General features: G+C 37.7%; 2 protein-coding genes, 1 non-coding gene and 1 pseudogene across 3 annotated transcripts; 1 reads left to right on the forward strand and 3 right to left on the reverse strand.

Moving 5' to 3' along the window:
• Positions 1–2,473: 2,473 nt before the first annotated feature.
• On the reverse strand, positions 2,474–33,322 carry SLC25A31 (solute carrier family 25 member 31). Its single transcript, XM_004017262.6, has 6 exons — positions 32,961–33,322; positions 21,068–21,195; positions 12,903–13,020; positions 9,906–10,060; positions 8,332–8,457; positions 2,474–3,386 (listed from the first exon to the last, which is right to left on the reverse strand). The coding sequence occupies exons 1-6, from the start codon at positions 33,202–33,204 to the stop codon at positions 3,186–3,188; spliced, it is 972 nt and encodes a 323-aa protein (XP_004017311.1). The 5' UTR covers positions 33,205–33,322; the 3' UTR covers positions 2,474–3,185.
• On the forward strand, positions 11,371–12,525 carry LOC114108865 (small ribosomal subunit protein uS5-like; annotated as a pseudogene).
• A 2,424-nt stretch (positions 33,323–35,746) lies between the features above and the next one.
• Positions 35,747–116,266, reverse strand: INTU (inturned planar cell polarity protein). Its single transcript, XM_004017263.5, has 16 exons — positions 116,035–116,266; positions 102,086–102,624; positions 90,412–90,497; positions 81,203–81,406; positions 77,012–77,130; positions 73,695–73,784; positions 70,644–70,721; positions 67,337–67,526; positions 63,444–63,497; positions 54,107–54,169; positions 53,067–53,288; positions 51,624–52,076; positions 50,629–50,726; positions 46,132–46,321; positions 43,610–43,767; positions 35,747–38,933 (listed from the first exon to the last, which is right to left on the reverse strand). Exons 1-16 carry the CDS (start codon positions 116,178–116,180, stop codon positions 38,822–38,824), a joined length of 2,802 nt encoding a protein of 933 aa, XP_004017312.3. The 5' UTR covers positions 116,181–116,266; the 3' UTR covers positions 35,747–38,821.
• Positions 88,499–88,605, reverse strand: LOC114108921 (U6 spliceosomal RNA). Its single transcript, XR_003585647.1, has one exon. It is a non-coding gene; the product is annotated as a U6 spliceosomal RNA (small nuclear RNA).
• Positions 116,267–144,179: the final 27,913 nt, after the last annotated feature.

The following is a 144,179-nucleotide window of genomic DNA, read 5'->3' on the forward strand; positions in this document are numbered from 1 at the left end:
CATTTTGACCTGGAGTTTACAAGCAGATTTATGACCATGGGTTAAGTTTCTTTAGGGGATATAGTCTATGTTTTCTATTTCTTGTATCAAGATTTATATTTTTACTGAAAAGTGACCATTTCATCTAGGTTTTCATGTTTGTTGGCATAAATTTGATTATTCATTAAAAAAAATCCCTTCTACAGCTATATGTCCAACTTTCTCAATACTGTTTATTTGAATCCCTTTTCTTGGTTCCTTATCAGCTTTACTGATAATACTGATACTAGAGAAATGTGTCTGTGGACTTGTAATTACTGCATTCCAGAATTAAGCAGACATACCTACCTATGTTAATAGACCTAGTTTTGTATACACTGGGGTCTGCCCCTGAAACATTTTGAGGAGGAAAAAACCAAAATGTACGTAGGCTCCCAAGAAAACTATCCCCAAATTTACCAAGTTATATTACTTCTCCCACCAAAAAGTCTTTTACAGCCAGTGTTTGTCTAAGTTTACCAATATGTTTACCGATTTGTTTAATTCACTCCTTTCGCATCCCTCTTTCCATCTAGGTTCAGTTTTCTTTCAGTAATTGTTTCAGTAAAGGTCTCTGAATGGTGAACATTTTTGTCTAAAAATCTTTTAACTTAAAAAAATTTTCTTTTATTGGAGGATAATTGCTTTACAATGTTGTGGTGTCTCTGATTTACCTTTTGAATAATAACTTGGTTGCCAATAGAATTTTTGATTGACAGTAACTGTCCCTTTTAGCATCCATTATTATTGATGAGTCTAAATACTGATCCTTTCCAAGTTACCAGTTTTATCTCATTATTTCATTTTATTTTGTAGTTTCATTAGGATGCATCTAACATGGATTTTATTAGACAAAATCTATTCAGAATTTTTTTATTAACCTGAGGATGGATGAACTTTTTAAGGTTCTAGAGAAGTCTCAGTCATTGTCCTTTGAGTACTGCCTCTCACCCCTTTCCAGTGTCTTCTGGATCTATCAGAATGTGTAGGGACTCTTTAACTTCTATGACTCTTAGCTCTTTTCATCACGTCTTTAATTTCAAACACTCTACCATTTCTAGATGTTCTTTCAGACTTGCCTATTCTTCTTTTAACTACACTATTTGTATTATTTTGCTTCCTTTAAAAATTTATTAGTCATTTTAAACATTCTAAGTCTAGAGCCTTTTAGAGTATTTTATCACATTTTTAGTTCTAGGGGTGCTAATTCTGATTGTATAATACCTACCAACTCTTCCACACAGTGCTTGTTTCCTCATATGATTTGTTTTCACTATAAATTCACCTGCAATAAGGTTGTTTTTTCTGTGGGATATTTTGTGTGCCCTGGGTCACAGAAGTGTTCCAGAGAGGTTTTATTTGTTTCTGTCAGAGCCCTGAGGAAGTCTCACTGGTCCAGAACAGTTTTAATTATTCAAGTTGGAGTTCCTGTATCACAGATAGTGTTTATGTCTAAATTCTGAACTTTTTGTTGTGACTCAAGCCTGGGGGTTTTGATTTCTCACAGATGACTTTCCTTTTTCCTACTCATTGCTTTGAGGTAGCTGGCCAACCTCCTTATGTACTATGGTCTGGTGCCTATCTTAGTTTCTCCCCTTCCAACCTTTCAGCTTTATTGTAGAGCCATGTGGTTGGCAGGCGCAGCATGTTGTTTCAGTCTCCTAGGTGACATTTCATTTTCTTTTGTCCTAACTATATACATGTTCCAGCCTTCAAAGAATACACTTTTGGTCTAGTGAGTTAGTAATTAAATTCCTGTTTGCTCTCTATGGATGCCATTCAGAATTTTAAAGACTTTTTGCTTCTAAGCATGTCCCTGAACAAGCTGAAAACTTTTTTTTTTTCTTTCTTTTTTTTTTTTTCAAGCTGAAAACTTTTATCTTTTCTTAGTTTACGTTTGTATGGTACACTGTTACTAATATTTTATTATTTTAACTGCTTTGGTCCATCTTAAATCTTCCTTTTTTGTAGTAAACAGAATTATTGATAGTATAGAAGGAAACAAAAACATGTATCTTGTTATTTAACTTTTTGTGTTATGTTGACCTCTGCAAGAAATCATGTTAAGAGTTTTCAAAAGAGTTAACTTTTTTCCTCAAGTGATAGCACCCAACAGACTACAAAGTATACTTTGGATTATTTTCCTTGAGATATACTTTACCCCGTGCCCCAGGAAGTTCACTCAGTCTTGGTTTTACCCACTCATTGCCTCATAAAATCTTTCTAAAGTTTATCCCCACTAGCTTAACATTCCTTTACCCACTAAAACTTTAAAATCTTGGGTATTTCAAATGTACTATCTTCCGCAACATTTCTGAAAAACCAGACAGACTCCTGTACAAAACCCTGAAAACTCTGCTTTCTGACATTAAGCCAGTTCCCAATTCTGATAAAAATTTGGTTACTCTCTGCTTATTAATAATGTTAGCAACAAGGAAAATAAGGCTCAGGCATAGCCAGTTTTAAACATTTTTATTTTTATCAATACAAAGTATACAAACTAATTTTCAAGGGGATAGTTTTTGTTCTAAGATATATTCACATTTAGCAAGATTTTATCTTAAAGATAAAAGCTAGCAAATATGTCATCTTTACATCTTTCACTTTCCAACTACAGGTTTACAATGTCATTAAAGTCATTATCATTTTTTTATAATCAGATATACAATCTGTGCATATTAAAAGCTATATGATACCATAAACACTGTACGCAGTAATAACCTGAGCTGCTTTAGTAAAGATGTTGTAGAAGAAAGCTTACTTATGCTCACAGATATCATGATGACATCTCCGGATAAGCTTTTAAGAAATATTTGTCATATCGTATGATTTCAAAAGATAGGGAGACAGTTAAAATAATATAATTTTAAAAGAAGATACTTTCATTTCCTAGATTTTAGCATTGTACATTTTACCTTATCACAAAAGTAAGAAAAAGATTTTAAACTAATAAGTAAAATGCCTCATCAAAGTGAGTTTGAATCTAAATAGTAAAGAAATCGCATTTATCTGCTTTGTTGGTATTTAAATTCTTGAAAAAAGCCTTTGCTTTATTGTAGAATTAGCACTTTAAGAAAATACTGACAGTAATAACACTATCAAAATGTACACAAATGGCAGCTATGTAATTTGTATGTTTAACAAGTTAACTATATCCATGTCTCAATTTAATCGCCTGCTGAACTACCTCCAATGTCAATATTAAGGAAGTCTTTAATTTTATCATACAATACCAAGACCAAGGCACCCCCTGTACCACGAAGGATGTTGGAGAAGGCACCACGAAAAAATGCACCAATTCCTTCCTGTTGGTATATCTTCATAAAACAGTCTAAAGTTCCTTTATATTGCCGTTCAGCCTCACCACTCTATATAAAGACAAACAGTTTGCCATTATCTTAGTATCTTTTATCATAAGACAGATTTTATATAGCACCAAGGATAGATTAAAATTAATACTGTGTTGACTAAGTATGTTAACAGTCATACATTGAATACTGGATGGCCAAATATTAGGCTTAATAGATTTTAAAAGATGGCATCACATAACATGATTTTATCATTTCACCACACTGTAATTAAGTGAGAAATCAACAGCAAAACAAAAACAAAAACTGCAGGGAGCCAGCGTGAGGAATCCCACCCGTGACAAGGTCATGTGGCAGAGATCTGATGGGCAAGGCGAGTCAAATCTCAGGGCTTCCCCCTGGTATTTCCTGAGCATGTACCCCCAAAAACCAAAGTCTGCCGGCCTTCGTACTCTGCTTTTTCACTCTTCTGACACACTGGAAAAAGTCAACTCAGAGCTTTAGTCTTCTGCATTTGAAAGGGTGTTTCAATCCAAAAACCCCTCTGATGGCTTTCTAGCCTCCCTGCAGAACTCATACAGCTGCGCATGTGATTGTTTGAGGCCTCCAGACTGCGGAGGCACAGGAAGCTTAAAACATCCCAGGAATGTAGGGGCTTCCGAGGAGTCAAAATCATTAGAATAGGACTGATTAAAGGTTTCATTTGTTGAGCCAATATTTGCTGCCAAATTTTCATATCTTTTATTTGTAGAGGTAGTTGGTATATAGAAAAACAGGTAGTAGACCTGGTATTAGCAACATTAGATCTCTGAGTTAAGTACTTTCTTTGTTATAACCCACTGCACCTTTGTTCTACAGGAATGTAACTTTATTTAGTACTTTGAGGGTGATGCAGAGTAAAGAAAAAACACCTCTAGGGAAAAGGAGTTTTCTGGCTGATAGACAATTAATTATCCAGGAAGAGAGCCATAAAAATGTTAACAGGCTTCTTGGCCAGAAGATAATGTAAACCACCTGAGACTTTTTTGTATACGGGAGGGTATGCAAAAAGAAAGCCTGGTCTCAATGAGGGTCAGGACTGCTGCCCCTGCATAACTTTGCATATTCCATTATTTCTTTATGTACAACTTGGGGTATATAAGCTGATTTTGAAAATAAAGTTTTTGGAGTTTTGCACCGATGCTGGGCTTCCCCAGGTCGTTCTTTTCTCCCCCTTTTCGGCTGAATTCCCATCTGGAGCGGGGAGGCTCACCACGTCTACTTACTTGCCCTGGCTGCTAAGATCCATGCGAAAGGGAGCCTAAGGCGGGGCACCCTTCGATATTCAAGTGGGCACCGGTGGCCTAACGTAGATGGTGCAAACCTCTTGTCTCGAGGTTTTATTGGTTTTCCCCGTAAACCAAGTTATTCAGCATCTTTTTCTCCACCTAAATTTCCTACTATACTATTTCTTCCTAATCTAATCTTATATTTATATATTAATAAATAAATAAGTTTCTCCTCGCCTATGCCGTTCACGTTTCGAATTACCCTGGATCCACCAGGGCTGGACCCTGGCAAAAAACGAAACTAGAAATATATTGCATTTGGGTGTTAAGAAAAACATATCTTAGAAAATTTGTAAAACTTACTTATAACCATAAAATGCCTCATATAAATTTGTAAGATGTAGCCTGACTGGTAACTTGAACCACCAGAAAAAAAGGAAATAATGCAACAGAAAAAATAAAAAACAAAAACTTATTTGAAATACTTTGACCAATGTGTAGAAACACTGTTTCAGGAAAAACAAGAAAAGGCTCTTAAATTATCAGAAGTGGCAAAGGTAACATTACTGCAGATGACCCAGAGATTAAGAGAGAGCAACATGATACTATGAACACTTTTATGACAATTATTTTGAAAACTCAGAATAAATAAATTCCTTAAAGGTATAATTTACCAACAGAATAGGAAAAAACACTGGAATACTACTAAATTTGTTACATAAATTCAATCAGTTGTTGAAAATCTCATAAATTAGAAAACCACATATCCAGATGACTTTATATGTGAGTTCTACTAAATATTCAATGAACATTTAGTTCCAATCTCACAGAAACTATTCCAAAAAAGAGAAAAAGTGGGAAGACTCCCCAACATATTTTGTAACAATTTAATAGGCCTGATACTAAAGGAGGACTAGGATAATACAAGAAGGAAAAAAAAATGTCAAGCTTATGTTAGAGAAACAACAGATACAAAAATCCTGAAAATCCAGCAAATCAAACCTAGCAAAGGGTACAAAAATATAATACACCATGACCAAGCTGGATTGATCCCAGGCATATAAAGTTGGTTTAGCTATGGAAAATAGATTAATGTAATACATATATTAATACACGAAGAGAAAATAATATGATCATCCCAATATAGAAAAAAAAATGACCACCATTCATGATTAAAAATTATTGTAATCCGAAACAGAAAGTATCAATCATAACATAATAAAGGATAACTGAAAAATTCACAGCTAATTATCAAACTTTGTAACACTGAAGGCACTTTCTGTAAGACAAGGAACAAAACAAGGTTGCCAGTTATTACTTCTTTAATATAACACTGAATCAGAGGTCTCAACGAGTACAGAAAGGCAAGAAAAGGAATAAAATGCATAAGAATTGATAAGAAAAGGGGAAAAAATGTGGTATATTTGCAGATTATATCACTGTGTAAAAAAAAAAAACTTCAAAAGGTATACATACTGATAAGTATTTGTAACAAGGCTTAACAAAGTTGTGGGATATAAAATCAAATGCAAAATTTAAAGAAGACCGTCACAAATTATGTCCTCACAGAATTCATATATTAAAGACCTAACCCCAGAACCTCAGACTGTGACTATATTTGGATAAAGTCTTTATAAAGATAATTAAGGTTAAATGAACTCATTAGAGTGGTCCCTTACCCAAAATGATCATCTTTATAAGAAGAGAAACAAAAAGTACCATCAGAAGACACAGGGAGAAAGCCATCTACAAGCCAAGGAGAGAGGCCTTCAGAAGACCCCAACCCTGCTAGACTGTTAGAAAATAAATCTGTTATTTAAGCCACCCAGTCTTTGGCACTTTGTTATGGCAGTGGTACTATGTTTTATATATATAACAATGCACATGTATATATAAAAATCCACACCCACAAATTTTTATGAATTATTTTGACAGTAAGTTGCAGCTATAGTTGTCCCTTAAACATTTCAGTGTGAATTTTCTAAGAATAAGTATATTGCCCTACATGCCCAAAGTAGTTATCAAAATCAGACAATTTAACATTGATACCGAACCATCTATCTAACTCAGTCTATTTACAAATTAATGATCTATTTTCAAGTTTTTCAATTAAACCAGAGCTAGACATAAATTAAGAGGAAAACAGATATAAAAGAACAACTTTAAGGATAGTCCATAGGAAGCAACAGGTTAAATAGGTTAGGTATGCTTTACCCTTTCAAGGAGATCCAACTAGTCCATCTTAAAGGAAATCAGTCCTTAATATTTATTGGAAGGACTGATGCTGAAGCTGAAACTCCAATACTTTGGCCACCTGATGCGAAAAACTGACTCAATGGAAAAGACCCTGATGCCGGGAAAGACTGAAGGTGGGAGAAGGGGACGACAGAAGATGAGATGGTTGGATGGCATCAACAACTCAATGGACATGAGTTTGAGTAAACTCCAGGAGTTGATGATGGACAAGGAGGCCTGGCGTGCTGCAGTCCATGGGGTTGCAAAAAGTCGGACATGACTGAGCGACTAAACTGACTGATAGTCCTTTCATGTGGCCCAATGGGTTCTTTCAAGACCATTCTGTAGAGGATAATGAGGACAATGATAGTAACTACACCTTCCAGTATTAGTTTGAGAATAAATGAGTTAAAGTGTAAAATACTGAGGACAGTTCTGCCACATAATAAACTTAGCTTTGCTGGCCGCATTATTTTCACTTGCCCTCATGAAACCTATCATATATGGGTTATACTGAAATACTTTTTAAGCCATACCTTTAGGTGTTTTTTTCCCCTCTGCTGAGAATGTTCTCTCATTATCTTGAGAAAAAGCCTATTTTCTGAGATTCAGCTCTTTAAGAGGCCATCTCTGATCACTTTTAAGCACTGGAGTACCCCTTCCCTACTGCATTCCTGGAACTTAGGCACATTTCTATTTAAACCATTAATAGTATGCTTTCAGTAGTATGCTGAGTTTGGGTGCAGGTTCTGCCTTATTTTGTGTCACTCAAAGTGTTAGTCACTCTTGTGCCCAACTCTTTGCGACTCCATGGACTGCAGCCCACCAGGGATTTTCCAGGCAAGGATACTGGATTGGTTTGCCATTTTCTTCTCCAGGGGATGTTCCTGACCCAGGGATCAAACCTGGGTCTCCTGCACTGCAGGCAGATTCTTTACTGATTGAGCTACCAGGGAAGCCCATTTGTGTCACTAAAGCTTGGTGAATAGTCACTCAATTATTTGCTAAATCAATGAATATAATAAGTATCAACAACGGAGATCAATAGTATCAAAAATTTTGGTCTGGGGATTTACATTTAGAATATACATCATTATAAATATATTCTCCTCCTTGGAGTTAAAATTATTTACTTTTACTAAAATATACTACAACAAATGATTACATATGTCAGTGGCCTGTGACTGGGCTTATTCTACTTAATCTAATATTCAGTTACGACAGACACATTCTCATCTAATCCCTGCCATGCCCCTCCACTCTCCAAACAGTAATATACACTACAGGAGAGAAATACATTGCTGTTCAGATAGCAGACATGGAGGAAACTTTGCTGGATGATGACTGACTGCTTATGACAGGAAATAAAACCAAACATACCATGGATTTATTTTAGTAATAAAACGAAGGGCCTATGTCTTTTAGTAAAAATGTCTCTAAATTACACCCAAATATCAGAGATATTGGAAAACTCAATTAAGCTTACAAATAATATAAAATACCTGCATCATCATACGTCTTCTAACTGTGTCAAAGGGATAAGAGAGTATTCCAGAGCACGTAGTCACAACTTGAGCAATGAAAAAGGAGACAAGAAAAGGTGTCTCCTTTGGTTTTGGTAATAAGCCCTAGAAAAGAAAAATTATCAAGTAACCATCTAAATTTCCAAAATACCTTAAATTATTAAGTCAAAGGAAAATTCATACATATATATATATATGAAAGAGGGCTCAATTATATTTAAAATGCAATAAAAAATAGTTGGATTTAGTACGGAAAGCTTAAAATAATAGCAAGAGATCAATAAGAAAGGAGAACCCCACACATGGCTATATTTTTAAAGTTTATTTGGAAAAGAATAGTATATCTGCAATTATAGGAGATTTGTTATTAATAGCACTGAAAACAAGAGGAGATGGCAACCAGTAACCAAAAAAGTTCTTCCATTGTTCTTCCTCATAGAGCTGGAAAGGATGAAAGAATGCCTGTTACTATTGACAGATGATATCTGATAAGCTTTAAAGCTCTAAGCTAGTGAAGAAACATTTCTAAATTTTACAACTACTACAGCTTAGAGAAAAGCAGAGGGAGAGTAAACATAAATTTTTCTGTGATTAAATAAACGTATATAATATCCTGTAATTTCCATTAATCTATCTGTCTAAAAAATATACTACAAACTAAAAGCACTATGTCCAGAGTACAATAAAAATGACATTCAACTATATTTGTACTGAACAGGGAGAGCAGAGATAATATATGACACCATCATAAAATTTCCCTCAAGTTTTAACCTTAATAGTAAATAATACTGATATTAATTTCCTTGCTTCTTTTTAGAAGCATTATGATACAGTGATTAAGAACGTGGGATCTGTGCTTGCCACATAAATTACTTGGCCATTTCTAGGTTATTTATTTTTAAAATGGGATATATTAAAAGCTCTCACAGTGTTTGGATATAAAGTCCTTAACAAGGTTCTTGAAACTAAGTAATAGATAAAAAAATAGCAGCCATTATTACGATCTCTCTGTTTCCTACCTTACGGAAGCACTACTAACATCTGAAATGAAAAGGCAAATTGCAGAACCTGGAGAACAATACAAAATTTAATAGTACCCAACAGATCACTGAGCTATAGTAGCATATTTATCATATTTAACTATTATGCCTTGCCTTTTTCCAATGATGACAGTAAACTGATAATACGCATGTAAAAAAAGTGATAACAAAATGAATGTAAAATTAGAAAACAACTGTTAGAAGATGCCTGCCTATATACCAAATATTCAATTATGATATAAATCTAATTAGCATGTTTTCTATTTGAGTCTTCCAATGCAAGCAGCACAAACACTATATGTCTATGCTTTATATCCAAATTCAGGTTCATAATAGAGTTGTAATTTAATTACGTTATGGCAAAGTCATGATTAAACAGAATGCTATAATGTCTCTTATGTCAATATTTATTTTGATTTCTATAATTAAAGTAAACATACTTGCTGAACATATTACTAATTAGAACAACAAAAAGAAACAATTTATTTAACATATACTAAAGTACCAAATTACCTTAACTGTGTCATAAGCTCCAAAATAAGAAGCTCGGTACACAATGATGCCTTGAACTGAGACACCAAACCCTTGGTATAAACCAACAATTCCATCTGATTTTGCTATTTTCATAATACAGTCACCCAAACCCTTGAACTGTCGCTCTTCAGGACCTAAAATACAGCCATTTAAAATTTATTAGCAACATCATAATCAGATAAACACTTTATTCAAAGTAAATTAATTAAACATTTTACAGATTTAAATTACCTTGTACTAACACTTAGAAATCTTTCTAACAAGGCACAAATAGAAACCTTCCCATTCATTTAAAAATAATTAAGATGTCAAGTAGTACCAAGATACTTTAACTGCAAATATTAATTTCTTATATAAGCAATCTAATTCAAGCAATCTGATTGGCTTAAAACATTTCAATAAAATTACCATTCAATAAAGCTACTAGTTAGCATTCAGAAAATACTTAGGCATTAAAAATGTCTACAACTTGCTTCAGTTGAAGAGCAAAAAGACAGATAAAAAGGAAAGGCTAAAAACTAGTAACTTTAAGGACTATTAATATTTTAGATGAGGTGTCATATTTTTCTAGTGTTTGATGGTTTTTGTTTTTATTTTACCTTGACCTAGAAATCTTTGATAATATTTTACAATTATATACAGAATACAATGTTTCAAAATAAGGTTCTTCCAATTTTGAGAGAAAACAAAACTACAGAATTGAAATTAAACCAGAATACATGTTATTTTCACTTTCTTAACAAGAAAATCTGGACTGCCAGCTAAACATGATAGATCAAACTCCTCATCTTTGTCCAAACTGTCATCCCTTCTGAGGCCTTTTCTCTGATCATTTATCTAAAATTGACGTCATCCTCTTCTTCTAAATTTTTTTTCCTGGCATTTATCGCCAAGTGACAGTAGATTTTAGTCATTTTTTCCTTTTTTAATTACTACAACCTCCACTAGACTGTAAGGTACATGAACCATGAGCTCCATGATTAATATGGTGTATCTCAAGCAGGACCTACTTTACTGGAGGCACCCAATAATACTTCCTGAATGAATCTCTGCTTCCTTGAGAAATTCTATTAAAAAAATAATAAGGGAAAAACAGGTTTAAAGCAAAAAAGAGTACATGACAAGAATAAAGTTCACAAATTTTGGCAAGATGGAAGGGAGGTGGAGGAGTGATAACTCACCAAGAGTGAGCAGAGAAAGTTGAAACCTAATTTCTTGCAGAGGGAGATACTGTTGAAAAGAGAACCACATGTCTCCAATAATCACAGAAATTTAAAATTAAAGGAATTAAGTACTACTGTGGTAAGGCTCCAATTTGTGCTGGAGTCACATGGAGCCAACTGAGTTACCTTCACAATTACTGAAAAAGACTCACACACAGATACATCATTGTGAATGTCAAATCATCAGGGATATAAGGTAATTAAAAAGAAAAGAACACCAAATGGTGGATGATAAATGTGCTGTGGAGGGGCCTGGAGGCCCTGGAATGGGAGGCTATGGTGGTTTCTGTGGAGGCTTCGGCAGTGGCGCTGGCGTCCAGGGCTGAGGTTGCAGAGCTTGCAGAGGCAAAGCCAAGGACATCACCAAGCTGGGCCACCTGGTCAAGGACATGAAAATCAAGTCCCTGAAGGAGATCTATTTCTTCTTTTTGCCCATCAGGCTATCTGAGATCATTAACTTTTGAGATCATTGACTTTTTCCTGCGGTATCCCTCAAAGGTTTTAAAGATTATGCCTAGGCAAAAGCAGACCCGTGCTGGCCAGTGGACCAGGGTCAAGACATTTTGTCACCACTGGGGATTACAAGAGACATGTCAATTTGAGTGTCAAGTGCTTAAGGAGGTAGCCACTGCCATTCATGGGGCCACCATTCTGGCCAAGCTCGCCATCATCTGCGCTGTGAGGCTCCTGGGGAGACAAGAACAGCGAGCCTCACACTGTCTCTTACAAGGTGACAGGCCCTCTGCTGTGGCTCTGTGCTGGTGCGCCTCATCCCTGTCCTCAGGAGCACTGGCGCTGTCCTAGCCTCTGAGCCCAAGAAGCTGCTGCTGATGGCTGGAACTGACGACTGCTGCACCTCTGCCAGGGGCTGCCCCGGAACCTTGGGCAACTTTGCCAGGGCCACTTCTGATGCCATTTCCAAGACCTACAGTTATCTTACTCCTGGTCTCTGGAAAGAGACATTGTTCACCAAGTCTCTGTATCAGGACTTCTCTGACCATCTCGTAAAGACTCATACTAGAGTTTCCATGCAGAGGACCCAGCCTCCACATAGCCATCATATAGTTTTATATGAGAAAAATATAATGAATGAAGCCAGAAAAACAAGAAAAAAGTCATATACAGAAGGATCAGCAGTAAGAAAATGATTTCTTAAGAGCAGTATTAGAAACTAGACTCCAGAGTAATGCTTTCAAAATTGTGAAAGAAAATGATTTTAATTCCAGAATTTTACATATGGCCAAATATTTGTGAAACAGACATTTTCAGATAGCCAAGATCTCAGTTTATCTCCTATCCACCCTCCTTAGAAAGCTATCAAAGAATACATCTACCAAAACAAGGGTATGAAGAAACACAGAGGATGCGATAAATAAGTAAGGACAGAGGAAAAGGGAATCTAGGGTGAGAGTTATACATGTAACCTAGAAAGGGGCCACAGTCAAGACAGGTAAATAAGTGCATGAAGGAATCTAGGGGATGGCTCTCTAAATAACAAAATGAAAAACAAACCAGAAGTTAAAGTGCTCTTTGTGGCTTACTTTTATGTTACTATAGTGTTGGCCTTCCTTTCCCTAGTTTAAAAGAAAAGAAAAAAAGTAGTAATCTTTAGGCTCTATGGACTTTACCATTTGGTTGAGAATAAAATTTTTAGGCTGAATGCAACACTACTGTTAAAAGCATAACTATAATAAATAACACAGTGTTCAAAACCACAAAGAAGGAAGAGTTAGCATTTCTAATAATCCCGTACCTTTTCCAATATCAGCACCTAATCGGGTTCGGGCAAAATCTAGTGGATAAACTACACATAAGGATGTTGCCCCAGCAGCTCCACCAGAAGCCAGGTTTGCCAAAAACCACCTCCAGAACTGAAACATATTAATTAAAAAGTAGTTATTAAACCATAGACTCTGATTTTAAAAAATCTTTTATTTTTATAAGGTTAAAGAGCCAGATTTACAAGATGCTTTTACAAAATAAACACCTAAAATAAATAAGCATATATTATCATCCAAAATACTTCCCTCCATGTCCATGCAGTCTTTGTTTCTTACCAGGCAGTCTAGGAGATACAGGCTAGATGCTGATATATTGAAATTCCAAGATATTTTAATATCTTCCAGCAAAAGCAGCCCAGATTAGCACAAGAAGCCATATAAGATATTCCACTCTTTAGACTGTATAAAGCTTTTTATTAATAATATATCCTTTTATAACTAAAATGTTAGGTATCTGTGGAGGCCTCAGTTGTTCCCTTTCTTGGTGGCAGGGGAGAGGGACAGTAATATATCATAATGCCACAATGTCACTCTGTAGTTTTAGTAAAAATAAATTTAAACAGGTCAAAAATATAGACTATGTTCAAATGCCAAATGTAAATTGGCAGAAATCAATTATAATGTGGCTGAGTAGCATGGAAGACCTTACCGATCTACTACTTCACAAGGGCTGTTGAGGTTCTTTTTGATAAACATCTGAAATGTGCTCTGCTTAGGTCCAGTAAACTGCTTTTCAACATCTAGTGCTCAAGAAAAAGAAAGGAATATTTGAACTGGAGTTCTTACAGAAAACCTAGGGTATAAGACCACTGTAACCAACCTAGTCAAGCTCAGTTTCTTGCTTCTCTGACATCTTTTTTTTTTTAAATTTAGTTTTAGTTGGAGGATAATTGCTGTGCTGGCCTCTGCTGCACAACAACACACATCAGCTACAAGTACACACACATCCCTTCCCTCTTGTGGCTCTTATTTCCAACAATAATTTAAGTCTCCCATGCTTTGGAACTCTCAATTTTCTCTTGGCCTGAAATGCCCTTTCCATCTTTTAAATTTTTTTCCTATCTTTTATAAACAAAAAGTTATTGATTTATGCTCTAATTCAAATTCTATTTTTTTAATGAATTCTCTGATCTCCAGCTCATTCAGAACTATATGTAATCATACCTTCTTCCTATAAATACTTCTCTCAGAGAATTAAAGGTAAATCATGTGATCAATATGTAAAATGTATCAACATGTTCCAGATTCTCATTTTTTAAAACCAGTATTTACAATCACTACTTTCAATTTATAATTATTTGTATACCTGTCTTGTTTTACTTTCTACAGACTATAAATTTCTTCAGCCAGAATTATTTTTATTTTTACTTACTGAGACGTATTGACCCACTGTTCAGTTCACCCATATATTCAAATCAATGAATTATTAGCATACCAGAGTTCTGCATCCTTTATCAGTTTCAGAACATTTTCATCACTCCAAAAGAAACCTTGTACCTATCAGCAGTCACTCCGTACCTTTCCCATCTCCCTGAACCCAACATAACCATTAAGCAACTTTCTGTCTCCATAGATTTGCCTATTCCAGACATTCCCTAATCATGAAACAAGCAGCCTTTTGTGACTGGCTTCCTTCATATAACATGTTTGTAAGGTTTATCCATGTTGTACCATGTGTAGCATGTGTTAGCACTTCATTCCTTTTTATTGACAAATAGTATTTTACTAACTTATCACATTTTATTTATCCATATCAGTTGCATGGACATTTAGGTTGTCTACATTTTTTGAGGCCTGAATTTTTAATTCATTTGTTTATTTCACAAAGCAAGTCATGGGGACTTGTCCAGAGTAAGAGTAATGCATTCAATAAATATTTGTTTAATGAAGGGTACTTGGACTCCCACAGTGCCTTTTGACGTGAAACTCAGAAGTTCTACTGTACAGATAGCCATGTTTCATAATCATATAGAGATAATGAGACCAGAAGGTAGCTAATCTATAGTTTGGAAGATGATATGTAACCTGGCAGAAAAAGAGAAGCTAGGCCACAGTTTAAATCTTATAAATGTGAATCTAGAAATTCTAGGCCAGTTAGTAGTAGGGACAGAAAAGGAAAAAACATTAAATAATGTTTTTAGGTTTCAGTTTACTTTGAGACTGTTGAAAGCTACAGATACTTTTCCAATAAAAATTTCACATATATAAACACAGGTTTTTTTTGTAAAAGTTTAAGTTATTCCTCAAGTTTGCATGGATCTCAGGTAAAGAACCCCCCCACCACTTGAAAGGTTAAGGAATCACTATGGTATTAACAGTGAACTTAAAAGAAATAAAATGTTGGAAAGTAAAAAAGATGGGCAATAATGAGGAAATGCAGAGCAAATAGATACACACAAAAAACCAGATCATTACAGACAGGGATAGACTAAATGACCTGGGAGACAAAGATAAGGAGTATATAGTTTGATCCCTACAGCTGCCTGTGGTTCAAATTCCACTGCAGTAAATGTCTTTTTCTTGAAGTAATTTATCTGCTTCCTACAAGCAAACAGGCCAAATCAAATAGGCTATGCAGCACAAAGATTTATAAAGTGCATCTTAAGTTCAATTTAACATTCTATTTCCTTCCTAGATAAGAGAAAGAAAACAGATCCATAACTTTCTGGGTGAATGTATAATTTACATAATTTACTATTCAAACAGGGACCTGTCTGATAGCGAAAGTGACGCCAATGAGAAAGCAATGAAGGCAGGCACAAAATGTATAAATAGTATGGCCAAACTACTAGGGGAAGGAAGGCAGGGAAGGTTAAGGAGCATGGAAGGAGGGAAGGAGACAAGAAGACTCTATGCTGAATGATAATTCTGCAAGTGTTTCTGTAACAGATAAAGTCTGTTCCGCCACAATTAAGCTTGAAAATAGAACAGACCCAGAAGTTGTTTTTTAAGTTTGTGATTTCAGATATTACTATAGTGTAAAAGGGGGCTTCCCAGGTGGTGCAGTGGTAAAGAATCTGCCTGCCAATATAGGAGATGAAAGAGATGTGGGTTCAATCCCTGGGTCGGGAAGATCCCCTGAAGTAGGCAATGGCAACCCACTCCAGTATTCTTGCCTGGAAAATCCCATGGACAGAGGAGCCTGGTGGGTTACAGTCTACGGGGTAGCAAAGAGTCGGACACAACTGAGCACCACCACCAAACTATAAACGGAGAGGAAGTGAAAGGAATCAGGAAAGGAGAATAAGAGAGTTTAGAGGAAAATAATCCTATTCATTTTCAACTGTTGACAAATAGATGATAAACTGCCTCCAAGCACAAATACCTGGGACCAAAGTTCTTTCTAACAGTTTGCGTGGGCATGGAAGAGAGGAGGAAGCTCTAGTCTTCGATGAGGGTTGTGCTGGTAGCTGCTTAGGAGCAGCAGAGACATATGTTATGCCCAGGTTCAGCTAACACTCATCTAGTTCAGTCACCTCAGCTGGAAGAGGAGTAAGAGTATGGTAGAAAGAACTGGATTTGAGAATTAGAAAGACATGAACAAATGACTAGGGCAAATGCTTTAAGCTCTGTCTTGTTTTCCTTATCTGTACATTTGGGGTAAAAATAACTACCTCAAAGGGCAAAGTAAAAGTTCAGTGATAAGAGTATATAGTAGGCACACATCTCCCTACCATGGTTATTTTTTAAAAACTTTTTACTCTGACATAATAGCAGACTCACATGCATCCTAGTACATATGAAGTCTTTAAACTTTTCAAGCAATTTTCCAATGGCAGCCCACTCCAGCACTCTTGCCTGGAAAATCCCATGGACGGAGGATCCTGGTAGGCTGCAGTCCACGGGGTCACAGAGTCGTGCACGACTGAAGCGACTTAGCAGCAGTAACATAATTACGTGTGTGCATGCTCAGAGGTTTCAGTCGTGCTGGACTCTTTATGACCCTATGGATTGTATGTAACCTGCCATCCTCTGCCCATGGGACTCTCCAGGCAAGAATACTGGAGTGGGTAGCCATGCTCTTCCAGGGGTTCTTCCCGAACCAGGGATCAAACCCGAGTCTCCTGTGACTCCTGCATTGCGGGAGGATTCTTTGTCCACTGAGCTACCTGGGAAGCCCAGCATAACTGTAGTAGAGGAAACTAACATTGATGGAAATCTACCTTATTCAGATTTCACAAGTTTTACACACTCATCTGTGTGTGTATTTAGTTCTATGCCGTTTTATCATATGTGCAGATTCATATGACCACCAATTATCATAGTGGACAGTTCCATGATAAAGATCCTCCATTTATGGACCTCTTTATAGCCACCTCCCTCTCTCCTGGTAAATGGTAAATAAATGAAACCAGAAAGCTAATATTTTTTGAGATTGGTATCTTTTCAGTTAGCATTCAAAGTTGCTGCTTATATTTTTTTAAAACTATACAGTAAAATTTACTGTTTAGGCATTTTAAGTGTATAATTCAGTGGCATTAAGGACAACACTGTATAAACATCATTACTATTTCTAGAACTTTTCATTATGCAAAACAAACTCTGTACCTATTAAAGAATCTCCGTCCCTCTTACAGCTGGCAACCTCTATTCTACTCTCTGTCTCTATGAATTTGCCTTTACTAGATCCCAAGAGGATCATACAATACTTGTTTTATCAAAACATGTTTCTTTTTATTGCTGAGTGACCTTCTATGGTGTGATGTACCACAGTTTAAGCATTTACCTGGGACATCTGGGTTATTCCCAAATTTTTGTCTATTATGAAACACTCTTCTACGAACATTGTATACTTTGCTTTTTTGTGAACAGAGGTCTTTTTCTCTGGGATAAATGCCCAAGAGTTGGACTGTATGATAAGCATATGTTTAGTTTGTAAGAAACTGTCATACTCTCTTGAAAGCGGCAAGATCATTTTACATTCCCACCAGCAGTGTAAAATTCAGCTTCTCTGAATCCTTGCCAACAGCTAGTATTGTTACCAGTGCAGCCATCCCGAGAAGCATGCAGAGATATTTATTGCGGTAGACCAACTACTTTTAAATCACATACACTGTACTTCCCTGGTGGCTCAGATGGTAAAACGTTTGTCTACAATGTGGAAGACCCAGGTTCGATCCCTGGGTTGGGAAGATCCCCTGGAGAAGGAAATGGCAATCCACTCCAGTACTATTGCCTGGAAAACCCCATGGACAGAGGAGCCTGGTAGGCTACAGTACATGGGGTCGCAAAGAGTCAGACACGACTGAGCGACTTCAGTTCACTTCACACTGTACTTGTTTTTTCTATCTTCTATGTTTCTTTGAAAACCAGGTAAGAAACCCAAAATACTGTATTTTCCTTTTCAGGTGTTTTTTTGTTTTTTTTTTTTCACTTTTCTTAGAGCAGGAACAGAAATAGAAGGACATTTTGATGTCTAAGGGCAGAAACAGAAGGATCATTAGTAGCCAAATTTAAGAAATAATATATATTTAAACATTACATATTACTTGTGACTGAATATCTTTACATTCTAAATAAGCCTGCATGTTCTTTCTTTTTTATTGTTCTTTTCTTATCTTTTGGCCACACCTTGCAGCATGTGGGATCTTAGTTTCCCAACCAGGGACTGAACCTGTGCCCCCTGCATTGGAAGCATGGAGTCTTAACCACTGGACCACCAGGAAAGTGCTAGCATATTCTTTAGAAGCATACTAAAAATGTTTTTACCTCAAGCTCTACTGATTTGAAATTTATTACACAGTTTTAACAGAGATCAGAGTTAACAAACTTTTAGAACCATGTTATTTACACTGTTAGGGACAGATGTTAGTAACATAAATTTTCTAGTTAATTCTGGAGTTAATTGCTCCATCTGGCTTAGTTTTACAGGAATTATCTTTTGGGGGAGATAGGTGGAAAACGTTCAGTAAAGGGCTAACTCAGCAGGCTTGTGTTGCCCAAACCCTGCACATACTGAAAAGATCTCCCTCCTTGACCAGACTCAAAGGTTCCATTGAGGTAACTTTCTGAGCCTGTGGAATATCCTATCTAGTAAGACTGTCTTTATATGCCAGAAGCTTTGGCAACACCAGATAGTTTATACTAACGCTGATTTATGGTGAACACCCCTTTGTATACTTGGGGCTTTGGGCTAAACTATATCAATTTGACCTTTTGAGTGGGTGGCAGCCGTAGCTGGAGACTGAGTAGCTGAGTCTATTACACATGCCTATGAAACTGACTTCCCTCCCACAAAGACCTGACCACCACAGCTCAAGTGAGCAACCTTATTTGGCAGTATATGTGTTGTCTCACGTTACTGCTGGGAGAACTAAGTGCTGTCCAGCTGAGTCTACTAGGAGAGGACACCTAGAAGCTTGTACCTAGTTTCTCTTAGATTTTGTCCTATGTGCTTTTTCCCTTTGTTGATTTTAATCTACATCTTTTTGCTGTAAACCAGGAGTATAATAGCTTTTCTGAGTTCTCTGAGGCCTAGTGAATCACTGAACATGAAGACAGTCTTGGGGACTCTCTGATACAATTCCGTAGTCAAAAGAAGTTCCAACTATAACAAGTTCCAACTAAAGATCCCTTAGTTATTAAATTTGTGTTAAGAGGTTTATAGAAACTTGTAAAAGTTAATAATTTCTAAATTTCCATAGGTAATTTCTATGACTTAATAATATTATAATATGCTAACAGTTATTAATGTTCTAACTATTATTTTTTCTACTTTGAGCACCTCCTCCCCAAATAGAACTCCACAGGTCTTTCAATGGATAAAGAAGATGTTGTACATATACAATGGAAAATAACAGCTATAAAAAAAGAATGAAATAACACCATTTGCAGCAACATGGATGTAACCAGAGATTATCACAGTAAGTGAAGTAAATCAGAAAGAAATACGATATCACTTATATGTGAAATCTAAAATATAAAAGAAATGGACCTATCTACAAAACAGAAGTAGACTCACAGACATAGAGAACAGACTTGTGGTTGCCAAGGGGTATGGTGGGGTAAGGGAGGGAAAGAGGGGGGCGCTGGGTTAGCAGAAATAAAATACTATATATATGATGGATAAACAAGGTTCTACTGTATAGCATAGGAAACTATGTTCAATATCCTATGATAAACCATACTGGAAAAGTATATTAAAAAGAATGTATACATACATGTCTAACTGCCTCACTTTGCTATACAACTCCAATACTTTGGCCACCTCATGAGAAGAGCTGACTCATTAGAAAAGACTGATGCTGGGAGGGATTGGGGGCAGGAGAAGGGGACGACAGAGGATGAGATGGCTGAATGGCATCATCGACTCGACAGACGTGTTTGAGTGAACTCCAGGAGTTAGTGATGGACAGGGAGGACTGGCACACTGCAATTCATGGGGTCGCAAAGAGTCGGACACGACTGAGTGACTGAACTGAACTGAACTGCCTCACTTTGCTATACAGTAGAAATTAACACAATACTGTAAATCAACCATGCTCTAATTGGGAAAAATTACCTCAGGTAAGACAAATTCAACTACTTCTTAGAAAATTTTAGAGATATTAAAATATAATTATCTGCTTTTTCCAAAAACAGAACTACCATATGATCTAGCAATTCCACTCCTGAGGATATGTCCAAAAAATACAAAAACACAACTCAAAAAGATACAGGCACTCCAATGTTCATAGCAGCATTATTTGTAACTGCCAAGGTTGTAAAGGTATATAATCAGTTCAAGTGTCCAACAATAGATGAATGGATAAAGAAGATGTGATATAAACAATGGAATACTACTGAGCTATAAAAGAGCATGAAAATTTGCCATTTGCAGCAACATGGACAGACTCTGAGGGTATTATGCTAAATGAAGTAAGTCAGAAAAAGATATATACTTCATGATATCACTTCTATGTGGAATCTATAAAATACAACAAAGTAGTGAATAAAACAAATGAGAAGCAGATTCATAGATACATAAAACAAACTAGTGGTTACCAGTGAGAAAAGGGAAGGGGGGGCAGATAGGGGTGTGGGGGAAAGGGTTATTATGGGATAATTTGAATCACATATGTAAAACTTTTAAAAACTGTAAAGCACTATATAATTTAAAGAATCTTTCATTCAGTTAAAAGTAATAAAAAATAATTACCTGTTTTTCTTTATTAACTCCAGACATGAACAGTTGTTTGTATTTGTCTTTGAAAGCAAAGTTTAGAGCTTGTGTTGGAAAATACCGGATAACATTTGCCAAATTGCCACGCCAATAACTGAGGAAACCTACAAAAGAAAACGTACTAAATATAAACTTGTATTATTATTAAATAATTTGCATAGTTTTAACAAATTTTGCTGTTTGAACTACCTAAAACTTACATCTTTTCTCATGAGACAAAAAAAGAAATTTCAAACTCCAACTGAAGAAAAAAAGGCAGTGTTAACTCCAAGCACTCCATTTCAATTTTTTAAATTTCCAATAAGAAGCCTTGACTACCTAAAAACCTATGGAAAGCACTACCAGGTGAATATAGGTCTCTTCACTAATAGAAAAACAGAGCTTACTAGTACTCATAAGAGAAGTTTAGTCTCATTTCAAATCATAAAATACAGTTCCTATGGTGACAAGTCTGTTGGAACAAAACTGTGTTGTATATATACTCCTGAGAATGAGATAAGAATCTTATCTTTATATTTTATAACCTAGCCAAATAAAAGGAATTCACAATTCAAGGCAGTTTCCAGAGCCCTGACAAAGAGACAGGAGGAAACTTTCAAGATTAATAATTCTTCCCAATTCAAATCTCCATGGACTGAATGACCAAGTGTTACCTGATAATTCAGAGCTGCCTTTATAATCCTTAGCTGCCCCAGAATACAACAGGTGATCCCCTCTAGGACCCATAGTTGTTTTTACAGATGGTTGAACCCTGCTACTCTTAATGAGAGCTCTAGTCCCAGCTTCGGAGAAGGCAATGGCACCCCACTCCAGTACTCTTGCCTGGAAAATCCCATGGACACAGGAGCCTGGTAGGCTGCAGTTCATGGGATTGCTAAGAGTCGGCACGACTGAGTGACTTCCCTTTCACTTTTCACTTTCATGCATTGGAGAAGGAAATGGCAACCCACTCCAGTACTCTTGCCTGGAGAATCCCAGGGACAGAGGAGCCTAACGGGCTGCTGTCTATGGGGTCGCACAGAGTCGGACACGACTGAAGCGACTTGGCAGCAGCAGCAGCAGCCCCAGCTTGGAGAAAAGAATACCCATAAACAGTCTCCTAAAGATAAAAATTTGAATGAAGATAATCTCAGTTGACTGGGCCCAGTGCTCAGAAACTGAAAGTTAGATCAGATAAATATACCGAGAGAAAGATATTTATTTATTAAATAAATAAGTATACTTTGTGGGAAGTAAAACTGAGTATTAGTGAATCCCAAGGTGAATGTAAAGCAGTCGCATAGAGACAATTAAGATGTATATTAATGGCCAAGAAATAATCTTTTCAGTCCTCACAACTGATTCAGTTACTTGGCATTCAGTTGCAGGCATAAATTACTAGGGCATTTAACATGTAATGATAACAGCTACAACTTCCTGAGCACTTAATGTGTACCAGGCACCGGCAAAGGCTGTACTTGTACATTTAATTTAATCATCACACTAAGGTTATGATATCTGTTATCTTATAGTACCCATTTCACACATGCACAAACTGAAACTTTTATAAACTTAAAAACTATAATCACGATTTAGAATCAAGTTTTCTGTCTGTCTCCAAAGCTCTACTGCAGCTTTGGGTTTCTGGAGAAACAAATCCTATAAAAGTTTGGAAATTATTAAAGTATAGTAAATAAATAAAAGTCTATTTTTTAAAAAACGCAAAATGATTATTGTAAAAATTTTTGAGGCAATATTAACAAAACAATACTAATTTCTAGAAACTGCTTTTTATTCACTTAATCCTCATAATCACCCATGAGGTAGGTAATATTAATCTCTCCATTTTATTTATGAAGAAGTACATTAAAAACAACCTCTTAGGCATAGAAAAGTTAGTTAAATAACTTGCCCAGTGTCACTTAGGTCAGAAAATTGTACACCTGGAATTTAAACTCAAGCAATCTGGCTCAATAATTCAGTCCCTAAACTACAATACTTTCCTTAATCATGCAAATATTTTCTGTACCTAAGAAAAGTCAACAAGTTTTCTTTAATGGAAGCAAAATAAAAATCTTAAAACATGAGAAGTGTAAGCAAATTATAAAAGAATATTGCTTGCTAGTTAGAGCCACACTGAATTCCTGAGGGAGATTGATGAATCTAATTTTCAGAGGTATTTTTAGTGATTTCTAAGTTCTTCATAGTTAACAACATTTAACAACATAGTTAAGCATTTGTATTTTCTGCAGACTTGTGGAAGAGAAACACTGAAAGTAAAATAGGACTGTAAATAATACTGAAGAATAAGATTTTATTATCTACACCTGTGTTACAGTAACACACTAACAGATTACTGGCAGAGGATGGAGTCAATCTGCAAAGTAAAAAAAAGAACATATTGGCTGGAGAATTGCCAATGCAGTCAAATGGGATTTAAGTTAAAAATCATCATGTTTTTTTAAAAAAACAAACTAATAAACTGAGCTTAAAAAGTGTTGTGTGTCAAAAATGTATTGCAATTCTCATTTTATACATGGCTCTTATTTATTAATAGTCATTTTGGAAATGGTTGATTTAGATGGTATTGAGATATTACAGGTTTCAGATTGTGAGCTGTTATATAATTATGATTATGAAAAGTGTGAAAGTGTTCATTTCTCTGTTGTCTCTGACTCTTTGTAATCCCACGGACTGTAGCCTACAAGGTTCTTCTGTCCATGGAATTCCCCAGGCAAGGATACTGGAGTGGTAACCATTCCCTTCTCCCAGGGATCTTCGGGACTCAGGGATCAAATCTGGGTCTCCCACACTGCAGGTAGATTCTCTACTGTCTGAGCCACCAGGGAAGTCCAATTATGATTATAGTACTGAATTAATATCTATTTCCAAAAGAGTGTCACAAATGAGTAGTAAAAAGCTTTTAACTTTGGCTAACGTATTGAATATAAATAGAAAATTCTGATGACAGACATCTGCAACTTAACAGGAGACCATGACAGAGTGCCAGATTTATGACTGAAGTGGTTTGGTATCATTGACAGAATGTATTCCTTTTAGCAAAATTGTATTTGCATGAAACAACCTAGAGGATTCAACAAAACAACTGTCAATATCTCAATGAAATTCTAGAAACAAATAAATCTCTAGAAGAACAGGAAAACTGGCAGCTTTTAATAAGTTATGTCTGAAAAAATATTTCTCTCACACACAAAATACTATTGCTTGGCTACTACTGATTCGTAGATTCCCTGAAGCTACAGGTATCAGGTTAAAAACCCTTCCTTTAGCGTTTTTCCACATATCATGCTGCAAAACCTTACTCTTATTCCCTTTTATCCAACTCACTGATGTACCATGCTTTTAGGAGTACCAATGTCCTTAGTAAGAGTACAAAGAGGAGGAACTTCAAAGTGGAATTCTGAATGCATTTTCTACAGAAATATAATTTGGGGAAGCTAGGTTTCAGCATTTTATTAAACTATACTCTAGGTACACTATGTACCATGTAGGTTCTTTAGATAGATTACAAAAATCTACTTTATATGTAAAACAAATTTATCCCAAGTACATTCATTTACTCAGATATGCAGATGACACCACCCTTATGGCAGAAAGTGAAGAGGAACTAAAAAGCCTCTTGATGAAAGTGAAAAAGGAGAGTGAAAAAGTTGGCTTAAACCTTAACATTCAGAAAACGAAGATCATGGCATCTGGTCCCATCACTTCATGGGAAATAGATGGGGAAACAGTGGAAACAGTGTCAGACTTTGTTTTTTTGGACTCCAAAATCACTGCAGATGGTGACTGCAGCCATGAAATTAAAAGACACTTATTCCTTGGAAGGAAAGTTATGACCAACCTAGATAGCATATTAAAAAGCAGAGACATTACTTTGCCAACAAAGGTCCATCTAGTCAAGGTATGGTTTTTCCAGTGGTCATGTATGGATGTGAAGTTGGACTGTGAAGAAAGCTGAGCGCCAAAGAGTTGATGCTTTTGAACTGTGGTCTGGAGAAGACTCTTGAGAGTCCCTTGGACTGCAAGGAGATCCAACCAGTCCATTCTAAAGGAGATCAGTCCTGGGTGTTCTTTGGAAGAAATGATGCTAAAGCTGAAACTCCAGTACTTTGGCCACCTCATGCAGAGTTGACTCACTGGAAAAGACTCTGATGCTGGGAGGGATTGGGGGCAGGAGAAGGGGACGACAGAGGATGAGATGGCTGGATGGCATCACCAACTCGATGGACGTGAGTTTGAGTGAACTCTGGGAGTTGGTGATGGACAGGGAGGTCTGGCGTGCTGCGATTCATGGGGTCGAAAAGAGTCGGACACGACTGAGCGACTGAACTGGACTGAACTGACATTCATTTACAATTGATGATGAGGAATGAAAATTTGTAAATTCAAGAATGTATTCACAATGATTAAAGAGTTAAAATTATTAAGCACTAACCATGCAATAGACACAAGGTTGAATATTTTACAGCATTATCTTTTTTTCCCCTAACTTTTAATTTGATATCAGAGTATAGCTGATTAACAATGTAGTGACAGTTTTAGGCAGACAGCAAAGGGAGTCAGCTACATACATTTATGTATCCATTGCTACCCCAAACTCCCCTCCTAACGAGGCTGTCACATAGAGACAGATTTCCCTGTGCTATAAGGTCCTTGCTGGTTAACCATTTTAAATATAGCAGTGTTTACAAGTCCATCACAAACTCCCTAACTATGCCTTCCCCTTATTCTCTGCCCCTGGCAACTACAAGTTCATTCTCTAAGTCTATGAATCTGTATCTGTTTTGTCAGTAAGTTCATTTGTATAAATTCTTTATAGATTCTGCATATAAGGGATATCATATGGTTTTCTCCTCTGTCTGACCGACTTCACTCATTACGACACGTCTAGGTCCATCAATGACCCTGCAAATGGCATTATTTTCTTTTTAATGGCTGAGTAATATTTCATTGTATATATGTATCACATCTTCCTCCATTCCTCTGTTGATGGACATTTAGGCTGCTTCCATGTCTTGGATGCTGTAAACAGTACTGCAATGAACAGTGGGGTGCATGTGTCCTTTCAGACCATGTTATTTATTCATTTTTTCGTTGCACTGGGTTTTCATTACTGTTTACACACTTTCTCTAGTTGTGGCGAGTGGGGCTACCCTTCACTGCGGGACAGGCTTCTCATGGCGGTAGGTTCGCTTGCTGCGGCGCACTGGCTCCTGGCTTCAGCAGTCGTGGCAGGTGGGCTCAGCAGTTGCGGTGCATGGGCTTTGTTGCTCTGCGGCATGTGCAATCTTCCCAAACCAGGGATCAAACTCATGTCCGCTGCAGTGGCAGACAGATTCCCATCCACTGACCATCAGGCAAGTCCCAGATCGTTCTTTTTCTCCAGATATCTGTCCAGGAGTGGGATTTCAGGGCCATATGGTGGCTCTATTTTTAGAGGAAACTCTGGACTATTCTCCACAGCGGTACGAATTTACATTCTCACCAGGAGTGTAGGAGTGTTCCCTATTCTCCACACTCTCTCCGGCATTTACTGTTCATGGTCTGTTTTATTACAGGGATTATCCTGTTTAACCATCAAAACTACCATATGAGGTAGGTAATAAAATTATTGGGCTTCCCTGGTGGCTCAGATGGTAAAGAATCCACCTGCAATGCAGGAGACCTGGATTCAATCCCTAAGTTGGGAAGATCCCTTGAATAGGGAACAGCTACCCTCTCCAGTATTCTGGCATGGAGAATTTCATGGACAGAAGAGCCTAGGGGGCTACTGTCCACGGGGTCACAAAGAGTTGGACATGACTGAGCAACTTTCACAAACCTACAATATTATTATAACCAGTACAGAACTAAGGAAATTGAAGTTGAGAGAGGTTAAATTAAAATTGTCCAAGGTTACAAGATAAGGGAAAGACTGGGATTTAATTCCAGATCTTTCTCCATCTATCTGACTACAGATCTAGAACTATTACATCTCTATTGCCTCTAGGTAAAAATCCACTTTGAATAAAAACAGTAGTATATTTTGATCAGAATAGAACAAAGGAAAAGCAAGAGTGAAGCAAATATAGTAGTATTTCACTCTCTAGTCATGCACATTAAAAGACAGTTTCCAAATATATAATCACAAAATTGATGCAGAAAAACATGGGGATTGTGGTATATTTCTCCTCTAACAGCAGAACATCTAAGGTGTGCTGCCTTTTTTTTTTTTTTTACTTAATTGCTTAGTAAAAATAATCTCTTCAAAATTTAAAGATGATAAAAAAAACCTCATTGGAACTTAATTCTGAGAAAGTAATTAAGAATTAATATAAAACTTATGGGAAAATGGGGGAACGTTACCAGGTCAGTTACTGGTCAACTTACAAGTCAAGAATGGAAATGCTAGGCATGTTTGGGTATACAGTTGACCTTTGAACAATGTGAGAGTTAGGGGCGCTGATGACCCATGCAGTCAAAAATCCAAGTATAACGTGCAGTCTGCCTTTCTTCTATGTAGCTTCTCCATATCCACGATTCTGCAACCATGAAGTCAACCAACCACGGATCATGTAGTACTATAGTATTTACTACTGAAAATAAAATCCACACAATTCAAACCCATGGTGCTCAAGGGTCAAGTGTATGTATATTCTAGACTTGTACACTCCAACATACTTAGACAGTCTGCCTGTTAGTTAAAAATAATACAACCAATGATTCTCAAATATGTACATACTTAAAAAAGCAAATTATATACCTTTGCCACTACACCACCCTGTTATGTGCTTCTGTAAAACATATCCAGAAGAGAAATTGAAGAATGAGACAAAGATTCTTCATTTACACAATACTGTAAATCAACTATACTCAGTAACTATACAAAAAAAAGGATTCTTCATTTAAAAACCTTTTATGTGATACCAAGTACATAGCAGGGCCTTCTCTGGTGGCTCATATGGGAAATAATCTGCCTGCAATGCAGGAGACCCAGATTTGATCCCTGGGTTGGGAAGATCCCCTGGAGAAGGGAATGGCAAACTCACTCTAGTATTCTTGCCTGGAGATACCCATGTACAGAGTTGCCTAGCAGGCTGCAGTCTATGGGGTCGTAAAGAGTCAGAGAGGACTGAGCAACTAACACACACGCACAGAGCACACCTGCTATGGTTAGCACTAGGAGTACAGTTCTTGGTCTTATGGAACTTACATTACAAAGACAGACAATGGAAAAATAAATATGTAGGTGTCCAGAAAAAAAAAAGTAATATGCAGATGGAGAAAGAGGAAGGACTATTTAGATAGGGTGGTTAGGTCAAACTTTAAGATATTAGGACACAACTGAGCATTTATTTTACTAGTTAAAACACAGTACTTTCAAATATCTTGCTAATTATGATGTTTTCATACTATCATCTGCTATTATCTCAAGGTATCCTTAGAATGAGGGTCATCCTTAAAAGTTATTTCAAATAGTCTTCTTGACAATTTCAAATATTTAAATAGTCTTATCTCTATAAATCCATTTAATGGAGCCAACATAAACTATGTTTATTACACAATAACTGAGCAAGGGCTCCAGTCATCCCTTTTCCCCTGTGTTACCCTTACTCTTTTTTCAGGATGCCTTAGTGTCCTGTAATATATAACTGACATTTGGCCAATCATAGGTACCAAAGCCAAGGCATTTAATAAACATCAGTAAAGTTTATTTTTCTATTTTATTTACATAAAGCATATACCTAATATTTTCTTTTAATACCCCAAAACATCATCTTCAAGATTAAAAACCTTACTGCTTTAGCATTCAGAAAAATATGTTTGGAAAAGTTCGTATTAAAAATAGCTGATGAACTCATGGCCAGAAATACATGAAAGAGAGAAGAGTTCTGGTGGGCTCTTAAAAACTGAGACTTATAATATCCTTGAAAACCTATGTTACAATATACTAAATAAAAGTTTATATTAATTAAAATATATTTACTGATGCATAGCTTGCTCGGTGAAAAAGAAGCACTCTCAAGACACTAAAATGTTAACTGTGGTGATGTTAGCAGTTTTTTTTTTTTTAAACTTTTTGTTTCTCCATATTTTCTAATTTTCTATAAGAAACATGCATTATTTGTGTAATGAAGGTTTAAATAGTACTAAGTAATAAAAGTACACATATAAAGTTGGAAAGTCATAAAACCAACTAATGAATAAATCTTTAAAAATAGCATTAGTCAGGTTAAACCCAGACACTTTTATTAAAAGGTTCAGGATTGAGAACATGTGTACACCCGTGGTGGAATCATGTTGATGTATGGCAAAACCAATACAGTACTGTAAAGTAAAAAAAATAAATAAATAAAATAAAAAGTGTCAAAGACACCCAAAGAGATATTTAAAGCTATGTTCAGAACAAGAATGAAGAGATGTCTCCTTGAGGTGTAAAGAAAGACGTAAGGTAAGAAGACAGTGAGAGAGCACCTAGTTGTGCCTTCTGAGTTCACTGTCTCTTATCTTCATTTCATATTGCCTAAAGAAAAGTTATCAGTAAAACTAGAATATGGAAAACAAGAGAGACTTCAGAACGCTGAGATGGTGATGTACCTTGATTTTCACAAGACAGTAAATTCCAGAAAACAAAAGCCTCAGAATCTGACTGCCTAGTAACGTTCCAGAATGATCTAGCACAGTGATTCTCAATCCCACCAGGTTCCAGTTTTCCATACATAATAAATATATGTTTACAATGCTCCCTTTACTACCTATAAACAGAATTCAAAGACAATGACCTCTTCACTAGCTCAAAAAAAGTCAATATAATGCCTTCTTTGCTACATACAAAGAGGAAATAAAGGCATTTATAACATGTATTTTTAATTAGTAAATTGGTCAGGTGTGATCACATCAGAGACATAATAGAGACATAATAGTAATTAATCTGTTGTGTTTAAGATACACACTGACAGTGTGAAAAAAGGACTTAATAAGTATATCTATACAATCATAATTCAGTATTTAAAAATGAAGATGATGTAAGTGGTGATCAAATATGACACACAGAGCTGTTAACATGAGTTTCCACAATGATGAACACCTCTCAGCAAAATTCTGAACAAAACAAAGTAGTCTTTCCTCTACTTACATGACAGCTGCATTACTGAAATTAGTGTGTACTAAAATTATGCCCTGGACAGTTTATGTTGATAAGCAAATAATCAAAAACAGGTTTTAGTGCCATAAGAACATCCAGTGGGAGATCTGAGTCATTCCGTTGCAGGATAAGTCTTTGTTGTGCAGGACTGACCGTGTACAGGGGCAGCAGGATGTTTAGCAGTGCTGGATTTTGCCTTTCATATCACTGCATTTAAGGATTACTCCCCTCTTTGTGCTAAACAAAAAAATTCCTCACAAGTTTCCCAAAATGCCCCTAGATGGCAATATTATCCCTGTTGTGAATTACTTATCTTTTAGCATAGGATATACCATGTGTACTGATAACAAGGCTTTGTATGTACTAGGAAACATTTTCTTAAAATTCCGCTTAAAGAAAGCTGGAGCCAGAATACTATTCAGAATGGTCTCAATTTACAAGAGCCATATTGAATGTGTGTGTGCGTGTACTCAGTCACTTCAAACGTGTCCTATTTTTGCAACCCCAAGGACTGATGTTGAAGCTGAAACTCCAATACTTTGGCCACCTGATGCGAAAAGCTGACTCATTTGAAAGGACCCTGTTGCTGGGAAAGATTGAGGGCAGGAAGAGAAGGGGACGACAGAGGATGAGATGGTTGGATGCCATCACCAACTCAATGGACATGGGTTTGAGTAGGCTCCGGGAGTTGGTGATGGACAGGGAGGCTTGGCATGCCTGCAGTTCATGGGGTCGCAAAGAGTCGGACACAACTGAGCGACTGAACTGAACTGAACTGATGGACTGTAGCCCGCCAGGCTCCTCTGTCCATGGGATTTTCCAGGCAAGAATACTGGAGTGTGTTGCCATGCCCTCCTCCAGGGAATCATCTAGATCCAGGGACCCAACCGAGTCTCCTGCATTGCAGGCAGATTCTTTACCGCTGAGCCACCAGAGAAGCTTCATATTTAACATATTTAGGTTTAAATATTACAAAAAAACATTTAAAATACAAAACGACTTAGCACTGGTCAGCATAATCTTTCCAGAATATTTAACTTTACCTGACTAAAGCAGATTAGTAAATAATAAAGAGGCTCCTACTTCTCTGAAAAGAAATGGGAAGCTTGCTCTAATAAAATAAATGGAAGATGTGAACCATTAATTATGAAAGATCTAAATTAAGCTCCCAGACCGGGCACAATAAATCCACAGTATAGATGATGCCTTAAGAGTCTATACCCTCAACCCTAAATACTCTGCTTGCAGGGTCTTAGTTCCCCCACCAGAGATCGAACTTGTGTCCCCCTGAAGTGGAAGCCTGGAGTCCTAACCACTGAACCACCAGGGAATTCCCAGGAATCCTTTTTTTATAAGAGGAAATGTAACCTGTCTTAGACTTAGGAGTGAAAGAAAGGCCTGCATTTGAGTTGAACCCACTTCACATCTTGTTCAGAATACACAACAAACAGGCCTATATCCCTTTTTAAAATTCATATAGATGTTTCAATTGAATCCAACTATATGGGAGGCTCAGATGGTAAAGAATCTGCCTGCAATGCAGCAGACCCTGGTTCAATCCCTGGGTCAGGAAGATCCCCTGGAGAATGGAATGGTATTCTTGCCTGGACAATCCCATGGGTAGAGGAGCCTGTCGGGCTACAGTCCATGGGGTCACAAAAAGTCAGACATGAATGAGTGACTAAAACTACACTATACAGCTGAAAGTTTCTGATCAATTTATCCTCTATTCGCTTAGCTAACTTAGAAGCCAGTCTGCAAGGTGATGGCAATGAATGATTAACAGGGCATTTTCATTATTCCTTAAAATCGTTTCAGTATTAATGGGAAAAACTCCAAAACTCCACAATGAACCAAAATATCAAAATTTTACAGAAAAACAGAGCCTAATGCAAAAAAAGAAAACTGATCCTGTCTCTGCTTAGAGTTTTTACATTGCTCACTGTAGGTTTTTCTCATTAATTTTGATTTCTAAAAATACTGTATTAAAATAGTTTGTTTCTAGACTGAGGTTCCCACGAGGCACAGTGGTAAAGAATCCGCCTGCTAATACAGCAGACACCTTCGATCCCTGGTGAGGAAGATCCCCTCTAGAAAGAAACGGCAACCCACCCCAGTATTCTTGCCTGGAGAATCTCACGGACAGAGGTGCCTGGCAGGGCTACAGTCCATGGAGTAGCAATGAGTCGGACACAACTGAGCACGCACGTTCCACTGAGGTTTTTTGGCATCCTCCTAAAACGTGTAGATTGAGTGCCTGTTGCAGTAGTTTCTGAGAACAAACAAGCTCTTTTCACTGAATACGTACTAGAGCGGACCCAGTGTTTCTCTATTTGGTATACTTGTCTCAAACATGTTATTTCAGCAAACATTTCAGAACCTTAAAGCACTTATTAACATACAGCCAAGTGCCTAACGGCATCTCCCCCAATCCTGGGAGGTCAACCATTTCTCTCTTGAGACAGGTAGAGGCGCACCGGGGTGCAACGCCTACTAGGAAGGAGAACTGTGGAGAGAGAGAAGGTGGTGATCCCGCCTGGCCAAGGACTGCTCACGTGTAGGCCTTCTTGACCCTGGGAAAGCAGACCCTCATAGACTGGTTAAGAAATTGTATTATCACAGGCACAGAAATCAACTCATCACCGACACACAAGGCCCTGGTGCCCGCAGCGTCCCCTCCTGGATCACCCACTCCTTTTTCCCGGAAGCTGACCCTGCGCGGAGGGAAGGTTGGAGCATACGCACCTTGCTCACGAGGAATCCGCACCAGGCAGTCCACGATGCCTTTGTACTGCGCCTCGGGGCTGATCTGCTTGGACGACGCCTGGACCTGCAGCAGCAGCTTCACACGCTCGATGGGCGCCACCGTCGTCTTGGACACAGCCGCCGCCACCCCGCCTGCCAGCAGGTCCTTCCCGAAGGATGTGGCGTCAAAAAGCCGCTTTTCCACCTTCTTCTCCTGCCTCTTCTTCGGAGGTTCACGCTGCATGGTGGGACGACTGACGTAAAAACGGGTAGCAGAAGCTCAAAATAAAAGCCGGAGACACGCGAGGACGAAGCCGAAAACTGCTTCAGCGTAGTCCTGGCGGGAAAGCCGCGCTCAGGACGCTGGGAGAAGGTCGCGCCAGGGCCTCGGGGGCGGGGAGCTGCGCAGGTGCCTCCAACCGCCTCCAGCCAGTGGAGCGGGTCACGTGACTCCCAACACGTGCCTCTTCAGCGCGGTACTGTCTACGCAAGTAGAGGTGCCTGGCTGTGCTTGCGGCGGCGGACTGGACTGGGAGGCTTTGAGTTCTCATCTGGGAGGGGATCTGGGAGAACCAGGTCTGTAAAAAGAGATTTAGTAGCCCAAACATGACAGAGCAGCAAAATCAACCGTGTGGGACTAACCAAGTTTAGTTTTGGTTCCTAGAGTAACCCTTGCACCTTCTATTAAAAATCGCTTTAAAATCTTCTCCTTTAAATGTAACAGGGGTCCTTTGTCTAGTCATTGTCTCAGTGTCTGGTTTTACCTACTGTACCCCCATAACATAATTCAACACATTTCTCTTTCTCCTGTATTTTATTTAATTTGGTAATTCTATCTGGAGCAGTGGTGCTCAGTCAGACGACTGCACAAATTGGAGGTGTTGGTAGGGAGTGGGGGGAGACACGGGTTTGTGCCCGGGTGTCTGTGTTTGGATTTGAATTCCCCAGGTAATTTTAATGTGCAGAGTTGGGAACGTGTTCTAGAATAGCGGTTCACAAGCTGATTTTAGGATACCTTTTCACTCTTCATGTAGAAGACTGCAAAGAAGCTTCTGTTTTTATGTTATATATTGATATTAATAATTTCAGAAACTGTAACAGAAAATTATATAAATCTCATTTAAAATAACAGTAAACCTCTACATAAGTAACATTTTTGTATTGAACAATTACTTTGCCAACAAAAAATGTAGTGAGAACAGCCTTGTTTTATATTTTTTAAAGTCTTTTTAAATGTCTGGCTTAATAAAAGCCTGATTTACACAGCTGCTTTTGCATCCCATTTGCTGCAATAGTGCCCAACATATATGTAACTGCTGGAAAACTCCACTGTACACTAATGAGGGAATAAGAGTGAAAGAGGCAAAAAATGACCTGTTATTAATAAAGAAATATATTCTTAATTCCTCTTTACAACTTGTTTGATGGTTTCTACTAAAGGAAGGAAGCTTCCATTTTATCATCTCTTACTCTGCAGGACTTGCAGTCTTTAAACACATCTGTAAAATGTGAGATGAGTTACTGGCTTTTTTGAACTTCAGTTTGCATTTTTTAATTTATTATCCCAAGTGTGTTGTCACACTTTAAATAGTACTTGTCACTAGTAAAAAACCAAATATTTTGGCCAGAAGCATTCCAGGAATTTTGTTACTCTTTTAGCAATCTCATAAAACTAGTTGGCAAGTCCTACTGGTACCATGTTTGATGCTACCTTCCTTTTCTTAGTGGCTCACTTGACTCAACTGGTTTTTCAGCCTGAGTTTCTTTGTATATTGTATGCTGCTGACATGTTAATCTTTCTAAAGCAATTGCATTTATCATTATTCCTAGCTTGAAAAATTGGAAGTTTTCTCACTGCATTGACTTCAAAATCCTTTGTGAAATCCATCACAAATTCAAGAAATGATGGGCATTTTATCTGCAAAAATCTGGAAAATGAAAGACTTCATTCTCTTTTAAGGTAATTTGAAGCACTTAGGAAGAAATTTAAAGGGGGAATTTCCCGAATCACACCCCAAGCAAGAATGTCTCTTTAAGGTGCCAAAAGAAGTTAAAGGAACCATCTCTGGTCACAGGAAACGTAAGTTATTTTCAGAAGTCAGAGAAGCCTGCTGCTGCTCCCCAGGGCAATTTTCTCTCCCTTCCCTTTTTGCCCCCCTTTCTGCCCTCACAGGACATGACTCTGCAGTTATCACTGTTTATAGAATGTTCCTTTATGGTATCCTCAAGCTTGATTTTGACATATATTCTTTGTCAGAAGACAGCAAAAGTGAAAGTACTTAGTGTAGCTTTTTTTTTTTAACCCTATTAAAGAGCTCTGAATCATCTCTTTTCAATAGATTAGGCTGCAAATGTTTATTTTAATTTGCTGCTTTGCATTTTATTTACTGATTTACTGAATGAAAAAAGTTCTGGTGATTTATATGTTGATATTAAAAATAGAGAGTCTCAGGGCCTTTGCACTGTTCACTTTTTCCTTAGAAATCAGCTTGGTTAGTTTCCCCACTTACTGCAGATCTGAGGCCATCTAAGCAACCCTTTCCCTGGCCATCCTGTCTCTCACACTTCACACTCCATTTTCTTGCTTCACTTTTTTTCTTTTAGCTTTTGTTTTACTTAAGCAAAACATAAGGTCTACCTCTCCCACTAGAACATAAGCTCCATGAGGGTAGCAATTTTTGGCTGTTTTGTTCACTGCTGTATCTCTGGCATTCAGAACAGTGCTTGGTACAGAGCAGAAATGTAATAAATGTTTGTTGGATGAATGGACAAAAAGTCAACACAACTGCAAACAAACCTCTGCACCATTTTTATTAAAAACTATCAATATAGTGCAAAACTAGCTTCGGTTATCTAGAAGTACAACTCTAAAAAATTAATTTCCACACAGTACAGTATATAAAGTTTTAGTAATATTTATTAATGTATTTTAAAATATTCAAAGTATAAATCCTCATTTTAAAAGTGTTTAGTGCTGAATAATTTTTCTTAGCTTTCCAACATTTTGTACAGTAGAGGGTATGATTTAGATGACTCTATTGTTTTCAACCAATGGATATTTAATAATAAGTAGCGGTAGTAGTAGTAGCAGCTGCTAACACTTTTATAGCACATAATGTGTGCCAGGCACTATTTAGAGGGAAATCACAAGACAACAATAATTATTCACAATGTTATTTTCAAGAATGTTCAAAGTGTACAAACCTAGTAAATTGGTTTCATAGCTCTTCCCGTTTGTATCAGAAATATAAAAAAAGCAGGGACTGCAATTTACTAACTTGCCAGTATGCATCATCATTGAGGTCCCTTGGCACAAAAAGAGAAATTCTCATTTCTAACATGACAAAACAAAGAGACAAAAAAGATAAATGGAGAGTGGGGGTTGAAATCTAAAATGTAATTTTGGGAGGAGACAGGACTAAAAAATATATGATGGTGGTAAGACAGCACTTGCTTTTTTTTTTTTTTTTAATGCTGGATATATAGTCTTTTGCATTACAGTCTTTGATGAAAAAGAACGTTTGCAGGATGCTAATAAAATCCAACCTAAGAATGTTTCTCTACCTGGAAAAGCATTCTATGTCCCTCTTTATTTAATAAAGTTGCAGACAGGCACTTATTGTCCAGTGAGTCACACCTACTCTCAGGTGTGAATCTGAACATATATGGAAAAATGAGCAGCTAAGTTTACAGTACTTACCACATTTATTTTGATATCTATTTAGAGATAAAAACCAAGATAATGTTTGGTTTTCTTTTCTTAAAAAGTGTCTCCGCAACATGCACATTACAGAGCAGATCTGTAATACTTCAAATGAGTTGGCTTTATATAAGATCAGTAGTCTATCTTTTTATTTCAGTTATTAAATAGTGGTCTTATGATTCTTTGAGACCAGGAAAGCAGTTCAACAGATCAAAATTTCACTAAGTGAAACAAAAAGTTCCTAATGGTAAAGTCCCAAGTTCAGTCTGTTTGAAAATCTGAGGTGATCAATGGCTGCATTTATTAATAATTCTCCATATTAAAAATAGCTTCATGGTTTTGAGGGAACATTAACAAGAAATTTAAGACATTTATTAAATACTCTTAAATAATACTTTGATACTTATATATGTGCATAAGCAGTCCTAACACAGTAGTAAACAGTCTATCATTTGACCAAAATTATAATCTGAAGGGGAGGATATTGCAAGCCATTTTCTACCAAAGTTTCTTGCTCTGTTTTGAATGCCAAAATTAAGGTCCACAAGTCACCAACAGGACAAGTATAGTGGTTTGCATCTTCAACACCTGGGTGAAAATCTCTTAAACTCATGAAGTGAAGTGAAGTAGCTCAGTCATGTCCGACTCTTTGCGACCCCACAGACTGTAGCCTACCAGGCTTCAGTCCGTGGGATTTTCCAGGCAAGAGTACTGGAGTGGGGTGCCATTTCTTTCTCCAGGGGATCTTCCCAACCCAGGGATCGAACCCCGGTCTCCCGCATTGGAGGCAGACGCTTTACCCACTGAGCCACCAGGGAAGCCCAGACAGAGGGATAATAGTGTTTCTTCTAAGAGCAGATATTTTAAATGGTGCATCCACTACGTTTTTCAGTTAATTCTGTTTAAGCTGGAGGTCTCATGCTTGAGGTAGGGGAAAGGCAGAGACTGGCTTTCGATGTGCTGGTGTAATTTGCCTTCCAAAGGTAAATCCTGAAGAAGAGAGAACCCAGCGCTATAAAGTCATGGGGGCATCTGAGAATTCAGGAGAATCTAATGGGTAAATGTCAATTAAGAATTGTTCTTCCTTCCTTTCAATCTGCCAAATTCTGACAGCTGAAGAAAATTCTGATCTTAGTAACTTTCTTTCTCTACTCATGGTCAAATAAATTATTGTTCATTAAAGGTACCCCTTTGGGAAAACCTATACATCCAGATTTGTAAGGCAAAACTTTGTATTGATTGGAAGTCACCATAGAATTTCTTTAGTTAACTTTTTCAGTGTTTTCAATATGATACGGCTTTTTAAAAAGATTTACATACAACTTTCCTAAAATTCATGAACTTGTATAAACTGTGTGTATACCTGAATATATTTCAAAAAAAGAGAAAAACAATGAAAGTATATGAACAAATAGTTTAAAAATATATATCCTAGCCAAAATAGAACTGACCTGAATCAGTAAAGAAAATCAAATAAATAAAAAAGTAAGTTTAATTTTCATTCCTCTCTTCCCCCACAGTGAGGTATCTACTAAAATACCGAAAGGAAAAGTATCTGATCTAAGAAGGAATCAGTACTCAATATTACAAATTTAGGTACCAAACAATAGGTTAGAGGGAAAAAATTGCACATTTTACTGAAGAGGATCTTTAGACACAGATCAAAGCAATCATTTCATTTGTACAGGAAAAATCTGAGCTCAGAGAGGTACAAAACCTTGCTCATGCTCACAACACTAATTAGTAACAGAACTTGGTCATCTCTTCCCAATTTCATAATTATTTTGCCAGATATCAATACTATTCTTGAGAAACATACACAAAAAATTGGGTATTTTTCCAAGATAAACATTCTTATATTAATTTTACATAAAATATATCACATTATTTCAAATCAGTAAATAAATTAATGTTATATACCAAAATGGAAAATAAGTTAACAATCTCTTCTTCATATTTCGATCAAGTATTTTCTTCAAAAGTCTCAGAATAAGATTTAGTGCATCAAATCCAGCAGCGTATCATCTCAGTCTTCATCAGCCTTATGTTCAGTATTGATTAGTGAGAAGTTAAACCTTATCTCTTTGTGAATAGATTTCAGCAGTTCTAACCCTGCTTGATGGTCTGTGCAGTGTTCCTATGCATCAAGAAAATACAGCTACAAGGTTAATCCAAAGAACAGTTTAAAAGCCATTTCAATGGCAATTTCTGTAACTGAGTCATGAAAACAGACATAAAGTTCTTGAAGTTTGGGATGAAGAAAGAGTCTCCTGTAGAGAAAAAGAACACACGAATTTCAGAATTCCAAGAAGGAAAAAACTCCAACTCTCCAATATATTTTGCTACATTTTTTGGTTTCTGAAAGAATAAGTCATAAATTCAACCACTAGTCTAAATCTACATAGGGGGAAATGCAGCTTGATTTGTAATCAAATAATCTATGCCTTAGGTCAATTACATTTATTTTTTCAGAGTGTAAAAAGCCTATTGTGTCAATTTCTGTAGTCATATTCCTTAGTTTTAAAATGTTAAATTTAGTTATTATTATAATATAGTCAATGACGTACCATCATTCTAAGTACAATAGTTATTAGACATCGAATTGGGATTAACATTGAAACTTAGATTTTCTTAAAGAGTTAAAATTTTAGTCTATTTAATCAATACTAACGTATACAAAACATTAAACCATTTCTGACTTCCTTCAGTTTCTCTCTTCTGCATAGATCAGCATCATCATAATTCAACACCTATTGATTTTTTGTAATTCCAGCTGTGAATGTAGTTACACCTGCCTGTGTGCTAACCGGTCTTCTTATCTCTATTCTCTCTCGTGTCCACACCATTCCATTTGGCTCCCAGCTTGATCTTCCAATAACACAGCGCTGATCACTATACACTGAGTTGTGATCATGTTGATGCTCCCAAGCGTGGCCGGTTATACATCAGAACCACAAGTGAGTTTACTAAACATACAGAGTTCCACTCCCATAGATTCTCGTTCAGTAGGTCTGGGATGGGGTGCAGGCATTTCTGATTTTAATAAGTGACTCAATCAGTCATGTCTGACTCTTTTCAACCCTGTGGACGGTAGCCCGTCAGGCTCCTCTGTCCATCATGGACTTCTCCAGGTTAGAATACTGGAGTGGGTAGCCATTCCCTTCTCCAGGGGATCTTCGCAACCTAGGGATCAAATCTGGGTCTCCCCTGTTGCAGGCACATTCTTTACCATTTGAGTCATCAGGGAAGCCCTGGTTAACGTGACTCAGCTGATTCTAAATCCTATGGATCAGCACATGGGAATTATTGCTTTGGATAACATTTGTAAAGCGTTTATCATACAGCTTAGTACTACGTGGTAGGTGTCGAGTAACATTAGTCTCACCCAACTCTGTGTTCCTTCCTTCACCAACTCTCTACCCCAACTCAAAGAACTATTGGCAGTTCAATATTTCCTTCAAAATTCAATTCCCTGGTTAGGAATTGAAGGCTCTCTGCAGTGATCCTAACTTAGCTTTCCAGTTTTATCTTTCACTTCATCTTTGTATATGCCATTCCTCTACCATCCTAGCAAACTAGTCTACTCACAAGGAAGCCTTAGAATTTCCCTTGTTTGGGTATTTATATTCATCCCATCCTTTATTTAAAACGCGCTATCCAAATCCAGTTCATTTCCTAAAGCAGATCAAATGGAATCTCTTAGCCTTTCTTTGTAATCTCAGATTTCCTCCCCTTTTTCAGAATTTCCAGAGTGTATGGTTGTATTACCTAATTTATTTTTTATAGAAGTACAGTTGTGTCACAATGTCACAATGTTGTGTCAATCTCTGCTATACAATGAAGTGACTCAGTTTTACACATACACAATCTTTTTTTATAATATTCTTTTCCGTATGGTTTATACCGGCAGATTGGATATAGTTCCTTGTGCTATACAGTAGGACCTTGTTGTTTATCCATTCTGAATGTAATAGTTTGCATCTACCAACCTCAGATTCCCAGTCCATTCTCTTCTCCCACCCCTCGCCCATAAGTATGATCTCCGAGTCTGTTTTCTGTTGTGTAGATAGGTTCATTTGTGCCATATTTTAGATTCCACATATAAGTGATATCATATAGTATTTTCTTGCCCTTTCTGACTTACCTCACTTAGTATGATCATCTATAGTTGCATCCATATTGCTACAAATGGCATTATTTTCTTTTTTGTGGTTGAGTAGTATTCCATTGTGCATACTGCATCTTCTTCATTCATTCGTCAGTGGATATTTAGGTTGTTTCCACAGAGGTGCGTGTATGTTTTTGAATTATAGTTTTATCTGAGTGTATACTCGGGAGTGGGATTGATGGATCATGGTAATACTATTTTTAGTTTTCTGAGACACCTCCATACTGTTTTCCTTAGTGGTTATACCAACCTACATTCTCACCAACAGTGTAGGTATGTTCCCTTTTCTGCACACCCCCTCCAGAATTTGTTATTTGTTGACTTTTTAATGATGGCCATCCTGACTGGTATGAGGTGGTACCTCATCATAATTTTGATTTACATTTCTCTAATAATTAGTGATGCTGAGCATTTTTCATGTGCCTACTGGCCATCTGTATGTCTTCTTTGGAGAATCTATTAAAGTCTTCTACCCATTTTTCAGACAACCTGATCTGCCTCTTGAGAAACCTGTATGCAGGTCAGGAAGCAGAAGTTAGAACTGGACATGGAACAACAGACTGGTTCCAAATAGGAAAAGGAGTCCGTCAAGGCTGTATATTGTCACCCTGCTTATTTAACTTATATGCAGAGTACATCATAAGAAATGCTGGGCTGGAGGAAGCACAAGCTGGAATCAAGATTGCCGGGAGAAATATCAATAACCTCAGATATGCACATGACACTACCCTTTTGGCAGAAAGCAAGGAAGAACTAAAGAGCCTCTTGATGAAAGTGAAGAGGAGAGTGAAAAAGTTGGCTTAAAGCTCAACATTCAGAAAACTAAGATCATGGCATCTGGTCTCATCACTGCATGGGAAATAGATGGGGAAACTGGAAACAGTGTCAGACTTTATTTCTTCGGGCTCCAAAATCACTGCAGGTGGTGACTGTAGCCATGAAATTAAAAGACGTTTACTCCTTGGAAGGAAAGTTAGGACCAACCTAGACAACATAGTAAAAAGCAGGAGACATTATTTTGCCAACAAAGGTCCGTCTAGTCAAGGCTATGGTTTTTCCTGTGGTCATGTATGGATGTGAAAGTTGGACTATAAAGAAAGCTGAGCGCCGAAGAATTGATGCTTCTGAACTGTGCTGTTGGAGAAGGCTCTTGAGAGTCCCTTGGACTGCAAGGAGATCTAATCAGTCCATCCTAAAGCAGATCAGTCCTGGGTGTTTATTGGAAGGACTGATACTGAAGCTGAAACTCCAATATTCTGGCCACCTGATGCGAAGAGCTGACTCATTTGAAAAGACCCTGATGCTGAGAAAGATTGAGGGCAGGAGGAGAAGGGGATGACAGAGGATGAGATGGTTGGATGGCATCACCGACTCAATGGACATGGGTTTGGGTAGACTCTGGCAGTTGGTGATAGATAGGGAGGCCTGGTGTGCTGCAGTTCATGGGATGGCAAAGAGTTGGACACGACTGAGTGACTGAACTGAACTGAATTCATTTTTCAGTTGGGTTTTTTGTTGTTGAGTTGTATGAGCTGTTTGTGTATTTTGAAGATTAAGCCTTTGTTGTTTACATAATTTGCAAATATTTCTCCCATTTCATAGGTTATCTTTCTGTTTTTCTTTTTTTTTATGTTTTTCTTTTCTGTACAAAAGCTTGTAAGTCTGATTACGTCCCATTTGCTTGTTTAGTTTTTATTTCTATTGCCTTCGGAGACTGACCTTAAAAAAAACATTAAAATATAGCCAGCTATATCTCTCTCTCTCTCTCCATAGAATATTCATCCATAAGTACATAGATATTTAAGCATGTTTCATATTTCTTCTGCTGGATGTAAGATCATCAGATGCAATGACTGTGTCTTTATTTGTGTTTGCCAGTCCACCTAAGCATCACCACATACATTTTGCCAAGCACAGCTCCATTTACTAATCCTTACATATTTATCAAGTGACTATGGTGCCAGTGGTGGACAAGACAGATACAGTTCCTGATCTCATAAAACTGACATTCCAGTGACAGAGAGAAAGAGATGACAGTTTGTCTCTTTGACAGGAGATGATATGTTACCACTGGTCTGAATATCGAGGAGCCAGATAGGCAAAGGTTAAGTAGAACATCCCACATGGAAGGAACAGCAGGAACAGAGTTCAGCTGGTGCCAGTGTGGCTGTGCACAGTGGCTGGAGGAAGAGAGTGACAGGAGGTAGAAACAGAGAGGTGGCCGGGGGACAGATAGGGCCAGGTCTTGTAGCTGGTTGGGGACGGGGGAAGAGAGGGAAGGGAAGAGAGAAAGAAAGGAGGAAAGGGGGGGGAGAAAAAAAGTTAGAGACAGAAGGAAATAGCAGTGGGTATGAACTCATTACCTTTTAGTGTCTTACTAGTACAATGTTGTAAGATAAGTGAATTAGGTTTTTTTTAATAAAAGAAAAGACATGGGAAGAATTTTAAAGGCGTTATTTAGTAAGCAGAATTCTAAAATACATTATATATTAGAATTATGTTAATAAACTCACATTGTGTGTTGTGTTCAGTTGCTCAGTCATGTCTGACTTTTTGCAGCCCTATGAACTGTAGCCTGCCAGGTTCCTCTGTCCATGGGATTTCCCAGGCAAGAATACTGGAGTGTTTTGCCATTTCCTCCTCCAGGGGATCTTCCTGACCCAGGGATCGAACCCACATCTTCTGCATTACAAGCAGTAATAAATCCATGCTTATATCTTAAAATGTTTAGCTCCTTTACCCCCTTTTTAACGTTTAAAAATATTTTCTTCCACTTACCCTACTACCCAGTAAGCCATAACTGGTGGTGTTTTCCTCTGATCAGTCCAGTTTTCAGGTGAGCATTCAAACAGTACACCATGTTCTCTCACAGGGTTCAGAGAAGACACAGAATTTGTTGAACCTGAATGATCTTTGCCATTCAGTGCTTTCTTTTTCTGTAAATTAATAGGTATTATTAGTCTTGGCTGGTATTAATAGTGCTGCTTTAAATGTTTTCATATATAGATTTGAACTGGCTGATCCTAATACTATAAGTGCCCACAATGACATTCTTCTTTCTCCTTACCTGCAGGAAAAATTCTACCCTTCCTCATACTTACTTTAAATGCCATCTCCTACAAGAGACTTCACGGATAAAGTTTCTCTTGACTCTCCAAGGAAACATTTGTTTCACAGCCTTACCTTATTAATATTTACACTATATTAGCAGTTTATAAGTTTGTCTTCCCCAGTACATTAGAACATTTTTCCCAGGGCAGAGACTATATGCCATTCATCTCTGTATTCCTTGAAAGCAGCTGTGCTTGGGTACACAGTAGATGCTTAATGAATAGGTTACTAATGAGTTACTAAATGAGTAGATGATTTTATAAGGTATTTAAAACACATACACTTAAAGCAGTATTTTTCCTTTGAAGCATACTCTCTAAATTTTCCACTGATTAAATCATTAGCAAACCAATGACCCACTTGGAATATATAAGACTTTCTGTAAGGCTCAGGCCAAAACAGTGGAGTGATCCTTGATTCTTCTCCTTCTTTCAAAATGCTTATTGAAGACACAAGTCCTTTTGGCTCATCCTCCATTATATCCGCAAGATCCAGAACCCACTGATACTTCTTGCTTTGAGAATTTCCACAGTTCCTTGCCTCCCACCCTCTCTGTCTACCCTGCAAGCTTGTTCAGAGTAGCCTGAGTTACCCTTTGAAAACTAAGGAACATGTCCTTGCTCTTCTCAGAACTACCCAAGAACATAAATCTCAAAAAGTCCTTGGCCTATCAGGCCTTGCATGACTCAGTCCTGCTGCTTTTGCCATCTCAACTCCGACTGCTCTCCTCCCGACTCAGGCTGCTCCTGTGAGCTCTCAGCCCCCCTACCTCCATGGTTGTATACTGGCTGTTCCTTCTGTCTGGAAGCTCAGTCTCCACATTTGCCACATGGCTTTATCCCTCAATTCCTTCTGGTGTTTGTTCAAATATTACTTGACATGATCAGAGGGATCTTTCAAAATTGTAACCACCACCTCTCATCCTTACTCTGTTTTGTTATAATTGCTGTTGAAACTTACCCTTCCTGATGTATTAAACTGCTTCTAATTCATTAGCTTCCCCTGCTAGAATACAGTCTCTTTCATGAGGAAAGAGACTTTTTGTTCACTGCTGTATCCCCAGCATCTTGAGTAGTATCTGGTAAATGGTAGGTAACCTCTATGTTTAAATAATAGGGGGAAGGCTAATTTATATTACTAAGTAAATTGATAAAATGAACCTTACAGAATCTATTAGTATGTTAAACAGGAAAGGAGGAGCATAAGAATGCAAAGCACATAGAGATATACAGTCAAACATAACATTTTGCCGAATACCAATTTCTGGTAGCTCGAAGAAGAAATCCTGTAAGACAAAGAGTTTCACTGCTGAATGAGTCCTAAGAGATGATATAATTCAGTTCACTCACTTTATAACTGAGGAAGTAGGAAAAGTTGAGGCCCAGTCTAGGAGTCCTTATTCCCAGCCCAATGTTCTTCCACCTTGACATCTAAGTTCTTCACAAGTTTAGCAACCTTGGTACATGTATTGCTATATATATTACATTCATTTTTCAGTCTTCTTTATTTTGTTTTTTGGCAGTATGATGTTTGACCAGTCACAAATAAACTTCTACATATTTACCTTTCTCAAGAAATTTAATATTTATCTTTCCCTGCTATTAAAACTGTGTAATTGAGATTTTAATTGTATATAACATTACTACTTTTCTGGAGGTACAATATTAAATAAAACTTCATTCTGGATTGAAAAGCAAGCAAGCAAGCAACCAACCAAGTGGCTAAAACATATATAACACTATTATGTAAATTCTGTTCTTTACTCCTTTATATATATATATACACCTTATCCTGCCTTTGAATACTTAAATAAATTGATAATTAAATAACTTTGAATACTTAAAAAATTATCAGTTACAAAATGGTAGAGATAAATGTCCAAAAAATAGCTGAGTCACAGATATCAAATATGAGAGGCAAGTTTACATTACAAACTACTATATTCTATTTTGCTATAGAAAAACACAGGCCCACCATTTCCTGAAACAGTAATCTGGGACATCAAACTCAGAATTATGAAAGAAAGTTTTAAAGTTAAGTAAGTTAAGTGAATATAATCCTTTGGCATTCAAATGAATGACTATTTTAAAAAGTAAATGAAAATAGTTATTGCTAAAGAGTTTCAGACAGAATATTTAGAGATCTGGAAGTAAAACTGGCAGAGAGCTAGATTTATAGCAGTGCCCTACCTCTTCAGCCAACGTCTGCTGGAAAACTGCACGAATGGAGAGACAACACCGATGGAAATTCTTTATCAGTTGAGGGTGGATTGAGCCACTCAGCTGTGCCACCTCTTCATGGGTAGGAGTAATAAATATCCCTTGCACTGTTTCTAAGGCAACATAATGGAAAAGTGTGTTCTCAGGACCAGATGTCAATCTTGGGAAAAAAAAGGAATTACAGAGATATTAGAGTAAACTTAAAAATGTTGCTTTGGTAGACGTCTAATAAGCTTCTAACTACAATAGAACATTAGGAGTATAATTAGGGAAGAAAAACTAGGCCAAACATTGAAATTCCCTCTTCTTCATCTGAAATACAGGCTAGGGTTATTTATCAGTTCCCTTAATAGAGGCAAATACTACATGTTATTCAAGGATAAACACCAATTCATTTGCAAGTAACTTAATCATCCCCTTGCTAAACAACCCAAACTGGCTAAAGCCCTCTTTTTCCATGGTTGGTAATGAATAACTCAGCCTGAGTCTGGCCCAGATATCTACAAGCCATAAACAAGGTATCAGTCTAGAGTGCACCACATACAAAAACTCCTTCCAGCAAACTAAGATTTTCAGTTAGTAGCTTAGTAGCAATAAAGTCTCTTACCATGACAGTCAAATGGACCATCCTGAAGAAAAATAAAATCAGTATTACTAACTACAAAGCGGAGGTGACATTCTAGAATCCACGGCAATAACTCGAAGTATTCCACTACTTCTCATCATTACAGTCTCTTTTCTGTGTTCTCTTACTATTTCCACTTCTCCATTCTTTTCCATCCTTTCTTCCCCTACTGGAGTTTGAGACTCCAGCAGAACCTATAAATACTGCTTATTTCTACCAGTGGTAAGAAGGGTAAAGAACAACAGTAGCAGCGAGCATGAAATAATGGTAATAGTTGGTAATGGTAATAGAATGCCCTCTGTGTGCCAGGGTAGGTGCTTTAAAGTATCTTAGGCTTAATTCTCATAATTACCCTGTAAGATATTAACTACTACTATCCTCATTTTGGGAGCCTAGTGGCTCAGATGGTAAAGCATCTGCCTACAGTGTGGAAGACCTGGGTTCGATCCTTGGGTCAGAAAGATCCCCTGGAGAAGGAAATGGCAACCAACTCCAGTACTCTTGCTTGGAAAACCCCATGGATGGAGGAGCCTGGTAGGCTACAGTCCACAGGGTCGCAAAGAGTCGGACATGACTGAGCGACTTCACTTCATTTCATCATCATTTTAACCAAAATCAGTGTTCAGAGGACTTGGATTAACTTGTTTGAGGTCACATAGCTCAGTGTCAGAGCTTAGCTGATTCTGAGGCCTGCTCTACTACACCTTGCTTTTTCCTGATTGTCAGTCTGTAAACATATGGACCGAAATCCCCCATCAGCACCTCCTGTTAAACTATTAGGCAGCAAGATCAGAATAACTTTTTATCACTAACTAATGGTCTTGGTTTTCTTTAGAGAGGCCAAAGATAGGCAGGGAAGGAGATCATCTATAAATTCTTCTCATACTTTTCCATAGAGTGGTGGGTTCATTAACAACTGGTAGCTGGTATTTTTTCAATTAAGTAAAAAATAATCAAAATACAAAAACTAATTATTCAAAAAGAAAATAATTAAAAACATACCATTTAACTCTGAGGTTTTCAAATTCAAGAAAAGGTATAGAACAGGAATGATTCTTTTAAAAAGAGTTATTAGTAATGTTCGTATTTAGGAAGGTTTAGAATTAAAATTTATATTAACTTCTTTAGTTTTCTCTCAGAACAACCCCACAACACAATGAGCAGCTCAGGTTCTTGAAAACCATAAATTAACTCAGTGTATATTAACTTACTCAGTGTATAAACTGAAACTTTAAAAATCATCAAACAAGCAGTTATCCAATGGAAGGACAAGTATTTATTTTTAAAATATGCAGATTAAATTGGATTCGTTCTTCAGAAAGGTCACTCCCACAGCAGAGGATAGATTCAGGATAGAATAGGAATGGGGAACTGGTTGCAGTATAACCAGGTGAGAGAACAGGAGCTTGAACTAGGGTACAGTTATTAGGCGCTGGGTGGATTCAAGAATTACTAGAATGCAGAATGGATAATACTTGTTTACTGAATGGAATATTTTCCACATATTATTTAGTATATTTTTTTATTTTGCAAAAACAAATTAGGATAGTATATTACACACCAGTCTATATCATACTTTTTAAATTAACTATATAGTTTGAACATCTTTCCATGTCAGTAAAGGGAATAAATATGCCTCTAGCATCCTTTTAAATAGGAGAGCCTATGATTTACATCACATACTAATTTATGCTTAAAAATACAATTATAAATTTATATCGTTATAACCTTTTGTTAAGCTATAAACTTGGAAAAAAGTATTTCCTTTTACTAGATATAAAGCCCAAATAACATATATATACATACATTAAAAAAATAATACACAGAGGTAATAAAAATTCAGAGCAGTAGTTTTTATTAAATGGAAGATTAGGGTTTAGGGAAGTTATTACAGGCTTCCACCAGAGATTTGAAATAATTTCTTTGTTTAAAAAATATTTTTGTTTTTTAAAATAACTAATTTTCTTTAACTACTAAAATATTAAACATCACATTAAATTCCAAATTTTAACACATTAGATTTTCAATGCATTATTTTATGAAGACAGATTACCTTGTTTTTGCCCTGACTTTATGAGAAAAGTTTTTCCTGACAACTCTGTTAAACACATATATGAACTTAATATAAAACATTTCAATGATTAAGAAGGTGGTAGCTCTAAAACGTCTTTTTAAAATTTTATTTTTAATTGGAGGGTAATTGCTTTACAATGTTGTGCTGGTTTCTGCCATACAACGATGTGAATCAGCCATAGGTGTACATGTGTCTCTCATTTCTTCCCAGCTCCTCGCCTTATCCTACCCCTCTAGGTTGTGCTGGGTTGAGCTCCCTGTGTTATACAGCAACTTCCCACTAGCTACGTATTTTACATATGGTGATGTATATGTTTCCATGCTACTCTCTCAGTTCATCCCACCCTCTTCTTCCCCCGCTGTGTCCATAAATCTGTTCTCTATGTCTGTATCTCTATTCCTTCCCTACAAATAGGTTCATCAGTACTGTTTTTTTTAGATGCCATATATAGGTGTTAAAATACAGTATTTTAAAAAATTTATTTATTTGTTGCACTGGGTCTTAGTTGCAGCATGCAGGATCTTTAGCTGTGACATGTGGGATCTAGTTCCCTGACCAGGGACCGAATCCAGGACCCTTTGCATTGGGAGCACAGAGTCTTCATCACTGGACCACCAGGGAAATCCCCAATATTTGTTTTTCTCTTTGTGACTTACTTCACTCTGTGTAACAGGCTCTAGGTTCATCCACCTCACCAGAACTGACTCAACTGTGTTCCTTTTTATGTCTGAGTAATATTGAACAGCTTTTTTTTTTTCTTTTAATGTGAACTTGATTTGTACATGTCTACTTGCGCTAATGAAAGTGTGCAATAGGAGTTTATTAACAAACTGATTCCATGCATACTATCATAATACCATACAAAGCTCAGGAAGGAAGCCCTGCAAGTCACCACATAATAGCTGCACAACAAGAAGTGAATTTGTAACAGTTCATATTTTAATAATTATAGACAGATTAAGTTCTAAACATGCTCCTCCCACTCAGCTCCTTTTACATCAGAATTCCCTATTTACTTTTACCTATTTCCTAAAGAGGGTGTCATAGGTCAGTTCCCTGGCTCCAGACTCTGATAGGGAGATATGCAGGGAGGAAGCTTATTAGGGAGGACTTTTGGGGACAACAGCTGTGGGGGTGAGCATGAAGGAAGCAGGACTGAGCAGAGGGAAAAGCTGCACTCCACTTGAGACCGAGGACTCAGCAGATACTGCCAGGACCTTTGAAACTCGCATGGCTTTTCAGAGTTGTGTTGAATTTAAGTAGGGGCCAAGCCTGTACTCACTTATTGATTAGTCATTAGATGTGGCCACTCCTAGGGAGAGGTTGTAAGCTTGGCGGAGTTAATAAACTTCCAAGTTGGACAAGGGCAGGGTAGGGGGACTTCACTATGAGCCATTAGCAACCAACACTCTCAAGCACTGGGAATGAGTACTCAGAGCTAAGGAGTATCTACAAAAACCACAGCATCCATGAAAGTCTAAAAACAGTAAACTAATTTAACAATTAGACACACAAAAGGGAGGCTACCTGTGGAAGAGACATAAATGGAAACTTTTACATTTTGGAATACTACTTTGTATGTTTTTTATTTCTTATATTATATGCATAATGAAAAATATTAGGGAAATAGCATAGCTATCTTCTTTCATATATAAGGCATATCATATTTGCTGAATAAAATCTATGTATTATGGAACTGCACTTTTTCACTGTAAAATTTCCTCAAAGACAGTTAAGTGAAAAAGAATGAAACAAGGAAGTTTCTTACTTTACAGTGTTAAATATATCCAGTTCTTTTTCTGAAAGGTCCTTTTTCAGGTTCCCCAAATGAAACGGATTTGGAAGAGTAGACTTCTTTTTCGTGACCTGAAAAGTATTATTAAGTAGATCTGTTTATATCTAAGAATGGAAATCAAACAGAAGATACAATGTAAAACTAGAAGTCTTTCAAGGAGAACTACTTATTATTTTTCAATGTTTCTGTTAGGGGAACGGCTGATCAAAACCACCCCGTGGCCAGGCAACAATAGTTAACTATTTGCATGAGTTATCTGACAAGAAGCATCCTAGTAAGGAATGCGGAAGTGACAGGCTACCACCAACTGGTAGAATTTGGGAAAGGTCAAAAGGAGAGAGGAGACACCAGTCCATATGTCCTACCAACGTCCCAGAATCCCTGCTGGAATCCATCTTGGCCGAGTGATGCGCACGCCACCAGGAAGGAGCCTGAGTCAGAATGACTGACCGGAGACAACCCGGAAACCCACCCCATCACCATAAAACCTGAGACTGTAAAACATGTGGCCGAGAAGTGCTCCCTGGTTCCCTTACCCTGCTGCCTGCTGTTCTCTGTCAGGGAGCCCCTTTCCAGTAGAGTCTCTTATTTCATCAGCACGTGTCTCTTCACATAATTCATTTCCAAGTGTTAGACAAGAGCCCCCTCTTGGACCCTGGAAGGGGTCCCCCTTCCTGCCAACATTTCCTTTAAACATTCTCAGTGCTAACTTGTACCTCTTGGCTTATCCTATGCTAGCAGTAACCACAGTAACACATCATGCGCAAGGACCTGACAGTTCTCTAATGTTTTATTACTTGGTATTTCTTTCTCTCTTGGCTCTAAATCACTGGTTTGCCAACAGTGACAAAAACCACCACCAGTACAAATGAAGAAGGGTTTGTCATTAAAAATTCCCTTGCAATTACAAATAAGGACTGGACAGACAGTTTAGCTCCTAGAATGTACACAGAGGAATGAACACATACCTTAAGCAAGGCCCCAGTTTCTTCTGAACCATCAGAACCCTGAGATTCCGTAGTGTGGGGGCTCAGGCCAACACCTTCACCTTCAAGACCACCGTCAGGCCCTCCACTTCGGGATGGACTGGGCTTACGTGTCTTTAAGGAATAGTCACCGAAAAGAGTTCTTCTGCATGTTGGAGAGGTTGCGACCTTGGAAGCACTGTGCAGCCTACTGAGGATAGGTGAGGTGGTTAAATTATCTAATTTTTCATGTGACCCAGCGAGGAACCAGTCAGCACAAGACAAGCAGGGGGTTGGAGAAGAAGCTAGCCGTTCATTTATGCGGGAATCTACCCCTTCCAGCTGGTGAAGAGTTGTTTTGACCTGATCCACATATATACAATCTGGTCCAGGATTCCCAATGGCTCTGGATGCACAGCCTCCAGCTTCTAATAGTACACATAACATGTAATGTCTCTATAAGAAAAAAAAATACAGGTTTAGCTACATGAAAATATTTGTATGTAACAGGCATGCATAAATTTATGAATACTAAACAGTGCTGAAGAACTGATGCTTTGAAATTGTGGTACTGGAGAAGACTCTTGAGAGCCCTTTCGACAGCAAGGAGACAGTAAACCAGTCTAATCCTAAAGGAAACTAACCCTGAGCATTCACTGGAAGGACTGATGCTAAAGCTCCAGTACTTCAGCCACCTGATGCAGACAGCCAACTCATTCGAAAAGACCTTGGTGCTAGGAAAGTTTGAGGACAGGAGGAGAAGGGCACGACAGACGATGAGATGGTTAGATAGCATTACTAACTCAATGGGCATGAGTTTGAGCAAACTCCAGGAGATAGTGAAGAACAGGGAAGCCTGGCGTGCTGCAGCTGTAGGGTAGCAAGGAGTCGGACATGACTTAGCGACTGAACAACAGATATGGACATGTGGCATAATTATGTGATGGTTATTCAAAACTCCTCCCGCATCTTCCTAGTTATCCTCAAGGCTACTTGATGATCTTTGAAAACAAATCTCACATTGCCTTATCCTGATACACCATCAGCTGCCACTTTCGGCACATAGACTCCCCTAAGGTAGCCTTCAAAGAGCCTTCATCAGTGGTAGTCCTTTCATTTGCAATCACATATTTAATCTGTTTCTGATTCTATATTCTTTTCATGTCTCTCTATTTCCCAAAACAAACTAGAGGATAAAACCTCTGGTTTTATAGAAATGGGAACAAAAAAAATCTTAACCTGCTAAAATCTTATCTTGTGGTTCATTACTATTTCTTTATGAGTATTAAATGGATACAAAATAAAAGAAATAAAGGAGAGTAACTTTTCTGAATATTAGTATTTGACATGCTTATAATTTTAAATTATCATTTTTGTATATTTATTTAGATAATCAGTAAATGGCAAAAACAAACAAACCCAAGAAAGAAATGAAGGTAAACTTACCAAGCCAACAATTAGCAAAAAATATCTCCCTTCAGGTTCCTGAAAGACTTCAGTGTTTGAGTCTGCAGAAGGTTGGAGGTGATGTCGAGGAAATACTTCCCTCCATATTACCAACTGACCAATTCTGTGTTTTGCTGCTAAAGGCAGTAGGCAATAGTGGCGACAGTACACAGCAATATCATTAAGATCATCCTTAGGCAAATGACTGCATATCAAATACCCCTTGAATGGAACCACAGAAAATAAAAGTCAACTAGTGACATAAAGCAATAATCCTATAATATATTTTTAAGAGTTTTACAGGTATTTCTTCAGTTGGTTTAAAATATTCCAGTTTTAAGTGGAATAAAAAATAACAAAAATGTTTTCTTTCAGCTATTCATCAAGTATGTATAATAACTTAGGTCTGTAATAGATAGACTTTAGCATAAAGCAGGATCACCTCTAAGTAGCATTAGCCTGAGAATTTGGCAAAATTACAAAGAACTGAATTCTGAAGATGAGAAGCAGAGAAGTATGAGTTGAGGTGGGGCGAGACTTTTCACACTTACAGTTCTGTATTGTCTGATTCTCTTTAGATATGTTTAATTCTGTGCTTAAAAATATACAAAATTAAAATACTTAAATTCATTTGATGAATTGAAACTTTTAATTAAATTGAAACTTAACTTGCTTTATATGGAAGTTAACTACCTAATTTTAGAAAATTTATCAATAAGATAGTTACTTTTGAAGATACGGGAAAATTATACACAACTGCAAAAGGAAATCAACAAAGTATTGCTCTTTTCTCATATACACTTGATTCTTTGAGTACTGTTTCTTTCTTACAAATTTGTAAATGCTTTAAAATGTAATAAAACTGAAATATTTAATGTATTTTTAAATATTAGGTATAAGTCTTGTTTTAAGATCCAAATTTTATTGTACCTACATTCAGAGAAAAAGAGAAAAATGCATTTTTCATGTTTGTAAGAGTTTGGGAAAATTTAGATTTGTTCATATAACAGTACAACATTTAAAAGTCAAGCTTAACTTACCTTGTAAAATAGAGAAGACCCCAAAATTGTATATAGCCGTCTCATGTCATAGTAATCCTCAGACTAGGGGGAAAACCACAGTGGATTTATATATGTATATATATTTTTATGATTTAAACATATCCTAGTTAAGCTACAACAGTTAAAATGGAAATTACAGCCCTTAATAACTGAAGTTTCTCCTTTTTGGTATTTATTTATTACGGAAGCACAGTTGATTTACAATGTTTCAGATGTACAGTAAGGTGGTTCAGTTACATACATATACACACACACACATTCTTTTTCAGATTCTTTTCCTTTATAGGTTATTACAAGATAATGAATATAGTTTGCTGAACATAGGTCCTTATATTGAGGCATAAGGTGCCTATGTATTTATTTTTGACTGAAAACAACCTTATTTTTGATTCTTATAAAATACTGTTGAATAGAGACACCTAAGAGTAGAACATAATGTTTGTTACCCTAAGGGGGATTGAAAGGGATCATCTAAAATATTTGATATTACCGAATACTATTTTTGAAAGTACAAACTGGTACAACCTATTTGGGGTTTAATAGTATGTAAAAAATATTTAAATACACATACCCTTTGAGTAATTCCTTTTATAAATCTACAGAAATACCTGAACAAGACAATCAAGGTTTTTGTATAAAAGTTTAGAATTTCTAATAAAAAACAGCACCCCCAAGGATATGTGTATGTGTGTGTGTATATATGTGCGTGCCTGTGTGCTGAGTCACTCAGTCCATCTACTCTGTGATCCGTAGACTGCAGCCTGCCAGGTTCCTCTGTCCACGCAGTTCTCCAAGCAATAATACTGGAGTGGGTAGCCATTCCCTCCTCCCAGGGATCTTTCCAACCCAGGGACTGAACCTGGGTCTCCTGCATTGCAGGCGGATTCTTTAGCATCTGAACCACCAGAGAAGCCCATATATATACGTAATATGTGTATGCCATGCCCTCCTCCAGGAGATCTTCCCAACCCAGGGATTGAACCCACATCTCTTAGGTCCTGCACTGGAAGGTGGGTTCTTTACCACTAGCACTACCTGGTATATACATATGTATTGGCTTGTACAGGGGTATGTATGGGCTTCCCCAGTGGCTCAGACAGTAAAAAAATCTGCCTGCAATGCAGGAGACTCAGGTTCAGTTCCTGGGTCAGGAAGATCTCCTGGAGAAGGGAATGGCAACCCACTCCAATATTCTTGCCTGGAGAATTCCATGGACAGAAGAGCCTGGTATGGGGTCGCAAAGAGTCAGACACAACTAAGCAACTAACACTTTCACTTTCATGTATGTGTACAGAAGAGTCTGGAAGAATATATTCCAAACTGTTGGAGCAGTTACAACTGGGGATGGAACTGAGGGAGAGGGATGAGGAAGGAGGACATGTGTTTTTATTAATCATGCTTGCATTTTTTAAAATCCAATATGCATGCATTACTTTTATAATTAAAAAAACACACAACAAAACCCTAGGAAAACTGGAAATAATCTAAATATTCCTCAACTGGGGAATGGATAAACAGTGTGATAACTTCATACAGTGGACTACTGCCTGCAGTAAAAAGAACTGAACTATTGATATAGACAATGAAATGAATGAATCTCAAATAAATTATGCTACGTGAAAGAAGTCAAACTCATCCTTGTTCATTTGTTTTGACTGCTTTTATGTCAAAGATATTTCCTGTGATGCTTTACTGTCCTCACATTTAAGAATGAGGTATTAATACATTTATCAGAAGCTTTTTGAGGGTATCGGAGAAGGCAATGGCACCCCACTCCAGTACTCTTGCCTGGAAAATCCCATGGATGGAGGAGCCTGGAAGGCTGCAGTCCATGGGGTCGCTGAGGGTCGGACACGACTGAGCGACTTCACTTTCACTTTTCACTTTCATGCATTGGATGGAAGCTCTTTGGCTTCACTGTAGGTAAACTTTTAGAAAGAATTTTAATTAAAAATTTTACATGGTGAAATATACATAAAATTTACTATCTTAATAACTGTTAAATGTACAGCTCAATAGCATTATGCACAATTCACACTGTTCGCAACCAAATCAGAACTTTTTCCTCTTGCAAAACTGAAACTCAGTATCTATCAAACAACTCTCCATCCCCCTTCCTTCCCCCAGCCCCTGACATCCACTCTTCTACTTTCTGTTTTTATGAATCTGACTACTTTAGGCATCTCCTACATTCTTGCCTGGGAAATCCCATGGCCAGAGGAGTGTGATGGGGTACAATCCATGGAGTCACAAAGAGCTGGACACGACTGAGTGAGTGAACAACAATGGGTGAAATCATGCATTATTTTATCTTGTGATGGGCTTGGTTTGCCTTTGTGATGTGCTAGTGTTGTGGTGTCCTCTGGGTTCATCCCTGTTGACGCACATGTCAAAATTTACTTCCTTTGGGGGGCTAAGTCATGTTTCACAGTATGTATCATCCATAATTTCTGTCTGCTCGTTCATCTGTTGGTGAAGGCGGGTTGCTTTCTCTTTTTGCTGTTGTGAATGATGCTACTGTGAACGTGGGTTTGCAAGTGTCTCTTAATTCTTTTGAGTATATCAACTGCTGGGTCATGTGGTAGTTCTATTTTTTATTTTTTTTGTGGAGACCACCATGCTGTGTTTTATAACATTTGCACTGCTTTGCATATCCACCAACAGTGGACAGGGCTTCCAATTCTTCTACATCCTTGCCAACAACTGGTATTTTTTGGGTTTTGTTTGGTTCTGTTGTTATTGTCTTGGACCCTGCTTTTTCCACAGAAAATGATCTTGAATATTTTTTTCATGTCAGTAGACAGTTTTCTAAACATGATTTCAATGGCAATATTATTGAACAGATTCCATAATGTAGTATTTTGTTTCCAGTAATTTTTCAGGGTATAAATAATGCTGTGGAGAATATTCTTAGAAAGAAAATCTTTGTACATCCCTGATATTTTCCTTAGTTGATAAGCTCCTGGAGGTTGAATTCCTATACCAGAAGATATATATTTTTTAATGTATATTGCCAGATTGTTTTCCTGAGTGGTTGCATCAGTTTATATTCCTACTAGCAGTATGACAGTATCATCTACACTGAACATTTCAGACAGAATTACTTCCATGTGAGATCATAAATACAAGGTTACCAAGAATATACATCAACTGATAACAATGGTTAACTCTGAAAATAGGGCTGGTTTTGATATATGAGTGGTCAAGCAAAATGCTAGGTTTATGTTTACTGTTTGCATTTCCCCATAAGAATGTACTCATGTAATATTTGTAAAACTAAATATTTAAACTTCCCAATTAAAAAAAGTCAGATGCAAATTATTTACCATGTGATTCAACTTATGTGACATTCCAGAAAAGGTAAAAACCATGTGCACAGTAAACAGATCAGCAGTTACAGGGACTGGGGGTAGGGAAAGGGACTGACTATAAAAGGGCACAAAAAATGTACTTAATATACATTATACCTTAATAATAATCTTAAAACACTAAAGAAAAGAACACAGAATTAAAATATAACAATAAATCTTATATCTAAGGACACAAAAAGTTTAGAATAGATCCCTCTTTTTTTAAATTAATATAAAACTGTGAATTATTCTGCCAGTTCTGACAAATGTGTACAGATGTGTAAGTACCACCAACATCAAGATACAGGACAGTTATATCAACACTGTTGCCAATTTTTTTTGCTGAATATTATTCCAGTGCGCATATATATATATATATATATATATATATAATACTTTGTTGATGGACATTGATTATTTGAATGGTCTCTTGACTATTAAAAATGAAGCTGCTATGAACATTTGTTTACAGGCCTTTGTATTGACATAGATTGCATTTCTCTTGGGAAGTTAGATAGCAATGAGTTGAGTTGAGTTCAGTTGCTCAGTTGTGTCTGACTCTTTCCAACACCATGGACTGCAGCATGCTAGGCCTCTCGGTGCATCACCAACTTCCAGAGCTTACTCAAACTCATGTCCGTTGACTCGGTGATGCCATCCAACCATCTCATCCTTTGTCGTCCCCTTCTCCTGCCTTCAGTCTTTCCCAGCATCAGGGTCTTTTCCAATGAGTCAGTTCTTTGCCTCAGGTGGCCAAAGTATTGGAGTTTCAGCCTCAGCATCAGTCCTTCCAATGAATAGTCAGGATTGATTTCCTTTAGGATGGACTGGTTAGATCTCTTTGCTGTCCAAGGGACTCTAAGAGGCTTCTCCAACACCACAGTTGAAAAGCGTCAATTCCTTGGCGCTCAGCTTTCTTTATGGGTCCAACTCTCACATCCATACATGACTACTGGAAAAAACCACAGCTTTGACTAGACACACCTTTGTTGGCAAAGTAACGTCTCTGCTTTTTCATAAGCTGTGTAGGTTGGTCATAACTTTTCTTCCAAGGAGCAAGTGTCTTTTAATTTCATGGCTGCAGTCACCATCTGCAGTGATTTTGGAGCCCCCAAAAGTAAAGTCTGTCACTGTTTCCATTGTTTCCCCATCTGTTTGCCATGAAGTGATGGGACCGGATGCCATGATCTTAGTTTTCTGAATGTTGAGGTTTAAGCCAACTTTTTCACTCTCCTCTTGCACTTTATCAAGAGGCTCTTTAGTTCTTTGCTTTCTGCCATAAGTGTGGTGTCATCTGCATATCCAAGGTTATTGATATTTCTCCTGGCAATCTTGATTCCAGCTTGTGCTTCATTCAGCCCTGCATTTTGCATGATGTACTCTGCATATAAGTTAAATAAGCAGGGTGACAGTATACAGTCTTGAGGTACTCCTTTCCTGATTAGGAACTAGTCTGTTGTTCCATACCCAGTTCTAACTGTTGATTCTTGACCTGCATACAGATTTCTCAGGAGGTAGGTAAGGTGGTCTGGTATTCCTCTCTCTTTAAGCATTTCCCACAGGTTGTTATGATCCACACAGTCAAAGGCTTTGGTGTAGTCAATAAAGCAGAAGTAGATGCTTTTCTGGAACTCTCACTTTTCTGATGATCCAACGAATGTTTGCAATTTGATCTCTGGTTCCTCTGCCTTTTCTAAAACCAGCTTGAACATCTGGAAGATCACGGTTCATGTACTGTTGAAGCCTCGCTTGGAGAATTTTGAGCATTATTTTGCTAGCATGTGAGATGAGTGCAATTGTGTGGTAGTTTGAGCATTCTTTGGCATTGCCTTTCTTAGGAATTGGAATGAACACTGACCTTTTTCAGTCCTGTGGCCACTGCTGAGTTTTCCAAATTTGCTGTCATATTGAGTGCAGCACTTTCACAGAATCATCTTTTAGGATTTGAAATAGCTCAACTGGAATTCTATCACCTTGACTAGCTTAGTTCATAGTGATGCTTCCTAAGGCCCACTTGACTTCGCATTCCAGGATGTCTGGTTCTAGGTGAGTGACCATGCCATCGTGATTATCTGGGTCGTGAAGATCTTTTTTATATAGTTCTTCTGTGTATTCTTGCCACCTCTTCTTAATATCTTCTGCTTCTGTTAGGTCCATACCATTTCTGTCCTTCATTGTGTGCCCATCTTTGCATGAAATGTTTCCTTGGTATCTCTAATTTTCTTGAAGAGATTTATTGCTTTCCTCTACTTCTTGCACTGATCACTTAGGAAGGCTTTATCTCTCCCTGCTGTTCTTTGGAACTCTGCATTCAAATGGGTAGATCTTTTCTCCTTTGCCTTTAGCTTCTCTTCTTTTCATAGCTATTTGTAAGACCTCCTCAGACAACCATTTTGCCTTTTTGCATTTCTTTTTCTTGGGGATGGTCTTGATCACGGCCTCTTGTACAATGTCATAAGCCTCTGTCCATAGTTCTTCAGGCACTCTATCAGATCTAATAATCCCTGGAATCTATTTGTCACTTCCACTGTGTAATCGTAAGGGATTTGATTTATGTCATACCGGAATGGTCTAGTGGTTTTCCCTACTTTCTTCAGTAAGTCTAAATTTGGTGATAAGGAGTTCATGATCTGAGCTATAGTCAGCTCCTGGTCTTGTTTTTGCTGACTCTATAGAGCTTCTCCATTTTTGGCTGCAAAGAATATAATCAGTCTGATTTTGGTACTGACCATCTGGTGATGTCCATAGTACAGATGTTTAGCTTATTAAGAAACTTCCAAACTGTTTTCCAAACAAGTGTATCATGTTACATTATCAATTTATCAACTTTTTTCTTTTGTGTATTGTGTCTTGATGTTGTAGACAAGGAATCCCAACAGATCTTTTTCTAACCAGTTAGTTCCACTGTTCACTAAAATGATGTTCTATGAAAACAAGTGTTAGAGTTTTAATTAAACTTACAAATCTAGGTTCTGAAAACCTACACATTTTAATACTTTGGATCTAAACTGCTCCTAATGATTAGTATCCAGTTAATTTTTTCCCCCATTGGCGAAAAAATGTACACCCTACAAACAGTTCTCCTTGCTTAAATTTCCACTCTTTTTACAAACAAAATACCCTTCCATTTGCTCTGGATCTTAGCTAAGACTAAGCCACCTTTCAAGTGAACCACCTCTCCCCACTTTCAATAGCAATCTGCTAAAGAATGACCCAGCCTCACTGCTTCTACTGCCTAACATCTCATTTCCTTTTAAAAAACTTCCATTACTGAAAATATTAGCATATACAAAAATAGAATAATATATTAGCTCCTCGGTACCCATCACCAGCCAGCTTTAACAAAGACCAGTATGTGGCTAACGTTGTTTCAGCTCTCTCCTTCTTCCCTCTCCCTGATGAATTATTTCCAAATCAATTCCAGATGTTGTATCATTTCATCTGTAACTACTTTAGAATGCATCTCTAAAACAGAAGGACTTAAAAAAAAATACATACCCAGTATATCATTACCACATCTAAAGAATTATTCCCACCTAATATCCAGTTATCTGTGTTTATGTGTTCTTGATTGACTCATACACATTTTAATATATTTTGTTTGTTTGAATCAGAATCCAAGTAAGATCCACATACTGACACTGGTTGATGTTTCTTGAGTCACTCGTAACTGATAGGTTCTCTCTCAATTTCTCCTGACTGCATGCCACCCCCATGCCCCTACTACCCCACACCTCACCTTCTAATCTACTTGTTGAAGAAACCATCCTGTTGTGTTTCCTAGTCTGAATTTTGCTGACAGCAATCCCCCTCCTCCTAATGGGGTCATCTAACATGCCCCTCTTCCCCTGTATTTTCTACAAATTGGTAGTCAGACCTTGAGGTGTGATTGAGTATATTTTATAGGTGGTTTGTGTGCTTCCAACAGGAACCATATACTATCTGGCTGACTTTCTTTTTGTGATGTTAACAGCTACAGCCGATCACTGCTTAGATCTTTTAACTCACTGAAAATGACATTCCAATTCTGTCATTCTTGCTTGATCTGTTAGACAGACCAATTCTGTAAAGAGAACTTCCAGATGTTTAAGCTGAATTTAGAAAAGGCAGAGGAATCAGAGATCAAATTGCCAACATCCTTTGGATCATATAAAAAGCAAGAGAGTTCCAGAAAAACATGTACTGCTTTATTGACTATGCCAAAGCCTTTGACTGTGTGGATCACAATAAACTGTGGAAAATTCTGAAAGAGATGGGAATACCTGACCACCTTACCTGCCTCCTGAGAAATCTGTATGCAGGTCAAGAATCAACAGTTAGAACTAGACATGGAACAACAGACTAGTTCCATATCAGGAAAGGAGTACTTCAAGACTGTATACTGTCACCCTGCTTATTTAACTTATATGCAGAGTACATCATGCAAAATGCAGGGCTGAATGAAGCACAAGCTGGAATCAAGATTGCTAGGAGAAATATCAATAACGTTGGATATGCAGATAACACCACCCTTTTGGCAGAAAGCGAAAAAGAACCGAAGAGCCTCTTGATGAAAGAAATGCAAGAGGAGAGTGAAAAAGTTGGCTTAAACCTCAACATTCAGAAAACTAAGATTATGGCATCTGGTCCCATCACTTCCCGGCAAATAGGTGGGGAAACAATGAAAACATTGACAGACTTTACTTTTGGGGGCTCCAAAATCACTGCAGATGGTGACTGCAGCCATGAAATTAAGACATTTATTTGCTCCTTGGAAGAAAAGCTATGACAAACCTAGACAGCACAATAAAAAGCAGAGACATTACTTTGCTGATGAAGGTCAAAGCTATGGTTTTTTCTAGTAGTCATGTATGGATGTGAGAGTTGGACCATAAAGAAAGCTGACTGCTGAAGAACTGATGCTTTGGAACTGTGGTGTTGGAGAAGACTCTTGAGAGTCCTTTGAACTGCAAGGAGATCTAACCAGTCAATCCTAAAGGAAATCAATCCTGACTATTCATTGGAAGGACTGATGCTGAAGTGCCAATACTTTGGCCACCTGATGCGAAGAGCTGACTCACTGGAAAAGACCCTGATGCTGGGAAAGATTGAAGGCAGGAGAAGGGGACGACAGAGGATGAGATGGTTGATGGCATCACTGACTCAATGGACATGAGTTTGAGCAAGCTCCAGGAGTTGGTGATGGACAGGGAAGCCTGGCGTGCTGCAGTCCATGGAGTTGCAAAGAGTCGGACATGACTGAGTGACTGAACTGACTGACTGTAAAGAGTAATTCCCCTCATCTCTATTTGGTAACCTTGAGGTGTGGTTTAGACAGGAAAGGAGATCAGTGTTAGATTCTTTCTCCCTAATTACTATTTCACAGTATTGGATGGGTTCCTTAGTATTCTCCAAAGTTGACCAATAACTTTCTGTTTTCTTTAGTACCATTATGAACTCATAGACTTAGATATATCTGATGTGTTTCAATCCAGTGTAGTTATTATCCTTATAGATGTTCAAGTGGGAGCCTCTTCAAGTTGTCTCCTAATTACTTGAACCTTAAATTAAACCTAGTAATTTTTGAAAGCTTCCTGGATGTCTGATATAACAAGATGTTGCCAAGTTTATCTTGTACATTTTCAGCCCTAAATCTGGATTCAGCCATTTCTCATAGTAGTCTTGGTTGCCTTAAGTGAAAAATATTATTTACATACAATGGCCTGGGTGCTAGTGATGTTCTAGTGGACAGAGCTAGGAAATATATTTCACTAGACAGAGCTAGAAAAAAAAAATATATATATTAAATGATTAAAAAACATACTACCGATCAATATAACATGTATGGTCTTTCTTTCAAAGCCCAGTTATAAATGATACTACATATAATTATTACATGCCTCCTTGGAAAATACTTAGAATAATGACTGATTTACAAAATAAGAAATAAACAATGAACTTTTCCTAAAATCCACTGCTTCTCTTACCAGTTCTGCAAAGTCTGCGGCCTCCAAGTCACTCAATGCCGTGTCTAATTCCAGCTATATGGGGAAAAAAAAAAAACTGTAACACAAACATTTAATTTATATTACTTAGTTTTTAGTACTGGCCATATAAAAGTGCTTAATTACTTGTGTGTGCTAAGTTGCTTCAGTCGTGTCTGACTCTTTGCGAACCCATGGACTGTAGCCACCAGGCTCCTCTGTCCATGTGATTCTCCAGGCAAGAATAATGGAGGGGGTTGCCATTTCCTCCTCCAATAATTACTTGAAGAAGTAAATAAATATCTCTCTCTCCTTTGTGTTATTTAAAGAATGTCCCAAAATGGAACATCTTGCTTTTTAAGCTTTGCAATTACAAAAATAAAATCAGTGTATTTTAACATACAGGCATTTTTCACTTACATCTTCATTACTGCAAAATGGGCTTCACTTTGTATTCAATGCAAACTAATTTATGAAGTTACAAAGCTGCTTTACAGTTTTGTCAGAAAAATTTTTAACTTATTAAAAATCTTAAGAGTAAAATAAATCAATCTTGATATAGCCAATCTATTATGAATTGTTTATTTTTCTATTTTCTATATATTTCTCAACAGTTGGATCTTGGAAAATATCAACATTCTTCCCTGTCTCTTGCCTTTAAATTCTTTTGTATAAAAAGACTGTTAATCTTTATTCATGGATTAAATCATGAAAGCAAGTGTTCCCCTGGAACCTGGCACAGTTTAACCACCCTACAGAGTTATTAGAAAAATCTCTTACTTAGGATTTAGCTTCTGTTCCTATGGAATTTGCCTGAACTCTTTCATGTATTTGTCCTTCCCTGAAGCATTCAAAATTTTAAGGCAGAATATATTTAATCTGAGGTTTAATCTGTAATGCATATATATAAACTGAAAACTATTGATAGTTAAAGTTTGTAGCATGTATGGTATTTGTGAAAAATAATCCTTGTTTTTTATTTTTTTTAAAGGCCAAGGGCACTCTCTGCAGGACCATTTCACAAACTGTGTCTTACTGAGATGACAGAAGCTTTGGAAACATTAGTCATGCCTCTCAATGCTTTTCACACAGTGTGACTTATTACTCATTTGTGACCCACATTTTTCTGCATCTAGCAAATACTTCATGTTCTCCTTTTTGTGGCTATAGTTTCTGTTGTGAAAAACTATAGGACAAAAAGAAAATTACCTACTTAAGATTTCTAATCACAGAAATGTTAAACAGGTTGCTATTCCTGCTACTGAACTCTATAGGCTAAAACACAAGGTTACTTCATACTCCTTAAGAGAAAAAGTAAAATATCTTTTCTCTTAATTATTCCAATGTATCTTAGGGAAAAAAAATTTTTTTTAAGTCTGACATACAAAATAAGGAAATTCTCAAACACCTGGGAAAGAAAACTAAAGTGCAACCTCACCATATACTAAACTCAGAACAAGTATATTTTTCTCCAACTTAAAAGCAATTATTCCCACCTAAAATTTATCAGGTACAAATTACCTCACACACCTATATGTTTTTAACTAAATTTCTCAAGGCACAAAATTTCTTACTATTTTCCATTGGAATATATATAGTCAATAAATCCTACTATTTTTAATCACAGTAAGAAATCTCAAAGGGAAAAGCAAAGCTTTTGAGTTCTTTGAGTCTGCTGATAAAACAAAAACAAAAACTTCAAGGATTACCATGTATTTAAAACCTTACATTCATCAGAGACTTTTAGATCACTTTATCAGAGAGTATCTATCTCTTTCCAAAAATATTATTCTTAATTCTCTTAACCATACTACAAAATGTGAAAACGTCTCAGCTATATCCTTTGTTTCCCGTGTACAAGTTCCACCTACCCAACTACACTGTGAGCATCCAAAGGACTTTTCTGGATTCCCAGAGCACAGCACACATCTGAGTACTTGGCACAGTAAAGGCTGACCTCCATATAGAAATGTCAGACTCAGAAAGTACAAGTACAGCCAAAGCTCTGGTGAGATAAAGCAACAGGTATGATTTGAGTCAAAAGATTACAGAATATACATCAGTTCACATGGTGATTTCTCAGTGTGATATTGTCTTAGGCTGTTAAAAATAAAGTATACAAGGTGGGGGGGGGTGGAGGGAGGGGACATGTGTATGCCTGTGGCTGATTGATGTTGATGTGTGCAGAAACCAACACAACTGTGAAGCAATTATCCTTCAATTAAAAATTAGTATATTTTTAAAAAGTATATAGTCCTTTTAATCAAATATATGCTAAGGGGAATAATGTCAATAAAAGAGAAATCTGAATACAGAAAGAAGCCTTCACATGGAATTTATAAGACTGAAATAGGCTGTATTTTTAAATGTCTTAAACTTCTTAGAAGGAAAATATTTAATCTTAATATATCCAAAGTCTAAAGACACTGCCCCCCAAAACATTTAGTCTTATATCTCTACTCTCACAGAAGAGACTATATACTTTGCGGAGAAAACATTTCTTTAAGTGAAGAGAGTCTTAGGGGAAAGAACTTGAGCAAAACTCATGAGATGATGGTGTGTGTGCTTAACTGCTCAGTGGTGTCTGACTCTTTGCAACTCCGTGGACCACAGTCCACCAGGCTTCTCTGTCTATGGAATTTTCCAGGAAAGAAAACTGGAGTGGGTTGCCATTTCCTACTCTAGGAAAGAGATGTTAGCGCCTCTGACAATGGGTCTTGTGTCTTTCAGAAGGAAAAAGACCCCAGAATGGACATGAGGCAGACTTTGGAACCAGGGTCTTTCTATATTAAATGTAAGGTTATCTAATTAAACTCTGTCTCTTATTCATGGGAGTAGAATTCTATATTTCATACTTTTCAGTATGGAAATGATTTAGGAAAATTATAATCATTGGCCTCAGATAAAAAAATGCAGCAGGAGGTAGTTGATAGAGGCAAGGACAAAAAAAGAATATCAGAAGGTAAAGTTTCCTTTAAAGATGCTCTAACCCCTCAACTCCCTCCAGTTATACGATATATACTACTACTTTCACAACTATAATTACAACAATGTGCAAGGCATGGCTCTTAAGCATTTTATGTATTATAACTTCTTTATGAAGTAGATACTATTATTGTTCCCATTTTACAGATGAGAAAACTGAGTAAAGAGACTGATATATCAGTTTAAATTATTATTAAACTGTCAAAAGGCATAATTATTTGATCATATAGAATTCCATGAAGAGAAGAATCTTGAATTGGGATTTTACTACAACATAGCTTGAGTTTCTTCATGGACAAGGAACTGCTATGGCATGGTGCCTCATTAATACTGTTACAAATGCTGTGGCTAAATATACTGCTGTTTATGAATATGTTTGAAGTGAGTCTTCAGTCATTCAGTCATTTCAATCCGTAGTTATTCTGGATCTAGAAATGACTAAAATCACATTGATAACCCTCATGAAGATTACCTTTGGGTGAGCTATCTATGGGACAAGGCTAAGGGTAATTACAGATGCTCATATAAACAAAGATTTTGGTATTATTCGTGGAGTTTGTATTTTAGTTAAGAATATTTGTTAGCCAATCATTTCATCCACTTAACTCAATGACCCGGCATTATAAAATCAAAACCACATAATTAAAAAGTAAGACACACATATAATTATGATTTCCAAAAAGTATTCCAAGTTTGAACAAAGCCTGAATGTTAAAGTAAGATGAGAGAACTAATTTTTATTTAGAAAAAGTTCACTGCACTGGACCTCCTACCATATCAACTAGTTGCCCTTTTAACTCTTACCCACAATCCTGAAAATAACAAAAAGCCTATGGGGGAGAAAAAAAAAGGGAAAATAAAGAATTATAAGGCAACTGGCTCTGATTCTTATTTATGACACCTAAGAGTACCTTAATTTCCTGGGGAAGTGTGAGCCACCGAACTCCAGGGAGATTGTCTAAAAGTACTGCACTGGAAGCATCATACTGCTGTGTGCTGGGACTGGCACTTGAATGTAGTTTAGTGGGCTGAAGTGCTCTTTGGAAAAACAAGCTGAAAAAATGGTCCAAACGAGGAACATTCTCAGCCTGGCAGAAGGCACTGAAAAAACAAGAGCTGTAATGTTAGAACAACACATGGAAATGGTGGTCATCGCTTGTACAATCCCAAAGGGACTGGATCTTGCCCAGCTACATAGGTTCTCTTCCTTACTCCTCCCTTCTTAATAAGAATTAATAGCCATAATGTTACTGATGGAGTATATTAAGAAAGTCACCCTGTCAATATTTTTTACCCTAAGACTTTATTCTCAAATGCACTGGGCAGATGGTACTATGGGAAAACCACAGGGCTAACACAAGTGGTGTATCTAAAACAGAATGGGCTGAAGTACCCTTTTGGCAAAAAATGTAAGTTGCTTTCACTTTTGATTATTTCTCAACCATTTACAACTCCCAATATCTTTCAGTCAGCATAGGATAACAAAAAGATTCTGAGCTTCTAGAACAGACCTGACTGAACTCACTGCTTTTCACTAGGTAGATCTCTCAGGAAAATCATCTAACCTTTCTCTGAACTTTTGTTCCCAAATGTAAAAGCAGGGATAATACAATCTAACTCTCGTGAAAAGTACCTAGTATAGAGTAAGTACTTATTATGCCTATTACTTACTGGTATACAGTAAACACATGATTAGTCTAAGTTATTTCCTCCCCTCTTTGCTAATGAAGGCACAGCTATTTAAAAACTAAAAAAAAAAAAAACAAAACAAAACCCTGGTTTCAGTGATGTAAAAGTAGTATAGCATTACCTACAACCACTCAGTGGTATAAACTACTGGATAACACAATAACTGATATATATGTATATATATACACACACCATTAATATATCAGAATAATATTCACTGATTCATTCAGCTAATTACTTGAGTGTCTACTGTGTTTCACGCACTATTCTCATGCATGGAGGTACAGCAATAAAAATAGACAAAAGACAAAGTCTCTACTCCCCTGGAGCTCCCATTCTATTGGAGAATGATGATAAATGATCAAAAAGTAAAAACATGAACTTGTACAAAGGACTAAGCAGAGAATAAGACTGAATGGGTGAGGTACTGGCTGGCTATTTTAAATCAAATGGTTAGGGAAGGATCTCTGAGAAGGAACAGGGCATTTAAGCTGAGGTCCTGATGTCAAGAGGGTCTAGTGAGATGGAAGAGTACAAAAGCCGGGGTGGGAACAGGCTTGATCAGGATGCCTGCAGAACAGTACAGAAAGGCGGTGGGGATTGAGACCTGAAATCAGAAAGGTATGTGGGAGCCACATAATAATGTAGAAAGATCATTCTAACTTTGGAAATTAAAGAGGCAAGAATGGAGGCAAAGTAATCAGGAAGTTACTGTAGTAATGAGCCGCAGCGGTAGTTGGACAGGGTTAATAGTGAAGATGGAGAGCAATGGATGGATTTGAGATTTGTTTTGGAGACAGGTTAATTAGGACTTGCTGATGGATTGGCTGGGAATGATGAAGGAAACATATCTTTAATTTGATCACAACATTACACTTTGTAAAGGTATAATCAGTTTTCTGTCACAGAGGACTAACCAGCTCACAACTTACAAATGATAATTTAAGTTTTGGACGTTTTAGTCATTTCATAATTTTTCACAATGGGCCTTTAATATCTTTCATAATCAGAAAACGTGATTAAAAATTATTGCAAAATGACTATTAATATCATGGATCCATACTGCTTCTTGGTTTCAAAAACTCAGTGGATCTTGACATTTATTATTTTAGTTTGCCTTTCAAATTCTAACTTGGGTAAGGAAAAAACTGCTTAAATTTGCTGACAACTTGGAGATGGAAGCTTAATATCAAAATGAAATTCAGAGAAATCAAGAGTCCCTTTGTCCTCAACCTACTTCATTGGAATTTATAGAACAACTCCAACTGCTTTATCTTCATATACAGAATTCATTACAGGAATTTAATCTTTGATCATCTCTAGTTTTTGAAAATAGAGATTCAGTTAGGGCAAGGCATAGCAATATTTGCTCATCTAGTATAAATTTAAGGAGGTAGTTTATAACCACCATAAGAGTCCTTACTTTCATTGGCTAACATTTTTCTTACTAGTAAAAGGTAAAAGCACTATATATGAATGCCCAGCCTTTTGTAGTTCACACATTTGGAAAATGCTAATATGTAATTCAATTTGAGAGGAAGGTGTCTCCTAAGAGGCTTCTGGAGGAAAATACTGCAAATTAGACAATTTCTCCAGATGACATCATCACAGAAAATTCCTTTAGGCAGCTCTGAGAACAGTGACAACAAAGCTGATACTACTATGGTTTGGAAAAGTGTATAAACTGTCTTTGGAATTTTTATATTGATATACTCTTAAGGCTTTAAATTAAAGGTACCATTTTAGCCCTCTGAAGTACTGGGAATTAACAACAATCCTCCAAAGAGAAAAAAATCTACTTCTCATAATTTTACATGTTCAAATGTTAAATGACTGCCTCAAATTTCCTCCTTCAGATCAAGAAAGATGTAGCACATACTGCAAGGTTAAAAAAACAAGAAGAAAAATATGCACACTGTGAGCTCACATGTAAAAAAAGAATGTGGATATTCATATTATATAGACAATATTAGGTTGGCCAGAAAGTTCATTCAGGTTTCTCTGTAACATCTTGAGGGAAAAAAAAAAAAACACGAACTTTTTGGCCAACCCAATATATGGAAGAATATACATGAAAATAAATAGTCGAGTACTTTCTCCATTCTGTCTTTTATTTATTGTTTTTTTACTAAAAAACTTTTTAAGGAAAAATATCACAGTATAGTAATTTGACAGTGGTCTTATAATCAGAAGAAAACACAAAAAACTTATTTGAAATCTTACTCTTTTCTGTATCTGTTCTGAAGAAATGCTCTTACATTTGCCCCTACAAAAATATATCAAATCACAATGTAATTGCGCTTACATCAGTATTTCACAAAACTTATGAGATCAAAAGAGAAAAAGCACCAGATCAAATGAAAAACTGCCTATAGCTGTAAACTAAAAGCCAGACATGAAGGATGAGAAAATAAGAAAACCAACCAACCAACAAACAACTAACTTGACAACCAAGAACACTATTAAGCACAAAAAGTAGTTTAGAATCATATACTTAAAATGTGAGATTCAATTCAAAGAAGTACTCACCTATCTAAGGAACCATACATAAATTTTAAGGTTTGGGCAACATCTTCTATCATATTCCTTAGCTGAGGAAGAGGTACTCTAAAAAAAAGCAAAATAACATCTGTTCATTTATAACATAGACAATTGATTTCATAACAAAAGAAGCAGATCTTAATATATATACATGAAAAATGTGAAAAGTGTGTATGTTAACTATGAGTACAGCTGTGTAAAATGATTGCTTCCTGCATAATTAAAAACTCTGATGTTTAGATTTGGGGTACTAACATGGGTCAAGTTCAAACTTTTATATCACCATCTACATGGAAATTACTTAATCCCTTTAGGATTTAATTTCCTTTATGTACTACGGGACCATAATCACGAAACCTTCTCAGGTTCATTTTGAGGATTCAATAAAAGTAATACGTTTAAGAAGTTGGTGTAATATCTGCGCCCATAGAAAGAAATGTGAATTCTTGACACTTTCCAGTAATACTAAAATCTCAATTGAACCTCTAACTCTTGTGACAAAAAGACACCCCTTAATGAAAGAGAAAGGAAAGAAAGTAGGAGAAAGGAGAGAAAGTAGGAGAAAGGAAAGAAATGGACTTAACACTTTCTTATTGAATCCTTGTAGGAATTTTACAAAGCAGGTCTTATTATTGCCATTACATCAATGGGTAAACTGAGGTTTAAGAAGTAACTTCTGCAAGGAAACCCAGGGAGCAGAACCTGCTGGTGGGCTCCAAAGTTACTCTCTCTACTACCTTACACTGTCTTCCTGGTTATGTCCTCAGCATTCCCTGCAGCCATCACAGTAAGATGATCTCCCCACCGAGAAAACACACGTTACTACTGGAGTATATGCCCCACTCTGTCCTCTGTGGGCCAATGCTTTTCTCATCCTGACTGTAAAAGATATAGTGATGAAGAAAGAAACATACAGACGGTGGCATTAAGACACACAGGGAAAAAAATCCCAGGGACGCCAGTTCAATTACAAACCACATGCATGATGTTGGAGATACAGAGATGTACAAACTGACACTGAGGAGGCGCTTGAGCATGATCTCTCAATACTCTACTTCCCAACCAGAACAAATGAGAACAATAATAACTACCTTTCACAGTCATGTGAAACAAGATGAAACAAGGAAAAAGTCTGCTACAGAGCGGTTGATATGAGCAATAAGACAGCTGGGTGAAGAGGTGGCTGGGACTATTTCCGACTTGAAGCTCGGGTTAGAGAAGGAGGAGGACCTTCCAATTCATTCTAACTTAACAAGCCAAGTTCTCTAGGAAGGAAATGACATAAGAATTTAGGAGAGGCCCCCTCCCCAGCCCCACCCCAGTAATAAAGACTGAGAAAATGGCTAGAGCATAATCTCCTTATCGAGCAAAACCTTGATCCAGAGCTCAGCAGTGACAGTCCTTTTTTGGCTTCAGGGCAAAACCTGTGGACTCTGTCTCTAGCTGACTAAATGTGACTGGTGGCATCACATGGTGACATCAGAATGTGGGAGAGCAGCCTCTGCCCAGTTCTTTAGCTGGGCCTTCCTCTTTGCTCTCTAACTGCCCACACGACCTTATCTTACCACTGTATTATCTGTATCTTTTGCCTTTTGGGCTACTACAAAAGTCTAAAGGCACTACCCTGCCTTTTACCTGCCACTGCACTGTAAAGCATCTTATTCTGGATATTCTCCAATCTGTATAAACCCATACTGTGAAACCTCATGTGAAGAGTTGACTCATTGGAAAAAACTCTGATGCTGGGAGGGATTGGGGGCGGGAGAAGGGGACGACAGAGGATGAGATGGTTGGATGGCATCACCGACTCTATGGACATCAGTCTGGGTAAACTCCAGGAGTTGGTGATAGACAGGGAGGCCTGGTGTGCTGCAATTCATGGGGTCGCCAAGAGTCGGACACGACTGAGCGACTGAACTGAACTGATACTGTAAAAACAACTCAATTTTTCATTATACAACCCATGGCATAGGGCAGTCTCCTAGCAGGGTTCATTATAGTCCTTTTTCAGACAGAAAAATGCACATGCATCCTAAGTCACTTCAGTCGTGTCTGACTCTTTGTGACCCTATAGAGTGTAGCCTGCTGGGCTCCTCTATTGATGGGATTCTCCAGGCAAGAATACTGGAGTGGGTTGCCGTGCCCTTCTCCAAGGGATCTTCCCGACCTAGGGACTGAATTCGCGTCTATTATGTCTCCTGCATTGGCAGACGGGTTCTTTACCACTAGCACCACCTGGGAAGCCTGAAAAATGCACGTTAGCTGGTTAAAGAGAACCATCATGTAACAGTACCACTATCCTATCATATGAACATTTTTGATTCTCTTTCTGTCCAAAATTAAAGACCTTTTTAAAACACAATCATTTTAATATTTTTCACTGCAGCCTCCTCTGGAGTTCCTGTTTGTGGTGTTGAAACAAGTCCACACATTGTTTGATACTGTTGCTTTTGAGTGTGGGCTGGATTTAGTAACTCACTTCTAACACATATATAGATAAATGTCAGCCTGCTCTTATAGCCAACTATTAAAATAGGAAATATTTCAGAATACTTACAAAAAAGTTAAGAAGGGGACTGTGATAAGACATACCATTAAAGAAATCATTTTAAAGTTAAATATTCATTATTTCATCAAAGATACTCAACATCAAGGCAAAACATCTTTCTGCTGACCTTTAATTCTCCAAAATCACCAACAGGAAAAAGAACAAAAACTGTAAACATGCAAAATCCAAACCATGATACCGTCAAAAGTCTGAGCAGAGGACAAGCTGATCTCAGCCACCTCTGTACTGGTCGCATCTTAGAGGAAATGGTATTGACGGCCTTGCTAATTAATCTAGGTGGGCTGTCCTGGTACCTTGCTGCACCCTTCATACCAAATGAACACAGGTAGCCATTAAACCAGTGCAGCAAACCTTTCAATTGTAAAACTTCCTCAATTGACCTTTTGACAAAAATGTCTCATTTTAATGAAACAGACTTTATCAGCAGTATTTTAAAAACGAATGTAAGGTAAACAAAAATCCCAACTTACTCCTCGGCAGGCAGGCCAATTAATAACAGCTTGTCAGTTTCTTTCCAATAAGCTATATGAATTTGTTTTCCATTTAAAAGAAGGGATGAGCTAAGGAAAAAACAGAGTCAAAATGAAATTAAGAATATCTTTAAATGTCATAAAATTATAAACAGTCATTTAGAAAAGATTACATATGGTATGATTTAAGAACTACATGGTTAATAAGCAAATTTCTTGGCATATACCTAATTGCCACACAGAAAAGGCAAGGAATTGTACAACATAAGCATATTCTAAAATACATACTTCAAAAAGCTCACAAAAACCTGGTCAAACAAAAGTAGACTCATTATAGCAAAAAACTACTGAAACACTTTTGCTAACATTAATTGACTATATACACATTTTTTTAAAGAAGAAAGCTTCCATCTCAGTGTGTCAACAAATTTTTACTGATTATCTATTTATGAAACTAATTTACTAAAAGAGATTACAAAGAAGGAAGATGTAGTCCCAGGCTCAAAACATGATCACTTAGTACAGAACACGTAAATAAGTAACCAAAATGTTGTCAGATTTAAACGTATTCTCAAGGAAACATTTGGAGTAATAGATATATTCATGATGGTGATGGTTTCAGGGTCTATACCAATGTCAAAAACGATCAAATTATACAGTTTACATATGTGCCATTTACTCTACTTCAATTATATTTCAATTAATTTGGAAAACAATGTGTTCTAAAGAGAGATACAACAATAAACTATGGAAACATAATATGATTCAATCTTATAGTGTGGGGAGGTGGTGAGAAGGTGTTTTCTTTGAAATTAAAATATGTCCATCAATCTTTATCTATTGCATCCCAGGACATAGTGTACTTTCTATACTATAGTAGATCAGTATATGAGATTTTTAAAAGGATATTAGTTTTGCCTTAATAAGGTTTAAAAAATGCATGTACTTTTAGACAAATATTAGATTATAGTCATAATTAATTTTACTATAGTTTTAAAACTGTATGCAACAAAAGACACATGTTGCTAAGGCATCCCTGAAATAATAATAATCTTCATACTCTTTCAAAAAAGTTTTTCCTATATATATTTAGTTTTCCACATCTGATGATAGTTTAGTTGCTAAGTCTTGTCCAACTCTGCAACCCATGGACTGTAGCCTGCCAGGCTCCTCTGTGTATAGGATTTCCCAGGTAAGAATACTGGAATGGGTTGCCATTTCCTTTTCCAAGGGATCTTCCCAACCCAGTGACTGAACTTGCATCTCCTACATTGGCAGGCAGATTCTTTACCGCTGAGCCACCAGGGAAGCTGCTTCCACATGTCTAATCCATATCTTATCTAACAAAGATCTAAATATCAAAGATCTAAAGTATCTAGAAAAATAAAATCCACATGGAGAAACTTAAAACACATCTTCTTACTAAAAAGATTAAAAATGAGGCCTGCACCTTAAAAACATGTTAAGAGAAGGAAGCTAGTCACAAATAACGACATATTTCAATTTCTTTCTTACAAAATGTCCAGAGTAGGGAAATCTATACAGACAAAAAGTGGATTAGTGGGTGCTTAGGGTTTGGGGGTGGGCAGGTGAGTGAACTGCTGCAAGGTACAGAGTTCTTCTTTCAGATAATTAAAGTGTTCAAAAACTGACTCTGGTGACGGTTTCACATCATCTTCAAATACCAAAAACCAGCCAACTGTATACTTTAAGTGGGTGAATTGGATGCTATATGAACCGTATCTCAATAAAACTATTAAAAAATGTTTAATGCCTATGACATGCTTTTATGAATGTGTGTGCTGTGCTTAGTCGCTCAGTTGCGTCCAACTCTTTGTGACCCCATGGACTGCAGCCCGCCAGGCTCCATGGGGATTCTCCAGGCAAGAATACTGGAGTGGGTTGCCATGCCCTCCTCCAGGTTTATGAATGTGAATATATTCTAAATGGAGCCTCGGTTACTAGCATTCTGTAATGAACTAGTCTTTTATATATACGCTATATTAAAAGTCCCAGAGTTAAATATCACTTTCATTTAGAGAAACAAAAAATTCTTCCTGTTATCTTGCAGATCCTATCTATTAAGATCCTAGACAACAGCACAGGAAACTATACTCAATACTTTATAATTACCTATTACAAAGGGAAAAGAATCTGAAAAAGGATGTGTGTGTGTGTGTGTGTGTGTGTGTACACTGTGCTGTATACCTGAAATTAACACATTATAAACCAACAATATACTTCAATAAAGAATAAAATCCTAAAGGTGTCATTTTAATCAGAAGATTGGAAAAGAAAAGCTAAAGCCTAGAAAATCCAACTTGATATCGTATCAGTATCGAAGGGCTCATAAAATTTGAGATAAACTTTTTTTTTTGGTAAAGTCCAGACTGTTGAAAGGAGAAGGCAGTGGCACCCCACTCCAGTGCTCTTGCCTGGAGAATCCCATGGACGGAGGAGCCTGGTAGGCTGCAGTCCTTGGGGTCGCTAAGAGTCGGACACGACTGAGCGACTTCACTTTCATGCATTGGTGAAGGAAATGGCAGCCCACTCCAGTGTTCTTGCCTGGAGAATCCCAGGGACGGGGGAGCCTGGTGGGCTGCCGTCTATGGAGTCGCACAGAGTCAGACACAACTGAAGTGACTTAGCAACTTAGCAAACTGTTGAAATATCAAGAAAAATAGTTTATAATTTGTAGATCTATTTTATGAAAAAAAGCAAAAAAAAAAAAACAAACCCCAAAAAACCTCAAAAACTTTGAAGCCCCCCCTTTCCATAAGTTAACTATAAAATTTCAAAGTCAGGAAATATTATAGATGATACCTTCTGAATACTCTTTTCTAAAGTGTATGTGTATTGTGTGTTTTTCTATCATTGTTTTAAGAACAAAACATTTTGATCTATATGAAAAATTTGTATTCAGTCATCCTTACCAAACACAAAGCTATTGTCAAGCAAGTTAATAATCAAGATACAATCATGAAAAAGCCAAAATTCATCATAATGCCATGCTTAATAGAGACCACTTTTATGAAAAAATTCTAAAATGCAGATCATTAGTCTAATTTTGTTATGTAAAATGTGCCCAAACACCCAGATCTACAGCTGTACTGAGAATATAATTTTCAACAGATGAGTAGTAGAAACAACCGAGGTGAGAAAGAAATTATCCATAGATATCATACCTGCCATATAAATATTTCCATTATTGATATAAACATATTTGTATAACAGATACCTGCATTAGTGTTTTGTCAGAACCAAGGTAAAGAACTGGAAAGAAAGAGAATCAAAGCTAAATAAAAGTCAGTTATTACCTTGTAACTTGTGTCCCAGTTACATTTTCCAACATGTCACAGAGTGTGAGAAATATCCCTCTCACACTCTGGAGTTTCTGAGATGCCTCAGAAACTGGATAATGATAAAGGATTTCCTGCTGTTAAATGAAAAGAAACAGAAATGTCAATCCTTCTGAAATTTTCCAACAATGATTTTTTTCATGCCAAGTATAGAGTTCGAATTAAGGAAAAAACAAACAAAAATGACTCCTTTCAGCTTCAGTGGGAGTTTTATGCAAACATAAGAAGAAAAGTATGCCTGGAATTTTAACACATATGCACATTTAAAATAAGTTAGACTATCAAAATTGGTCATGATATATATGCTGAGGAGAATACTGATTAGTTGGAATAGTTAAAACCAATTACCAGCAATGCTTCAAATATTAATCTCCTTTACAATAAATTTAAATACTAACAAACATTTATATTTCATTATATAGATATTCTTGTCTCCTATGGTTACATATGCACACAGACACTAAATGAAACTTTAAGGAGTCTTTAAATTTAATTACTTTCATTACTGACTTTTAAAAGATAAGCTTCATCTTTGGTAAAATCATAAAATTTTTATTTAAACACAAGGCTGTAATTAAATTTACAGAGTGACAATACAAAATTAAAGTCATGCAGATAAGAAGAAAGAAGTATTAACGATACTATAAAATCTTCGGTTTCAATTTGAAAGCATTTGCCTGTCATAAATTAATTTGAATTCAACCTTTAAAAGGGACATTTTAAATTATGGAAAATACTAAATCCATAGGATTATTCACAAAATGCTTAATGGTTTTCTGTTTTCAAGAAGAGTATATTCCGAGGAAACAAATATTTTCATAAAATTAAATACATTTCAAAACCAGGCTGTGCATTGTTAGTACTTTTCCATGAAGAGATGACCCAATCTGTACCTCACTTTTTTGCTGTTACTTAAAACAAAATGGTATTTTTTCTACAACAAATTAGAAGCAAGCAAAATAAAAATTTCTAGATAGAAACCATAGAGAATTCAGAGTAATTTCCACTTATGATATTCAATGACAATATCCTTAAATATTAATATAACCATGACTGACACTCAAACTTTTAAAATGCTGTATCTTTTCTTCGGTTCTCTCTCTAAAGAATGTTCTACACTTTGCTTTCGTCTCTCTTTAAAAGAAACAATTATGTGGCTTGGAGTCCATGTCTTAGCAACTTCCATATTAGGATAAAATATAAATAATAATAAACTGGACACATCTGTTTTTTATACTTACCAAGCACATTTAATATATGCAAACTGCTATGGAAGATGTGTGCTAAATACAGCCTGCTTAATAACCTGAATTTCTGGTAGTATTTCTAGTGTAAAAGTAATCACAAAACATTTTATCTCTAAAAATTAAGTCAAACACCCGTTAAGATCTTCTGTTATGTCCATTTAATAAATCTGAACCTTAACTGGCAAACAAATTTACAGTATTTAGCCAAATACCCAACACCACTTTAAACAAATAACCATATAGTCTTCGATTAGTTTTTTTAAAGTCCAAATCTTGTAACTTGAAGAAAACAAGCTGTTATTAAATATGTAACTCATGAAAACAAAATGACCCTATGACATTTAATTGTAAAATAAGTAATACCAGAATACAAAGGTCATTTGAGAAACTCTCTGCTTCAACCTCTGCAGCAACCAGCCCACAAAGCCTCACTATTCAAGACCTGGCAAGCGCCACAGCTCCTAACCAACTTAATTAGCTGCGTTTTAAAGCACTTGTTAGTAGCATGCATTTGCAGCAGCTTCCACTCTGTTCAGTAAGAATAAAAAGCCTCTCCTAATGACAGTGTTGATACAGGCCTGTCAACTGACCGAGACCTGTTCATTAGAGAAACACCGACACACTTTCCCATGGAAAGAAAGGCGAGGATGACAAAAGGCCTCAGCACTATCCTACTCCAAGACAACCTGGAAAGATTCAGGGTGCTACCATCTCAGAAATATGCTGTGTGTTTTATTTAATACATAGTTAAATTTCTCACTTGTTCTAAAGATACAAGGGACTAGTAATATGTGCAAGAAATTAGAATTATCACCTCTAGGTCTCCATGTATTCTTCAGAGCACAGCAAATTATAAAAATATGTGTAAGTAAATTCCTTCCTTTCCAGTTCAGTTATTGGCTAAATTCTGACATATGAAAAAGCAACACAAGGAAATATACACTTTGAATAAAAATGGACTTGTCATTGACATTATAGACTGCAAGGATTTCAAAACGAAAGAAATATAAATTAGGTCTATACTTTAATGGTTTTTAAAATTATTATTTAATTATTTATTTTTTGGCAGCATCTTGCAGCATGTGGGATCTTAGTTCCTCAACCAGGGATGGAACCTGCACCCCTGCAGTAGAAGTTCAGAGTCGTAACCAGGGAAGTCCCAGTAAAAACTTTTTTGATTTCATTTCTGCTCAAAGCATTATGGTACCCTAGGTGCTCTGAGACCCTCGTGCTGTAAAACAACCAGACTCGTGGCCAAAATATACTTGTTGAACTGCTCAATATAAAAGAACTAGAGAAGTCTCCAGTGATATTCCTCTCCATACCCTTCCTTCAGCACTGCAAAGCAAGTTGGGGCCTCAGCTGGGATTGGTAAGTAGAGGCCAGAAGTACAGAGGCAGGTTGTATTGAGGGCTGATACATACAGTGTCTTTGGTCAGGACACTGAGCTTTGGGCCAATAGCTAGGTAGGTGAGTTGAGCCTAGGACCATCGTGTTAAACCCAGAGCTTAGGGTGAGGCTGAAGTGCCCTACGTCAGTGACAGAAGCAGAAGAAGCAAATTCTCCTTGCAGGAAGGTATTCCCCATTTAGAACCAAAGGATGCCCAAAGATAAAAATCAAGCAGCAAGTTTAGTCAGTGACACCCTAGAACATAACAAGGTAAGCCACCACAAGTCAGAGTCCCCAACAGCAGAAGAGATCTGTATGAGAGGCTTAGAGAAAGTAAAGAATCACAAAGACAAGCAAGCAACAAGGGATTATCAGGAATAGTCCAGCAGATTTGCATGTAAATTAGTTAAAAACGTTGCAGGAGTTTCTCAAAATAAAAATGGGACTGTTTAAACAAACAAATACCACGGAGAGGTTAAAAAGCAGTTTGGACGTAGCAGAAGCAAGAAACTGGACACAGAAGATACAACCGATCTTGAAAAGGAATAATGGAGTCATTAATTAATATCAACTACGGAAGTCAAAAGACAAAGAAATACTGTCTTCAAACAGATTAGAGAAAAAAATTTTCTGTTTAGTTGGCATGACCAGTGCCATGCGTTGACTTCATATTCTTGGCGACACAAGAAGACTTACAAAGGAAGTATTACAGGAAGAATTACAAAGCTACCTCTCAAGAAGGGTGAAAAAGGCAGCATCAGATAAATAACAACAAAAAGAATTCAGTGAAAGAGAAATGCCTAAAGTATAAGTTTTAGGAAGAAGAAAAATAACCAAATAAGATGAGATATAAGAATAGTGAATTTAAAAAAGTAAATATACATGCAAATTTAAAGATGATTCATCTGTATGAAATATGATGCATAAAATATGAACTTTATGATATATAATTTATACATTCTGTAGTATATAAAATACAATAATAAATAGTAGTACCAGTAGTATAATTATGCCCAATTTGTAGAATTTTAAAAAACGATGGCACTTAACTGCTGATGGTAATAGCATGTATGTGAAGAGGGGAAAATTGGAGTTAAGGTGTACTAAGGGCTTTGAATTATTTTGAAAAAGAGCTAAGATAGTGTTTAACTTTAGAATCTGTTAAGACAAATATCATGAGAAAATATTTAGAGTAATCACAAGAAAAGAGAAATAAGAACATACAGCAAGAATAACAATGATACAAGCAACCAAGTATAGGTTAAGAAATATCATGGAAAAAGCAGTTCAAATAGACATTTTAAAAGAAGATAAGGAGAAACAAATTCAAATATTTTAGTAATCTCTATAAATGGGCTCACTGAGCTTGTCAGTGTGAAGACTGCTGTGTGGAAGAGAGATACCAAAAATACAAGACATAGAATGGCTGAGGAAGCTTACTATGCATTTGGAAATCTACAAAGAAGTCCTTGTCCTTACTTTTTTCCTTTGCACTTTTGAAAAGACACTTACCTCTTCCTTTGATGTTTCTGAGTCAAGCTGTAGTGTGAGGTACATAATGATGTGAGGAGTGTTTAGAATATTCTGCTGGATACCTTCTACCTCTTCTCCCCACAGAAGTTTGACTAGATCACTTGTGTTCGACTGTGCCTTTTTCTGTCTTGGTTGAGCTGTTTCCTTTTTCACAGCATATGCATTTTCGAATGTCAGTTTCACCTTTAAACAAATTAAAAGGTATTGATTTTATAACAAGGGAAAATCAGCAGTGGTTTTCACAAAGAAGACTGTACATGCACATTCACTCCAGCATGCATAAAATCACTGTAGAGTATGGGCTCCTTGAAGGCAGGAACTGTGGATTCTATGTTTATTTGTATCTCCAGCTCCTAGGACAATGGCTGGCACGTATTATTACAAACGTTTATTGAGTAAGAATGTATAAATCTCTGTACCTAAGTTCATTCATTTAAACGTAGTCACTGTATTTTAGGGACTTCCCAGGTGGTGCTAGTGGTAAAAAACCTGCCAGCCAATGGAGGAGGATAAAAGACGTGGATTAGATCCCTGGGTTGGGGAAGATACCCTGGAGGAGGAAATGGCAAGCCACTCCAGTGTTCTTACCTGGAGAATCCCATGGACAGAGGAGCCTGGCGGGCTACAGTCCATGGGGTCACAAAGAGTGGGACTGAGCGACTAACACACACACATAGGATTCTAAGTATTGACAACAAATACAAGATATGCATGGGAAAACAAAAGTTAGTATGAGCTGATAGTGTAATAAAGAGTAACACTACATTACAAATGCTAACAGCACTGACTCATCTGGGGAAATTAGCAGGAAGAGATTCAGGATTAAAAGCAGGAAGAGATTCAGGATAATAAGATTCAGGATTAAAACCTCATACAACCAGAATTAGCTCTCCTTTCAAACGGTGATATTCAAATATTCTTCTCTTAGATATTCTTTGTGGTCCTTTAAAATAAAGGCTAATAAGAACAAAAACTTATCAACATAAGTTTTTGGATCTTGAACTGTGGCCCTAAGAAGATTATCTATCTTATCAAGATAGTTTTAATTTCATGGCTTGATGTCAAATAAGATTGGTAAGAGTCCAGAATGTGGCCATTTTCCAGTTGTTGAAAGGTAGCTTCCACTTCTCAATTACCTTTCCTTGAAAAAGGAGATATGTGTCTAGATGCCAGCTGGCCAAAGAGAACTTGCTTATCTCGAAGAAGCACCAGTGTGTATCTCGACTAAAAGAAGTTGTCACTAAATATAGTTAATTTTGTGTAGCAAGGACATCATCACATAGGCACAAAATAGTCCTAATGTTTAAAATCTTATCAAAATACAGATAAGTCAGGACATTCTAATCATAACAATCTATATAATTTTAAATTTAGACATTAAAGTGCAATGACTTTTTAAAATGAAATTTTAAAAATAAAAAAATAAATTCATGCTTGATCAAGAATAAAGAAGTCTGGATGATATATGTATATTAAATAATCACACTGTATAATCTAAACAGATACAGTTTTTATTTGTCAATCCAACCTCCCCAATAAACTGAGGGGAAAAGGATATCTCATCAATATTTTAAAGCAGATAAAATTGTTTATATGCAGTAAGTTGCATTTTGAGAGGAAACATTTAAAAGTTACTATCAAGATAGTGATAATCCCTATTTTTAATAACTTACTAAAAGAGGTATTATTTTTAAGGCCAACTTTAAATATATGATAAATACTAATATATCACTGTCATTTAAAAAAATGAGTCTTAAATATTTATATATTTTCATAAAAATATTAAGCATATTATTTTTAAAATTCATAATCCCATCAGCCTATCTATTGTTAGTATTATACTGTGAAATAAATCTACCCCAATGAACAAAACTTTCCAAAAGAAAAACTATCTAGATATCTTTCTTTTTTGGTTGGCAAAGAGTGACTATGGTTGTATTCAATTTTGCTTGTCTGTAGCTGTCTGATATTTCAGGGGCGCTGAGTTATCTTTGTCTACCTAAGGTGGTTCAGACAGTAGAGCGTCTGCCTGCAATGCGGAAGACCTGGGTTTTATCTCTGGGTTGGGAAGATCCCCTGGAGAAGGAAATGGAAATCCACTCCAGTATTCTTGCCTGGAAATTCCCATGGACAGAGGAACCTGGCAGGCTACAGTCCATGGGGTCTCAAAGGGTCAGACACGACTGAGCGACTAACACACACCTAAAGTGAACTTAGTTAAATAAACATCCTTTCTAAAGTAAGTTTCAGATTTATTTTACTAACAAGTAGAAAAGGGACATAAGGTCTAAATTCATCAATATGTGTATATTCAGAGTTAAAATGAACCAAGTCATGGCTAGACAGTAGGAAGGGAGAAGTTCCTCATGAAATTTTTCTGAGGCCAAATGTTCATGTTTCTTTACAAAACATTTAATATTCCAAATGGAAAAGATCAACCCTTACTAACAGCAATGTTTTCTATAAACTTGGTGCTGAAAAACGTGTCCTTGGTATTAGAACACTGTATCCAGAAAGGCTAGGGACTTCCCTGGTGGTCCAGTGGTTGAGACTCCATGCTTCCACTGCAAGGGGGTGTGCAGGTTCAATCCCTGGTTGGGGAATTAAGATCTGCATGCTGCATGGCCGAAAAAAACCAAAGGTAGTAGAACACTAGTATAACTGGGCAGTGGGGGAGGAGTCGGAATATTCAGTAAGCTAAACAAAAATATAAACAAGTTAGAGATCCTATATGGGAACACTCAAGAGTTATCTGAAAAATTAATATAAGGATAAGAAGGATGAGGTGAAGAAAAGCTGAAGAGACACTGTTTCAGAAATGATCTTAGAAAGTTGTGAAAAAGAATATTTGGTGTGAGGTTTTGATCCAAACAAGCAATATGTAACCAATATATGGCCTGAAACACTTATGTTCTGAGGGTGGCATCTGTTCTCATGTGTAATGCTCAATATATGTATATATAAATAAAAATATAAAAATAAGCATAAATATTGGAGAAGAAAATGGTAACCACTCCAGTATTCTTGCCTGGATAATTCAATGGAGGGCTTAGGGCTTAGGAGGGCTTAGGAGTCTGGAGGGCTACAGTCCATGGGCTTGCAAAGAGTCAGACATGACTGAGCAACTCAGCATGCGGAAGCATAAATATATTGAATCCTTGAATGAGGACCTGAAGAAGCAAAAATGGCTTGGTACTTAGGGTGTTCTTTTATCTGAGAATAAGGATTTAGGAATGTCCAAAAGAAAATATATGGTAGTCTTTGGTGGTGTTCCTTGGAAATGTGAGAAATCTTTAGAATCTGGGGAAATCTCTAGTGCAGACTTTGTACCCTTAGAGAGGGTAGCTGTGAAGACTCCCCAGCACTGGGCTCTGGGGTGGAGCTGGTCATATGAGTGAAATGGAGGGTGAGAAATCTGACTGTAGCAAGCAGGGGCTGAGTGACAACCTCAGGAAGCAGGCGTCACAGAGGCAGGCTGGGTCTGATGGAGCGTCCCTCTGTGACAGGTGCTCAGAGAAAGAAATGCACATGTGAACAGGAGGGGCATCTTCTCCAGCTCAGATTCTCGTGGGTGGAGAGGTCAAAAGATAGGGTATGACAAAAGGAAATTAGCTGGTAGATTTATAAAAATTTACGAATTCTACTTTGGACAGCTACAACAACCTAAAATTTAAGACTGGTATGCTATGCTGGGTGAAGAATGATACACTTGAAAACAACTTTTCCCCTCACTATGACAAAAACTCAGGCAATACACACACCACAGAACCATCCGTTAACATTCTTTAAGGAACTATTTTAGCCACTATTCTGATGTAAGTAAAGTTGGCTCCATAATGCAAAGATAATTACACTTTAGCAAGACATTTTGAAAAGTTTACATGCTAAGTAGCTATAAATGTCAGGAAATCTGGTTGCTTTGATAAAACCATAAAAGGGTGAGACAGATAACCAAATTAAAAGTTAAGCACTATTTTTTTAAAAGGGATGATGTATATAAATATTAAGGATATTATATGTTTTATAGGGAAAAAAACTTTTATTGAGTAATATCTAATATAAGATAGTTTATATCAACCTTCTTATAGATGAGTTTTGTCTTGAGTTTATATGAAACTTCTCATAAAAAGGGTTTTCCTCTGTTGAGTTTATGTGAAGCTTCTTAAAGGAAGGGTATTCTGTTGTTCCTCCATGAACATTAAACTGTGACAAGTTTCATCATCTCCTGTCTCCCTCAAAAGGTTTTCTTAGTTGTGCAATTTACCGAGCCTTTCTTTCCTCCTCCCTTCCCTCCACCCCTGAAACCTTCAGGGGATGCTGTACCCTATTCTCAGGTCCAAGGACTGCACTCTATAACTCACCACTTCCAAAGCCTTGCTGCTTTAATTATCCTCTCCAGCCCACATCATGTAACAAGCAATGTTGCTTTGGCCTCTGCCAAACAACCAGCCAACGCTCCCTTCCCCATCAGCTGCCATGCCAAGCTCTCCACACGAGGGACGGCACAGCCAGACTACAGCCTCACTTCTGCCTCATCGTCCACATGTCTCTCTCACATCTTCGCTGCTCTCCCTGTGTCTGATCCTTTCTCCTGTGTCTGGCAGATGCTCTGAATAGTCCTTAGTCAAAAGGCTGAAGGAACTGAGTCCACTTGACTCAGCAAATTCTCTTTGATCCTCCTCTTTTGGGCAATATCACGGGACTACTCAAGAGAAAAACTGGAAGGCATCGTGGACTCCATTATCTCCTGCAGAATGTACTGTCCTCTTTACTTCCCAAATACTTTACCCCTCATCTACTTCTTCTCCTCCATATCCACAGCCAAGGCCTTTGTCCAGACCATAACCCCCTCTCTTCTGGACTATCATAAAGCTGACCACTTGGTTTCCCAATCTCCAGTCCCATCCAGAGGGATATATTCCTAAAAGCAAATCTGATCACATCAGTCATCTTCTTTAAAATACTGACATTAACTAGTTACTTTCTGGGTTCTGAGAATACAAAAGATTTACAAATGCTTTTTAAAAAGTGTGTTTGTACTTCCTAATCTTTCCACAATATATATGAGCACCAGTTTCGTGTAAGAAGGAAATAATAAAAGTCAAAATATTCTACTCAAGTATCATCTCCTTTAAGAAGCCTTTTCTCCTCTCATAGGCCTAAGAAGTAATTTTCTGCAGGCTGGTCTCCCAGAAAAGGGGTTGGATTCCTCCAAAGTTCCAGAAAAACTAGCAATGGCCCAGTACTTATGCAATCAGTCCTGGTCAACTGCAATGTGTGGACCCAAATTCCCTGATGAAGCCAGGGGGCGGGGGGATGGTGTTCTACCTGCATGATTACTTGCTGGTTGAATGAATGGGGGCACAGAGACGTGGCAACAGATCAGGATCACAAAACTCAGTCATTAGAAGAGTACTGGCACCTTCGTTCTTGTCATTTTGAATTTCTGAAACATTGTTTTTAAACCTACAACTTTTTATTTAAAAAATTTAAACCTACAGAAAGTTGCAAGAAGTGTACAGTGATCACCCATACATTCCCCTCATTCAGTTACATCAATTTTTTAACACATTTTGCCACACTTGCTTCCTCCCTCCTTTCTCCCTTGTCTTACTCACCTCTTCTTATATCCTCACCTTCTTTCTGTCTAAAAAAATAATTTTGCCTGTACTACTTGAGAACTACTTGCAGCTACTTTAATACTTCACTGCTAAGTACCTTGGTACGTATCTCCTAAGGCTACACAACCAAATAGAATTATGACATTTAGGGATATGACATACAATACTCTTCTCTAACAAAGATCATATTCAAATTTCCCCAAATGTCCCAATAAAGCTATTCCCAGTTGCATTAGAGGATCAATAAAGGAAGAGTTGCTGCATTTGGTTGTATGTTAGCTTAGTCTATCTTAATCTAAAACAATTCTCTACCTTTTCTTTCATGACATTAACATTTTTGAAGAATTGAAGGTAGCTGTTTTGCAGAATGTTAAAACCTAGCTTTAAAAGAAATGATTTGGTCTCTCTATGCTTCACCTAGTCCAGGCTTTGCTGTTGGACTTCATGCTGATATTCTGAATCTATTTATAGCAGAACTTATTTAAAATTCAAATACAGAACTGAAGAGTTGGAAGAGGGCTCAGAGATTTATTCTCACAAATGCCCTCTGATTATAGATGAGGAAAGTGAAACCCAGAAGACCTGAAAATTGCTCAGAGCGAGGTTTAAAATAGAGATCTGCCCTCCTTTTCCTCAGTAACCTTCCTGCCACATTACATTCTCTCCCGGGGCATCTTCTGCTGGATGACGAGAAGCGTTTCAGGCTATTTTTATACCCTGAGTATAAGCTTAACATGCTACTGTTGGTTATTTCCAAAATTAAAATAAAGTCTCCTAAGGTATTCTTTGGGCTTCCCTGGTGGCTCAGCTGGTAAAGAATCCGCCTGCAATATGAGAGACCTGGGTTTGATCCCTGGGTTGGGAAGATACCCTGGAGGAGGACATGGCAACCCATTCCAGTATTTTTGCCTGGAGAATCCCTAGAGAAGGACTGAGGAGCCTGGAGATTCCCTGGAGGAGGGAAAGGCTACCCACTCTGGTATTCTGGCCTGGAGAATTCCATGGACTATCCATGGCATCACAAAGAGTTGTACATGACCGAGCGACTTTCACTTTCACTTTTCAAGGTATTCTTTATAAATCAGCATTCCTCTTCTCTTACTGCTTGAATCACCGTTTTGAATGCCATAGGTACAAACTAGGTACAACAGCTTTTTCTGAGACAAGTCCACTGCAGTTAGCTGTGGCAAGAACAAGGGGATACAGACACAAAGACGCACCCAGGCTGTGCGTGCAATTGGAGCATCATGCTGTGGAGTCAGTTTTGGCTTCCGTTCTTTGAGTTATTAATTCTGTAATCTTGGACGAATCATTAATTCTCTCCTAGAGTCTTTTTCTCTCATGTGTAAAACAGGAGATTAATACAGATTGTTATAGGGGAACAAATGAAATTATCAAAGGGAATGCTATTAGCAAAGCACCAACATAATTCCTGGCACCCTACAAATTCTAGTTCCCTTCCCAATTCTCAGGCTGTATACGGGCAGAATCCCCTTGAAATTACATTAGGAAGGCAAGGCCATGCTGGAGTTCAACATACCCTCACAACATGATCATTCTGACCCACAACAGTGTTTCTTCCATCTTTGCTGTTTCCTCATTTTGTTTTTAAATTTTTAATTCTGTTGATTTACTGACCATACTGGATATTCAAAAAAATAAGGAATGCTTCCTGAACTTGCATGTCATCCTTGTACAGGGGCCATACTAATCTTCTCTGTATCATTTCAATTTTAGTATATGTGCAGCTGAAGTGAGGACTGCTGTTTCCTCATTTTGGCATAAAATGTAAGAACTGGCACTTAAAAATAATGTTGTAAAAATATATAAATATATACACACAGCATATATATATATATATATATATATATATATATATATATAAATGTATGTTTAAACACAGAACATTTAATGCAGTTGTAATGGCAAACTGGGCAGGCAGCAGATATACAATTCCTATTTCATGCTTAACAAGGACATGGAAATGGTGGGTGAAATTGGTCCAAAATACTTAAATCATTCTTTCTTTCTCTGCCTTTTTCTGCCAACTGCGCATCGCCAAATTTGCAAATGGTGTATATTAATTAAATGTAAGAATAGACTCCACTGGAAACAAAATTCTTTTTTTGAAGGCGGAACAGATGTGGCTGAACTCTGGCAGTACCGTCAGAACACCTGCAAGTGACACGGGCAAGAAAGAGGAGCCCTCATTCGGGGCTCACATGCAGCCAGTTTACTTGGATGACGCTGTTTCAGGCTTTAAGATACTGTGATTTTGCATTACTGACTGGTAAGTAGCTTCTGTCTGTGCCCAGTGAGGTGCTCTGGTACCCTGGCCCACCCTTGTTCCTCTCCTCATCTAGCAACTAAAGGGGATATCAGCACACTCTGCTCCAGCACTGTGTCTCGTGTGTTTAGTCACTCAGTCGTGTCCGATTCTTTGTGACCCTGTGGACTGCAGCCCTCCAGGATCCTCTGTCCATGGGATTCTCCAGGCAAAACACTGGAGTGGGTTGCTATTTCCTTCTCCATGCCTGGTGACTGCCTGATTCTTTTTTTTATTTCAAACAGCATCATCTGTCTAACCACTCCTAGGCATGGCTGGTCACTGGCTATCATAGTTATTCTAGCACTTTCATTTTGCATTTCCAAAGACAGCTTAATTTACAGAGCCTCTGTGTGCGTGTGTGTATATTCAAAGTATGTGTGTGCACGCATGTGTGTGTATTTTGAGAAGGAAGCGAATACAACAAAATTTTACTTCTTAGAAAACAAGAAACTTTGTCATGGGTCATGTTACCTCAGAGTCTCAATCAGATGCAGGTATGATTCTGACTTATCAGGCGTTTTGTTCTTCATTCCCATCAATCTAAAAACTGCTTCCTTCTTTTACTGCCTGATGGAGCCTCTAACCTTTCTAAAGCATATCATCCTCCCTACCCCTTAAAAGAGAGAAAGCCAATTCCCCATGCTAACAAGAGTAGAACATTCTTGAATAGGAGGTATGGCATTTAAAAAATACATCTAATGACCTAAAAATGTCATTTATAATACAAAATGTCAACGCTTAGAATATCAAAATAACATATTATGGAAAAAATTTATTTTTACCTTACAAGGAATGAAAAATAATTCATTATGTGGCTAAACAAAAGCTCAGGAGTAAGGCTAAACTAGATAAGATAAAAATCAAGAAAAGAGCATAGTGTTTAAACAAAACAAAACCACATTTTTTAAAGCTTTATGGAATTTATTATTTTAATAAGTCAGAATAGAAAATTCCATGACTGTTTAAAATGACTTCTCCAGAAACTGGATTTTCATCAATATGTATGGTACGTACAATGGCAAGTTGGTTATTATGTATGTTTTTAGTATTGTTCTTACAGATATTTATCTTTCCTTTTAGAACTATCTCGAAAAGCTAAAAATGTTGAGAGCTAAAAATTTTAAAGTATTCTAGTGCATAACTCACCCATTATACATGACTTTTTTCAGAATTTTATAAAAAGAAAATAGCACAAGACACATCTATTTCATCACAAAACACAGAAAAAGAATGTCCACCTGCATAGGTCCAGGAATGCAAGACAGAACTCTCTCTATGTTCTCAGAGGTCACCTCTACGTCATTCACAGCAACGAGGACATCACCTGAAAACACGACCACAATAAAAGACAGTTGTGTGAGTATCCAAAACTGAAAAAGATCTGGAGTTGGAACATTAAAAAGTATCTAATCTGACCTTCCAAGTGCAGTACAAAATGTGGTGCAGACATTCAGGGACTCGCTCAAGATTATAAAATTAGTGGCAGAGCTAATCTGCCACCCCACTCTTAAACTATAATGCAACACAACACTGCACCATAACTAAATATAAGCTGTGAATGTTTAAAGAGATGAATATTCTTATTTTTTTCTACAATTGGAAGAATTATATCAACCCAAGGGACAAATGGAAAATTTGTAGCATTAAGCAAGTATTACACTTAACAAAATTGAATCTAAACACTTAGACCCACAGTAAAAAAATTCAGCTGAAATTTTAATTAAATCCATGTGGTACATCATAACTTAAAATCTCCAGCATGTTTCAGTTAAAATATCCTTTTCCATGGCTTTCCTTTAAATGTGCGTATTATCAAATCAAGTGGTTTTAATAAAAGATCAGTGTTAAAATGGAAATTTACTCTCAAAACATGAAGGTAACATCTAAACACCAGTGAACTGCAGTAACAGAAATACACATAACAAGGTTATTTTTTCTCATCATTCTTATTTGATAGGACATACATTAAATAATTACAACCATTCATTAATTCATCCAACAAACACTTATTGTATGCAAGGCCCTGTTCTAGGTACTGCAGATAGAGAATGAACAAAACAGACAAAACTCTCTATACATATGGAGCTTAATATTCTTTGGAGAAGACAAAATAAATAGGCATATAGATAAAATAGTGTTGTTAGACAACTCTCTATTGGCCTCTCCTGCTTTTCTGTATCTTACAAGCCAAGGAACTGAAAGTCTTTGTTCTCAGTTATCTTTTCAAGATTGTACAGTGAACAGTTTTGGATGAAATAGTGTCTCCAGAGCAAAAGTACAGACTAATAAGGATAATTTCTCCCTCAGTGTCTTGTTATTAATAACTGTTCTTTATAAAAGATTTGGGTTTCCTAAACTCAAAGTTCCTTTCCTTTAAAGCAACTGTTGTGTAGGTGTCCCCTGGTCTTCATGATGACCTTTGAGAATGAGTGCTGGGGAACAGGTGAGACTGTCATTACTTCACCCACTGCTGTTCCTCCCTCTCCTCTGCCTTCGTTCCTTGGTTTCCTTGATATGCTGTCATATGGGAAAGGGGCAAAGTGCAGAGTGAGCAGGAGTTGCTTAGGCCAGCCCTGTGAGAGCCTGCAATGACCTACACTAGGGTTAGATGCTCAAGAAATGCCGTTCAGTTGAGAATGGCGTTGGGTTTGGCCCCCAAGTCTACATGATGGTTCACTATTATAGCATTTGAGCAACCTTGTAACTTTTCTTAAAAGTTAAGAAATTTTGAGATGTATAGAAATATCAAATCACTATGCTATATAATAGGAACCAACACAGTGTTGTAGGTCATTCACACTTACAAAGCAAATAAACAAACACTCATAGAAAAAGAAAATGGATTTGTGGTTACCAGAGGCAGGGAAGCCAGGAAGGGGAAAATTGGATGAAGTTGGTCAAAAGGTACAAATTTTCAGTTATAAGATAAATAAGTATTAAGAGTGTAATGTACAACATAAGTATAATTAATGCCCTGGTATGTTACATAACAAGTGTGTTTAGAAAGTAAATCCTAAGAGTTTTCATCACACACAAAAATTCTTTTTCTATTTCTTTAACTTTGTACCTATATGAAATGATGCATACTGACTAAACATTACCACTTATTATGGTAATCATTTTATGATGTAAGTCAATTTATTATGCTGTACACCTTAAACTTCTACAGTGCTTTATGTCAATTGTATCTCAATCATTCTGGAAGAAAAGAAAGAACTTGCAAACGAAACTTCCAACTTTAGTTCAACTTGGAAAAATAAAAAAGCAACATACTCCCCTGATTATTTTTAAACAAGAGATTAAATAAGTGTACTATATAACATTATTTATGGCTATAGTGATTTTTAAAAGGAAGAAAGGAAGGGAAGGAGAAAGGGAGAAGAGGAGAGAAAGAAAGAAAATAATGAAAGAAAAAGAGGGAGAAGGAAGGAAGGGAGGGAGCGAGGGGAAGATGAACACAATACAGGAGTACCGATGTAAAAGAAAACCACTTTTGGATGATACCAACCATGAGTTCTACTGTCTGTAGATTATTGTGTCCTCAGGACACTTGAATAGTGAAACGATTTAAAATTTGTTCCTTTAAACTAAAACCACCTGATAATGTCACAAATGACTCCTTTTCTTTTCCCCCTCCAAACCCCAATGGATACAGTTCAGTAGTTGAGTGTTGTAGGAAGTGTTGTCTGAAAGCACCATGTCAGGCAAACCTCTAAAAATAGGAGACAAGAATCATCACAAAAGACCTGAAAATTAATCCTAGAACAACTGTAGTATGTTCACAATATTTTAAAATGTTTAGTAGAAAACTGTCTCTTTCTATAAAGAGTTATATCTCCTTTTCATTTCTCAGATATTTGTTTTCCTTGTGTTTTTCTGAGCACCTCCTGTGAGGTGACTCAGAGATGGCAGGCTTCCTGGACATCACATCACTGCAGTGGGCAGCTTGTGCCCCAGCAAAGTTCTTTCTCAACAAGTGCATGGGAGTCATTAGTATGCACAGTCCCATCTCAAAGGCTGAAAGGAAATGAAATGCATGAATTTGTTTGAACTGTTAAATAAGCAGTAGTCTGAGGATTATTGATGGGTAGAAATAAGAGGAAAAATCTACCAAGTTTATCAAGAGATACTTTCAAGAATCAAATAAAAACTAAAGAGAGGTTAGTTTATCATAATACTTAAGTCAATTCCTCAATGTAAAGTTTATTATTTCAGAACACCCATCAATTTCTCAACATCTACTTATATCAAATGACAAATGTGTACTGAAGCATACTAACTACATTAGGCATCAGGGACTATGGAAATATATATGCAAAAGTTAGTTTACAGTTCCACTAACATTATATGCAAAATGAATACACAATTTAAGAAATTACTTTCAAACAAAATTATTACACATAAATGTATGAAAAAGAAAGGACACACACCAAAATGCTGTCTTTGGGTGACTGGACTTTTTCTTTGCTTTGTTTTATTACATTTTCTAAATGGTCTACAATAAGCATATATTATTACTACTGCAAAGAAAAAAAATTAATACTCATATCTTATAAAAAATAAAATAAAAAACACACACTGTGGTAGGCAGAATAGTCCTCCAAAAATATCTACATCCTAATCTCTAAAATCTGTGAATATGTTACTTTACATAGCTAAAGAGACTTTTCAGATGTAATTAAGAAACATGAGATTGGGAGATTAATCAAGTGAATCCCATGTAATCAGGGGATCTTTAAAGGAATGAGGCAGGAAAGTCAGTCAGAGAAAGACTTCAAGATGCTATACTGCCAGCTTTGAAGATGCAGTTAGGGACCAGAAGGCTAGGAATGCTTGCCAAGGAAAGGAGTTCTCCCTTGGAGACTCCAGACTGAATGCAGCCCTTGTGGACACATGCATTGATTGTAGTGTAGGAAGACACATTTTAGATTTCTGATTTCCAAAACTGTAAGATGATAATTTTGTGCTGTTTTGAACCACCTGGTCTGGTAACTTGTCACAGTAGCAACAGGAAATTAATATACCCACTCAACAATATAAAGTAACCTTGCTGCTGCTGCTGCTAAGTCGCTTCAGTCATGTCCGACTCTGTGCGATGCCATAGACAGCAGCCCACCAGGCTCCCCCGTCCCTGGGATTCTCTAGGCAAGAACGCTGGAGTGGGCTGCCATTTCCTTCTCCAATGCATGAAAGTGAAAAGTGAAAGTGAAGTTGCTCAGTTGTGTCTGACTCTTAGCAACCCCATGGACTGCAGCCCACCAGGCTCCTCTGCCCATGGGATTTTCCAGGCAAGAGTACTGGAGTGGGGTGCCATTGCCTTCTCCGAAAGTAACCTTGACTAAGCACCAAATGAGAGTCAGAGACCAAGAATGCTACTAAAGAACAGATGGATATACAAGGTACATTTGGAGGTCACTGGGGAAAGAATAAATCAGTCCTGTTAGAAGTGAGTATTTAATGTACAGGAGGACTGGAAAATACATATGAGACAGGGGGGTGGGATCAGATTGTGAATTTAAATTGTTCATTTAAATTCAGCTGAATTTGATGTAAAGGGGAAAGCATCTGATTTTTTAAGCAGTTACATACTGCCATTTTATTCATTAAAGTTAATGCATTTACTGACAAAATCTTAAGTTTTGAGAGAATAAAAATTACTATATTTTTTAACCTCAATATCAATCCCTCAACTATAATACTTAAGCACTAAACTAGAGAAAATCAAGGTCCCTCCCAACCTACCCTTCTAGAGTTCCTTGAATAATGCCAGCACATATATTGTAACTACTAATATTATACAGAAGGTTAAGTAACAATAACTTCTTTATTAAGTAATATTAAGTAATAATAACTACTAATATTATAAAGTGAAGTGAAGTCACTCAGTTGTGTTCAACTCTTTGCGACCCCATGGACTGTAGCCCACCAGACTCCTCGGTCCATGGGATTTTCCAGGCATGAATACTGCAGTGGGTTGCCGTTTCCTTCTCCAGGGGATCTTCCTGACCCAGGGATCAAACCCAGGTCTCCCGCATTGTAGGCAGACACTTTACCGTCTGAACTACCAGGGAAGCCCATGTAAAATTTAATATGATGCTAAAATATCATATTCTCAGAAGATGATAGATGAGAAACTATTGTAAGGCTTTAATTTCTCATTAAAATAGAAAATAATACTACAGAAATGTTGGAAAAAACCACTGATGACTGTAAGTTATTTATGGCACTATTTGTCATTGTTCAGTCATTCAGTCGTGTCCAACTCTTTGCAACCCCATGGACTGTAGCCCACCAAACTCCTCTGTCCATGGGATTCTCCAGGCAAGAGTACTTGAGTGGGTGGCCATTCCTTTCTCCAAGGGATCTTCCCAACCCAGGGATCAAACCTGGGTCTCCTGCATTGGCAGCTGGATTCTTTACCAGCTGAGCTACCTATAGCCATGATTAATTTTGAAAATTATTTTTAGTCTTTACCTTTGTTCACACAAAGGAGTCATTAGGAATTATTTTTTTCCTTTTAAATCTCTCAAGTAATAAGAATTGTTATGCTGGTTACATAGTTTTTAGAATTATAACTTTAATAGTCAAATAAATAATTTATAATTATTAAATTATAATTTAAATAACCATACTGTTGGCCTGACATTTTCATGGTTTTTATTTTTTATTCTAACTAAAAAATGCTTCAGCAAATGTTTTCATGCACATAGTTTTTCCTCTTTTTACATCAGGGGTCAGCAGACTTTTTCTGGAAAGGCTCAGATCAGTAAATACATTAGGCTCTGCAGGCCATATGGTCTTTGTTGCAACTCTTCAACTTTGACACTGTAGCTTTAAAGTAGCAATAAACAAATGAATGTAGCTCTGTTCCAATAAAATTTTATTTATGAACACTGATGTGTGCATTTCATAAAGTTTTCATATGTCATAAAATATCACTCTTTTGATTTGTTTTCTAACCACTGAAAAAGGTTAAAACCATTCTCAGTTTGCAGACTGCACAAAAATGGGTGGTGAGTTCATTGGAAAGACAGAATTTTAAGAGAATTTAGGCTGGTGGGCCTGACTTGATCCGCTGGTGATGGCTTGCAGGTGTGTCTTAGATGACTTCTTTAGAACAAATGTTTCCAATTGGATTAGCTGGATTAAACAGTACATTGTGATAGCTTATTTCCCAATTATATTTTTGAAAGGGTTAAATCATTTCTTTTTTGTTTCAAAGAGAAATCTTTTGGCATTTTCTGTGATTCATAGGGTCGCAAAGAGTCGGACACGACTGAGCGACTGAACTGAACTGAACTCAACCACCCGCTCAAGTGAGCAACAAGGTTAAGCGAAAGAGCTCTGTGAACAGAATTCACAACCCGTGGATTCTAGCTTTATTACTGACTGGCTGGCTATCTGCTCTTGGATAAGGAACATGACACCTCTGGTGCTCACCCACGAGGGAAGTAACTGCACCAGACTCGCTATACAGTGGCCTAAAATCTCTTAAAACTCTGTCTTTCCAATGAACTCACTGCTTCAGTGTCTTTACTAGTGGATCAAGTACCATGGGTTAAAATATGGAGGATAAATTACGTGAGAGAAGAGAGACAAGTAAGTAGAGTTATTTTCATTAAGCATATAGAAATGGGGACTTCCCTGGCAGTCCAGGGGTTGGGACTCTGCTTCCACTGCAGGGGACCTGGGTTTGATCCCTGGTCGGGGAACTAGGATCCCACAAGCCACACGGCACAGTCAAAAATAAATGAATAAATAAAAGTAATTTTACTTGGGGATTGTAAATATAGGAAAACAAAGAATATCAAAATGTTACAACTATAATGGGAGAAGACAAAAATGTATACCAAATAACAGTCTACTAAAGATTAAGAGAGTAAAATCACACATTCAGTTCAGTTTAGTCGCTCAGTCGTGTCTGACTCTTTGCGACCCCATGAATTGCAGCACGCCAGGCCTCCTTGTCCATCACCAACTCCCAGGGTTCACTCAAACTCATGTCCATCGAGTCGGTGATGCCACCCAGCCATCTCATCCTCTGTCGTCCCCTTCTCCTCCTGCCTGCAATCCCTCCCAGCATCAGAGTCTTTTCCAGTGAGTCAACTCTTCGCATGAGGTGGCCAAAGTACTGGAGTTTCACCGTTAGCATCAGTCCTTCCAATGAACACCCAGGACTGATCTCCTTTAGAATGGACTGGTTGGATCTCCTTGCCGTCCAAGGGACTCTCAAGAGTCTTCTCCAACACCACAGTTCAAAAGCATCAATTCTTCGGCACTCAGCTTTCTTCACAGTCCAACTCTCACATCCATACATGACATGTTCATAAAACCCAAAGCTATCTTTTCAAAAGAGAGCTTCAGATATTTTAATTGCAAACCCCCAAAATGTCTATTAACAGTGGAATGGAAAAACAAATAGTATGTATTCACACAATGGATTACTACATAGTGACAACATCCACATGTCTCACAGACTATAAACTAAAGACAACAGAAACAAGAGAATACACACCACATGCTTCCATGTACATGAAGTTCAAGAAGAGGCGAAATCAACTGTTGCTAGAAAACTTCTGACTTTTAGAAGACTATCTTTGGTGGGTGTACCAATAAGCAGGATGCACCCTGGGGCATCTGGGTACCCACCTGGGTTGTAGTTACAAAGGTATACAGATATGTTAAAATTCACTGAGTATTCATTTAAGATTTGGGCATGTTATGGAGTAACACCTCAATTTAAATGATTTTTAAAAGTAAATCCAAAAGCACTTCCAAAATTTGTTCAAAATTTAAAAGTGAAACAGCGCAAGTATTATATAAAACAAATCTATTTAGTGACCACAGGGGAGCATATCAGAAGCTGATACAAAAAGAACTTGAAATAAAAACTTTGTTTATTCTACATCAGAAACAGTCTTCAGGGTATGCAGAGTCTACGATACTAATGTGTACTTTCTCTAACCCTATCCTTCCCAATCCTTAAAAGAACACCTAAAAAAAAAAAAAAAAAAAAGAACACCTAATTTTAAATGACTTGAATAATAATCTTGAAGAAAAAAAATAAAACACAGATGATAGCCAGTTTCTAGGATGTAGATAAAAGGAGAACTTCTACTTGCTCTTGACCGAGATGGGGACTAGCTACAGGTAAGGAGCTATCAGCTGTCAAACTTTAACAGAAATATAAAAATAAACATGCAAGCCCTTGGCAGCCTGAACAGAAAAAATGGCACCAAGAAAGGTAGCAAAACCCCCAAGAAACCAGCAAAGAAGAATGAGAATAGAACAGATTTCTGCTGTCGTGAAAAGAAAGAGGAGTCACCAGTCTCACTGTGATGCTCAAGGGACTTTAGTCAATGGTGGGTCACTCTCCAGTGAGACAAGGGCAAGAGTCACCTGGAGCAAGCTGCATTGATCAGGACAAAGTTCTCATGATCCTCCTGCCTGTGGGGTGACTGCAGTGTGCAATGTCACCGTGAAAGAAACAAATGAGCAATTACCACCACAGAAGCACCTTGTGCAATTTAGCAAGGTGCTTTGCATTTAGCAAACTCACCATGACATTAAAATTGCCCACTGATGGGTATGAACACATACCCGACTTGGAACAGGACTTCTGATCTTGATAAATGAGGGCATCTGCCCAATGAAGCATTCAAGGACGAAGGCTCTTTCCTAACAGTGATTAATATCTCTGGTGTAAGTTAGGTTATGAGGTAATATTCATTATTCACAAGCTTAATACCTATGACTACTCAGAGAATTTTAAAAAATAAATGCTGAAAAAAAATCATCCATTCTTTATTCCCAAATTATATAATTTTAAAACTATAGGGCTTAATCAAAAAATTCAAAACTTGAAAAAGCAGAGAACAATCACCCATAAAGCCCCCACACTAATCCAACACTACAGCATTTTGCTGTATTTATATTAACTTCTAATTGTTTTCCCTGCCATGTATTCTTTTTACGTAGTTTATTCATTCAGTACATGTTTTTGAGGGCTTATTACAAGCCAAGCATTTTGCCCTGTGCCAAAGATGAAATAATCATTTTATTTCAACAAATTTCCTTTTCTACTTATTTTTAAGTTATAATCTTTCCTGTTACAAAACTGAAATCATTTGTCTAATTTTTCTAACTTTTTATCGCTATTTAATACACATGCAGGAAAAGTACATAAATTGTAGTACAGTACATGCTACCCCACTCAGGTTAAAAAAGTAAACTACTAGCATCTCGGGTACCTTTAAATTATTTTAACAATAAACAGTAGGACCACCCTGGTAGTCTTCCTCTCTGGTTGATTCTCCCTCCTCCCATACAGATGGTGCAAAGATCACAGCCAGAGGTAACTGGCATTCCTAGGAGGGTCAGCAGACTGGAGTGATTATCAGGGGAAAGGAAATAAGGAACAGGAGGTTCACTGGTCATAACCACCTCTCTGTTAGATTTCAAGAGAAATGGGTACAAAGAATTTTAGAGATTGGTCTGAAACTCAGTCCAAATGGGTATTCCCAGCAAAGGCCCCAGGTGAATATAAAGAGAGGGCATGAGCTGGGGTTTTCCGGCATGAGCTGGGGTTTTCCAGCATGTGGGATCCTACGATTATATCGGCAATCCTGCAAAAAACAAGGCAGGATTTCATAAGCAGGGATGCTGGCCTCCTTTCACGGAACTAAAAGAAAAAACCCTAGAGATATTTTGGCCCAATCCTGTAACTTTACAGAGAAGGAAGGTGAGGACTTCAGAGAATGTAAGAATGCACTAGCTCTTGTTCCAGTTGCCTGTTACTGCCTAAGTGATCACCTAAAAACTCACTAGCTTCAAATAACAACGATCATTTTGTAACTATGTGTGGCGATGGATGCTTCCTAGACTTATTGTGGTGATCATTTCAGAGTATATACAAATATAAAATCATTATCGATGCTTCCTAGACTTATTGTGGTGATCATTTCAGAGTATATACAAATATAAAATCATTATGCTGTATACCTGAAACTAATATGTCAATTTTATCTCAATTAAAAAAAAACAAACACATTTATTATCTCTCCCGGTACTGGGGTGGATGGGGTTCAGCTGAGGTTCTCACTAGGGCTTTTCATGTAACTGCAGCCAGACAATAGCTGGGGCTGGAGTTCCCTGGACAGACTCTTCACTCACATCTGGTGGCCGTTGGGAAGGGTAGCTGGGGCCTCAGCTGGGGCCATCAGCCAGAATACTACTATTCAAGTCCCCTTCATGCCGCCTGGGCGTCCTCACAGAACAGGGACAGGCAAGCACTTCCTCACTGAATGGTGACAGGCAAGCAGCATCACCTGTTTATGATCCCACTTCTTAAGTCTCACAGTATCAATTAAGCTGCAGGCGCAGGCCAACCCAGGTTCAAGGCCAGGGAGGCGGGGCAGAGACACCCACTCAGACTATAACTCTCCATGGGAGGAGTATCAAAATAATATTTTACAGAGAGAAAGTAGAGATCTTGTTGCAACTGGTTAGAACACACACTTTGCACAGATGCCCTTCCTATAAGAGTCCCCCTTGCAAATCCCCGTCAGGGCATTTATTACCCTGCAGGAAACTGCTTATTTTTGACCCACCTCTTCCACAACAGTTAAGTGAAAGTCACTCAGTCGTGTCTGACTCTTTGCAACCCCATGGACTATACAGTCCATGGAATTCTCCAGGCCAGAAAACTGGAGGCAGTAGCCTATCCCTTCTCCAGTGGATCTTCCTGACCCAGGAATTGAACCAGGGTCTCTGAATTGCAGGCAGATTCTTTACTAGCTGAGCCACAAGGGAAGCCCTTCACAAAAGTATGAGCTACTTAAGAGGAGTAACTGGATCATTAGTGTAACCTTTGTATTCCTGGCATTTAGCAGATGCTCAAAAAATTATCTGTTGCATCAGTGACAAACAAAAGTTGGACTTCTAGTAAAAGATATTTTTAAAATATTTTAAATGGTTTCTAAAGAATCTAAAAAAACTCCTTTATCAAAATCTCTCAGACTGAGTCAGCTTAAGACCATCAGCTTTGAGAACTGTTAATACCTGTAAGTTTCATTAACAACATAGTCTCATCTTTAATCTATCTTTAAGTAATAAAGTTGCTACTAATTCAAATATATCCAACAGTTTAAAATGTATCAGCAACACAAAATGCTCATCTTAACACATATTCAGAATAACTCATAGGTTTATTATTTTCCCTTCAAAACTGGTAGGATATTTTATGACAAATGCCTTAAAAGGAAATTTATTTGTAACACCACTGGTGCTGAATGTGCTCAAGGAAATCATTTAAAAACCACTCCAAGAACTCAGTGTGCTTAAGTGCAAACATACAATTTTAAAGTATTTTTATCCCTAAATTACATATTTTTGTATCATGTTATTGGATATAGGTCATTCAAACCCAAATTATCACTGTACTGTCAACTTTCTTTTTCTTGTCAGCAAATAAAACCAAGATGAAATAAAATTTATAAAAACTCAAAAATTAGTTAAGTTGTTCCCTGGTCGAACAAGGCATGCATGCATATTCAGTGCAACTAAAGTGCTTGTCTAAAGAACACTGCTCACTGCAGTACACCATCCTTACAATTTCACTACTGTCCCAAATATCCCAAATGATATTGCCCAAATATCATTGAGCAATCTTTAATTGGAAGAAGGAAATGGCAACCCACTCCAGTATTCTTGCCTGGAGAATCCCATGGATGGAGGAGCCTGGTGGGCTACAGTCCATGGGGTCGCAGAGAGTCGGACACGACTGAATGACTTAACTAACTAACTAACCTTTAATTAGTTGAGAGTATAATTTTGTTTTAATCACTTTCCTCACAAGGCATCATCAACCATTAACCCTGCAAACAAGGACTGATGTTCACCAGCAGGACTTACCAATTAAAACCTGACCACTCTTCACTGCAGATCCTCCTGGCAGCAGGCCATGGACCACAAGCCTCTCTCCACCGCCCTGTTTTCCAGTTCTTCTCCAGCTCCACTTGGTCTGATGGATAATCCCAACAAGTACTTCCAGAAGCTTGAGCTGCTCTTTGGCTTTGGTGACGGTTAGCTTTTTGGGGTTTACGTAGATATTCACATCTTTGTGCTGCTGCTGGACAACAACTCCCGTTTTTTGATTGGACTGATGCTTTAGAATGGATACTGGCCCGCTGGCATTACTATTTTTTTTATTATAGCGCTTGGGTAAAAGTTTTTTACTTTTTAAAATCTTGGTAAACCGCTTGAGTTTGGGTTCATACTTTTTTCCTTCTCTGTAATCATCTTCTTCGATGATAATCTCGTTCTCACTAAATCTGACATGGTTCACAGTAGGTGTCTCAGGAAGGAGGCTTTCCACCTCATCCTCACTCAACTCCAAATAAAACAGCTCTCCATTTTTCTGCACACTGTCCAGCCATTCAGGCTCAAGGTCACTATGGAAAAGAGAAAAGACAGTCTGAATTGCAGCCAAACATAAGAAAAACAGTTATGCCTTTCCAGCATAGGGATGAGGGTAGGGGCTGGGGTTAAGGGGGATGGGAAGGGTGAAAGCTCCTTGATTATTTCAAAGTCTCCTTACTGTTTCTAATTTACTGTGAGCATCAGCATTATTTACTGTAGAATGCTGTTTGTAGAGCCTTGAAGAACTGGGGTTGGAGGAGAGGGGATCAAAATGGCACAGTGATAGAAAAGAAAACAAATGAAAAAAAGAGATGGCCCTCTTCTAGCATCTAAGGTTCTGTTTTGTTTTTTAAATTTAATTTCCTGTGTGGTTTTTGTTCACTTTAGACAATTTCACTGGACAGTAATTTATGTTAGTAGTTGATTATGCAATTAAGTCCACAGATGTAAGACATTTGGAAATTGTACATAAAAACATCTTATTTGCATAGAAATTATTCATCATGGCTGACATGCTAAAACAAAAACTAAAGCCTACCAATATTAAGAGACTTTGTTTATATAATAAATGTTCAAAAAAGGAACATTCACTAACCATGGACTAAAATCTTTGCTGAGATCAACTAATTTATCATACAATCACAGTTAATCATAATCACTTTGTAGCCTAAAATTTCCATAAAATTCTTTTTAATGAACAATTTTAGCAGGAAAAGTAAACCACATATTACATAATTCATCATGTGATTATTAAAAAAAACCTTTTAACTGGGAAGTAGGACATTGAAAAAAACAAAATTGTTGCTATTAAAGTGATTGAAACAGCACTGAAAAACACACTCTTCTTAAGATAGCAGAACTAACCACAAACTCTACCCTGTTCAGTGTTAGTTTACCTTTCAAATTGGTATACTTTAAAGCAAAATTTGTTACAGTGGAAAAGAACTAACATGTGGAGAGAGTTTTTTCAGAAACATGGACTGTAATACGTTGGCATGAAAGGGTATAATCTGTGTCCTCATCATTCAGTTATAAGACATCTCTATTTTCTGCAGTATTTATTAGCAACCCTGGTTCTTTTAACTTAAGAGTCAAGTGTCTCTTTCTAAATATCGTGAAAATTAATCCCAAAAAAATGCACTACTCTATTACTCACTCTGAAACTAACCACTGCCCTGGTCTGTGGTTGGTAATTAATACTGAATTTTCAACTATATATGTTTGGTTAAAAAAAAAAAGCATAACTATCCCCAGATATCAAAACTAATGTTTCTTTGGCCCTTGCTGGTCCCCAATGTGTGGCATCATTTTAGGCACTCAGGCACATGTGTATTATTCACCATTATCAGTTGCTTTGAATATATCTGTCTATACCTACAGAGTCGGACACGACTGAAGCGACTTAGAAGCAGCAGCAGCGTACCTACATAAATCAGCATTTAATAACTCTGCAGTTCTACTGATAAATAACTGTGTCTTTGCCACAAAAAATTAGATAACAATGTACCATAATTTAAAATGGCACAATGAAAATACCATAATCATACACAATTATGAAGATACATATCAATTAGAAAATGAATGAAGCTGATTTGCTTTATAATCTCATCCTTTTAATCTGCTATATTATTTACATTAAAGATATGTGATCCCAAAGAAACATTTATCCTTCCCTGCTAAACATGAGGATGATTCATCTTATTCTCTAAAATCTGAATGTGAAACCACTTTTTGGTTACAAGTTAACGCTCCCAGCAGGGAAGTGTGCCAGGGAGGGTGGCATTCAGTAGTGGAACAAAGAAACAGTGCCAGGCACTGTGCTGAGTACTAGAATTACAGTGATGAAAACATCAGTCCCCTCCCTTGTCCAGAGGAGAGGAGAAAGTGAGAAAGAGCTCGAGACAATACACATAGTCAGTGCAAAAGAGAGCTTATCCAGCTTGGCCAAGTTGAGGGTGGGATCAAGGGAGACTTTCCAGTAGGGAGACCACAGAGGTGAGTTTTAAAGTGGCCAGGGAGGAGGGCTTGGGGGCTGAAGCAGAGGACGAGACGAGATATCCAAACAAAAGTACCAGGATGAGCAAAAGCCTTGACGGGTAGTCTCCTTGGTCTATGTGGACAACCACAGCCAGTCTGTGGCTGTCAGAGTGGAGTTGGTGAGCTGGGGAATGACAGGAGATGTGCAGTTCTAATTTTGTGAGGGACCCCCGCACAAGGTTTGGAGTTTGTTGTGTAGGTAAGAGAGCATCAGTGAAGACTTTTAGTAGAGGGTTTCCAAGTCAGATAACCTTTGAATAGCTCTACTTTGACAGGATGATAGAAGAAGTTGAGGTGGACAAAAATTCAAGGTAAGAGGCCATGCAGGGGACTGCTTCCATAGTCCAAGCAAATATGATAACTAAGGCAATGGGAGAGGAGATGGAAAGCAGGAAAAACATTTGAGAGACACATGAAAATCACCAGGATGTTGAGACTGATTAGATGTGATGCTGACTAGATTTCTAGTTAGCGACTGCACTTTCATGCATCCTTATATATATAGACAGACTCATTTTAAGTAAATGGGCATGTAATTATTGTACAGGTCATCCTCCCTTCCTACCTTTCACTGACATAAATGATGTTAAAATCTATGTACCACACAAGGCCTTGCTATATAGCACAAAGAACTATATTCAATATCCTGTAATGAATCAAAATGGAAAAGGATATGAAAAAGAATATAGATATGTAACTACAACTGATTCACTTTGCTGTATACCAGAAACTAACATTATATATTGATATATAACATTGTATATCAACTATACTTCAGTAAAAAAAATTCTGAAAATCTATGTTCTTATAACAATATAAAATATATAGGGAAATCTGCTGTTTGTTTTGAAAAAGTGACTGGAACCCATACATATGCACATGCACACACCTGTATAATTTATCACTTAAAATCATGGTTTAGAAATCCCTAATGGCTACATTAAGGTATGTAGCATGAGGGAATTTGATTACTCACCTACTGATAAGCTTTACACTCACTTTTTTTGAGGGGGGTGCTCCTATGAACAACAATACAATAACCGTCCTTTTACGCAGGGAAATATATATATGCACATACACACACATATATATACTTGTGATATATGTATATACATATATATTTTTATCCAAAGACTATAGCAATTCATATTTCCACCAGCAATGAATGAGATCCATTTTCTTAACCTCTAGATTTAAAAAATAATTCACTTTAAGCAGAATAATTTGTTTTTTAAAAAGAGGAAGAAATTTTTAAAAAGGGGATAAGAGGCAAAAATAAAGACAAGGAAATGACTGTAGTAAACTACAAGTGAAGACAAAACACAAAATAAAAGGAAAATGAACTGAGAAGTCACAGACCTTGGTTCAGACTGTTCTCTTGAGATTTTCACTTTTCTGAGCTTTAGCTTTTCTCTTCTAGTAAATGGATTCTAGCTATCTCACAGAGCTGTCATCAACAGCAATTAAAATAACGTGTCTGGCACAGTTAAGGACAAATAAATGACAGCTCCAGTCCTCTTGCCCCCCAGAGTCAGAACTGTGGAGAAATGTATACCTTTATTAGATAGAGCTCTTGTATTTCTGCACTCTTCCAACCCCTAGCAGTAAACGAAGAGGTCTCCAGCAATCTCTGCTAGGTTCCAGCTACGTGCTGGTGACACATGAACCAAAACTAGATACTGCCTTTAAGGCCACAGATCAGGATTCCCAGAAGGTTCCCTACTTTGTGCATGGGTGCTAAGTCGCTTCAGTCAGGTCTGACTCTTTGCGACCCTGTGGACTGTAGCCTGCCAGACTCCTCTATCCATGGGGATTCTCCAGGCAAGAATACTGGAGTGGGTTGCCATGCCCTCCTCCAGGGAATCTTCCCAACTCAGGGATAGAACCTTCATCTCCTGCAGCTTCCTGCATTGTAGGTAGACTTTACCACTGAGCCACAGGGAAAGCCCTCCTTATTTCCACCACAGGTTTTCCTATCACAAAAACACCAAGAGTATAACTGACAAACATGCCAGAAAGTTTACAAAGGTGGAAAAACCATACTGTCAAACTAGTTCTATTATAATGGATGAGGTGTACTAAAGACAACAATAAGAAGCCCCAACTTTTCATTGCAACTATTCATTAATAGTGAAATTAGTACTGTATGTAGATACACCCCACTCTAAGGGATGGAGCTTAGTCTTGCTTCCTCTTTAGTGTGGATTGGACTCAGAGATGAGCTTCCAAAGAAGAGAGCATGGGAAGTGAAATACAGCAGCTTCACAGTGAAGAAATCTGGCAGTCACCACCTTAACCAAGTGACTGAGGTTATGAAAAACAAGGAGGGACTGAGAAGCTGCCACAACCAGGGGAAAGTAGGGAGACATGACGACTAATGCCAGATGACACTCTGGATTGGATCTGGGAACCGAAAAAGGACTTAAGCAGAGGAATGGTGAAATGTGAATAAAGTCAGGAGTTTAGTTAATAGGACTGTACTAATGTTAATTTCTTAGTTTTGACAAACATGCCTTATTTGTGTAAAAGTTTAACATCAGACAAAAACTGGGTGAAGAATTTACAGACACTCTGTACTACCTTTGCAACTTTTTTGTAAACATAAATTTATTCCAAAATAAAAGATTCATTTTTAAGTCTACCAGTTTTAATTAAGATTTTTATGATATATGGGTCACAGTAATCAGTATTAACATAAATATCCTTTCATCTCTTTTTCTGAGATCCTATGGTGCAAGCTGCAAAGCTGTTATTGTACAAATGTCTTTCAATGAGATTCTTACTTTGTTTATTCTGCTTTGCTCTAAACAGAAATAACTGTGTATTTATAGTCGACCTGCAAAGTTTGATGGCACATCAATTGGGTCAAACTCTAAATGATGTGGTAAATATGGGCAGAGGCCTTCCTCCTAGAGAAAAACTTGCTAATTTGCAGATAATCTAGTTTGCTTACATAAGCTGTAACAGAAATATATTAAAGAAAACAAACTTTAGATAATGCTAATAAGTTGCTCAATTATTGATGTATTCAAGAATTCCATGTTAATACTACATCTTTTTTTCTTCTTCTAAGTTATCAAATCTCTCAGATCCTTAACTGTGTTAATGTCAGCATTTTTCACCAAGTGAAATAGCATCACCATTTCCTTGGTCACCACAAGAACAAGAAAAACGTCATGAAAAACAGCCAGCTCTCACAGCACATTTCCTTAAGGAAAACAGATTTTGGCTACAATTTCAAACCTCTTACGTTATACTTTTTTCTTTTCAGTGGGAAAAGCACACGTGCTTTACCTAGGTAGCCAACACATGTAGCTATGTAGTTATACAGTACTAATAGGTACAGCAGGGCAAGTCTAGGGACAGAGAAAAACCACACAAAATAAAAGCAGCATGACAAATTATCATGGATTCTACCTGGGGCTTGGTTCAGTAAGGACTGGTGTGCGCAATGCTTTTCTGTGTTTTCATTTCTATGTTCTGTCTACCAGCAATATCTACATTTTCATCTCCAAAGTCTTCTGCTTGTTTTCTAAAAGGAAACAATGATTTTAATGGATAAATCTGTGCTAGCTGTTATGGCAGCTTGAGAAGGTGGGGAACCTGGGGTGGGCTGATGGTGTTCCTTCCAGTCCAGCCACAACCACCACTGGAACAAATGTGAAGCACAACAGAGAAGAAGAGATGAGCCAGTGAACTTGTTGCATGAAACAGCTCTTTACATCAGGGACACATCTCCACTGGAACTATGCCATAATGACCCCATCCCCTATCCCAATACTTCAGCTAAACGGGGCAAGTCTACAGTGCACTAAGTTAAGGATATGATCTAACTCTGGTAGAACTGGAATCACAGACCAGCAAATCAGTTTCTGTTAGAACTTTGCTGTGCTTTTAAAAGATGTCAGGTGGACAGACAGCTCTTCATCTAGCTCAAACACAAGCGCCAAAAGTGAGGAATGAAAACTGCTATAAAGAAAACAAGGGCTTCCCTGGAGGTTGAGCAGTAAAAGAATCTGCCTGCAATGGAGACGTGGGTTCGATCCCTGGGTCAGGAAGACTACCTAGAGAAGGAAATGACAATCCCCTCCAGTATTCTTGCCTGGCAAATCCCATGGACAGAGGAGCTGGCCATGAGGTCGCAAATAGTCAGAAACTATTTAGTGATTAAATAACAAGGCAGGAGAAAAACTGTTACTGGAGAAATCAAATCTTGTTATTGTTCAGTTGCTAAGTTGTGTATGACTCTGTGTGACCCCATAAACTGCAGCATGCTAGATTTCTCTGTTCTTCACTATCTCCTGGAGTTTGCTCAGATTCACATCCATTGAGTTGGTGACATCATCGAACCATCTCATCCTCTGAGCCCTCTTCTCCTTTTGCCTTCAACCTTTCCAAGCATCAGGGTCTTTTCCAGTGGGCGGCTCTTCACATCAGGTTGCCAAAGTATTGGACCTTCAGCTTCAGCATCAGTCCTTCCAATGAATATTCAAGGTTGATTTCCTTTAGGATTGACTAGTTATATCTCCTTGCTGTCCAAGGGACTCTCAAGAGAATTCTTCAGCACCACAGTTCAAAAACATCAATGCTTTGGTATTCAGCTTTCTTAATCGTCCAACTTTCACATCCATACATGACTACTGGAAAAACCATAGCTTTGACTATATGGACCTTTGTTGGCAAAGTAATGTCTCTGCTTTTTAATATGCTGCCTAGGTTGGTCATAGCTTTTCTTCCAAGGAACAAGCATCTTTTGATTTCAAGGCTGCAGTCCCCATCTGCAGTGATTTTGGAGCCCAAGAAAATAAAACCTGTCATTGCTTCCACTTCTGCCTCTTCTATTTGCCATGAAGTGATGGGGCCAGATGCCATAATCTTTTTTAATGTTGAGTTTCAAGCCAGCTTTTTCACTCTCCTCTTTCATCCTCATCAAGAGGCTGTTTATTTCTTTTTCACTTTCTGCCATTAGAGTGTCATCATCTGCATATCTGAGGTTGTTGGTATTTCTCCTGGCAATCTTGATTCCAGCTTGTAATTCATCCAGCTTGGCATTCTGCATGATGTACTCTGCATATAAGTTAAATAAGCAGGGTGACAATATACAACCATGATGTACTCCTTTTCCAATTTTGAATCAGTTAGCTGTCTGGTTCTTGACCTGCATACAGGAGACAGGTAAGGTGGTTTGGTATTCCCATCTCTTTAAGAATTTTCCACAGTTTGTTGGGATCCACAACTAAGTCTCAGTTCAGTTCAGTCACTCAGTTGTGTCTGACTCTTTGCGACCCCATGCATCACAGCACGCCAGGCCTCCCTGTCCATCACCAACTCCCGGAGTTCACTCAGACTCACATCCATCGAGTCAGTGATGCCATCCAGCCATCTCATCCTCTGTCGTCACCTTCTCCTCCTGCCCCCAATCCCTCCCAGCATCAAAGTCTTTTCCAATGAGTCAACTCTTTGCATGAGGTGGCCAAAGTACTAGAGTTTCAGCTTTAGCATCATTCCTTCCCAAGAAATCCCTGGGCTGATCTCCTTCAGAATGGAGTGGTTGGATCTCCTTGCAGTCCAAGGACCTCTCAAGAGTCTTCTCCAACACCACAGTTCAAAAGCATCAATTCTTCGGCGCTCTCTCTTCTTCACAGTCCAACTCTCACAGGCATACATGACCACAGGAAAAACCATAGCCTTGACTAGACGGACCTTAGTTGGCAAAGTAATGACTCTGCTTTTGAATATACTATCTAGGTTGGTCATAACTTTTCTTCCAAGGAGTAAGTGTCTTTTAATTTCATGGCTGCAATCACCATCTGCAGTAATTTTGGAGCCGCCCAAAATAAAGGATCAATTAAGGTTCCAGGAGAAAGCAGCACTTAAATGGGACCTTGAATGACGATGACAAGTAGAGACAGAAAGAAAAGGTATTTCAAACAGAGAGAACAAAGTACGTACAAAGTGTAGGAGGAGTGAAAGAACACTGTAGGACTGAGAATGGGTAACCATTTCAGTGTAGTAATATTATGCACTGAATTCTTATGTTCCCCCAGAATTCATATTTTGAACACTACCCCCCAATGCAATGGTATCAGGAGGTGGGGCCCTTGGGATGTAATTAGAATTAGATGAGGTCACAGGGTGGAGCCCTCATGAATGGAATTAACGCCCTTAGAAGAGCCACAGGGAACTCGTTTCTCCTCTCTACTATGTGAGAATACAATGAGAATGTGCAGTCTGTAACTTGGAAGAGGGCCCTCACCAGAACTTGGCCATGTTGATATCTTGACCTTGGACTTCCAGTCTCCAGAGCTGTGAGAAATAAATTTCTACTGTTTATATACCACTCAGTTTAGGTTTTTTTTTTTTTCTTTTTTGCTCTGTTACATGGCTTGTGGGATCTTGGTTCTCTAACTAGGGAGAACCTGTGCCCCTGCAGTGGAAGCATGGAGTCCTAACCACTGGACCACCAGGGAATTCCCTAGGAGGTTTTTTAATTAGTGGCCAGAGCTAAGGCAAGTAGGAATAAAGGTGACTTAAAGGAAGATCATCAAAGATGGGTCTGAGAGGCTAAAGAACAGATCTAAAATAGCTTTAAAAAGCATCCTAAGGAATCTGGAATTTATTTGGGAGGACATCAAGCTTTTCAGTAGAAAAATGACTTAATAGATTTTTCTTTTTTAGAGCAGTTTCACGTTCACAGCAAAACTAAGCTGAAGGTACAGCGACTTTTCATATACTCCCTCCCCATGACATGCATGACCTCCTCCACTATCAACATCCTTCACCAGCGTGGTTCATTTATTACAATTGATAAACTCATAATCATAATCACCCAAAAGCCATAATTTACGTTACTGTTTATTCTTGGTGTTGTACAATCTACAGCTTTAGACAAATGTATGATGCCATGTATCATCCAACCACTATATAGCATCACACATAGTAGTTACACTGCCCTAACACAATTATTCTAATATTTCCAAGTTTAAAATAAAAGTTAAAAAAGATGAAGGCCCATAAAGTTTCCCAGTTACCAGGAAGATAGTTTTATGTTGAAGAAAAGCATGTCTTTTCTAAGGCAGCCACACAAAGATTTCATTTCCAAAGAGACAGAAATGCTTATACATTCAGCCTTTATTTTCCCTTAAAGTGTTTGCCCCTTAGAATATAGCGCTCTTGAGACATCTTGTAAAGTAATAAGTTACAACCAAGAATTAATTCTGAATTCCTAAAAACCAGAGAAAACTTGATGAAATTAAAATGTCAACACTTTCGGGTTTTCGGAACCCTACTCTTAATCCAGTACTTATTACACTGAACCAAAATGCCTCTCGTAATAATCTGCTGAAAAAAGTATTTTGACATTGCAAATATGCTATGGATACTAACAAAATTAGTCAAAGTTTCAGTTATTTCAGGCTACATTATAAGAAATTTCATTGTAATCGAAGTGGTTGAATTCTCTGAACAATACAGTCTGCAGTGATCAAACCTGAAATATTAGATAAGTTTTTTAATCTCAGCCTTCTTTTCCTGATCATAAGGATGATCTGGTTAAGCACATGGATAGCTACTTCATTTTAGCTGGCTTTGTTGGTAATATTCATGCTTGTGTTCAATTATACTTTTGATCCAAACTGCTACACTGTATCTTTTTGTAATAGGTTCTCTACAAGAAAAATAATTTAGAACTATAGTTTAGAAAGTAAACAGAGGCAGCTGTATGGAAGAAAGACAGAAAACAGGAGAAATTAGAAGCACCCGGACCAGTTATAAGGCTACTCCACTGGTATAAGTGACAGGCGAGCCATTTAAGTAAGGCGGTGCCTGTGAGAAGGGGAAGGAGGTGGTAGGTGGATATTAGAAAAGCAAGTCAACAGGATTGGAGACTTATCAGATCTGAAGACCTGAGTGAAAAGAGAGTGAGGTCAGCAAATGAGATGGGCAACACTAGTGGAGAAACAAGGCAGACAGTGAATTCTCTTCAATATGCTGAGATGGAGATGGTGGCAGAGAATTACCATATCTCATCATAAGCCTAGCTACATACTGTTTGACTTTTTAATTGACGTAATTTGATAAAAGAAAAAAGAAAAGAGAAGTCAAGGTTCCGAGTAGGAGAGAAAAAGGAAAATGTTGCACTAGACTGGATATTATTAATAATATATTGCACCATAACTCTGAATGAAACATTTTTATTCTTCAATTAGCACCTTCCCACATTAAAACCCAAGAAAAAGACAAATTTTGATATATCCAAGGAATCCTATTCAGAAATAAAAAGGAAAGAACTACATATAAGTAACACAATGAATCTCAAAATAACTATGCTCAATCCTATTCAGAAATAAATGGAGGCCTATTCTGAAATAAAAAGGAGAAAACTACATTTAGGCAACAATATGAATGAGCCTCAAAATAAGTATGCAGAGTAGAAGAAGCTAGACAAAAAAGAGAGTCCATACTGTATGATTTCATTTTTATAAAACTCTGGAAATACAAACTCATCTATCACTACAGAAAGCAGGTAAGTGGTTGTAAGGAGTGAGGCAGGCATGAGTAGTATTGGGGAGGCACACAGGGAAACTTCTGGAAGACAAGGATATGTTTATTACCTTGGCAGATGTATACGTGTCAAAACTTATCAAATCGTACACTTTAAATATGTAAGATTTATTATATGTCAGTTACACTTCAATAAAGATGTTAAAATATCCCAGAAAAAAACGTAAAGGACATATTTCTCGTCTCCAGTCATTCTTCTTATTTTCAGTGGACATTCCTCAGCTTTTTATAGCTTAACTCTCTTTCTAAAGTATCCCTTTTTCTCCCCATCAGTCAAAGTTTTAAAACTCACAACAATAAACAATTCACTTTGAAAAAATCAAAACTCTAGGTCAATTTTATGAGAACTGGTAACTTTGGCCAACACAAACCAATGTGGCTTCAATGAGCTGGATAACTGTAAACCAAAGCAAAGAAACATGGAGTTATTGCAAGTAAATGTATTTCTGTCATTTTTCCCTCAACCCAACCCACCCTCCAGTATTACCTCTGAAGCTTCCTCAGGGACTAGCCAATAATGCCAGGTTAGGAGGTACTGCACTAATTTAAAAATTTCCTCTTGTAAGTACCTATTAAAAGTACTATAACCAGAATGTACCTTAAAGACATCTCTAAAAAATGATAAACTTATTCTGTATTGACAATAACTTGCAGCTCAAATTGGTTTTCAGTTTGAAAGCATGTCAGAAACAATGACAATTTCCAGAAAGAATATGCAGAAATTAACTGGAACCTTGAAAGTTCAGAACACTTTATGTGAATCAGTAAGTGGCGTAACTTCCTTAATAACCTCCATGTAGGCAATGAAAGACAACAAGCAATTCATCTCTTAGCTTTGATGAGAAAGCTTAGGTTCACATCCCTACATCTTTGATCCACATGTTCCAGTGTACTGTCCAAGCGGGGAAGGCCATCGCTTGCACTGGTCACTCTGCACCTTAGGGAGGTAAATATCATAAGGAAAAAACAGACAGAAGCCTACCTGGTCAGGTCAGTATATCAACTCGTATGTTCTAAACACCAAGAAATGCCAGCCATAAAAACTGTATCTTGGTAGGACTTCAAATACAGACCAGCTAAACAGTTTACCGTCGAGATTTCCTGTAGTCTTATTATTAGGATGTTAAAGATACTGGGACATATGGAGTGATCAGGAAATGACTGATACAGAAAATTTAAAGGCCATTAAAGAAAAAACTAAAATATAATACATATATACATGTATTCGGAATCACACTGCTGCTGCTAAGTCGCTTCAGTCGTGTCCGACTCTGTGAGACTCCATAGATGGCAGCCCACCAGGCTCCTCTGTCCCTGGGATTCTCCAGGCAAGAATACTGGAGTGGGTTGCCATTTCCTTCTCTAATGCAAGCATGCATGTTAAGTTGCTCCAGTCCTGTCCAACTCTCTGAATCAGAAAATGCTTTGAAATAACACATTTTCTAACACAAGGTACTTAGCTTGCTCACTTCCCAGGTAACAGGGCTAGCTCATTTATTGATTCATCAAAATCAACACACCCCCTTTGAAAACAGTTCTAAATTTCTCCACTGACAACACTCAACTGTGTGACCTTAAGAAAATTATAGATGCTCTCTGAACTAAAAGTGTGCGATTCTACGATGTAGAGAAACCAAGAGTTTGAATCTCACATTGTCTATGGCTCCAATAGCAAGACCAAAGAAGGTTCCACATAATCCATACTTCCTTCAAGCAGCCTGGCTTGACAGCCATGAATTTTTAAATTATTTTTTAAATGACCACAGTAGAAGATTACACAAAGTGTTTGATATCCTTTAATTTGCTTAAGTCTTCCAGAATATAATCTGTCCCCACTAAGCCTTTAGAACACATTTAAGCAGCCAGTAGTGATGGTTTTCTCCTACTGCTTTTTAAAGATAATGATAAAAATGTTTTATATATCTATGGGTGAAAATAACTGCCAAGTAACTGATACTCCTAAAATACACATTATATACTCCTGTTATGTTTAAATACATAAAAATGTCATTCTAAGAATGACTATATATGGCAGTCACTGATTGATGCTTTGGCACCAGAACAGTTTCATAGCTAGTTGTTTCAAGCAAACACTAATTACTTTAATTGACCTTTTCAAAAAGTTCTCAATCCATAGCAGTAAGGAATAAATGCCTTCAAAACTGAAGCAGCATTGGGTACTGGGAACAAAAATAACTTTGCATCATTTTTAGGGATTAAAAAAGTAGAAAATAATACTTAAGATACTCTGCATTTAAAAATTACATTATGACACAAAACAGAAAACAAGAAAACCATGTAAGTTCATAGGAAAATACAGCAGAAATACCCCCCCAAAGCTAAAATACAGCAGAAATACCCCCCCAAAGTTGAGAGGTTGTTCTCAATGGTGAGGCTAGGGTTGATCTACTTTCTTTTATATATCTATTCAGTTTTATAACGGCAGAAAAACCTACGTAATTTAAATAGTTGACCAAACGCAGAAGGTGTCCCTTCACTCTAAATACTAATGAGATTAAAGTCACAAAGATCATGACACCAAAGAAGACACTGCGACAGAACAGAATTTTGTGAACACTCTAGCAGATTATACTCTGATATATTACAAAACTCACCAAAGAGACCCTCCTCCTTAAAACCTACAATAACAAAGAATGTACAGTAACAGTCATTTCGGCTCACATTATCGCACAGCTGAAACCTGGTGCAAATAACCCCCACTTATTATAGAACCTCAAACAATTATTCTCTACCACGCCAACACTCTCGAAGTCTCCCCAACCCACGTGTACACTTTCGGGACAGAAAGGATGGATTTAATTGTCCCTCTTCGAGAACCTTACTTAGAGTCTGTACTCGTCGGGGAGTATGAACCCGAGTCGCTGACCGGATCTTCAGGATCATAATCCTGATCTTCTTCTTGTGAAGAAGAGTCTCCAGGAAGTCCCTCTGGGCTCCGAACCGAACCGCACAACGGCAGAGACGCCATCAGCAGGGATGCCGCCGCTACAAGTAGAGTAATTCAAACCCCGCATCTACTGCTTGCCGGCGCCGCCATGTTGCCTCCTCTAGTGCAACGACCGGGGCCACGTGACCACCAATCCTCAGCTGCAATTGGTGGCAGCTCAGGTTGCCAGGGAGACGGGGAAGCTTCTTGGCGAGAACTGAGACCCCCCCAGAAAGGAGCCAATGAACTAAAATTTCTAGGACATCCGGGAAGAATGGAAGAAGCTAAAATTTAACCACTTACGCTCCCCGAAAGACTCTCATTTGGAACAGCTTAACCTGTTAAATCTAGTGGAGGCCCACTGGATTTTTTCTTTTTCTTGCAGTTTGCACTTTGTTGCTACGCCGAACGTCTGTCCAAAACCTTAGATGGGCTCCGTTTGGGTTTCCCTAGAGTAAAGGAAACTACCCTCTACGTCTCTGTACGTGCTTGGAATAGACGCTTTTAAGCAATACCATGTAGGTGTTAATGTAAACATGCGCCATTATTTCTTTGGTTTTCTTACTGTTTCACAGAAGTAAATATTTTCATAGTTCTCCCAAGCAGATGTTGTTGAGGTGCTTCAAATTGGTGCCAATATTGTGAAATCAACTGCGTGTTCATTTTCTAACTGAAAATTTTATAATTTGATGAAGTGTTCTAGTCACTGAAGTTGGAAGGGTACACAGGTAAAATTTACCTGTCTTTTGCGAATACTTGCATCAACTATTTTTGGAATGTACAAAATAATAGCATTTATTTAGATTCGGCCATTGCTCTAATTACTTGTTCATAGGTATACGAATATACATGAACTAAATTTCTCTATATTAAAATAAGGAAACTGAAGCTTAGAGAGGTGTTATTCATCTGGGTTATGGTCACACGGGTAGCAGGAGACAAAGCCAACAAGAGCCGAAGTCATTAACCATTAGATTATCCTTACTCCTCAGCACCCAGTAATTCAACTATTCAGCTCAGTTCAGTCCCTCAGTCGTGTCCAACTCTTTGTGACCCCATGAATGGCTGCAAGCCAGGCCTCCCTGTCCATCACCAACTCCCAGAGTTTACCCAAACTCATGTCCATTGAGTTGGTGATGCCATCCAACCACCTCATCCTCTGTCGTCCCCTTCTCCTCCTGCCCCCAATCCCTCCCACCATCAGGGTCTTTTCCATTAGAGATCAGTAATTCAGTATTAGAGATCTATTCTAAGAAAATAAGAGCTGCAAATAAAATTTATAAAACTTATAAAAAGCTGAAAGCAAGCTTAATGTTCAGCAAAAGGGTAAAATTTAAATGTCTTTAAATATAAAGTATGATGAATATTATGATCTTAATAGAAATGTTTTCAAAAGCAATGCATGGGAAAATGTTCCTATTATAGCCGTTAATTTTTTTAAAAAGATCTTAATGTTATTTTATGATCTCAATGGATGAGGGCTGGGGATTCAACTTAAACTATATGGGTAGATGGTAGAGACTGAAAGATGAATGTGAAATTTATAACGTATAATGTACTATGATAAATACAGAGTTCTAATGGAATACCCAAAGGAAAACAAACTTGGGACATGTAGGGCCACAGCAGATTTCTTAGAGGAAGGCTTAACTTATCTTGTCATTACAGAATATTATGTTCTAAACAGTGAAGAGTAGTGAAAGATGAGTCATCCCATAGCCCAGAGAGATATAGGCATATATATTGCCCAAAAGAACCTGGGCAGTAGCCATTACATATTTAAACTTTCAAGCTGCAATTTAGTTTCATTTGTCACATTAAATTATGTATATTTGAATATCCTAAGTTTAATGGTTTTATTTTATTGATTTCTAAATTTGCTTTTTAATAATTTTTAACTAGCTATTTAATTTTGTTTTGCAGTTTATTTGTATTAATTTATAAAATTGTTTTTATCTTATGAAAGAGCTGTAAAGCACAGAGCTTACACCTGCTTATTTTAAATTATAGTAAAGTTTGTCATCCCTGGAAATCTGTAAGTCTTTCCTGAAAAGAGAAGTCCACATACCACAAATATTAGAAAACAGGGGACTAGTTCATAAAGGGATAAATGGGTAAAGGGATGATGACAGAAAGAGATGGCACCTAAGGAACAGATGGAGAGATATGACCTTGCTCAACACCTCTTCTCTGCTGCTGGTACCCAGAGGAGGATGCAGGTGTGGATGCTGACTTGCCAGTGTCACTCAGGAGGCTAAGGCAGTCTCCATGTGATGGTGTTTATTTTCTCTAGTAGTTAGAAGACAGTCTTGTCAGGTAAAAGTGATGGGGAAAGTAATGGGGTCAGAAGCCTCAAGAGAGTGGAGTCAGGAAAGAAAAGAAACATATTTCCATCAATATTGAGTACCCACCCCCCAAAATAAAGGTGTATTACTTTTAAAATTAGAGATACTATTAAAAGGTGGAACTGCTATAATAGTTATATTATATTTCATCTTAAAACATACATATTCTCACCACAATCCCTAAGATTCCATTCTAAAATTAAAATGCTTTCAGTGCCTCTTTAATAAAGTTAGACTTTCCTCATTTTAAAAGCACCTTATTGGAAGTTAAAAAAAAAAAAGACATTTTTTTTTTTTAAATTTTTTAGTTTTTTATTTTTTAAATTTTAAAATCTTTAATTCTTACATGCATTCCCAAACATGAACCCCCCTCCCACCTCCCTCCCCATAACATCTTTCTGGGTCATCCCCATGCACCAGCCCCAAGCATGCTGCATCCTGCGTCAGACATAGACTGGCGATTCAATTCACATGATAGTATACATGTTAGAATGTCATTCTCCCAAATCATCCCACCCTCTCCCTCTCCCTCTGAGTCCAAAAGTCCGTTATACACATCTGTCTCTTTCCCTGTCTTGCATACAGGGTCGTCATTGCCATCTTCCTAAATTCCATATATATGTGTTAGTATACTGTATTGGTGTTTTTCTTTCTGGCTTACTTCACTCTGTATAATCGGCTCCAGTTTCATCCATCTCATCAGAACTGATTCAAATGAATTCTTTTTAACGGCTGAGTAATACTCCATTGTGTATATGTACCACAGCTTTCTTATCCATTCATCTGCTGATGGACATCTAGGTTGTTTCCATGTCCTGGCTATTATAAACAGTGCTGCGATGAACATTGGGGTACATGTGTCTCTTTCAATTCTGGTTTCCTCGGTGTGTATGCCCAGAAGTGGGATTGCTGGGTCATAAGGTAGTTCTATTTGCAATTTTTTAAGGAATCTCCACACTGTTCTCCATAGTGGCTGTACTAGTTTGCATTCCCACCAACAGTGTAGGAGGGTTCCCTTTCTCCACACCCTCTCCAGCATTTATTGTTTGCAGATTTTTGGATCGCAGCCATTCTGACTGGTGTGAAGTGGTACCTCATTGTGGTTTTGATTTGCATTTCTCTAATAATGAGTGATGTTGAGCATCTTTTCATGTGTTTGTTAGCCATCCGTATGTCTTCTTTGGAGAAATGTCTATTTAGTTCTTTGGCCCATTTTTTGATTGGGTCGTTTATTTTTCTGGAGTTGAGCTGCAGAAGTTGCTTGTATATTTTTGAGATTAGTTGTTTGTCAGTTGCTTCATTTGCTATTATTTTCTCCCATTCAGAAGGCTGTCTTTTCACCTTGCTTATATTTTCCTTTGTTGTGCAGAAGCTTTTAATTTTAATTAGATCCCATTTGTTTATTTTTGCTTTTATTTCCAGCATTCTGGGAGGTGGATCATAGAGGATCCTGCTGTGATTTATGTCTGAGAGTGTTTTGCCTATGTTCTCCTCTAGGAGTTTTATAGTTTCTGATCTTACATTTAGATCTTTAATCCATTTTGAGTTTATTTTTGTGTGCGGTGTTAGAAAGTGATCTAGTTTCATTCTTTTACAAGTGGTTGACCAGTTTTCCCAGCACCACTTGTTAAAGAGATTGTCTTTACTCCATTGTATATTCTTGCCTCCTTTGTCAAAGATAAGGTGTCCATATGTGTGTGGATTTATCTCTGGGCTTTCTATTTTGTTCCATTGATCTATATGTCTGTCTTTGTGCCAGTACCATACTGTCTTGATGACTGTGGCTTTGTAGTAGAGCCTGAAGTCAGGTAAGTTGATTCCTCCAGTTCCATTCTTCTTTCTCAAGATTGCTTTGGCTATTCGAGGTTTTTTGTATTTCCATACAAATCTTGAAATTATTTGTTCTAGTTCTGTGAAAAATGTGCCTGGTAGCTTAATAGGGATTGCATTGAATTTGTAAATTGCTTTGGGTAGTATACTCATTTTCACTATATTGATTCTTCCAATCCATGAACATGGTATATTTCTCCATCTATTAGTGTCCTCTTTGATTTCTTTCATCAGTGTTTTATAGTTTTCTATATATAGGTCTTTAGTTTCTTTAGGTAGATATATTCCTAAGTATTTTATTCTTTTCGTTGCAATGGTGAATGGAATTGTTTCCTTAATTTCTTTTTCTACTTTCTCATTATTCGTGTATAGGAATGCAAGGGATTTCTGTGTGTTGATTTTATATCCTGCAACTTTACTATATTCATTGATTAGCTCTAGTAATTTTCTGGTGGAGTCTTTAGGGTTAAAAAAAGACATTTTAAATTTTAACAAAGGCGCTAGTGGTAAAGAACCCACCTACTAATGCAGGAGACATAAGAGACACAGGTTCGATCCCGGGGTTGGGAAGATGCCCTGGAGGAGGAAATGGCAACCCACTTCAGTATTCTTGCCTGGAGAATCCCATGGACAGAGGACCTGACACGCTATAGTCCATAGGTTGCAAAGAGTCAGACACGACTGTAGTCCCTTAGCATGCATGCACACATTTTCTATTATAAATAACACTTCATTTTTTTCTATAAGCATCTGATAATTTCATACCCTGCTCATAAGTCTCAATGCCACCCCATTAAACAGAGAATAAAATCCAAATTGTGAAGTCTCTAAAAACACCACCTTCCAATTCTACAAATAACTAGGCACTAATACAGAATTAGAGACTTGATTTCCTGTTATACATTAATCAAGTTAATCAAACTGTCAAACTTAACTAATTGACACATCTTACCTGAGATGCTTGTTAAACATACAGCTTTAGAATCCTACCCCACTTCAACAAGATCAGAATCTCCAGGGGAGGAGCCTGAAAAGCTCTATTTTGAAAAGTAGCCCTAGTGATCCTCAGGTTAAAGGCAAACTTGGGGAAAAATGCCCATAGCCTTCCTTTGGTTCTATGCTTCCTACCTATAGGCGCACTGACCATCTCCTAAACAGGAACCATTCCCACCTCCTAGTTTTGAGCCCGGCAGGCAGAACTCTCCCTGCCTTAGAAACAATCACGGGGTTAATCTTGAGTGAAAAATCTCTCCACACTTTACTTTTCCTACCTGTGAGTTAGGATATCGGTACCTATTTCACAGGACTGTTGAATCCAATGAGTCAATGCATGTAAAATACCTAACATAAAGTGTCAAAAAAATTTTAACTCTTCTGTAGATAATTTACTCACACAGATCTCTCACTACGGAATGCTGCTTATCCAAAACACTACATTTTCCTTCAAGACCCAATTTCAAGTTGTGCTTTTTTCAAGAAGTCTTCCCAGGCTCTTTTCCTACCTTAGTAAGAATTCCTCTTTCCACCTTCCCCTTATAACATATCACATAAAGTTCTGTTATAATTAATTGCCAGTCTGCCTAGTATCTAGATTATTTAGGAATGTATCTATATTTGCTACCAAATGACAATTCCTAAAAAACATGACTTTTTTTTTTTCAGTCTTCTATCTTACACAAAGTTGAACCAGGGAAAGAAGTGCCACATAAAAGTATATCTTTAGGAAAAGTTCTTTCACACTAGATAAGTATCTGAGTTATGTCAACTTAATTTCCATAAGTTTAATGAACAAAATTCCTCCCCTTCCCCAGAAAAAGTTATCCCTTTGCCTGATCTTTCACAGAAGAAGAAATAATAGCAATCCTTTAAAATTCTTATTTAAAATTTCAGGGTAAGATAATCTGATTTCCAGATTTCTAACTTTATATATCATATTTAACTAAATTAATATTTGATACATTAGATGTATTGGAGAGGATGAAGAACAGAAAAGAATAAAATGTCATTTTCAAGGACTTTGTAAGAATACTGACTTTGCCTGTCTCATAATTATTAATGGCAGGAAGACTCAAAAGATTTAGGTTCTTTTTTTTTTTTGGCTGCACTTGGAGGCTTGCCTGGTCTCAGTGTCCTGACCAGGGGCTGAACTATGGGGCCACAGAAGTGAAGCCCAAAATCCTAACCAGTAGGCCACAGGGGAACTCCCAGGCCTGGGTATATTCTTATTTTTTGTCCCACTACAAATAGCCAGCCATCTTCTAAGGCCCAAATATGTTTAGTTTAATACATATGAGACATCAGGTCCTTATTTCCATTGATTACCATCTCAACTAGGCAAACAATACAATACTGACATAAAATACACCAGATAAGACCATAATTAAATATTTAGTATCTTTAGCAGGTTCAAGAGCTCTTTCCTAAATAGTAATATAAGCTAGCAATGAGAACTAAATGAAAATAGGGCCACAGGAGGTCATATCCATTAACAAATTTTTAATTGCAAGATAAAAATTCATGTAATGGAGGTTTATTAGGAACTAATTAATATTACCTTAATTGTGAAGATGGAAATAGTAATTCATGAACTATGTAGTAATACTGACAACCACAGTCATTTTAAAATCATGAATAATTGACTAGTAGACTTGGCAAAACAGCATTTTAAAACCTGAGATGACATAATGTGGAATTTTTCAAATTTGGAATAGATTCATAACATATAACATTTTGGCAATCTCATGTTTATAGAATTGCATTATGATTGAAAATTTTCACTTTCCTGTATAAAAATTGAACTACCTGTAAGAATGTGTGGAATTTGTTCTAAGATCATGCATACTGCATTTGAACAATAATGGAATATAGATGAGAATCTAGAAGTGAACACAAAGGTAACTAAATTAGATGGCACAAAGCTGAACCCAAAACCCAGTTCACTTACTCCTACTATCCTCATTTCATATTTTAATTTACAAATTCTAACAAATTTGGTGAACTGCTTTACTGCCATAGATCAGTAGCTGCCAATCAAAACAGGAATATACAGCAGCAAAAACTCTTAATGCCTGACAATCTGCTGATGAAGAAAAAAGTAGGAAACACATGAGATTTACAAAAACCATAGCTTCTAAATGAGCATCAAGTATCCTCAGTAATATCTTTAAAAAGTCGCTATCTTTGTCGAACACTACAATAATTTAATAACAACTATGAAAATGCTTGATAATCCACAAGTGCCATGCATTCCCCAGTTAGAGGAGCCAGGTTCTCATCCGGATTCTGGGACTAATAACCAACTGACTGTGAACACAGTTTCTTCATCTGAAGACAGCAATAATAATCCCTGCCAACTATACAGGGTTGCTAAGAACTAAATGAGATAACCTTTGCAATCTAATGTCTTACATGTTAGGAAGTAGAGCAGTGTGTGATATATACTGTATTTTCAAAGAGCTTTGATCTTACTGATTTTAGTTTTTACTTTTTGAATTTAAGAGGATATTTTATTCATCAGGATTATTATCTAATGGGACATCCTTTAACCCTGAGAGTTCTGGATATTTGAAGTATTTTTAAGATGCTTATTTTGCTATTGCCAATTTAGGTCATCAAACATTTTCAGAGATTCACATTTAGCTCACTTCCTTTGAAGCATCAAAATGCTGGCACTTTAGCCTGGACCAACACAATACATTAGCCTTTAGGCTTTGGGCAAAAGTCACTTAGCTGAATTTTCTCAGAGTCTTTAGAAATAGGTATCCTTTTGTGTTTTGTTTTAATTTCTTAGGGATTAGTTGTAAACATAATCCTTTTTATTTCATACAACTCTCATTTTATAGAGCATTTAAATATCACCTGAAGTTTACCCACCATTCTGTAAGGTGGATATATTACAGAATGAACAGGAAAGTATAGACAGGTTGTCTTGCCAAGTCCCGCAACTATGTAGTATGTAACAGAATAGGACTCCAAGGGAATGATTAAATTGCAGTAACCTTGTGCACACATTTTTAAAAAATCTGCAAAATTTGAGTGCTAATATTATTTGGGTACTTCCTATAATCAAGATTGACACAAATATTTATTGATTTATTTAAGTAAAATACCTGAGAAATGCAATAATGAAGCTTTGAGTCCCTGACTCAAACAACCTGTATGTAACTTTTTATCAAAAACCAGAATAGCTGAATATTTTTTGCTAAGCTATTGTTTTATTTTAATACTGACATATTTTGAAGCTAACACCTCATGCAGAGAAAAATTTGGAACTTTGCTTCAGTCTTGGTTTGGCTGAAGTATCTTTTTCAAAAGCATAGCGATTTAATGCTTTACATTTTGAAAACCATATTTACAATGGAAAATATACAAGTAATTAAAAAATAAACACTCAGAAGAATCATCCTTTAAGATGTAAAAATAAAATAGTCCATTTTCTCTTGTCTATAAAATTTCTATGGCTCATGGCTACTGGTTTCTTTAATGCAATTGCTCAAATTTTGTGGATATCTTACAAGGGATGTTTTAAAGGAAAAACATAAAAATTCTGTAAGACTGATATAAAAATATAGGCCATGCACTGGTCTAGAGCTTGAGAACTGTGATGGTAAATGAGTGTAATTTAAAGGTTATCTGATTTCTCTAATTTCTATTACATTATGTCTCAACAAATCTTTGCATATACTAGCAAAAGACATTTGATTATATATAAACTTGTGTGAAAATCTATCTTCATTAAATGAAATAGAAACATCTATAGATGTCTCAAATTTTTAAATAAATATGTTTGAAAACAAAAATAATGTATTGCAAAAGCAGAAAGATTTTCAGAGAATGTTAAAAATAGAGAATTATTAGCCACCATATTGACAAAGACACTTATAGTTTCAGATTCCATTGGTTCCTATAGCATGTGGGAGCAGTTACTTGTAATTCAGATAAAGTAGCTTTTCATATACTGAGCAGGTTTGTTCCAGAAACACTCCACTACTTACTTCTGAAATAATCATCTCAGTTTTGATGACTATAGTTTAAACATGCTCTTTTGTCCCGGTTCATTCAGACAGGTTTGTGCTTTGGATCCGAAAGCCTGTAGTGTTAGTCAGTTTGGAATTTTTTGGCACCTGACATTTAAAACATGAAGGAATTCTGTTGCATCAGAGTTTTAAGCATTTAAACCAAACAGTCCTCCTGGCTTTATCAAAGTCATGCTGTGAATGAATTCCTAGTTAATACTTTGGGGGCTTATTCCTGGACTGTTAATTTTATCAAATGCAGCAAGAATTGTCTTTGGGAATTTAGCAGAATCCCCTTTTAGTCGCTCATTTGATAATATTTTATTGTTTATGGCAGGGGCTCTCCAGGGGGAAGAAGAGAAGAAAACCAACTGTGGAAAATTGCAGGTACCAGAAGACAGTTTTAAAATCGAAGAGACCCGATTTCTTCCTTGCACGATGTCTTTCTTCTTTACTCACACTTCTAACAGAACAGGGTTTCTACAGCTCATATGGTTTTGTACAAAGACTTAAAAGGGGCACATGAAACGTTTGCAGATGAGAGAACTCACATAAGCCTCCCCCTGACAGTTACTAAGCGCCACTTACACTTTCTCCCTACAAATGTATTCAAGAGATACTTTTGATATATTTCTAAAAGAGTTTTCCCCACATTGTGTCTTACCAAGTCCAGGCTTTCCTAGAATTAAAGCACCATTAGCTGCCTGGCCTTTCAACCATTCTCTCTTAATCTTAAAATGGAAAGAGAATTTGCTTTCCCTGTGAATTCTTACTTTTTCTTCCATAAACCGCTTACCGTTACCAGGGGATTTAATATTTGTTAGTCCATTTTACATAAAGTTTAAGGTTGGACAAAGTAAATGACTACATTAGCAGTTTACCGGCAAGTAGGGATTCTCACCCTTCTGAGACGAACTCAAGTTTCTTTTGTGCAGTTATGTGTGTGGACGCGCATCCGTGAATCTATATGTGTGTGTGGTGGTGGCACGTAGAATTTAGAACTGTTAAAAAGTAGCTCCTTCTAATTCAGATCACAACCAAAATCCAAACAAAACTCTCACCTCTTTTTTTTTTTTTAATCCTGGAGAAAGTTTATAGGTGTTTAAGAACAGCTTGGCTTTTTTCCCCAGTGTATAGTAAGAAAGTGATGTATTTTGCAGTGAGGCGGATACCAGGTCCCGCGCGGAGGTAGACTCCCCGCGACCAAATCGGATGAATCCAGGGCATCCGATTCTGGAAGGGGTGGAAGCTAAGACTCAACTCCCATCCGGAGGGCCGCAAGGAGGAGAATCCCAAAAGAGACGTTCCCGGCAAGACCCCGGAAGGAAAGGTCGCCCCTCCCCTCGCCACCCTCCCCGGGAACGAAGGGAGGTCTTTCGCCGAATCCCCCGGCCCAGCACTGACCTATGTAAGAGGACGCGCTGCACAGAGTCCAGGTCCTCCAGGCTGTGGGCGGCAGGTTTGGGGATGCTGGCCCTGCCCACCTGAAACATGCCCACTTGAGAATCGCTGCAAAGGCGCACAGCAGGTATCAGGCGCAGGGGTCGGCGAGGTCTCTCCCGGGGCGCTCGAGGCGCCGCCTGCCCGGGGCACGGCTCGGGCCGCCGCCGGGAAACCGAGAGCTGAAGGAAAGGCTGCCCGCTTCCGTTGCGAAAGAACCTGGGACTGAAGGGCTGAGGTGTTAGCGAGCGCCCTCCCTCTTCTTCGCCTCGGGCCAAGCTGCGCGGATCTCGGAAACCCCACGGCCCGCGGCCGGACCGCCCCCGCGCCGGAGGACCCGGGCAGATGGGCGCTCTGGTGGCCGCCACCCGACCTGGGGCTGACCAGGTCCGGGGCGCCCCGCTCCCCCGTCTGGGCCCCTCGCCCCTCCCGCTCGATCGAGCTCTCGGCAGGGTCCCGAGCGCCCGCGGCGAGCCGTCGAGCGTCTCCAGCCCGCGCCCGAAGCTGCGCTCTTTCGCCGCCTAGTGCTCTTCACTCTTCCTTCTCGGATCGCGAGGCTGCCCCAGGCGAGGGACACCCGTGTCCACGCACCGCCCCCAAGAAGCTACCACCTGCAGCTTGGAGGGCCAAGAACAGGAAGAGGAGAGGGGCCGCTGAAGGGCTCGGAGGCCTGAGCTGCTCCGAGGGAGGCCAGAAAATGAGTGAGGGAGGCGAGCTGGATAGGCGTTATTGGTGGGAGTTTAAATTCTGACGAAAAAGGCCAGTTATTCATTCATCCAGGTCATTGTATACGTTATTACTTGACATGTGCCAAACTGAATTTTAGTGTTTGGAGATACAACGATAAATAAAAAAAATAGTGGCTGCCCTGTCTAGTATAGACCCTTTATTCTCTTTTTGGAGTCCATTTGCTTTAAAAATACACTTGACATTAGAATATAGTGTCTAGGAGAAAATCTAGATGACCTTGGGCATGGTAATTACTTTTTAAATATAACACCAAAAAGCAATCTATGAGAAAAATAATTGATAAAGTGGACTTCATTAAAATGTAAAACTCCTCTGCAAAGATGCTGTCAAGATAATGAGGAAAGAAAGGCCAACACTGGGAGAAAATGTTTGCAAAAGACATCTGAAAAAAGATTGTTGTTCAAAATATACAAAGAACTCTTAAAGCTCAACATAAGAAAAGAAACAAACTGATTTTTGAAGATGGGCAAAAGACCCGAACAGACACCTCACCAAAGAAGAAATTTAGTTGTCAAGCAGGGTATGAAAAGATGTTCCGCATCATGTGCCATTGTGTATATTAGGAGCTCTGTCACCTCCAGCTCTTTGTGACCCCATGGACTGTAGCTCACCAGGCTGTTCTGTCCGTGGAATTCTCCAGCCAAGAATACTGGAGTGGGCTGCCATTTCATTCCCCAGAGGATCTTCCCAACCCAGGGATGGAACCCGGGTTTCCCACATTGCAGGCAGACTGTTTACCATTTGAGCCTCCAGGGAAGCCCTAATTAGGGAACTGCAAATTAACACAGTGAGACACCACTACACATCTATTAGAACGTCTAAAATCCAAACACTGGCAACACTGTGCTGGTGAGGATGTGGAGCAACATGAGTGTCTGTTCACTGCTTATGGGAATACAAAATGGTACAGCCACTTTGGGAAACTACATAAGCGGTTTCATACAGAATTAAACCTACTTTTACCACACAACCCAGCAGTCAGATTCCTTGGTTATTTACCAAATGAGTTGAACACTTGTTCACACAAAAACTTGGAACAAGGATGTTTATAGAAGCCTTATTCATAATTTGCGAAGCCTTATTCATAACACTGGGAAGCAACCAAGATGTTCTTCAGTAGGTGAATGGAAAAACAAACAGGGTACATCCAGACAATGGAATAATAGCGAGTGTGAAAAATACACGAGCTGTCAAGCCATGAAAGACAAAAGTGAAAGAAACTAGTCTGAAAAGGCAAAATACATTATGATTCCAACATATGGCATTCTGGAAAAGGCAAAATTATGGAGACAGTAAAAGGATTGGTGACTGCCTGAGGAGGGAATAAATAGGCAGAGCATAGAGGATTTTTAGGGCAGTGAAAAGTATTCTGCACGATCTTATAATTGTGGATAAATGGAGAACACGCTGAAAAATGTAGTTTGAGTTGAAGGATACTACTGGTTGCAGATTACAGATATAAAGTGTAATAGATTAATTTTAAGATGTAGAATTATTAAATGGGACTTAGCTTTTCATTGTAGGATTTCCAAATGTCATTATCTGCAGGATTTTTCTGTTGGGTCAGTGTCTTGAATCCTGGCTGCCGGTATTTTGGGAGCCAAGTGAGTGAAGAGGTGAATAATGAATATTTCATCTCTTAACATATATTGACTTTTACTTAATCCATCTATTTTCAGTAAGGTACCTCAGTTCTGCCCTACACTCTGCCTAGTGACCTTGAGTCTAAGAGTTTCAAGAATCTGAAAATGTTCATATCTTTTAATTCAGAAATTAATCCCAAGGAAATGATAAAAAATGAAGATCATAATGTTCATCATAGTATATTACCACAGCAAATATATTAAAAGTATAAATATCCAAAATTAGTGTAACAAGTAGGTTAAAGTCTATTCATACAGTTAAAGTCTATTCATACAGTGAACTAATATGTATTTATTAAAATGAAATTTAAATAGAGTGGTTAATGACATTCAGTTAGGAAACTGAATGCATATTCACCAAATCTTAAAAATGGTTACATCTGGAATTAGAATCGAGTGACTTTTATCTTCTCCTTTATACTTTCTGTACTTTTTTTCAGGATGTAAAATAATCAAATATATATTACTTTTAGAATTGATGTATTCAACTATTAATATATAAAAAGAATAATTTGAAATTGGCATTCTGCAAGTGAAAAATTTCAATTATTATGTTTTTTAGACTTCCATTCTCAGATATACATGTTATTTTTAAACATTGTATCATTTAAGGATACATGGTAACCTACTTTTTAAATCGCATTATAAATCTTTTATATACAGAAGTTATTTTGTAACTATTTTGGGTAATTACTATTTCACTGTAAGTTTTTACTAATGAATCTTTTGTTTGAAAGGGTTAGATAACTTTTCCTTCCAATTTTAAATTTTGTGAAAAGCCTATGATGTTATAGATCACTATTCAGTTGTGTTTTCATAATAAGTCTGGATTTTACATGTGTAGTATTTTCTTAAAGTGAGCTATATCTAGAGCTACTTGTTTGCCCTTTGAAGCAAAAAGCCTTCTCTGGCTGATAGCAGAAGAGGAAGTTAGAGAGATTGGCATGAGAAGAATATACAGGACTTCACCAATTTGGAGATGGAGAGGGCTATATGAGAAAGGCCTCTAAAAGCAGAAAGTGGTCCATGCCTGCCTGCCTGCAAAGAAATGGAGATTTCTAAAACTATAAAAAACTAAATCCTGCCAACAACCTGAACCAGATAGGGAGAGGGTTTTTCCTCAGATCCTTCAGATAAAATCTTAGCCCCGCTGAAACTGATTTTGCCTTTGTGAGACCCTAAGTAGAGAATCTAGTGGAACCCTCCTGGACTTGTGACCTCTGGGTATGGTGAGCTAATTAGTGGGTGTTATTTAAGGCCACTAAGTTTGTAGTATTTTTTATGCAGGAACTATTTACATAATAGAAAACTAATACAGAGTGTTTTTAAGATTGGTTATGGGAAAGTGTTTATGGAACAACTAGTCCCGTGGGTGGGAATATCTCTAGCTGTGCTTGGCAGCTCTGAGGCAGGCATGGTTTCCAAGACATCACACTCCTCTGGCCCTAAAGTCTTACCGGCATTCTCTGGTGCCTCTTCCATCTCACAAACTCCCTCAGGCACTTAACAACTTCAAAGGTCCAAAAGACCATCATGCAGGGCAGAGATTGTTTTATCCAGTACAGCTTCTGAGGTCAGAATTAGGAGAAGTAGACGTTTCTAATACTGAAGTAGATTTATACTTGATACTTCAAGTTGGGTTCCTTGAGAAACTGCCTCTGAGATGAGATGGAAGGGGGTTTATAGGGAAGTGTTCTTAGAATCAGCAATCATAGGGAGAGTGACGGGAGCAGGACTGGGCAGAGTGAAAACTGAACTGTTTACCACCTCAACAAAAGCCTCAGCCTATTCCATGGGCTTGATGTGAGACAGCGTCCTGAGTTGAGGCAAGAGGGAAAAAACCTTTGTATCCTCGTATCAATCCAACCTAGAAAAGAGGTGTCACGTTGGGCACAGTGACTCTCTTCACCTGAGGACAGTTCCTCAAGCGAGATGCAACTGAAAGGCTCACCTGTTGACATTCCCAGCGGGATTGGGAAGGGGTGCCTCCATCCTAAAAGGGGCAGAGAGGGTGCAGAGAGGAGAGGAATTGGAGCGATACATCATAGCATTTAGTGCTATATAAAAAAAGACTCACCGTAGTGATGAGGCTCTTCGTCACTGAGGGAGTTTATCAACAGAGCTTTCAGGCAAGGATGCTGCACAGTGGAATTCAACACTGAACAGAAAAGTAAAGTGGATTGTGAATGGAGAATTTCCAAACTCTTCCCTTCTCTGACATTCCTGGTTGCTTCAGTTGTTCATGCCAGCACTGCTCTCCCCTGGCAGTTCTGAGGTGGTGACTGTGTGTGGATACTGTGCCTAAGGAAAAAGATAACAAGGTGGGTGAAAGCATGGAGTGGAGTCTTAGTAATTGACTGCCTTTGACATATCAGACATGATTTTGTCTTTCTGCATCCCAGGACAATACATATATAGGATGTCTAGAGTTTTAAACATTACAGAACCATCTTGATCTACTCTTTACTCTCTACCTAGAGAGAGAAGCTTTCTTCAGTCTTCTTTCAGTTTCTCATCATTTAGGAGGGATCTTTTAGTCTAAAGATAGATTGAAGTTATTATCAATAATCTGAAGAGTTTTGTTCGCTGAGTAAAGTGCTTCTTTATGAAAAATTTGAGGAACCATTATTGCACCAGAAAATAGAGCCAAACACAGACTTCAAAATTCTTGACCACAGAAGACACCAGAATGATGCGTTTCTCAGCAGGAGAAATTTGGAATAAGTGAGAGGACTGAGGAAGAGAAATAGGACTTCTGAGGACACACTGGCCCATGTAACATAGGTAATAAGTGTTTTGTACTATCTGAACCTTAAATATGTTTATGATTGAATTCAGGTAAGATTGTGTTCTTTCTGCCAATGAACTGTACCTGTTTTTACCCTCTTCCAGACACTGCGGGGGCTCGATGACAAGGTTATAACAATTTAACACTTCTGACTTTTTGTCATGCACATCATTCATTTAACAACAAATTATATATACATAGGGCTTCCCTTGTGCCTCAGATGGTGAAGATTCCGCCTGCAATGTGGGAGTTCTGGGTTTGATCCCTGGGTTGGGAAGATCCCCTCGAGAAGGGAAAGGCTACCCACTCCAGTACTCTGGCCTAGAGAATTCCATAGACTGTATAGTCCATGAGATCGCAAAGAGTTGGACACGACTGAGCGACTTCCGCTATATATACATATAGCTGATTCATGTTGTACAGCAGAAGCTAATACAGCGTTGTAAAGCAATTCCTGTGTTATCATTAGGAATACTTCTAAAACCCTCTATCATTTGGTTCCTGTTCCATCTTCCTAACCAGTGTAGGTGGGGGTGGGGATCTAGTTTTAAGCCTCCCATTAGACCAGGGATTCTGGTCACTTTCTCGGGAACTGGCTCTTAACTCTGGCCCTCCAGGCTCTGCCCTGTCTCAGTCTCTTCCCACTTCTGTCCCACTGGTGTTTAACAGGAGTACTTATACCCTGTCAATCTTATTCTCTGCTGATACACCTTTGCCATTTCCCAGGTCACTGAACCGACATTCGGGCTTTTTCATCCTAATATTTATTAAATGTGTGAAGTGATGGATAGTTAGAATGATAGACAGGTAGGTGGATCAAGTTTTGTTTGAATCCTTTCTGAATGTAAATCCTTAGAACAAAATAGGGAAGGGCTGTTCCACCAACTCCTCTCCCTGGCATGTAACCACTTCTTCAAAAGAGCTACAGTCAATGGAGTGGCATTGAGACCAGTGGTAACATCTCTAAATTTTTGAGTTGGAAGATACAACTCAGTCACAGAATACGGGGATTTGTTATGAACACCCTCTTGGATTCTCTGTGATTCTGTGAGCTGCTGACAGTGGTATAGTTTAATAATGGATTGTATCAACTTTCATTGAACCTTTGAGGGCATCACACAGATAAAAGTGAGGTGAGCCACACACCTGTGTGGGATTTGGGAGTAGACAGAAGTGCTACAAAACCCCTGTGCCTTTTTCAGTACCCTTTTAGTTTGTCATGACCCAGATATAAATAATGACATAATGCAGTGGTTAAAACAGAGATGATGTGTCCACATAAATGAGAGTTAAGGAAGTGAGATGAAACCTGAAAGGAAATAAGGCAATGGCTGCATAGAACATCAGTGTACTGATCTCAGTGGACTAAATGGAATTTGGAACACTTAAACAGATGTTTTCTGTAAGGGAAAGACAGCATGATTTATTTAAGATTATTACATCTGGCTCATATTTATTTGGGGGGACATATAAGAATGAGGGCAGACAGACATGATACATAATCTGTTTCATCATTCAAAAAGTCTGCATAATACTTCCCAGCGACATGAAGGGATAAAGTGATGGGGGGCTGGGCTACTTAAAAGGTGTAAAGAATAGTATTAGAAACATAAAAACAAAAACTCTCTGCGAAGAGGACTGTGAATAGTAGGGGCCTCCGAAACTGAAGATGGTAGGGCTGGACAGGTTTAACAATTTATAAATAAGGAAAGCAGGTATGAACAGTGACATCTTTATACTTGAAGATATCACTTGTCACTAAGCTATTTTGGGAATCCTAGTTATTATGGAATAAACTATAAGAAGATCTTGATAACTATATGCATGGATAAAAATAAGGCATATTTAATTTCAATAATGGAAAAGACATGAGAAATTAATCCACAATAGATGTATCCATGTGTATCAGTTACACACAGAGCCAGGAGAGGGACCTGAGAGTCAGTTAAGATATAATCTCAATGTGTATAGTCTAGAAATTCAAGATTTTAAACAAAATAATGATCTTGGACACAGGATTAAGGCTATTATCAGCTGTAGGTCAAAGACATGGCATTTGTACAGCAGGATTCCACATACAGTTTTTGATGATATTCTATGTTTAAATCATAAGGAAATCAGAAAATGCTTCCAAAGAACTTTAAATGATCCTAAAGATGGGTAAGTTGAAAGTCCATAAGGGATTAGGATCACAGTCTGAAAAGAATGACCAGGAAATGTGATTTATTGTCTTGTTTTCTAGCTTAGGTGGTAAAGAGTCCACCTGCAATGTGGGAGACACCGGTTTGATTCCTGGGTTGGGAAGACCCCCTGGAGAAGGGATAGGCTACCCAGTCCAGTATTCTTGCCTGGAGAATTCCATGGACAGAGGAGCCTGGTGGACTACAGTCCATGGGGTCACAAAGAGTTGGACACAACTGTAGGTTTTCACTTTCAAACCTATAGAAAAGTTGGAAGACCAATGCAGTGAACACTCATATGCTTTTTGCTTAGATTGAATCAATTTGCATTTTTCCACATTCATACTCTGTTTTTCCAAATCATTTGAAAATAAGTTGCAGACAGATGTTTTATTTTTAATACTTTAGTGCATTTTCTTTCATAACTGCAATATTATTATCACAATATTACTGATACACCAATGAGTATTATCTAATAAATGGGCCACATTCCAAATTTCCAGTTGTTCAATAATATTTCAATAGCTTAAAAAAAACAGAAGCCAATCAACAATTATTTGTTGCATTCAATTGTCATGTCTCTTTAATATTTTATCTTGAACACACCATCAGTCTTTCTTGTGGGGGCCTTGACTTGACTTTTATGAAGAGTCCAAGTCAGTTATTTTGTAGAATGGTCCACAATTTGCATTTATCTCATAGTCTCCTCATGATTGGTATCAGATTAAACATTTTGATATGAATACTACATAGGTGATATTGCTTTCAGTGCATGGCATTGGGTGGCATATAATGTCAATTTGCCTCATCTTTGGTGATGTAAAGTTTAAACATTTGGTTAAGGTGAAGCTTGTCAGATCTCTCCTCTATAAAAGTAAATATTTCTATTCATAATCAGTTAACAATCTTTGGAGTGTTATCAGTATTGTGTTCCCCAATGACTTTTTAACCAAATGTTTCAGCATTCATTGATGATCCATATTTATTTTCTCATTCTTTCATTGCTCCTTCACTTAAACTGGCACAACCACCCTTTTAAGGATTACTATAGTCTTACAAATTCTTTTTATATATAATATGTTGAAATCCTCTCTACAACTATTCTCTCTGATGCTCAAATTGTTCTAGCTCCCGTGTTCCTTGGAATGTCTTCATCAATTTTTAAGTATTCCCTGTTTTCTGACATAATAGGATATGCCAGACCTACCTGTACTTTCCCTGCTCCAAACTTATAATCAGCCATTTGTCAGAGTCTTTCCTTTTTTAAGTGGGGAATAATATTTAGACACTTAGATCTAGATGATGGTTCTCTTATGCTTCTGTACATCTTGTGAATAATGCAGTAACTGCCCTTTGCTCTGGATGGTCTTTACAAAGATGTTTGTGTAGTTAGTGAATAGTCGTAGAAGATATATCTTCTCCAGAGCAAGGACAGGTGCCGGGGGCCAGCGTGAGGAATTCCGCCCATGGCAAAGGTCATGAGGAACGAGGCTTGGCATACGCAAAGGCGTGATCAAGCCTCAGGAAACCCCCTGTTCCCGAGCATCAACCCCAAAACCAGAGTCTGTTTTACGCTCTCACCTACACCTCTGACTTTACGGGGGGCTCTCCCCCATAACCATTTCTCTCTGAGAAGGAGTAAACGTGCAGCTCCAAGGCAATAAAAATTCTTGGGCGTGACAAGAGTGTTTCAGCTTACGGACTCCTCTGAAGGTTATCTAGCCCACCTGTATAGGTTTGTCCGGCCACATGTGATTGCTTACAGCCTCCCAACCTGAGAGGCACGAGATGTTTTAGACTTACTAAAGGCAAATTATTTTGGGGAGTTAAAATTATTAGTATAGTGTGTTGGTTAGGAATTATATTGGTGAAGGGTCTCTTCATTTGTTGTGTCAATAATTGCTGCTAATTCCCTGCTCTGGGTGGGACAAGGATGTCTCAGGTCAAACCTCTCTGCTGACAGACTAGCTTGTGTGACAGGATTATCCTTACTGCCACCACTAGGCACATGATTGTTTACTACCTCTCAACCATAAACAGCACAGAGAGTTTTGGAGTATTTTGAAAGTCTTAATTAGCATAGGACTTTTTCTTCTTGTTGAGTCAATGATCACCGCCAGGCCTCTATATCCTTAGGTACCTGGGAATATATTAATCAATGTATTTGGAATATAGCAAAGGAAATATGGTAGTTTTTGATGTTAGCAATACTAGACTTTTTGAGTTAATGGATTTTCTCTTTTGTAATAGATCACTGTACTTTGTTATATATCACTGTGTCCTTGCTGTGTAAGAATGTAACTTTATCATATCTTAAGACTAAATAGATCTTAAGGGGAGCATTGGTGAAAGGATTTTCATTTGTTGGGTTGATGTTTGCTGCTAAATCTCCATGTTCCCTACCCTTATAATGAATATAACTAGCATATAGGAAGAAATAAGTATTAACCTTTAAGCATATAGGAGAAATAAGTATTAACCTTTAAGACTAATCATGTTAACCTTGGGTTGAATAAATTCCTTTCTTGATTGTAACTCACTACACCCTCACCCTATAGGAATGTTACTTTATTTGGAGGGTGGTGCCTGGTTTAAGAAAAAACACCCTTGGAAGAAATAAGTTTTTTTGGTTATCAGAAAGAAAGGATCATAAAATGTAAGCAGGTCTCACTCATGGCCAGAAGATGATGTAATATCCCTAAGACCTTTTTTTAAATACATTTATGTGAAGCACCTGATTTTGACAAAGGTCAGGACTGCTGACCCCCACGTGACTCTGTATTCATCCCTATGTGTAACAAAAGGTATATAAGCAAACCCAAAAATAAAGAAATCGGATCAGTTTCCAGAAAGACTGATTCCCCCATGTCGCTTCTTTCTTGCTCCCATTTTTCTGGCTGAATTCCCATCTGGAGCATGGATGCTATTCCACGTAATCCAAGTTATTCAGCCTCTTTTTCTCCACTGATCTTCCTACTACACTATCCATTTCTAATCTCTCTATATCTGTGATTAAATATGTATTTTTCCAAAGACGCCGACTCCGTCCCCACCTTCGAATCACCCTGGATCCACCGGGGCTGGACCCCGGCAGACAGGTTTGTTTCCTGTCCAGTATGATAAAGATAATGTCTTTCTCTGGGGCAAATGCCAGACAGCCTTCACATTATATAAGATTCGGATTACCTAAGTTCAGGGTCCTTCTGTAATAGAACCCACTGCATGTCCCGATACCATCTGGTTCTTTCACATTGCCCTTGGAAACTGGGGCTGGGGAGCAGGCACAAATGATGACTCTGTGCTTAGTGGCCCAGTTGTGTCTGACTCTTTGCGACACCATGGACTGCAACCCACCAGGCTCCTCTGTCCATGGGGATTCTCCAGGCAAGAAAACTGGAGTGGGTTGCCATGACTTCCTCTAGGGGATCTTCCCAATCCAGGGATTGAACTCTGGTCTCCCACATTGCAGGCGGATTCTTCACCATCTGAGCCACCAGGGAAGCCACTGCCATTTCTATGAATAATGGAGTCCTTGGTTGACCCAGAAGTTCCTTGTATTCTGCTAGCCTTCATGAAGCTCTGGCAGACTGGTTTGTTGTGTTGCGAGCAGGATAAAACCTCAGACCCTGAACAGTTTTTAACACTGGGAAATAGGTGTGTTCACTTAGCTTCTATGTCCTTCCAATGGAGAGAACTAGAAAATATATATTTTTTAAAAATTTGTTTTGATATACTGTATGTGCTGTGCTTAGTCACTCAATCGTGTCTGACTCTTTGCAACCCCATGGACTGTAGCCTGCCAGGCTCCTCTGTCCATGGGGATTCTCCAGGCAGGAATACTAGAGTGGGTTGCCATGCTCTCTTCCAGGGGATCTTCCCAACCCAGGGATCAAGCCCAGGTCTCCCTCATTGTAGGCAGATTTTTTTACTGTCTGAGCCACCAGGGAAGCCCATGAATACTGGAGCAGGTAGCTGATCCCTTCTCCAGGGGATCTTCCTGACCCAGGAATCAAACCGGTGTCTCCTATATTACCAGCTGAGCTACCAGGGAAGCCCCTTTGAAATACTAATACCTCCTATTCCAAAATCATGCCCCAAGTTTCTTCCTTTTCATATATACATCTCCTTTCTCCCATAGAGAGAACCTCAGTTCCCCAAATACTCATTCCTTTGCTTTTTCCTATAATTGGTATAAATTTTAATTAGAATTATCATGCCAAGTCTACTACCTAAGCCAAATATTTGAAGTAAAGTTCAATATTTGCTTGCAGGTCTTTTTGTCCTTAAAAGTGTGTCACCTAAGGATAAGGTCAGATTACTGTACTTTAAAGATACTTTAGTTCTTTTTCTATAATTATGTCATCAATTCAAAACATACTTCATTTATTTTTATTAGAATTCAACTTTGGAGTTACATAATACTCAATCATGTCAATGTTCAATGACTTATTCAATGAGGCTCCTAAGGATGGCCACCTAGATGGTTCCTTATTTTTGCTATTACCAGTAAGGCCACATTTAATAAACCTTTGTAGGTGTATCTTTAGGGTAAATCCCTAGAAATGAGCATGCTGGAACAAAGAATAAATGCTTGCACAGTTTTGGTAGATGTTGCCAGTTTCCACTGAATGGATTGTACCATTTTTCCCTGTCAGCCCCCTGGAAAGTTTGAGAATGCCTGCTTCTTCATCAGTTCAAGTCTGTAGTGCAAACCTCCTGAATTTCTGCCAATATGAGAAGTTAAAAAATGGCATCAACATTTTGCATTTCTCTCTTTTGTTTCAGTGTTTGTTTTGGTAATTACTTTTTATTGGAGTATAGTTCCTTACAACGTTGCGTTAGTTTCTACTGTACAGAAAAGTGAACTGTCTATATGGATACATATATCCCTTCTTTTTTGGATTTCCATCCCATTTAGGTTACCACAGAGCACTGAATTGCATTTCTCTTGCAAGTGAAATTATTCATCTTTTCATATATTTAAGAGTATTTTTCATTTTTTAAAAAATTGTCTGCTCCTGTATTCCAATTTTTCAATTGGGGTTTTGGTCTCTTTTCTCGTCCTCTTAATTTTTCAAAAAGTTTTTTTTTCCCTTATAGTTTTATACTGAGGAATAATCAACATAGGATAAACAGTACCTGTTTAGAATATACAATTTTTGAGCTTTAACGTATGTAATGAACATACTGATTCCCTTGCATCCGTTGTAATCCATCTCCTGTTCCTCCCTCACTCCCATCCCTAAGCAAGCACTGACCTCCTTTCTGTCATGACAGATTCATATTCTCCCAGATTCCACATTTCAGGCTTCTCCACTCAGGCTTGGGGGATAGAAACTATTCCCAGTGCTGGGTAAACTCTGAGGATTGTTCCATCTGCTCCTTTCCAGTGGTTCTTTCTCTGGCCTCAGGAGGCTGCTTCACATGCATGTTCTTACCAGAGCTTAGCTGAAGACTCAAGAGGAGTCCTCTTTAGTTCTCTAGCTGCACAGCCGTCTCCTGCTCTAACAACTTTTTCCTCTCTGGTACTCTGCCCCACCGTAACCTTTTCCAAATTCTAACTCTGTCTCCTCAGCTCAGTGGTGACAGCCTGGCTCTGAGTTCCTCCTCCCTTTTTCTGTGGCCTGGAAACTCTCTCCAGGCAGTAAGCTGGGGCCTTCAAAGGCTTCGCTTCATTTGTTTTGCTTCTCTCATGCTGTGCTGCCTGTGATGCAGTGTCTAAAAACCATTCTTTCAAGTGTTTTGTCTGTTTTTTCAGTTGTTTAAGATGGGAGCGTATTCTAGTCTCTGCTACTTCATCATGGTCATGGTCTTCATAGTGGGGACTGTTTTTTTCCTTTAGCTTCTAGGATTTTTTTTTTTTTTTAACATGTTAGATCAGCCCTTTATATATGACATCTATTCAAATATTTTCTTCTGGCTTGTCATTTATCCTTTGACTTTGCTTATGGTATTTAGTCTTTTTGTTAATGCAAAAGATTTTTCTCTTTAGGCAGTTAAATTTATCTAACATTATCATTAGTTGCATCTACATTCCTGATCATTTTTAGAAAGCTTTCCCCATGTTCCTATTATAAGGAAATTTATCTGATTTTTCTACTGCTGTAGGGTTTCTTTCTTTTTCTCTTTCTTTTTTCTTTCATACTTGATTGGTCTTTAACCATTTGGACTTTATTCTCATATATGGTGAGAGGTGTGGATCTAATTTTCTTGTTCAGTTGCTACATCACATCTGACTCTTTGCAACCCCATGGACTTCCCCACGCCAGGCCTCCCTGTCCTTCACCATTACCAGAGCTTGCTCACATTCATGTCCATTGATTCGGTGATCCCATCCAACCATCTCGCCCTCTGTTGTACCCTTCTCCTCCTGCCTTCAAACTTTCCCAGCAAGAGGGTCTTTTCCAATGAGTTGGCTCTTTGCATCAGGTGGCCAAAGTAGTGGAGCTTCAGTTTTAGCATCAGTCCTTCCAGTGAATATTCAGGGTTGATTTCCTTTAGGATTGATTGGTTTGATCTCTTTGCAGTCCAAGGGACTCTCAAGAGCCTTCTCCAGCACCACAATCGAAGGCGTCAATTCTTTGGCTTTCAACCTTCTTTATGGTCCAAACCTCACATCCATTCATGGATGACTGGAAAAAATCATAGCTTTAACTGTATGAAAATGTGTTGGCAAAATGATGTTTTTGCTTTTTAATATGCTATCTAGGTTTGTCTTAGCTTTCCTTTCAAGGAGCAAGAGTCCTCTAATTTCATAGCTACAGCGATTTTGGAGCCCAAGAAAATAAAATCTATCCCTGCTTCCACTTTTCCCCCAACTATTTGTCATGAAGTGATGGGATCAGATGCCATGAGCCAAGTTTTTTGAATATTGAGTTTTAAGCCAGGTTTTTCACTCTCCATTTTCACCCTTATCAAGATATTCTTTAGCTCCTCTTCACTTTCTGCCATTAAAGTGTATCTGAGGTTGTTGATATTTGTCCCGGCAGTCTTGATTCCAACTTGTGATTCATCCAGCCTGGCATTTCGCATGATGTACTCTGCATATAAGTTAAATAAAAAGGGTGACGTCATGCAGCCTTGATGTACTTCCTTCCCAGTTGTGAACCAATCAGTTGTTCCATGTAAGGTTCTAATGGTTGCTTCTTGACCTGCATACAGGTTTCTCAGAAGACAGTAGATAGGTAAGATGGTCCAGTATTCTCATCTCTTTAAGAATTTTCCACAGTTTGTTGTGATCCACACAGTCAAAGGCTTTAGTACAGTCAGTGAAGCAGAAGTAGATGTTTTTTTTTCTGGAATTCCCTTGCTTTCTCTATGATCCAATGAATGTTGGCAATTTGATCTCTGGTTCCTCTGCCTTTTCTAAACCCAGCTTGTACATCTGGAAGTTCTTGGTTCAGTACTGCTAAAGCTTAACTTGAAGGATTTTGAACATAGCCTTACTAGCATGAGAAATGAGTGCGGTTGTCTGGTAGTTGAACATACTTTTGCACTGCCTTTTGGGATTGGAATGAAAACTGGTCTTTTCCAGTCCTGTGATCACTGCTGAGTTTCCCAAATTTGCTGGCATATTGAGTGCAGCACTTTCACAGAATCATCTTTTAGGATACGACATAGCTCAGCTGGAATTCCATCACCTCCACTAGTCAGTCATGCATTACTAGAATAAATCTAATTTGATCACAGTGTACTATTTTCTTATTATGGTTTTGGGTTCTGTGTTGCTCATATTTTATTTAGAATTTTGCATTAAAATTCATAAGTCAGATTGGCCTGCAATATTTTGTCCTGTTTTTATCATATGTGAATGTCGTATGTGGATATACTTTGTAGAAAGAATCTGGGGGATTTGCCTCTTTTCCTATGCACTGTGGGCACTTAGTCACCCAGTTGTGTCTGACTCTGTGCGTCCCCATGGACAATAGTCCACCAGGCTCCTCAGTCCATGGGGATTCTCCAGGCAAGAATACTGGAATGAGTTGCCATGCCCTCCTCCAGGGGATCTTCCCAATCCAGTGATTGAATCCAGGTCTCCCATGTTGTAGGTGGGTCCTTTACCATCTGAGCCACCAGGGAAGCCCTATGCACTAGAACAATATATACCATAGGAATCACCTGGTCTTTGGTGTTTTGGGTTGAGTTTGCCTGCTAGAAATCATCTGTACTTGGTGCTATCACATGGAGTAGTCCTGTAATAACTTTTACTGTTTTTTTCTATACACTTTTTTAAACGTTCTATCTGTAACAGAATCAATTTAGTACATTGCATTTTCCTGGGAAATTATACAGTTCATTTACTTACATAGTAATCTCACATGACTTAAAAATATCCTGTTTTAATGGTAATTTCTTGTTTATAATTTCTCACTTTGTGGAAGCCTATTTACATTTACTGCCATGTCTCAAATGTTTGGTTTCAATTCTGTCCTTTAATGAACACCTATTCTTTGATTGGTGACATTATTTCATTCCTGAAAACCACACCATCACAGTAAAACCACAATAATTAAAAAATATTTCTGTGAATTTTAATGGGAAAATTATAATATATTTCATTTCAACTCAAATAACCAAACACTTTTCACAGACAGAAAAAAGTATTACAATTGAATGATGCAAGTGATGTAATAAACAAAATTTGAAAGTAAGTAAATTCAGATTTTACATAAAATGTAACACAGTGAAGAGTTCTTATATTTTCCAAAAGAGAAAGAGATGATTTGATAGTGAGTGGTGGAGGAGGGTGTGAGAGATTCACTCTTTGGAAGTTTTGCTCTTCTTTTCAGCATGATGTGCATCAGTTTTCGACCTTTAGGAGGCTCACAAGCATTTTGCACCTGACAAGAAAGCCATAGGAATTGAAAACAATATCACAGTGCTTTGAAATACATGAAAATAGCCAACGTGCCCCACAACATGCAGAGCATGTATCTCTTGGCATAGATGGGTCTACTTAGCAAAGTATTTTGAATCATCTTATCTTAGAGCTCAATTCAGATTTGCTCCATTTGAAATTTCCTGCCCAGAAATGTTTTGAGTAAATTAGTGACTGTCTTTTTCTGGAAGTGTAACACTGAAATTTCACTTTAACAGTGAATTTAATGAGGGTGCTTTGGGTATAAATGTAATTACACCAAGAAGAGAAGCTCTGAAAGGCAGTATAACTTTTTAAAGTCATTTAAGTCAATAGTAATTATATAAATGGAGTCTGTGTTTCATTCAATGTTACTGTTCTAATGGACAAGAAAAGCTGAAGTTATCATGTCTAAGCAGTTTATTTTAGTAGGGATATTGATGATTTATCCATAGAAACTGAATGTTATCTAGGCTGGTTATCACAGCCTTTCAATTTTTAATTCAGAACCCTGATTTCTAAATACTACCCATTGTTCTTGGATAAAATTCACTTTTCTTAATTCAGTCAAATGATCCTCCACTTCCTGGTGGTAACAAATGTCTCCTAATCTTTTATTTTTCTCCCTTCCTCTAGAACCATGTATTTTAGCTGTGTTAAAATGTTTTTACTGTATAGAATTTGACCTACTCTATTTCACCCCCAGCCCTTTATAAAAGCTGTTTCTTCATCTAAAACACTCTGCTGCTTGTTTTTTGCCTCTTTCTCTCCTACTTTGGAGTCTCTGCTTAAATTTCACTTCTTGGGAAGGTCTTCTTCTCTTAGACTAGAACAGCCATTAGGTTTCCTTGCTGTGCTCCCACAGTATCCTCTATTTCCTTAATTACAATAGCCTTTGCTGCTGCTGCTGCTGTTAAGTCACTTCAGTCGTGTCCAACTCTGTGCCACCCCATAGATGGCAGCCCACCAGGCTCCACCGTCCCTGGGATTCTCCAGGCAGGAACACTGGAGTGGGTTGCCATTTACTTCTCCAGTGCGTGAAAGTGAAAAGTGAAAGTGAAGTTGCTTAGTCTTGTTCAACTCTTAGCGACCCCACGGACTGCAGCCTAACAGGCTCCTCCATCCAGGGGATTTTCCAGGCAAGAGTACTGGAGTAGGTTGCCATTGCCTTCTCCAACAATAGCCTTTAGTAT

The sequence above is a fragment of the Ovis aries genome, chromosome 17 (assembly GCF_016772045.2).
Source record: "Ovis aries strain OAR_USU_Benz2616 breed Rambouillet chromosome 17, ARS-UI_Ramb_v3.0, whole genome shotgun sequence".
Classification (NCBI taxonomy): Eukaryota; Metazoa; Chordata; class Mammalia; order Artiodactyla; family Bovidae; genus Ovis; species Ovis aries.

Excerpts from the sequence above, each read along its gene's own strand:
- INTU (XM_004017263.5), bottom strand. The coding sequence starts at position 116,180 with ATGGCGTCTCTGCCGTTGTGCGGTTCGGTTCGGAGCCCAGAGGGACTT. Across the intron at positions 73,785-77,011 it reads ACTGGGACACAAGTTACAAG|CTCATCCCTTCTTTTAAATG; the intron begins GTAATAACTGAC and ends TTTTTTCCTTAG. Across the intron at positions 67,527-70,643 it reads ATGTATGGTTCCTTAGATAG|TGCCTTCTGCCAGGCTGAGA; the intron begins GTGAGTACTTCT and ends TTGTTTTTTCAG.
- SLC25A31 (XM_004017262.6), bottom strand. The coding sequence starts at position 33,204 with ATGCAGCGTGAACCTCCGAAGAAGAGGCAGGAGAAGAAGGTGGAAAAG. Across the intron at positions 13,021-21,067 it reads GAGTTAATAAAGAAAAACAG|TTCTGGAGGTGGTTTTTGGC; the intron begins GTAATTATTTTT and ends AATATGTTTCAG. Across the intron at positions 8,458-9,905 it reads GAGCTTATGACACAGTTAAG|GGCTTATTACCAAAACCAAA; the intron begins GTAATTTGGTAC and ends TTTCTTTTCTAG.